Source organism: Homo sapiens, chromosome 14 (assembly GCF_000001405.40).
Source record: "Homo sapiens chromosome 14, GRCh38.p14 Primary Assembly".
In the NCBI taxonomy this organism is placed as follows: Eukaryota; Metazoa; Chordata; class Mammalia; order Primates; family Hominidae; genus Homo; species Homo sapiens.
Window position 1 is genome coordinate 42,723,028 of NC_000014.9, and position 144,179 is coordinate 42,867,206.

At 34.2% G+C, this 144,179-nt stretch overlaps 1 pseudogene; it reads right to left on the minus strand.

Moving 5' to 3' along the window:
* Window positions 84,090-84,994, minus strand: YWHAQP1 (YWHAQ pseudogene 1; annotated as a pseudogene).

The following is a 144,179-nucleotide window of genomic DNA, read 5'->3' on the forward strand; positions in this document are numbered from 1 at the left end:
ATATGTGCACGCTATTGCTGACTCCATTCCTTCAATGTTGCCCCTACCTAAGAAATGCTAAAGAAATAATTAAATAAGATAACACAGTTCTGTGGTTTGGCAGATTTTTTCTTCCTGGTTTTTAGGGAGACCTTCAAGATTATGAATGGAAATTAAAAGAAGGCGGATAGGAAAGAAAAAGGGAAAACAAAGAGGTACAACAAAATGTAAAGTAAAAGTAAGTGTAGAGAGAAGATGTCAAGGAGAAAGGCAGTTTTCCCCCAATTTATTTTCAAAATACTTCATGAGGTCAATAAGATTATATTTGTGTAACTTAAATTCCATTTAAATTTATACCGTTGGAAATTTCCAGATGTTATTGTCTGATCAGTTTTCTTATTAGTGATTAAACCACAAGAAAACTTAAAGAAAGATCAAGTTTAGATTAGATATATGAGAAGGTTTGAAAATTTGTAAGTTTGGTTCTTAACGTAGAGTAAAATCTTGACATAGCCCAATAATAACTAAACTTGAGTAACATTCATGAATTCACTATTACCTTACATACTGTACTTGACTTTCAGAAGAAAATTGATCAGAATTATGAAAGTATATGTTTAACTTAGAAAAATGGAGAATTTTACCAATTAAAGCATAATGTACTGGTTTGGTGTTCTAAATCATATTATATGAAATGTTAGCATAAAATAATATTTAGCTATGAGAACTACACAATATAAATTATATGTCAATAGAGAGTTTAAAACACTTGTGATTTTAAACAGCCTTTATAGTCTCCATGTCTTTTCATTAAAATTTAATATTTACCTTATAGAAGATTGTAGAGTAAGGAAAAGAAAATCATCTGATTTCTAACAACAATTATTTAAATTTTAAGGAATTCTAATAATTATTTTTAAAAGAAATATTGCTAAAAGTATTTTGATGTTAATTTATTTGTTAATATATTCACTAATTATTGTCTGTGTGTTCTCTAGGTAAAGGAATGTTAATATTTTCTATAATCAAAATTAATTGCTGTGTATAACACACAGTAAACAAGTATAAAGTCATTGTAAGATTCTGACAAACCCACGTTTTCTACTATAATTTAAAAATGATACGTTACTGCAAATACCATTCCATTTAGAAAGGTAAAAAATATTAGAGTTAGAGAAAGCAATTGAAATGATAATGGTGAAATTTCCAGACAATATTGAAAAAATAAGGACAAAGAAGCAAGGAAGCTTAAAGGGGGAATGTGTTAAAAGCAGCCAGTTAAAAAATTACTTCTTAACTGGCATTCTAACGATTTTATTTAACTATTTGACTCTCCAGTGATCCCCATGAAAGATAATTTTGTGGTGGCCATGTTGCAAGCTTCGTTTATTCTTTAAGGATTTTCATTATTTTAAATCTAGCTTTTAACTCACCTCTCATGCTTTAAAATTTCTGTGTATTTTGTCTTCAATAATTTAACTGTTAATGCTATTCCACATTATGTTTCAAATGCCCTTCTTCCTACTGGCTTCTCTCTTTTTCACATCACCTTTCATTGTTTCTCTACTAGATTTCATCTAAGAAAATTTAGTGTCTTCTCTCTCAATTATACAGTAAAATATGGTGTAAACCACGTAGTTGGAGTAGGTCTACACTCAAGTAAGCATATAGGCATATTCTGAGTACCATTAAAAAATACATGTTTAGGAAGAAATGTAAAACATAGTTGCAAAGGAGCTATACAATAATCCAAAGGAAAAATGAAAAAATATAGTTGAACATCTATATATGTATACTTTTATTTCATTAAGATTCATATTTAAAAATTGTTATATTTATTCATCCTAAATTACATTGGCCATTTTTAGATGTTTGAGATGTTTAACATTTAAAGATATTCCTGACAGTGACATCAGCTATATGTAAAATCTGAAAAGATAATTTTAATGTAAATTGATTTGTTTTCACTATTTAATAATTGAATAATAATTAATTGACCATTTTTCCATTGCTTGATAAAATATGTGCAAATGATATGTGTTATTTGATCTGGACTGCTAGGAATTCTCTGGTATTAACATAACACTAGTTTTAACGTCTTCACAGTCTTAGAGAAATAATATTTTTTATTCCAATTCACTTTTCCTTTACTGTTTGCAGTAAAGTGAAAAGATAGAATTCCACAACGTCAAAAATCGTTTCCAAAATTTGTACTTTCCCGAATTATCTTCTTCACTAAAATAATAAAACGTAGAACCATGTAATGTCAATCATTTATGTGAGTTGTCAAAGATCCTTTAGCAGAGAAAGTTCTGCCTCCACCTTTACCATTTCCCTATCTCTGTCTCTGTCTCTATCTGTTTCATCTCTCTATCTCTACCTCTATCTCTCTCTCTCTATCTCTATCACTATCTCATCTAACAGATTTAAAGTTGAAAACAAAGGAGCCATATTCATTTAGATTTCAAAATCAGAACTGCCATCATAGCAAACGTGAAGTCAAAATTAAAGGAAAAAATAGTTTTACACTTTGATTCATGTCAAACTGAGAAAAATACAACTGCAAATAATTGTTTGACAGTTTCTGTTTAAATTTTTATTACAAGTCTTTTTTTTTCATTTACTTGTTGCTGAATGCTGTGATTTATTTATGCTGTCATTTCTTTATGCTATATGATGAAAGCAAAAGTAGAATGCCTGGGGAAAATCAACTGTCAAACTGAATTCAGACATTATAGTTTCTGTGATGTCAAAAAAAGTCAGTTCTGGCCGGGCGCGGTGGCTCGCACCTGTAATCCCAGAACTTTGGGAGGCCGAGGCGGGCGGATCACGAGGTCAGGAGATCGAGACCATCCTGGCTAACACGGTGAAAACCCGTCTCTACTAAAAATACAAAAAATTAGCTGGGCGCAGTGGCGGGCGCCTGTAGTCCCAGCTACTCGGGAGGCTGAGGCAGGAGAATGGCACAAACCCGGGAGGCGGAACTTGCAGTGAGCCGAGATCGGGCCACTGCCCTCCAGCCTGGGCAACAGAGCGAGACTCCATCTCAAAAAAGAAAAAGAAAAAGTCAGTTCTGTCACACACAAACACGTGTAAGGTTGGGAAACATGATTTTGCTGTTTTTTCTTGCCCTTCTCCTCCTTCTTCGGTTTTATCTATTTTAAAATGCTGAAGTACATAATGCCGTCATAAAGTCTTTTACTAGTTTTTTGTTGGGGGGTGATGATAAAAGGGGTGACTAAGATCATTGGATTTACCATACCACATACTTACTAGTATCTATGAGCCAGTAATGGAAGAAAATCACAAAGAACAAATATTTTATATTATCCTTAAAAATTATCCTGGTGAGCATTTCTCCTTCCCAAAACACAAAACAGAAAGATGAACTACCAGGCCTCCCAAAAGCATTTTTTTGATTTGTTGTTGCCTTCAGTCATATTTTAGGAACAAAATGCTGAAGGCCTTGGAAGTTATCTAGATGAAAAACAAAAAAATACAGAAACAATATTGAAAACAACATAAAGTATAATAGATGAAAATCTAACTTTATCAGTTTTGACAACATGATTTTTCTATTTTCTATATGATTTCAGTGTGGTTGCTTTGCAAAGAGGCAGCAAAACTCACATTTTATAAACTCAGAATTGTACTTACATTTATATTTATATGTAAACATCTGAAATTATATAATACATATATCATATATATTTATATGTGTGTATGTATATTTGTTAACGTATTCCATTTAACTTTTTTCTTTTCATATCATTATTCTAGTCTCACCCTATTCTGCTAGCTGACCTGCTAAAGTTAACATAAATCAGTTGTGAATTAAAATGGATATTTCCACCTATAAACAGTTTTCAATGATAACAATGCTTAAGTTGCCTAAATTTTGTATGTGAAAGAGTTGAACTAATAAATAGGCTAAAAGGTAAGTTCTGAAAAACATAGCACACAACAATATTTAAATACTGTAAGAGTTATTTATCATATGAACTAAAAAACCTTAAATGAAGTTATACATTAAGAAAACTATCAATTTAGCCTTGTTTAATAATAATTTTTATAGTTTCTACTATCTACTTCCCAGCAAAAGCCCTATGAAATCCCTTCATTCCTTTGTATAGGGAGATACATCTTCTCTCTGTTACTTCCCTTCATTCTTCCATCCATCCATCCATCTTCCATCCATCCATCCATCCATCCTACTTCATTGCAGTTATTTGGTGCAGTAGTTTTTTGGGCGTCTAACATTCTCTGCTAGATGCTAGGTACCCCTTGACCCTGTCTTCGTCTAGGAATTTGATTTATAGATATTGATTAATTACACACAGGCAACAATAAATGTGACATAAAGCTTTTGTTTCACATAGTAGATAGCAAAATTATAACCCAAGGCAATGAACTCAGGTTCAGTCAGGAATTAAACAAGAGTAGAAGTAAGGTGTAGAGGATGGCAGCATCTGGGGAATGCAGGCAGCTTTGGGTTTTTAATTGTTGTTCCGGGTCAGCATGAGTTGAGGTGTCCTCCTTTGGCATAGATCTCATTTGGTTTGTAATTGTGACGGACGCCAAGGGGAATGAAGAAGAATGGGCTTTCTTCTCAGATAACACAGATATGGGACAAAAAATAGAGAAGAAATTTGAGGACCTAAAAAATCTCATTGATAAAACATCAGCACTAGAATCTTTCTCTTTATTTCAAGTAGACTTTTTTTTCTTTATTGCCTTCCTAAGTCTCTAGAATTGATCATCTTTAAACCCAGTAAGTAACCTCATTCTTCTTTTTAGATCACTTTCAAAAATAGAAAAATAAGTCAGTCCCAAGAGAGTCAGCTCATAGTTCTGAGTTGGATCTTAATTGAGTATTAATTTTGAAAAAAAAAGTTACTTTTTACTACATTTTAAGTTGATTGCGAATTACTTCAAAATATAATGATAGACTGGATTAAGAAAATGTGGCACATATACACGATGGAATACTATGCAGCCATAAAAATGGTGAGTTCATGTCCTTTGTAGGGACATGGATGAAGCCGGAAACCGTCATTCTCAGCAAACTATCACAAGGACAAAAAACCAAACACCGCATGTTCTCACTCATAGGTGGGAATTGAACAATGAGAACACATGGACACAGGAAGGGATCATCACACACCGGGGCCTGTTTTGGGGTGGGGGGAGGGGGGAGGGATAGCATTAGGAGATATACCTAACGCTAAATGACAAGTTAGTGGGTGCAGCACACCAACATGGCACATGTATACATATGTAACAAACTTGTACTTTGTGCACATGTACCCTAAAACTTAAAGTATAATAATAATAATAATAATAATAATAATAAAATTCTGATTAAGGGGGTAGTTCCTGTAGCAGTTTTAATGGCTGGAGGAACCAAAAACATATATGAATTATAATCTTCCACCGACACTACCCCCACTTATCTCCATCAGGCCCAAGTAAATTTTGATATGAGTTATACAATAAAGGTATAATTGTAACTGGGATGCAAACTGGCATTTCATTTTTAAAGCTGAGCCGATGCCAGTGCTAGAACAACTGGCTACCTTTACCTGGGTGTGAATCTTGCTAGTCTCCACCTACATGAATGATTTAGGAAATAAAATAATGTTTAACACTTTATAAAGCCTAGAGGTTAAAATCACTTATATGTTTATTGAAAATGTGTCCCTTATATGTATATTTCAAATATGTTTACATTTTATTTACACATGAGTGTAGTTGTTGCAGTAAAAGAAAATTCCAGCCAGGCGCGGTGGCTCACGCCTGTAATCCCAGCACTTTGGGAGGCTGAGGCAGGTGGATCATGAGGTCAGGCATTCGAGACCAGCCTGGCCAACACAGTGAAACCCCATCTCTACTAAAAATACAAAAAATTAGCCGGACGTGGTGGTGGGCGCCTGTAATCCCAGCTACTTGGGAGGCTGAGGCAGGACAATCGCTTAAACCTGGAAGGCAGAGGTTTCAGTGAGCCAATATCGTGCCACTGCACTCCAGCCTGGGTGACAGTGCAAGACTTCGTCTCAAAAAAAAAAAAAAAAAAGAAAAAGAAAAGAAAATTCCTATAATTATGTTTATTGTTGGTTTTCTTTCTATGCAGTTGAATGGATGCCACTGCTTGCCTAATTGTAATCCCCTTCTGGGGATTTCTTCAAAATTTTCACTCAATATATTCTCTTTTCTCTCCTTTAAATTTCTCTAATCACGAGGACTCCACCATGACCTAAAATAATTGGAAAAATAACCACTCTTTCTTATCCTAATCTTTAAAATCAGTAAAGTAGAGGTTATACAGCAAAAAAAGAGAGATACTCATTGCTAGCTCTGTTTAAACATGGACATTGTGTAAAAAATATTTCGGTACTGCTAGACTTAGACGAGTGATGTGAGATAAAAATGACTAGCCTCAAAGACTAAATAAGTACCCTAAAGAAATTCTTTCTAACTTCTAATTCTAGCGTGGAGTCATTCTTAATTTTTTATTTACATTGCAATTCTTGCTATTTTAACTGCAAAGCATTCTTTTTCCTTAAAGCTATTATTTTAACTCTATTTTTACACCTATAATATGTTAGAAACATTGTGTTTTTTCACTTTTCTGTTTATTCCTTGCTTTAAAAATTATATTTTCACAAAGACTTTTATTTTTCCTGTTTATTGGAGGAGATGATATAGGCATGTATAAGAACTTCATTACTCATTCATTAAAAATACCCACTGTAGTTATATACACAATTTTAGTGTGCGAAACCCACCACATGACACTTAGGCATTATTTTCATCATGCTTCACTACGTGATCTGGAATGCATTTTGTAATGGGGTAAATAAGCACACAATTTTGCTGCCAAGTGCAATGCCTTGTTTATATGTTCTGAGATTATAGTCATATGTTTATGTGTTCTGAGATTATATTAACATGGTAAGTCTGTTAGTAGAATTTGCATCATATTTAGTAAAAGTACACAGGGATATCTGTGTCTTGCCCTGCCTACTACAAATTTTTTTGCACATTGGCATATTCATTGCCAATTTCAAGCCTAATCTAGATTGAAATCCACTATAACAGCAAATTTTTAAAATTTTTAGATTTTCTAGAAAAGCAAGCATGTGGGTATTTTTTGCCAACAGAGGTATCCATTTGTGAACTTGAGGAGGAAAATCTGAAAAAGTCGGGTGATTGTTTTCTATTAAAAAACTCCCCAAATGTGTTGACCAATTATTTTCCTATAAGATCTCTACACTACACACAAAGGATAAGAACAACAAAAGGTGCTTCAGTGACTGATACACCAGTACTGTATGCCGGATTAGTCCAGACAACTTGGGCTCACAGTCAAGTGGCACCATACACTCCTCATGAGCACAATTTAAATCACAGCATGACTTGGAATAACATTGTGAAATGTTGAAGATCAACTCATAAGTGGGCAGATGGGCAGGAGGAAGGACAGGTGAAAAGGAAAAAGAACAACAAGCCATTTAGATAAAAGACAACTGAAAGACAAATATATTTACATGAACTTTTAATATTCATTGGCCCCACTACATCACTGCATATTAAAGTGGCGACCATGATATTAGGATTTCTCCTCTGTCAGGAGAGATAGGAAGGAGGTGAGAAGAAGTAAACAGATCTCATTTTTATTGATGTTGTTATTATTATTTTGTTTTTGTTTTGCAGTGATTGGTTAATGTGTAATGTCTCTCCTGGAAATCTTCTGTTTTGAAAGAGTGTTCATAAAGAATAAAATGACTCTCATTTAAAATAGTTTTAAAAATGAAAAGTGCCAGGAGAGATCATGGTTCTTAAGCACAGAAAGTATGTATAAATTATCACATGCTATACCACCACTGAAAGATTGAAAAGCTCTAATAAACTAATTAGTAGCTATATGTATATATGTATATACGTATATAGGCATATATATGTATATGTACTCATATACATATATAACTACCAATAAATATATATGTATTATATATAATACTAGTATCTATTAGTGTGGAGATATATATATATATATAACTTGTATAGCTTGTATTTTGAGCTTTAGTACAGTAATTGTCATCAGTTATAAAATAAGTATTCCTAAAGATCACATTTTAATGACTAGATTAAGAGTGCAGTCTAGCAAAATTTGGAAGAATACAAGCGAAACCACTGTCGAGAGGTTTTTAGTTATGTAAACATGTGGAAACATTATATTAGTGATAGCTTCTATGCAATCCCTGATACAAAAACAAAAACCTATATTTCTTATAATTCTGATAATAAGAAACAAGTAATGGAAATTAGTAAACATGAAGAATATGAAAACTTACAATATTGAAAAATGGCTTTCCTTTTAGCTTGTCACACTTGTTATATTAAAATATTAATAGCAACAAATATCAAAATGTACATGTACCACCCCATGATGGATGTTTCAGAAAACTAATCATTTAGTTAGGCGTCATTTATACTTTTAGGTTTACTTTTAAAGCCTTTTTTTACTGGATATCCTGAATAGCCTAATGAGACCTCAGGTGGGTAGATAAGAAACTATGTGATTCTTTCCAGAAGTACTGAGGAAGGGCAGGTTTGAAATAATGCCAGAGTCTCTTGTTCTTCTCAACTTTTAATGTGGCAAAATGAGCTGATGTGGCAAAAGTAGAGCATCTCTTGTATCTCCCTTTAAGGCACCACTGCAGTTATAGCTTACATGTGATAATGGGAAAGTTCAGACTTCTGGTACAGATACACCGGATAGTATATTAGATTTTAATGTCTACTCTTCTTGATCTTCCAGAAAGATTTCAGTTGCATCACCTATGATAAGCATCTCATTGACAAGTGTGTCTCCAAGTTAGCTTGTTGAAACCAAGGCTAAGAAGAATCTTGAATTATTAGCCAACCCATCTCTAGCTTTACTACCAAATACTTATGCACCTTAGTGGAATTTACTTGCTATTAACCACTTTTTCTCTTTTTATATAAAATGACTAGAAAGCATGTCTGACATTTTTCTTGCAAGGAACAGAATTAGTTGATGAATACCAAAAGACTGTTAATAATGCATTGCACAAGAATGTGATCTTTCAATGAATATTACTCTCTCTTCCTCCTGTCAGATAATGCCTAGGATAGAGACCTGTCATATTTATTTTGTATTTGTTGATGAGTATGCCACTTTTGATTGCCAATGGGAGCCATTAATCTTTGCATATATAGAAAACTAACTCCAGTCATTAGTGTGTCAGTTAGGCTGAACAGACATAACACTGCATTGCATTTCCAGTAGAATATTCAGAGTACAGGTTATACATGAAGTATGAAAAGAACCAGGGACAAACTTAACAGTATGAACTACTAAAAATAACATTCTTTTCCTATAAGCAACTATTTAGAATGTACATATATATATTTGAATTCCTAAAAAAAATCTAGCAAATTGCTGTTAATCAAAGCTAAATAGGATAAGATTTCTTAACAAATAAGCAAGAAGCAAAGATATTCACCTCTCATAATATTCAAAATAGAAATAAAAACTTAAACTTTGACTAACTCTATGCTATGAGAAGACGTTGAAAGGATGACATGGAAAGTATAACTATTCTTCACATTCTGGAAAAAGCCCAACACAACTTGAGAAGAATTACAACACATAAAATATGTTCAGTGAAGCAATTAATATTCAATGCCCCCAAATTAGTGACACGAGGAAAACAAAAAAAAATACATTACATTTAATAAAACAGTCCATAGAAGGACATTTAGCAGTTATCCTAATTTAGAAATTATCAGACAGGGATCAATAACCATGATAAATTGTTAAAAGATCTACTGGGGAAATGGACAGCACTGCTAAGAAAATAAAAAGACAATCTACATACTTTCAATATGCGTATCATTTAAGAATCTAGTATCATATTATATACAGAACACAAACAAATCCGTATAAAAATAGTTTGCATAGAGCTTATAAAAATACATAGCAAAAAGAATATCAAATAATCACATAATGTTCAAGTCAACAATGCTGTAAGATAAATGCAAATTTAAAACAAATGAAAAGAGTTATAAGCTAACCAGAAGGGCTAAAATTTAAAGCAAATAATACCAGGTTTTGGCAAGAATCTTTCTTATATTGTCAGTGGGACATTAACTTTTATACACTTTGGAAAACTATTTAACATTATCTAGTAAACATACAAAAATGTATCCATTGACTCAATAGTTCTATTTCCAGTCATTTACCCAAGAACAGTAGAGATTTTTGTTCACCAAGACTTGCAGAAAAATGTTCAAGAGAATGAATTAACAAATTGTGATGTGTTTGTACAATGTGATATTAGCCAGAGATAAAAAATAAATAAATAAGCTGCTGCTACAAAATAAGCCAAACACAAATGGTTACATAATCTACAATTCAATTTACGTTAAGTCCAAGGAAACACCAAACTAGTTGAGAGTGACTGAGATAAGAAATTGCTAGTCAGACTGGTTAGCAAAAATTGGTAAGCAAGGAGCCCAAGGGGGCGTTCTGCTGTGATGTAAATATTCTATACTTTATTACATAGGCATATATGATAGTCAAGACATACTAAATGTTTGAAATTCCTATTCTGCTTACATAGGACTTAGTTAGATTTCTGTTGAGTAAGACTCTATTATTTCTACATTTTTAGCTGCATTTCGATTAAATTAATAAATCATTTTCTATCAAAAATTAGGAAGATATTCTATAGTAACTTAAAAATTCTTTACAGTTTTTCTCTCAAATTTAAATCTTTAATATATCTAGAATTGACACAATTTTATTTTTAAACTATAGATAACTACTTGTGCAAATAATATTTATTGAAAGGATTTTACAGTGACACCTTTTTCATGTATGGTGTTTATGTGTCTGGGTTTGCTTCTGGTCTCTCTTTTATGTATGTACCACCTTTGGCTTTTTTTTTTTTTTTTTTTTACCATTTCAAACTGTCTTAATTACTATCACTTTATAATGGTTCTTGATATCTTATAAAACCCTAAGAGGACAATTAGTGCTCTTTCTCTAATCACTTATTTCACCCATCTCACATAATAGCTATTTCTAAACATTATGATATATTCTTAAAGCCCTTGCCCTGGCCACTTTCTGCATTACACTCAGCAGAATACCTTGAGTCCTACTTAATAGAGAACATAATGGCTTCCAGGCCTTCCACCTACAAACTTATTGGCATCATCAATCATCCTTATAGCCTTCCTTCCAGTTTTAGTAGAGCAGATGTTACTGCTGTGGAATGGCAATAACTGCAGTTGTCGTCTGAATCCCATCTCCTCCTATTTTGTCAGGATCCTTATACCATTAATTTCTCTCTCTTTTCACCTATTACCTTTTATTAAAAACATTTTTCCTCACTTTTGGGAAAAAATTAGTCATTATTTTTATTTTTTAAAATAATACATTTTAAGAATAAAAATTAATGTAAATTTAAAAACATTTTGATGTTTATCTTTTTGCTGTATGTGTCTCACAGAGTTCATATTATACTCTAAAAAGTCTTGTACCTATGGTGTTTATGAGCATAGCTCATGAACGTGTCTCATGTTATCAAATATTCTTTAAATATATGAGTACCTTCTATAGAGAATTGCATCATTGGGACATGCATATATCCCCTTTGTTTTGCAACATTTTGAAATTAATGCAAGTGCTTATGTTTTGTTTTAAATTGAAACAAGGAAAATGAAAAGAACTCAACATACAGAGTTAAGTATCTTGTGGATATATGTACATATATGTTCATATAACCTCCTTCTTATCAACACAAATAGATGATTAAGTGTTCTATTCTCAACATATCTGCTTTAAATTATTCTTGATCATTTTGTATGTTAACATAAATATAATGACTAGTATTTCCTATATCCCCAAACTATACCATACTTTATTAACTACTCTCCTGTTTTTAATTTCCTGTTCTCTATTATGTCCATTCTTCCTCTGACTCACTTCCTCTTTTCCCACTACTAATGTTTCAGAAAATTCTAATTTTAAATTATATTCTCAATGGTTGTACTTCTTCTGAAGTACCAATTGATGATTGTTCAACAATCTCCAAGCCATCTAAATTTACTTTCTATGTTCAAACCTAATTACATCTAATAACTGATTAGAAGTTTGCTTATTCCACAAAAATCAACACTTCTAAACAAAAATTTTCACTAGACCTAATACAATATTTACTTACTCAAGTCTGTTCTTCTCAATATATTATCTCTTTGTTAAATGTCAATCCTATTGATCTAGTTGCATAAACCAGAGATGGAAGTCGTCCTTGAGTCTATTTATTCTTATGGCCAATCAAGAGCAAAGTATAACAGATTTTACTTCCTTAGTGTCATTCAGCTCTATTACCTCTGAATCATCCTCAATCTTACTGTTTTATTGCCCTTATTGTTTACTTATCTCTAAACTTAATTACTAAATGAATATTTTAATTTCCCTCTCTGAAGCCATCCAGATTCCCCTAATGTAATATTTCAAGCTATACACTGCTATTAGTGTGATCTTTCTAAAATGTGTAATAATAATAATGTCACTTCTATGCATAGAATTGTGTCCTCAAACAATTATGCTTCACAATAAAAAGTTGATTTAAAAAAATTCACATAAAAATTCTGTCACAGTAACAATTCAAAGATAACCTCTTAAGATCTTGTCTGTTTAATTAAACACTAACTTAGGTACTGCTGGGGAGGGACTAGATTACCATTCAACTGATCTTAAAATAGGGAAACTATCCTGGCTTATCATGATAGGCCCAGTGTAATCACACATGCCCTTAAAAAATGAAGAGGAAGTCAGAGGAGAGATGTAAATGGAGTCAGTCCTAGAGATTTGGTAGCAGAGAAAGTCAGAGAAACTCAAGGCATGAAAGGAACTCAATCATCCCTGGCTGCAGGAAGGTTCATGGAAAGCAGGAGAAGGAATGCAGCAACAATATAGAAAAAAAGGTGGAAGGAAATAGGACCTCAGTCCTACAACCACAATAAACTGTATTCTGCCAAGAAGCCAGTATGAGCTTAGAAGCAGATTCTTCCCAGAGCTTCTTGATAAGAGCCCAGATGACTAAAACCTTGGTGATGGCCTTATGAAACCCAGACCAGAGAAGCCAATCAAGCCAATCCAGACTTCTGACCTACCGAACTGTGAGATAATAAATTTGTGTTGTCTACACTGTGAAATTTGGAATAATTTGTTACAGCAGCGACAGAAAACTAATGAACCTTTATAATCCTACTCCACTCTCTTGACCTTTATCCTTGATCACTGACCCTTTCCCACTTTACCTTGAAGTATCCAGAAATACATGTTTATATATTATCAGGCCCTCTGCTGTCTCAAGGTGCATGTATTCATGCTAGCTTTTTGTGTAAATCTTTTTACTTTGCCTGGCTAATTTCCATTTACTCTTCACAATTCATCATAGCTATCATCTCTTCTGGAAACCCACCTGAACTATCACGTCTCTGTTGGGTGCTCCACTTATATTACCCTATACACTTTGATTTATTTCCATCAAAGCAAGTAAGATGTTCTCTGGTACTTATCAATGTGTCTGTCTTCTCATCTTCAAATATAAGCTCTTTGAAGAGAATGACTGTAAATTATATCTCTGAATTGCCTGAGTTTAGCACAAAGCACAGTGCAGCATTTGTGCACAATAAACATCTATTGAATGAATGCCAGAATAATGGGTTTGCATTTTGTAATGAATTTTTAGAAAGAATTTATGATGGTTAAGTGTACCAATGAAAGATCATTCTCCTTGTAGTAAAATTATTTTACCAGTAAAGATAAACTTAAGGAGACGTTTCTGCATTGTGTTTTGTTTTTGTTTTTGTTTTTACTGGTAAAACTAATATCTGTATTTGGCACTGATTATGATTTTGCTGTTTAATTAGAGGACATATTATTTACTTAAAATATGTTCTTTTTTGAGCAAATCTTAACTAGTTTTCTGTATCTGTGTGCCCTTTAACAAGGAAGATAAATGCTTATGCATCTTTTTTATTTTTCTTTCCAGAGTGGGATGATTAGTTGCGTCCCTCTTTAGGGGAAATATTAGAAAATTATTACCTGCTTTGATTTTTCTCTACATCCTAATTTTTTTCTCCATAATTGAAAGGTGCTTATATGGAGTGATCCTGAAACACATTGACATCTTGGGTTCAGACTCTTTCTGCGTTGCATTTATACGGGCCTGCTTTCCGAAAGCAACATGTGTTATTATTCCCACTTTTGCTATCAGTGAGACTGACTTCTTCATACTATGGGAAAAGCTTGGATTTTCCTAACTCTCCACTTTGTGATAGGTTTAGTAGTAGAACTCAATACTACAAGTTTATCAGGAGTTAGGGAGTACTAGAAAGCCCATGTTGGCCTCGGGACAAAGCAGGCAGCTGCATATGACTCCGCTATTTGCCCTACACAAAAATATCCTCCCTAGGTGCCACTGAGTGCTGAAATACACTCCACACTTGACTTTTCAAATTCTGTGCCGTACAGGATAAAGGCCAATGGGATGCCTTATGCTGTTTCATACAAAGATAGGGCATGTGCATCTCTGTGTTTAATCCCCTATTCTAGACTCCTTTGTCTATATTCATTTGGTTCAGAACTCATCATTAAGAGATCTCATTAGTTAGCTGATTTAAAATCCCACATCAGAAAATAAATCCAAGGGAAACTTAATTTTCAGCACCATGTCATTATTCTAGAGATAATGATTCTATATAAAATAATTTTGTCACAGTCTATAAACATCTTTCATGTGCTCAATCATAGTCATGCATTTTTTGGTCATAATACTCAGTGGTTAAATAGTTTATAGTATCTCTGTGCTCGTCATGTGTATATGTTAATTATATGCACATATACATGGATAAGTAACCTCATAGGGTACTATTTATTATATTATGGATTCCTAAAAGAAATACCATAATTTATTGTTTCATAGATAACGTTTGCTTCTTACAAAGGCAATATCAGCTTAATGATATATTGCTGTATTTGAACTGTATTTTTATTTTTGCAAGAGAAAGGGTAAAACCTTGCAAATTAACCTGATTAATGATGATAACTTTAAGTTTATAGTGAAGTTGCATTATACTGAAATGTTCAAGTTTTGGGGTGTTTCTTTTACTCATCAATCTTTTAAAGTACTCAGTTCCCTTTACAAAACGTTATTTGGATAAGGGAAAAGAGTTAAGTGAGGTTGGATGCCGGATGTTTAATTAGCACCACTTCATGTAGCCCACTTCAAGTAGCACAATGCTCTCATGGAGGAAGGGATTTTCTCTCAGTATTTCATTTAAAGTATACAGTAAATACTTCTAAGTGATTTAATGACTCTATGCTGCAAATCATTTAATACATAAAATGAACAGAAAAAGAATATGATTATTTCCAAGTTGGTTTTATAAAATCATGGCAGGTCTTGAAAACAAGATTGGGATATTGTAGAATAAATAAATCACAGTGTAAATAGAACTACATTCATGTGTTTGTCTACAGAACTGGTTACTTATTTTTCTTTTACATATAAGGTCCAAATTTAATTTACCTGCCTTGGCAAAACAAAGATACAGTAATTTTTCAATTAAGCTCTTTTATACTGCCTTATTCCAAACTTGAAGTCCTCAGCTTATTAGCCAGATCATTTGGAATGATTAAGCCTCAATTTTCTAATGTATAAAATCAGCCAGGCGTGGTAGCAGGCACCTGTAATCCCAGCTACTCAGGAGGCTGAGGCAGGAGAATAGCTTAAACCTGGGAGGTGGAGGTTGCGGTGAGCTGAGATCACGCTACTGCACTTCAGCCTGGGCAACAAGAACTAGACTCTGTCTAAAATAAATAAATAAATAAATAAATAAGGAAAAAATTTCATTTTTTAGGCTTAATTTAAATTATTAAGATGTTGGTATTTAATGTACAAATATTTTTGTGACAAATCTGTCATTAAGTTTTAGGATGAACACCAAAAAAGACGTTCAGATTCTTAGATATTTTCAATATGTTTAAATGTGTTGTTTAACTTAAGCAGGTTATAAATTCAAATAATACCAAAGATCACACACAGACAATGGAGATATACTGCCTATATGATAAAAAGAGGATGATGAACTAAATACATCATTCAGTGTTTTTCTTATTTTTAAAATTGATAGTTTTTATTTCCAAAACATTTCAAGAGATAAAGGAAGATAAAATTCATTGGACACATAGTATGTGTCATACAATGTATTTGGCATTACACAGTTTTTAATTCACTTACTTTTCATGTCAGTATTAGAAATTACATATAATATCTAATGTAATACTCTCAACAACTGTGTGAGTTGGTTTCTTAATTCTATAAAGAAAATGTAATTACAATTATAAAGAAATGTAAATTAAAACCACAATGAGATACCACCTTATCCTAGACAGAGTGGCCCTTATTAAAAAGTCACAAAACACTAGATGTTGGCACAATATCATGAAAAGGGAACACTTATACACTCCTGGTGAAAAAATAAATTATTACAACCACTGTAGAAAACAATATCGAGCTTTCTCAAAGGTCTATAAGTAGATCCACCATTTGATCCAGCAATCCCACTACTGGCTATCTGCACAAAGGAAAATAAATTGCTATATTAAAAAAAAAAACCTCCATACACATGTTTATGGCAGCACAATTTACAATTGCAAAGATATGTAATCAACTTTAGTGCCTACCAGTTGATGAGAATATAAGGAAAATTTCTTGAAATGGGATAGTAGTCAGCCATAAAAAATAAAAAAAAATGTATTTTGCAGTAACTTGGTGGAATTGGAGGCCATTATCTTAAGTAGAGCAACTCAGGAACAGAAAACCAAATAATGCATGTCCTCACTTATAATTGGGACTTAAGCTATGAGTACGAAATGGCGTACAGAGTGGTATAAGGGACACTGGAAAACTCAGAAGGCAGGAGGATGGGACAGGGGTAAGAAATGAAAAATAGCCTATTCAGTACAATGTACACTATTAGGGTGATGGTTACACTAAAAGACTAGACTTTACAATTCATCCCTGTAGCCCAAACTACATGTACCCTTAAAGCTATTGAAATAAAAGAAAAAATAAAATGAAAAACAATCTTTCCATTTAAAAATTTACCAAAGTGGAAAGTGAAAAAGCCTGGATGTGAATTCAGGACTCTTTAATGCCAATGCTTGATATCTCCTTTTAATAAAATACTCCTTTCTTCAGTTTCACTTCAGTGTTCAGAAAAAGATTAAATTCATTAGGTATTACCAAATACTTAAATGTTATATGATATATACAGACTGTTTCTCCTTTTACATAGCCAATAACATTATGGTGTATACATATCATGAAGTTGACCAAAATGTGCCAGTGTGGACGTAGTTTTGGGAATGACAAGATTTAGTAAATGACTGGAGACAGATGTCTAATGAGCAAAACGAGAAGCGGAAGATTCAGGAGGTGAATAACACAGTGATTAGCCTGAATCTCCATGATTTCTCTTGATCCTATTATGATAATGAATAGAAATATAACATTTTTTCACTAATTTAGCAATCTGATCTTCACGATTTCCATATGAAGATTATGATCTTTGCATATATACCTAGTTCTAGACACCATTCTCCATGCATAAAATATTGTTTGTCTGTCCAGCTCCATTATAGTAATATTATTCATGCTCCTTGTGTCTTTATATATAGAAACAAAGGAAATATATTTGATAGGTTTATAATTTGATTCCTTTGTAATTATGCTTTAGTGGAGTCCTGTGTACCTCTACATTATATTATACATTTGTCCGTCCTGCTAATATGAGCAAATCAAGGGCAGAGAATGCCTAGGCCAGAGTGCTAATCACGTTGCAGGCACTGTACTAATGGTCTTAATGAAAGGAAGAGAAAGTTAAGAGAAGAAGAAAGAAGACAAATAAAAAGAAAATTTATACATTTATAATTTGATGGTTATAAGTTCTAAATAAAAAATATTTCAGTAGCATTTCCAAATAAAACGATTGATTTACTAACATCATTAACCTTTCATAAATATTTATTTATTTCTTTTCTGGTATAGAGAACATTGACAATATTTATAATTATGCCCATTTTAGTGTATGCATCATTGAGGTAATTTGTAATAAATAATTTTAGAAAAACATGAAGTACACACATTGTAAATTTTGGCATATCAATTACATCTCTATCACTGCAAATTAAAGCATGTAAAGGAAAATCAAAAATTTGAACTTATGAGGGATTCTTGGGAAAAGCACACACTGACATAGGTGGAAGAGGAACAAGATGTCCGAACAGAAAGCTCCCCCGATTGTGCCCCCCACCCCCTGCCTGCAAGGACAACAAGTTAACAAGTTAATGAGCTACACAGAAGAACACCTTCATAAGAACCAAAACTCCGGTGAGCACTCACAGAACCATTTTAACTTTACATTGCTGAGACACAGAAGAGGTAGAAAAAAGACATTCAGAACCGCCAACGCCACTCCTTGCCTGCCCCCAACAGTGGCAGTGTGGTCTGGAGAACTTCTCTGGAAACGAAGAGAGAAAGAATATGGGGAAATAAACTAAGGGCTGTTCTGTTAGAGCGGAAAGGAAAAGCAGACCAAACTCAGCTGAGGCTCACTGAGAGAGGGAACATTTAAACCAGTCCTGGCCAGAAGAGAATCACAGATACCGGTGGTCTGAACTTGAGTGCCCACAAACCTCATCACTGAGGGCCAAAGTGCTCTTGGTCTTTAAGTAAATTTGAAAAGCAGTCTAGGTCATAAGGACTACAGTTCATAGGTGAGTATTAGGGGCAAGCAAAACGCAGAGGCAGTAAACTGGTGGGCATATGAAATACTGAGAAACTAGCTGGAGCAGCCAAGAGAGTGCTGGCATCACCCCTGCCCTAACTCCAGGCTGCACAGCTCGTGGCTGCAAAAAAGACCCCTTCCTTCTTGTGAATAGAGGAGAGGGAAGAGTGGGGAGGATATTGTCTTGCATCTTGGATACCAGCTTAGCCACAATAGGATAGGGTACTTGTGAGAGTCAAGAGGACCCTGATCCAGGCTCCAGCTCCCAGATGACATTTCTAGACACACCCTGGGCCAGAAGGGAATCAGCTGCCTTGAAGGAAAGGACACAGTCCAGCCAGCATTTATCACCCCCTAACTAAAGAGCCCATGGGCCTTGAATAACCAGCAGCAATACCCAGTTACTATATTGAGGGCCTTGATGAACTTCTGAAACTTACTGGCTTCCGGTGAGACTCAGCATATAACCTTTAGCCACACTAAGAAAAAAAGAGTGAAGATCCGAATAAATAAAATCAGAATTTTAAAAAGGAGACATTACAACTGATACTGCAGAAATTTAAAGGATTACTAGTAGCTACTATGAGCAACTATATGCCAATAAATTGAAAAATCTAGAAGAAATGGGAAAATTTCTGCATACATATTACCTACAAGATTGAACCCTGAAGAAAACCAAAACCTGAATAGACCAATAACAAGTAACAAGATCAAAGCCATAATAAAAATTCTCTCAGTGTATTAGGGCTCTCAGTGTATTAGGAACAGTACTAATAGGATAGATGTATACATAAAGGGGAGTTCCTTAAGGAGTATTAACTCACACGATCACAAGGTAAAGTCCCATAATAGGCTGTCTGCAAGCTGAGGAGCAAGGAAGCCAGTCTGAGTCTGAGTCCCAAAACCTCGAAAGTAGGGAAGCTGTCAGTGAAGCTTTCAGTCTGTGGTTGAAGGCCTGAGTGCCTCTGGCAAATCACTGGTTTAAGTCCAAAAGTCCAAAAGCTGAAGAACTTGGAGACTGATGTTTGAGGGCAGAAAACATCCAGCACGGGGGAAAGATGGAGGCCAGAAGACTGAGCAAGTCTAGTTCTTCCACGTTCCTCTTCTTCCTGTTATCCTAGCCATGCTGGCAGCTGATTAAATGGTGCCCACCCAGACTGAGGTTGGGTCTGCCTCTACCAGTCCATTGACTCACATGTTAATCTCCTTTGGCAACACCCTCACAGACACACCCAGGAACAATACTTTGCATTCTTCAATCCAATCAAGTTGACGTTCAGTATTAATCATCACACTTCAGTAAAGTCCACGAACTGATGGCTTAACTACTGAATTCTACGAAACATTTCAAGAACTGATACCAATCCTATTCAAACTATTCTGAAAAGTAGCGGAGGAGGGAAAACTTCCAAACTCATTCTATGCAGCCAGTATTAACCTGATACAAAAATCAGACAAAGACACATCAAAAAAAAAAAAAAAACCTATGGCCAATATCTCTGATGAATATTGATGCAAAAATCCTCAACGAAATACAAACAAACCGAATTGAACAGTATATTAAAAAGATCATTATTCATGATCACGTGGGATTTATGAAAGTGATGCAAAGATAATTCAACATGTGTAAATCAATCAATGTGACACATAATATCAACAGAATGAAGGATAAAACTATATGATCATTTCAATTGATGCTAAAAAGCATTTGATAAAATTCAACATCTCTTCATGATAAAAACCCTCAAAACACTGTGTATAGAAAGAACAAACCTCAACATAATAAAAGCCATATACGACAGACTCAGAGCAAGTATCATACTGCATAGGGAGCAGTCAGACAAGAAAAATAATATAAAGGTCACCCAAATTAGAAAGAAAAAAGCCAAATTATTCTTGTTTGCTGATGAGATGATGTTATATCAGAAAAACATACAGACTCCACATTAAAACTATTATAACTGATAAGCACATTCAATAAAGTTGCAGGATACAAAATTAGCATACAAAAATTAGTAGCATTTCTATATGTCAACAGTGAACAATGTGAGCAAGAAATAAAAAAGCAAATCTGATTTATAATATCTACACATAAAACTAAATACCTAGAAATTAACTTAACCAAATAAGTGAAAAATCTCTATCATAATAACTTTTAAAAAAAACTGATGAAAAAATTCAAAAGGACATCAAAAAATGGAAAAAATATTCTATGTTAATGGATTGGAAGGATCAATGTTGTTAAAATTTCCATACTCTCCAAAGCAATCTACATATTCAATGCAATTCATATCAAAATACCAATGACATTCTTCACAGAAACAAAAAAAAATCCTAAAATTTATATGGAACCACAGAAGACCCAGGATAGCCAAAGCTATCCTACACAAGAAGAACAAAACTGGAGGAATCACATTACTTGACTTCAAATTATACTGAAGAGCTATAGTAACCAAAACAGCCAGGCAATGGCATAAAAACAGACACGTAGACCAATGGAACACAATAGAGAACCCAGAAACAAATCTACACACCTACAGTGACCTCATTTTTGACAAAGGTGTCAAGAAGATAAACTGGAGAAAAGACAGTCTCTTCTTTAAATGGTTCTGGGAAAACTGGAAATCTACATGCCAAAGTATGAAACTAGACTTTTATCTCTTGCCATATGCAAAAATAAAATTAAAATGGATTAAAGACTTAAGTCTAAACCCTCAAACTATGAAAAAACTACATGAAAACATTGACAAAAGTCTCCAGGACGCTGGTCTGAGCAAAGACTTTTTGAGCAATACCCTGCAAGCACAGGTAACCAAAGCAAAAATGGACAAATGGAATCACATTAAGTTAAAAAGATTCTACACAGCAAAGGATACAATCAACGAAATGAAGAGACAACCCACAGAATGGCAGAAAATATTTGCAAACTACCCCTCTGACAAGGGATAAAAAACCAGAATATATAAGGAGCTGAAAAGAAGCCATAGGAAAAAAATCTAATAATCCAATTTAAAAAATGGGCAAAATATTTGAGTAGACATTTCTCAAAAGAAGACATACAAATCGCAAACAGGCATATGAAAAGGTACTTAATATCACTGATCATTAGAGAAATGCAAATCAAAACTACAATGAGATACTTCACCCCAGTTAAAATGGCTTTTATTCAAAAGAGAAGCAGTAACAAATGCTGGAGAGAATTTGGAGAAAAGGAAACCCTTGTACACTGTTGGTGGGAATGTAAATTAGTACAACCACTATGGAGAAAGGTTTGGAGGTTCCTCAAAATGCTAAATAGTGAGCAACTACATGATCCAGCAATCCCACTGCTAGGTATATACCCAAAAGAAAAGAAATCACTATATGGAAATTGTATCTGTGCTCTTAATGTTTGTTGCAGCACAGTTTACAACAGCTAAGACTTGAAATCAACCTAAGTGTCCACCAACAGATGAATGGATAAATAAAATGTAGTACCCATATACACAATGGGGTACTATTCAGCCATTAAAAAAATGAGATCTGGTCATTTGCAACAACATGGATGGAAGTGGAGATCATTATGTTAAATGAAATTGACCAGAAACAAAAGGACCGACATTACATATTCTCCCTTATTTGTGGGAACTAGAAATTAAAACAATTGAACTCATGAACATAGAGAGTAGAAGGATGGATACCAGAGGCTGGGAAGGCTAGTGAGGGGCTGGTGGAGAGGTGGAGACGGTTAATGTGTTTAAAAAAAATAGAATAAATAAGACCTAGTATTTTGTAGCACAATAGGGTAACTATAGTCAATAATAACCAAATTGTACATTTTAAAATAATTTTAAAATTATTTTAATTTTATTGGATTGTTTGTAACTAAAAACATAAATGCTCAAAGGGTGGATACTCTATTATCCATCATCAGCTTATTTCACATTGCATGACTGTATCAAAACATCTTATGTACTGTATAATATACACACCTACTATGTACCCACAAAAATTTTAAAAATAATAAAAGAATGAAAAACAAACACTATAGCATAACTATCATGTTAAGAATTTTAAGTACAGAGTAATTTAAGATTTTTTAGATAATTATTTGGAAATTGTGTGATAATTAACAACTGCAAAGTTGTCTTTAAACCCCATCTTCCACAATATTCATAACATTAATCCAAACTGTAATTAAAGAAATGGTAATGAGGTTTGTAAACTTGATGATAGTTTTTCTTTTACTGAAAAGCACAGTGTAAGAATCTACCTATGCTTCTAAAGACCATTTAATCTTTTCTAAGTACATTAAAAGGAGCAATATATTTTCATTATTTTTGTGTAAAAAAGAAAAAATATTTAATCTTCAATGACCATTCTTTTCTAATTTAGAAAAAAATTAAAAATAGTTCAAGTTACATTAAATGTAAATATATCATTATGACTTTTTAGAAATTTAAAAATGATTTTCATTCACATGTAATATAGTACAGAGTCATATGCATACAGTGGAGGAACTTTGAGAGGAGGCCAAATTTTGAAAATTACTGTATTACAAATAAATCTGTTTCAGGGGAAAATGTCAGAATTAATTTGTATACTGTAAAATTATGTGTTATCAATATTGGCAGGTTTCTCAAGTAATTACATTCTAGTTTAAGAGAGGGAATGAAGTGGATAGGAATAGGACCAGGACAACAGATGAGTGTAATTACATTCCTGAGGATATTTGTATCATACCAAATTAGGGAGTCCTGTACATTAGAAGTTCTATTCTCCAAAAACAGAAGGCTTCTACAAAAAAAAAAAAAAAAAAGACATATATCTAATTATAATATGAACTGACCTTATAGTTTATATCTTGTGAACAAAATTTTTATCTTTCTATTTATATTTAATGTTAATGTTGTAATATTTAATATTTCCATGCATTCTATTTTTATAATCATCCAGGAAAAAACTAGTTTTGGAAATAACAATTTTCTGAATTGTAAATGCAATATTTTTACATGAATTGACATTTTCTAATTGCTTTAATTTGCTAGATTAATGTTATTTTGCTTGTAATCTAGTTTCAGATAACTTTCAATTAATTTGAAATAAATTTTCAAAAGTAGCTTACATATCCAGAAGCTAGAAGCATAAAGATCATTTGAATTATTCATCTGTGTAGTTTTAATGCTTATTTTCCCTCAAGCTTTTTTTTTTATACTCTACAAAGGAACATGTAATTTTCTTGTAATTATTCAAAACAAGATGTCTTCTATCTTAATGTATTATGTACATACCAATGTCTTTACAGTAGTTCTTTTTTACTGTTCAGCCTTAATTTCATTTCCTATAAGTACTTTAAAAACCAAACAAGTATATTATAACAGAACAGAGAAATGAGCATTAAATGATGTCTCATGCATAGCACACAACTAAAGTGAAACAATACATAGTATAAATTGTATTTCATGGACTAGTAGAAAGTGGTGTTGATGTGCTGATCCACTATTTTATAGTTTGAAGTAAAATTTTTAAATTTGTTTTATCAAAATATTTGAAATTCTACCCTAACTTGTTAAGATTTCCAGAGACTTAAAAAAAGTGCCAGAAAATGTAGAAAATAACCAATAAATACCTCTTTCCAGATATCTCAGAATTCCTGAATAAAAATATAACATTATTTTTATTTTCTGAATTCTATTTTTTCTATGTCTCTAATGTCTCTAGATTATTGTTAAACCTTAGGCATAGATCTATAATTTTTTTTTTTTTTTTTTTTTTTTTTTTAGTTCACAGCAATAAACTATTCTGTAGAGGATTTCTGCTGAAATTTAACATCAGCTGGCCATGAATTCCAGCAAATATATGCATAGCATTTACATGTCAAGCACTTTTGTCCCAAGTGCTCCATATAATTCTTGTAATAGTTTGACAAGATGAATTTTATTTTTATCTTCAACTTGAAGATAAGAAAATTCAAGCAAAGAGAAATTAGATGACTTCTCAGCATCACATAGCCAAGAAGTGACAGAAACTAGTTTCAAACTCAGGTAACTAATGCATGATCTTCAACTTTACCATATGTTGTTTCTCTAGTTCTCATTCTTCCCTATACAACAAGAGAAAGAAGTGAATCTAGATTTTGTGGAGGCCTGAAGGTGACAAAATTTGGCTGGTGGGGGTGAGGGTGTGGTTCACTTTAATAAAAGAAATGTAAAATTAGAAATATTAAATTAATCATGAAATAAACAATGAAAATTAGAAGAGAAAATCACTAAAATATATTAAAGACAAAAATACCAAAACAAAATTCAGAATAATACAGTCAATTAAATAACCACTTGACATATACTTGCCTAGAAGGTTTTACTTTCTATTTTTAATCACCTCTTGATAAGACAAAGATTTCAAAACATATATATTTTATGTAGACTATAGAAAAATAATTTAGTACTGCTATTGACATTCTTGATAGAAATAAACCTTTTATTGACAGTTTGTATTCATAAAATATACAACTTCACACATTTATATTTTGTAGTACCACTATAGGTTTTTACCTTACAAAGAAAGAAAATATGATAAATTTAATATTGCACTATTGTTTTCTCACTTTCTCCAGTGCAGTTAAAAGCAAGCAACAAACTCCATTATACTCCTTATTTTGAATGAAACATTCTATGTTCACAAATATTGGTCATCTAAACCTTGTCTTCTATGGATACTTCTAATAACTACAAGTATAAAATGTGATAAATTTAGTAACTCTTTTCAGTGTGTTACCATGAAACACCAGTGTTTTATTTCCCACTGCAAATTGGGCAAATAGTGTCTTTAAATCTAATTAGATTAGCTAATGCATTCCAGAAAATCCAGAATTAATTCAGAAAACCGTTTACCATTCTGTTTTTCTGGCACCACTTTTGGTACCAACCTCTGTATGTCCAGGTTCAAACACAGAAACAGAACCTGTAGGTTATAATTTTATCTTTATTTATATTTATATCTATATGTCACAGTATATGTATATATCTATATCTAACATGTATTCATCTATCAAGAGATGTATTAAAATTAATTGGTTTATACAATCATGGAGGCTTCTGGGATTCCTTGGGCATGGGATGAAGTTCTGGTCTTCAAACTGGAATTTCTTCTTAGTCTGAAAGATTATGGAGTGTACTGATGATCTTCAAACTACATACTCTAATGAATACCTGAGATAAATTATTGAGAATTAGAAAAATTCTACTAATTAGCATAATTTGCTTTCCACAAACCATGTCAGCATTATCTTTACTGACTAAATTATATACCTTTTATAATTGAAGTGCTTTCTCTGATAGAGCCTAATTATCTATCATTCATTTGTTTTATTTTGGCCTCCCATTCCCAGACTCAGACCCCACTGATTGATGAGAGAGGATATGAGAGAGAGAGAGAGAGAGAGAGAGAGAGAGAGAGAGAAACAGTCTATGGTAAAAATATCTTATTGCATAAAGAAAACAAAAAATGTAACTAATAATCAGAAAATATTTTCAGTGGCATATATCCATAATACATATATTACGTGTATTCATGGTGTTCATGACACACAGCCTGTGGTAGAATCAAAAGTATGGCATTCAAGAGGATTTGTTTGACCCTCAAGGTCTTTCTTTAAAATTATTTTGTCTAATATAATGTCAGTGTCGAAGTATAATTTTTGACATTTAATAACATAACTTTTTTCACAAATATATGAGCAGAGGTAAAAATTTTATTTTAGTAAGGAAATCAGCAGGATAACAAAACTAGTTCAAAGGAAGTGATGGGAAATACATATTTTCAATGAAAAGGAGTAATGCTGGAATATTATTGCTAAGTTATACGGAAGACTACTTAATAGCCTAATGCATGATAAATATATAATCCTTTACGTTATAAATTCTGCTTGACAAATATTACTGAAACCTTCGACAAAAGTTATTTACATCTTGTTAGTTTTCTACAATTTAACTTCTAACTTTAAATAGCCTGGACCTTTTTTTTTCTTTTCTTTTTTTTTTTTTTTAGATGAAGTCTCACTCTTGTTGCCCAGGCAGGAGTGCGGTGGCACAATCTCAGCTCACTGCAACCTCCACCTCCCAGGTTCAAGCGATTCTCATTACTCAGCCTCCCAAGTAGCTGGGATTGCAGGCGCCCACGACCATGCCAGGCTGATATTTGTATTTTTAGTAGAGACAGGGTTTCACCATGTTGGCCAGGCTGGTCTCGAACTCCTTACCTCAGGTGATCCACCCACCTTGGCCTCCCAAAATGCTGGGATTATAGGCGTGAGCTACCGCGCCGAGTCATTAGCCAGGTCCTTCATTGGCAAGTAGTTTAGCAGGCAATGTTATATTCTCTTGGAGAGTTGAATATTTCCTTGGCAAGCTTGTTGGGCAATGCTTTAATAAAACATGACAATTATCTATTATTTCAAAATTTTGGATTTTTAAAAATAATGGACTACAGGCACCTAGTGTCATTTTATTTCTTTGTAACTATAGAAAGAAAACATATCTTAAGATACATCTGTCTTGGTAGAGTCCATAATTTTTTTCTTTGCACATCTATAAACCATCAGATCTTACCCATAGATGAAACTGATTTTTGGAGATTTCATACTCACATCCTGAAGAAAAAAGAAAATGTAGAACAATAAGTTATGTGCTGATAATAAGACATTGGAAGTTATATACAAATCTAGGTATCCAGTAAAAAGTTATATGAAATAAATTTTCTGGATTAATGGAAGGAAATTCAAGTTCCTTGATAACTGGGCTCACAAGCAAAATATAAAAGGCTACATTTATAATTTGCATTTATATATACGTGGTCGTAATACATTTCATTCAGATAAGATTGGGACAGTTTTTATTAAAATAAGCAAACAAACAAAGAGAAATGACCAGTAGGATCCTATATCTTGATGTTGATCTTTGAATTGTAATTCCTGGTTTATCTCTGGGAATTCAAAACTTTAAAAAATGTAAATTATGTCTTGACCTTGTTATCTTATATGCTTCCTATCAGACAGAGCTAGGCTAAGGGCTAAGCTGAGTTTTAAAATATCAGTCTGACTTTTCAAAGAGTTATATTCACATGGATTCTTAAAACAAAATCTGTTCATCTAAAACAAATAAATCTTCAGGAATTTAACTTCAATTGCAGGCACTGTTGCAGACCAGTGGGGAATCTGAAGCAATCTTGTTTGTAAATGTGGCAATGTAATTTTATAAATGCATGTATTTCTTAGGTTTTTCTCTTTTTTCCATTTATTTTTGAGATATCCTTTTCTGTTAGTTTCCTCTTGTACTTAAGGTTAATTCTAAAAAAAGAAATGAAATGATACAATCGGAAACAATAGTAAATGCCAAGCCATTTTCAAATAATAACAATCATAAACTCATAAGTGATTAAAGGTAGATGGATTATTCTTAAATTAGCAGAAAACTTTTTTCTATTACCGATATTAAGATTTGTGAAATTGTAGCTTAATTGACTAAAGCTTGTTTAATGTTATCAGTGTGAAAATTTCAGACTGGGGAAAATTTTTAATATGTGAATAAATGATTGTGACATTAGTCTAGAGAATGAGCTAGTGCTTAATTAGGATAATCTGATTGGACTTGATGCTGCATCTATGCACTAATCCAACTGCAGGGGTGTGCCTCATGCTGAAAAGGGCTGTTTCAGGGAATACAGAGTACGTTGCTGCCAAGTTTGCAATTTCCTTGTGGTCTCAATCTCTCTGTCTCTCTCTTCTTCTCCTCATTTTCAAATAATTTTCATAATAAGAGTCAAGAAAGTATAAACCACATAATTGGTTTAAATTATATGACTTTAGTGTATAGTTCATAGACAGAACCTTTATGCTAGGTTTTAATGTCTCCTCTGAAGTTCATGTGTTAGAAATTTAATCCCCAATGCAAGAGTGTTGAGAGGTGGGACTTCTAAGAGGTCAGTAAGTTGTGAGGGCTCTGTCTCGTGGATGCATTAATGGCTTTATTGCCAGAGTGCGTGCCTGATAAGAGGATAATTTTGTTGCCTTCCTCTCTTGCTCTCATGGATGCTCTTTTGCCCTTTTGCCTCATGCCATGGAATGACACAGTATGAAGGTCCTGTCCAGGTGTGGGTCCCTCAACCTTGGAATTCCCAGGCTTCAGAACTGTAAGAAATAAATGTATTTTATTTATAAATTACCTAGTCTGTGGTATTTTGTTATGACAACACAAAACATAGAAAGTATCAAGCATCTCTGGGGTTTCACAGCTGTAGCATGAGATAGTTGATTTTCTTATGTGTAAGAACTTTCCCAATATTCCTATTTTTCAAAATATTTAATTGATTGATGTTTCTCTCGTACATTCAAACCTATGTTAATATGAAACAATGGCTGTCAGCATTTTCTTTAGCTTTGTGAATTCCCAATGGAATAACAATATCTGCTACAAAGAATCACTGGCAATGAGAAGCATGGACAGATGACAATGCAGACAAACAAACAAATAGTAGAAAAAACAACAAAAAAAGTAAAAACAAAGAAAGGTGGAGAATGAATGAAAAAAAGAGTAAAAAAAAGTAATGGAAAACATTGGAGAAAGCAAAAAGTCACCATTGTTTACAATAGCTAAGATTTGGAAGCAGCCTAAGTGTCCATCAATAGATGAATGGATAAAGAAAATTTGGTACATACACACAATGGAGTACTATTCAGCCGTAAAAAAAGAATGAAATCCAGTTATTTGCAACAACAAGGATGGGACTGAAGATCATTATGTTAAGTGAAATTATCCAGGCACAGAAAGACAAACATTGCATGTTCTCCCTTATTTGTGGGATCTAAAAATCAGAATAATTGAACTCAGACAGAGAGAGTAGAAGTAAGGTTACCAGAGGCTAGGAAACCTAGTGTGGGGTTGATGGAGAGTTGCAGATGGTTAATGGGTACAAACAATAGGAAGAGTGAATTAGACTTACAATTTGACAGCACAACAGGGTGATTATCATCAATAATAACTTAATTGTACAATTTAAAATATCTTAGATATATAAGATATTTAAAATAAAATTTAAAATATCTTGTAACTGGCTTGTTTGTAACTCAAAGGGTAAGTACTTAAGACAATGAATATCTCATTCTCCATGATGTACTTATTTCACATACATGCCTGTATCAAAACATCTCACTTACCTGATAAATATATACACCTGCTATGTTGCCACAAAAATTAAAAAATAAACAAAAGCAAATTTAAAAGCCCAAAAAGTCATAGTGTGTAGTGGTTATAAATTAAAATCATTATTTCAAATGTCTCTTCATAAGAAAATAATAAAATACCGTAAAAATAAGAATGGAAAGGATAAATGGGAAAAAAAATCCAGAAGTTACAAAGGTCAGGGGTCACTCTTAATGTTATAATTTTCATAGCATGTAATGCTTTACCAATAGGGAGAACAGAGCTGTTTGCAAATAACTCACAGGCATCTGCACCTTAATTAACATAATCATATTGACATAAAGAAAACATGACACAATTCAGTATTTTTTTTTTTAACACATTGCAGAGGGTCTTTCTAGACCCAAATTTTGAAAGACCCACCTAATAGGAAAAAGTGAAATATAGGTTAACAGTTGGATATTAGGGCCTACTGGAATGAATATCTCATTAAAATACTTAAGTATATTTTAGGGAAATATAATACATGCATAAATGTAAAATTAATTAGGTTTCAAATAAATGTTACATAGTGAAGAGACATGTTTGACTATTAACTCTAGCACTCCCAGTGTATGATTCCTCTTTGTTACTACTCTCAACTTTCTCAGAGGTAAATACAATTGTGACTTCTGATAATATCAACATAATTTTGCCTATATTTATGCTGTGTAAATGAAACCATAGCATATGTATGTTTTTGTGCTTATTTTCCCCAATATTTGTGCATATTAAAAAATTATACATTGATCTATCATATAGCAGTTCTTTCATTTTTGTTAAAAATAATATTCTATTATGTGAATGTACTGCAGTAAATTCATCCATCATACTATTAATTGATGTATGTTTTCATTTTCTGTTAGTACAACTACAGCAGCTCTATGTGTGTTTATTAATATATGTAAAACATATATGCAAAATATGTATATAACATATATGTAAATACATGTTATATATATGTTCATACAAGTTTGGCTCATATCTTTATCTTTTCAAAATATTGATTTGTAGAACTTCTTTATATACATATCAATAAGAGTCTGTTTTTGAACTCATGATACTGGAAACATCTTTTCCCACTGTCACTTGTCTTTTCACTCTTTTGGTCTGTGTACTGATGAATAGAACTTCCCAGTTTCAACACAGTTATTCAATGTATTATTCTCTTACTTGAATTCTGTGTTCTGCTCAAGAAATTCTTATTTTCTGCAAGGCTAAAAAGGTTATTTTCTAATTATGTTACATATGCTTTATTGTCTTTTTTATTTATATATGAAATCCACCTCCAAGTAATTTATTTGTATAAAGAAAGAAGGCCAGGCGCAGTGGCTCACGCCTGTAATCCCAGCACTTTGAGAGGCCGAGGTGGGCAGATCACGAGGTCAGGAGTTCAAGACCAGCCTGGCCAACATGGTGAAAACCTGTCTCTACTAAAAATGCAAAAATTAGCTGGGCATGGTGGTGAGTTCCTGTAATCCCAGCTACTCTGGAGGCTGAGGCAGGAGAATTGCTTGAACTGGGGCCTGGGAGGCGGAGGTTGCAGTGAACTGATTTCATGCCATTGCACTCCAGCCGGGGCTATAGAGTGAGACTGTCTCAAAAAAAAGAAAAAAGAAAGAAAGAAACAAAGAAAGAAAGAAAGAGAGAGAGAAAGAAAGAAAGAGAGAAAAGAGAGAGAAAGGAAGAAAGAGAGAAAGGAAGAAACACTGTTGGTATTATTTTTCACGTGAATATCCGTTAGTTCTGATACCATTTTAGAGGTCTGTCCTTTCTGCACTGTTCTGCAGTGACAATTTTTTTTAATCTGGAAAATTATTTATTTTATTTGGTTTGTTTGTTTATAGATGGTGTCTCACTATGTTGCCCAGGCTGACATGCAGCAGCTATTTACAGGCCCAGTTATAGCGTGTTACAGCCTCAAATGCCTGGGCTCAAGCAGTTCTCCCACCTTGGCCTCCAAAGTAGCAGGAGCTAGAGGTTTGTACCACCATGCACAGCTTTTTATTTTTATTTTTCATTATTTTACATGTTGTACATGATAAATACATATATTATGTGTAGTAACAATTTATAAAAAAATCAAGTATCCCAAAATATATCAGTCCATTTCTGAAATCTCTTTTCATTTTCTTTGGTATAGTTTTCAACCTACACTATGTTAAATAGTTTATTTGTGTGATAATTATCATCTGATTGGGTAGTCTTCCACATTTCTCCCTTTTTTTTCTAAGAATATCTTGGCTACATTTTGTTCATAACATTTAAAGGTGAAGTTGAGATCTGTGTGTAAAAGTACACACACACGCAATGCATAAACTAGCAAAAGCAAAACCGAATTTTTTGTAGAATTTTGACCTTACATTGAAATGTAATTAGCCCAATCAATTTGTGAAAAAATAATTCATTGTGACATTGGATTTTCTAATTTATTAATATGTTCTATCCATCTTCTTAGGTTTCTTACTCATCTCTCTCAAGAGTTTTTTTTTAGATTTATTTATAAAAGTGTTATTTTTTATTAGATTTTTTTCCAGGTATTTGCTGTTTCTCAATGTTACTGTGACACTTTTAAAAATTAGTTTTCGGGCTGGACGCAGTGGCTCACACCTGTAATCCCAGCACTTTGGGAGGCCGAGGCGGGTGGATGATGAGGTCAGGAGTTCAAGACCAGCGTGGTCAACATAGTGAAACCCCATCTCTACTAATAATACAAAAATTAGCCGGTTGTGGCAGCATGCTCCTGTAGTCCCAGCTACTCCAGAGGCTGAGGCAGGAGAATCGCTTGAACCCGGGAGGCAGAGGTTGCAGTGAGCCAAGACCGTGCCATTGCACTCTAGACTGGGTGACAGAGCAAGATTCTGTCTCAAAAAAAAAAAGTTTTCACTGATAATTGCTATGTACATAGAAATTTAATTAATATTTTCTTTTCGACCATTAATTCAACAAACTTATTAAATCTGGTAGGGCTTATGTAGATTCCCATGGCTTTTTTGTTAATGTATAACAGCATACCTTATTTAAATAAGGACACTCTTAAATGAAATACATTTATCTATTTTTTACTGAAAGGGATATGTTCTGAGAAATGTGTCCTTAGGCAATTTCATTGTTGTGTGAACAGCACAGACTGAATGTACACACACCTAGGTGGTGTAGCCTCCTACGCATTTAGGCTATATGGTATAGCCTATTTCTCCTAGACTGTAAACTTGTACAGTATTTAATGTAGGCAATTTTAACATGATGGTTAGTATTCACATATCTAAACATATCTAAATACAGAAAAGTTACAGTAAAATTACAGTATTACAATCTAATGGAACCACCATCATAAATATGTGATCCATCCTTGACTAAAACCTTGCTATTCAGTGCATGACTGCAGATATAATTTTGGCTTAGATTCTTTAGACTGATTTGTGAACAATAGGACAAAACTGTCTTCCAATGCATGGAAGCTGTTTTTTTGTTTGTTTGTTTTAGTGGGTTACATTATATTTTTTTTCTTTTATGTATCATAAGAGCAATTTCCTAAAACAAAATAAAAGTTATAATCTATTACTATATCCAAACTAAAATAATTATATATAATTTTTTGTCCTTTTTGCTGAAATGGTAATGGGAAGTTTGCTGAAATGGATAGTGGTAAAATTATAATCATAAAATGATAGTAGTATTAATATCCAATGAGTGATAAATATTTGTGAACATTTATTTTAATCTCAATAGAAATCCTATTTACATACCATAATTGATATTTTGAGTTAAGAAATTTGAAACATACATACTGTGTATCACTTAGACCCACTAGTATAATGAACAGAAGCCAAATTATAATGACTTATCAAAATAGCAATTAATTAATTGCTTACATAAAAGTTCTAAATAATTCTTTATCTTGGAGGGTCAATTCTTATACCATATTTAGCACCCAGATGCCTTCCACCTTGTGTTTGTGTCATATCCTAGGGCCTTATTTTTGTAGAAAACCTGTTGGCAGAATTAAGAGAGTGGAAGGGATATTGCTCTTTTAAAGATTGGAAGGGATATTGCTCTTTTAAAAGCCTTGGAACAATGAATGGCAACACCCTTCCATTTCACAGTTCTGTGGTAATAACTACCTGCATGGCTATATATAATGACTGTAATGAAAAAAGTCTAGCTTAGCTGTGTCTATTAACATACACATATTAGAAGAGAAGAGAATGGACTGTAAAGAGTAGCTAACAGTCTGTCACGTAAAGACTGTGTAACTTGCCCAATAGCACATAGCTAGAATGTGCCTAATAGTACACAGAAATTCAATGATACCTGATCCTTTGTATATTATACCTAGCTACACAAATGGATAGAAAAACTATCCAAGAAATCACATATGAGTAGTATTTATCACATTTTTTATAATATAAAAAATTATGTTATTTTATACTCCAGTTATCTGGAATTTGGAGTTCTGACATTTGGACTGAAGCTTATCTTTTCTTGGTTACTCCCTAATCAAGCACAACCTAACTATTTGGAACAAACAAGATTGTAAGAGACTATTTACTGAATATTATGGAACAAAAGCTGAAAGCCTCTTGGAGGACATCCAAAGACTTAATTTCGCATAATTAATTGATGTTATAATTAAAAATTACTCGTGTTTATTTATTAAATTAAGTTTTCTAAGGATTTCATGTAAACTATTATTAGATGAATATTTACTAGGTTGTTTAAATAAACAAATTTTAATTTATTTAGCCTATTCATTCATTTAAATGTTTAATTAATTTAACATGCTTAATGACTTAAAACATAAGCTAAACTTTAACTGTTTCTGAGTGAATTACTCTTGTTTGAAGTCCTATTTACCTGGCCCACTCCTTTTATTCTGAATCTATTATCCTGTTTATTAAATGTTTACATTAAAATATTTATGTCTATAAAGATTCATTCTTTGTTTATGTCTACATCTCTTTTTTGTTATAATACTCTTCTGCATTATTTTCACTTATGCTGTTTTCAACTGCACAGATTATGTAGATATCAGATGTCAAATATTTTTAACTTACAAGTTCAAGTTTTGTATTTGAACGTATAAGTTAAAAGTATTCGTTTTTCTTTTCTTTTCTTTCTTTCTTTCTTTTTTTTTTTTTTTTTTTTTTGTTGTTGTTGTTTAGGCAGGGTCTCACTCTTATTGCCAGATGAAGTACAGTAAGTAGCATGATTTCAGCTTACTGCAGCCTCAACCTCCCTGGGCTCAGGTAATCCTTCCCCTTCAGCCTCCCAAGTAGCGGGGACTACAGGCACATGCTGCCACACCTGGCTAATGTTTTGAATTTTTAGTAGAGATGGTTTTTGCCATGTTTCCCAGGCTGGTCTCCAACTCCTGGACTCATGCAATTCGCCCGCCTTGGCCTCCCAAAGTGCTGGGATTGCAGGCGTGAGCTACTGCACCTGGCTGCACTTAAACATATTTTCTCATGGAGGCACTTCAAACCAGAGGCTTTCCTGTCAACAAAATTTAATTAAATATGTATTTCTATGATTTTGAAGTTATTCATGCTCTTATAAAAATGAAAAACATTTAATCCATTATTTAATACATCCATGGCTTTTTAATTAACCATTTTAAAGATATTTGAATAAAACAAAAAATAATGTGCCAACTGAAAATTTATGGACATTAAAGATGATTTTATTTCTACTCCAGATATATTCATTGTTTCATAAGATAATTAGCTGTATTTTAATACTCATATTTATGTTTAATTCAAAATAACTGTTGTATATGAAGAAAGAGGAATGATGGCTGATAAAAATATAAGAAAAATGGCTTATAATCAGTGACCCCTCATATGTGTTATAAAGTTACTTTTATATTAAAACCACAAACTCTTGATTCTGACAGAATTATATTAAATATGCTGACATTTGCACGTCCCCTCCAAAGCCAAAATTTTAGTAAAGCTTTATCTTTATAAAATATATAAACTTCCTCCTCTATCATTTCTAGTCTATGTACTCATGTTTTGATAAGGGAAATAAAATATTCCCAGTATTCTTATTTTATGTCAGCTCAGTGTGTAGCATTACTTTCCAGCTGTTTACATAATGTTCATATCATTTGACATTTCTTTCAAAGGCATTGGTCTGGAATCATGTGGTGCCTAGTAGCCACCTAACTTCTCTATCTGAAATTCATACCTTGCTTGAGTTCTCTTCCCAGTGCTGTCTCAGAGCTGCATCTGTACTTTGATGCTTCCCTCCAGTATCACCCTCACTAGGGGCCAAGGAGTCAACAGGGTCAAGAGGACATGCCTGCTTTAAGCTAGATCACAGGGACCACTTTCTGACCTTCATAGTCCTGAGCTCAGTACGAGTACCTGCTCAGTTTTCTCCGCAGGTCTGTTTTCCCACAGCCTATAATTGTTGCTGGTATAGACACACCTAAGTTCGAACAGCGGCTAAGGAGCAGCTGTCCCTGAAGCTTGGATAGACGTTACCCATGTGAATGTCCACATGTATGAGTGAGGCACCTGTTGTGCAGGCGAACTTTCTCTTTTCTCTACGTGTTTGACATACTAGAGCTCTCTTACTACAAGTATTCCTCTTTAACTTGTATAATTGTTATCTGCATAATGATTATAAACCATTATTGTTAACATGAGTTGATGGAGGACATAGGCTATATCTGACCTTTGTACACTCCCCCACATATATCCTTTTGCTCCCCACATTCCTCTCCCTGTGGTGCATAGACACTATGAATATCATACTCTAATAGTTACAGGAGATTTAAGAGAATAATTTTGAGGAGAAGAATGTTTAAATTATTTAGATGTTATTTACTTTCCAAAGTATATCACATTTCCTGTCATTTTTATCATATGCTTATCTTTCAGAAAATGAGGATTTATTGTAGGTTTGATTCAGTAGGAACTCAAATGAACAGGCAAGACTCAGTCTCAAAAAAAAAAAAATTGAAAGGCTGATGGCAGTGTGGGTCAGGTAGGGGATGTTGGTTGCCACTACTGGGGATGGCGAACCTGTTTCTTCTGACAAAAAAAAATAGGTTAATCAGAGTTTATTAGCTCAGTGTCTCCAGCTTCATGAGGGTCCTTACCACATCCTTATTCCAATTTAGGGTCTCATTCTTTTCCAATTAATGTCCTCACTTTAACAGTAGACATCTAGTGAGGCTGTGCATGCATCTTTCATTACAGGACAGCCACTTGCATGGTAAGAGCTTGTGTCTATTTTTCTACAATTTCAGCTCTTTTTCGACAAGAGGTCAGATTCTCACTCAGGGCAATCTTAGGAGATTTGAGGCTCAGTATCTTTCTGAAGCTGGGAGTTAGAAGCCCTGAGTTCATCATTTTCTTTTATTACTTTGTCCAGTGAACTTAGGAGCAACCAACCAAGTTCATTACATTTCTTGGTTCTCCACGTATAGTCAAAGGTATTATGTTTAGAGTCACTAAACTTCTTGACTCTCACAAGTGGTGAATTAGCAATGTCATATGCATTTATTTTGCATAACTCTCTAAGAAGTTTATGACAAGGACTGTCAGCATTCTCCATACTATTAAAAGTAGAGTCCTTATCATTATTCGGTCTAATCATATTAAGCAGCCAACTCCAGACAACTTAAAACAAATGAAAAAACTTCATCCTTAATATTATGTTCATCTAGAATCACTCCTATTACCAAAATCTGTATTAGCCATGGTTCTCCAGAGGGACAGAACTAGTATATATACATATATGTGTATATATATATACATGGGAGTTTATTAAGTAGTATTAACTCACAGGATCGCAATGTCCCACCATAGGCGGTCTGCAAGCTGAAGAGCAAGGAAGCTAGTCCAAGTCACATAGCTGAAGAACTTGGAGTCCGATGTTTGGGGGCAGGAAGCGTCCAGCATAGGAGAAAGACATAGGCTGGGAGGTTAAGCCAGTCTAGCCTTTTCATGATTTTCTACCTGCTTTATATTCTAGCTGAGATGGCTGCTGATGAGATGGTGCCCACTCAGATTAAGGGTGGGTCTGCCTTTCGCAGCCCACTCACTCAAATCTTAATCTCCTTTGGCAACACCCTCACAGACACACCAGAATCAATAATTTGCATTGTTCAATTCAATCAACTTGACACACATTTGTGTGTGTGTTTGTGGGTTCTTTATTCTACATATCACAAACTCCCATTTCCAAGGAAGATATTTGTTACCTACTTTTTTGTGAAACTGGATTCAAGTGCATAGGTCATCTCAGTAGAGTCGTCTATGGATAAGACAGAAACATATATTGTTTCCCAGTTATAATTCTCAGTCTCAGAAGTGATACAATTAATAGTCTTTATTAAGGTTTTTTAGAACAATTTTAGTCATATAAAATTTATAAACACCATGCAAACTGTATCATTCATTGATTAGATACATATTAGGTTGGTGTAAAAGTGATTTTGGTTTTTGCCATTACTTTTAATAGCAAAAACCACAATTTTGCATCAACCTAATAGAGAATTGTGCAGCTATAATCTCTATCTAATTTTAGAACATATTTATCCTCCTCTAGAAAACAAATTTCCTGCCCATTAATGCCTTATCCTCCCTCCTTTATCAAGCAACCACTATCTACGTATGTCTTTATTGCCTAGCCCATTCTGAACATATTACATTGTTGGAATTATATAAAACTGGTCTCTTGTCTGCCTTCTCCTAAGCAGAATAATGTTTTTGAGGTTCATTATATTGTAGCATGTAATGGTATTTACTCTTTTTTATTGCTACAGTTTATTCTATTGTAAAGTTACTTTATCCATTTATTAGCTAATGAATATCTGCATGGTTTCTACTGTTAGATTATTATGAATATTGCTGTCCTGACATTTATGGACAAGTGTTTGTGTAGACATATGGTTTCATTTTTCTTTTTTTTCTGTTTTGTTTTGTTTTGTTTTGTTTTGTTTTTTGAGATGGAGTCCTGCTCTGTCGCCCAGGCTGGAATGCAATGGCACAATCCTGTCTCACTGCAACCTCCACCTCCTAGGTTCAAGCAATTTTCCTGCCTCAGCCTCCTGAGTAGCTGAGATTGCAGGCATGTGCCACTACGCCCAGCTAATTTTTGTATTTTCAGTAGAGGCGGGGTTTCACCATGTTGGCCAGGCTGGTCTCAAACTCCTGACCTCAGGTGAGCCACCTGCCTCTGCCTCCCAAAATGTTGAGATTATAGGCATGAGCCCCTGCGTCTGGCCATGTTTTTATTTTTCTTTGGTAAATACCAGGAGTGTGTTGCTTGGTCATATGGGAACTCTGTACGTAACTGATTTTCAAAGTGCCTGTGCAATTTTACATTTCCAAGAGCAATGCATAAGTATTCCTCTTTTCTTATGTCTTTGTCAATACTTATTGTTTGTCTTTTTGATAATAGCAGTTTTAGTGACTGTGAAGTAGTATTTCACCATATTTTTATTTATTGCTCTGACTGATTATGGTGACTACCTTTTTGATGAGATTATTGACCTTCTTTGAATACATGTCTACTCATATTCTATACCCTTTTCCTTAATTGCATTATCATTTTTCTTTAGTTATGAGTTCTTTAAATATTCTGCGTGTGTGCAAGCTTTCTATCAGATCTATAGTTTTAAAGATTTTCTACAATTGTTTGGTGTTGTCTTTTTAACTGATAGTTTACTTTGCGATAAAAACATTTTAAATTTTGATTAGTACACTATTTATTTTGTCTTTTATCACTTATGTCTTTGCTTTGATGTCTATGCAATCATTTTCTAAACCAGGGTCACAAAGATTTACTCTTATACTATCTTCTACGAGTTTAATAGTTTTAACTGTTTTATTTAGGTCCATAGATTCTTTTTGAGTCTTTATGTTTAATATGGTGTGAGGTTGGGGTCAAAATTTGTCAATTTGAATGTGGATATTTATTTAGCTCTTTGATTAAGCTACTATGCCCAACCAAATTGGCAGCCTTACTGAAAATCAATTGACCCTATAGATAAGAGTTTATTTCTTTATCCTCAGTTATATTACATTGATCTTTATATCTAATGTTATATCAGTATTACATTGTTTCAATCACTACAGCTTTATTGTAAATTCTAAAATTGGCAAGTGTGAGTGCTCCAAATTTATATATTTTTAAAGATTGTTTTGTTTTTGCTATTTTTTTACATATGAATATAAATTTCAGGGTTGTCTCTTAAATATCTTTTAGAAAGTAGAGTTTTGATAGGGATTCTGTTGAGTCAGGAAATCAATTTGGGGAATTTTGCCATTTTAATGATAAGATTTCCATTCCACAAATGTCTTTCCATTTAACTATTTTTTTTTAAATTATTTTAAATGATGGCTTAAAAATGGGCATAGAATCTGAATACATATTTCTCCAAAGAAAACATACAGATTATCAACAATTATATGAAAAAAGGTGCTTAATAAACTAGATATTAGAAAAAAGCAAATGCAATGTAGATGAGATATCACTTTGTGCATTTTAGGGTGGCTTACCAAAAAGTCAAATGGAAATAAATGTGGGCAAGGGTGTGAAGAACAGGCAACCCTTGTACACTGTTGGTGAGAATGTAAGTTGGTACAGCATTACAAAATACAGCATGGAGATCCCTCAAAATAATATTTTTTTAAACTATACAATCCAACAATCTCACTTCTAGGTATGTATTCAAATAAAATGAAATCAGTAGTTTCCAGTTTCAATCTTACATTACACTTAAATAAATTTGATTTAAAAAATTTTTTTTATTGCCCATTGCCAGCATAGTAAATTATTTTTTATGTTGATGTTGTATTCTGCATCCTTATTGAGCTTGTTTCTTAGTTCTAATAGGTTTTTATTTTTGTTTTTGTTGATTTCCTGGGATTTTCTACATATAAGATTATGCCATCTGTAAATAAACGCAGTGTTATTTTTTTCTTTTCCAAACTGAATTCTTTTTTTTTTTTTGGCATAATTTTACTAGCTAAAATATCTAGCCCAATCTTAAATAGAAGTGTTCAAAGCAGACATCATTGTCTTATTTTCAATGGAAGCGGGGAAAGATTTTTTTTTTTTCTTTGAGATGGAGTCTCGCTCTCTTGCAAGATTTTTTTTTCACTATTATATATGATGTTAGATGCAGGTTTTTAAAAAACTTACTTTAGATTCAGGAGTACATGTGCACATTTATTTTATGTGAAAATTGCATGTCATGGGGTTTTGTTGTTCCAATTATTTCTCCACCCAGGCAATAAGCATAGTACTTGCTAGGTAATTTTTTGATCCTCACGCACATTTCATTCTCCACCCATGAATAGGTACTGGTGTCTGTAGTTTCCTTATTTATGTCCATGTGAACTCAATGTTTAGCTCCCATTTATAAGTGAGAACATGCAATATTTGATTTTCTCTTCCAGCATTAATTCACTTAGGATAATGACCTCTAGCTCCATTCATGTTGCTGCAAAGGACATGACCACATTCATTTTTATGGCTGTATAGTACTCCATGATGTGTATGTACCATATTTTTCTTAATCCAGTCTACTGTTTATGTGCATGTAGGTTGATTCCATTTAATTGCCATTTTAAATAGTTTTGTAAAGAGCATCCAAATGCACGTGTCTCTATAGTAGAATGATTTATATTCCTTTGGGTATATGCTCAATAATGGGATTGCTTGGTCAAATGATAGTTCTAAGTTCTCTGAGAAATCACCAATTGTTTTCCATAATGGTTGAGCTAATTTACATTCTCACCAGCAGTGTGTAAGTGTTCCCTTTTCTCAGCAACCTCACCAACATCTGTCATTTTTTGACTTTTTAATAGTAGCCATTCTGACTGGTGTGAGATGGTATCTTATTGTGGTTTTGATTTGCATTTTTGTAATGATTGTGATGTCGAGCACTTTTTCATATGCTTATTGGCCATGTGTATGTCTTCTTTTGAAAAGTGCCTGTTCATGTCCTTTGATTTGTTTTGTCCACTTTTTTTTTTTTTTTTTTTTGAGATGGAGTTTTGTTCTTGTTGCCCTTGCTGGAGTGCATTGGCATGATCTTGGCTCACTGAAACCTCCGCCTCCTGGGTTCAAGCGATTCTCCTGCCTCAGCTGCCCAAGTAGCTGAGATCATAGGTGCCTGGCACCACGTCCGGCTAATTTTTGTATTTTTTAGTAGATACGGGGTTTCACCACGTTGGCCACACTGGTCTTGAACTCCTGACCTCAGGTGATCCACCTGCCTCAGCCTTCCAAAGTGCTGGGATTACAGGAATGAGCCACAGCACCTGCCTCATTGGCCACTTTTTAATGGGGCTGTTTGTTTTTATGTTTGTTAATTTATTTGTGTTCCTTATAGATTCTGGATATTACACTTTGTAAGATACATAGTTTGCAAATATTCAAATATTTTCTCCCATTCTGTAGTTTGTTTACTCTGTTGATAGTTTTTTTTTTTTTTTTAACTTTGAAGAAGCTTTTAAAATTAAATTAGGTCCCATTTGTCAATGTTTGTTTTTGTTGCAATTGCTTTTGGCATCTTCATGAAATCTTTGCCAGGGTCTATGTTCAGAATGGTAATTCCTAGGTTATCTTCCAGGGGTTTTATAGTTGTAGGTTTTACATTTAAGTCTTCAATCCATCTTGATTTGAATTTTGTATGTGGTTTAAAAAAGGGCTCCAGTTTCAATCTTCTGCATATAGCTAGCAGCTATTCCAACACCACTTTTAATAGGGAGTCCTTTCTCCATTGTTTATTTTTGTCAAAAAACAAATGGTTGTAAGTGGGCTCTCTATTCTGTTCCATTGGTCGATGTGTCTGTTTTATCCTAGTACCATACTCTTTTAGTTACTGTAGCCCTGTAGTATAGTTTGAAGTCAGGTGATGTGATGCCTCTAGCTTTCTTCTTTTTGCTTAGGAATGCTTTCCTTGTTTGTTTTTCTATATTTTTTGTTTCATATAAATTTTAAAATAATTTTTTAAAAATTCTGTGTAGAATATCATTGGTAGTTTGATAGAAATAGCACTGAATCTGTAAATTGCTTCCAGCAGTAAGGTCATTAAAACAATATTGATTCTTTCTATCCATGAGCACAAAATGCTTTTGCATTTGTTTGGATCATCTATCATCTCTGATTTCTTTCAGCAGTGTTTTGTAGTTCTTTTTGTAGAGATCTTTCACCTTCCTGATTAGCTGTATTCCTAGGTATTTTATTCTTTTTGTGGCTACCACTGCATTCTTGATTTGGCTCTCAGATTGGACATTTTTGGTATATAGAAAAGATGCACTTTTTAAAACAGGTTATGATGTTTTATTCTATTAGGATGATGTATTACATTAATTTATTTTAGGATGTTAAACCAACCTTGTTTAATTATAATAAAACCTAATGACTTTTGATGTATAATCCTTTTTTATGTTACTGGACTTGTGTTGTTAGTTTTTTGTTAAGTTTTTTTTTTTTTGTCTATATTCATGAGGATTATTGTTGTGTAGTTTTTTTTTTAATGTGTTTTTCTGTCTCATGATATCTCTGTCAGGCTTGACTAAAAGAATAATATAGACCCTGAGTTTGGGTGCTTTCCTCCCCTTTTGTCTGGAAGACTCCATTAAATATTGATATTAATACTTCTTTAAATGTTTTGTAGAATTTACCAGTGATACCCCCAATTTCACTTCTATATATGATATTTTTATGTTTTCATAAACTCATTTGATTAGTTTGATCGTAAGTGGATGTTAAAATTTTATTAACTTTTATTCTATGTATCATGATCCAGTCATTTGTTTTTCCTCCTTTATTCCATAATAATGTGTTGTATTCATTGAAAATTTTTAGAATGTTACAAATATGGCAATCATTGTGAAAGTATTCTTTTTACAGTGTATTATTATTTATATATAAATGAATTCAATCAGCTAATATTATATTAAGGATGCTTGTCAGGACTTGAAATAAGATTCCTGTGAATCTCATACAAGTTTCCCCCTTCTCTTTTTTGGAGAGGTTTTTGTATTGGATCTGTATCATTTCTTTCTCACATCTTTGACAAAATCCACCAGCAAGGTTGTCTACATATGGAATTTTTATTATAAAAAGGTTTTAAATTTCAATTTCTTTCAGGTATATTGAGCTATTTAAGTTCTGTTTTTATTCTTACTTTATTGTTTGTCTTTCAAAAATGATCTATTTTATTTAAATTATCATATTTATTGCTAGAAAGTTTTCTATAAAAACTTCTTATAATCTCATGTATTACATAGAATCAGTACATATTTACTTTGTTTCATTTCTGATATTGGTAACAAGTATATCTTTTTAACTGAGCAATCCTGGTAGAGCTTTACTATTTTTAGTAATTGTTTCAAAAACAAATTTTTACTTTAGTGAGTATTTACAGTTGTCTATTATTTACTTAACTTTTATTGTTTTCTTTATTTACTTCTTTTTATATGGACTTCACCATTTTCAGATTTATAGAAATTCATGTCATTAACATTATAGCTTTTTCTTTCTAATACAATATCTAAAGTCTTAAATGTCCCTCTAAGCTCCCATTTTATATATGCCCTATCAATTTGACATCTTATTATTATTATTCTTTGTTGCAGAAATTGTTTAGAGGTATCCTTTTTCCCAAAAAGATTGTGTGCACATACTGTCTTACATTTTACTTTTACATATGCAAGAAGCCTGAAAATAGATTGTTTTCATTTTACTTTAAGTTGCCTATATATAATACTGTTCCCTTTTGATGTTTTAAGTGTTAGATAATATTTCTAAGCAGGTTTTAAAACAGGGAAAATCTCATAAATGCTATAAAGCTAACATCTTAGTTACAGTGGATAAAACACTAAAATGAATGAAACAAAGTAACTTTCTTCATGCTTAGATCAAAACCCTCTCATGGGTCTCTGAATGTGATGAACATTTCAAGTAGGTATGTAGGTGACCACCAAGAAAACTGAAGGTTATATCTTATTTCATCTGTTTTGGTTATTGTTCCAATAAACCAAGATAAAGGGAACCTTGAGAGACTGAACAATATCTGCATGTAGAGAAAAGTGAAAAAATGGTTCTTTAGACTGTAAAATTAAAATATTTATCTCCAGATGACTTTTTCTAAAGGATCTTTCAGGTAAGAGATAATAGTTTCTGTAGCATCCTTTATAGTAGTAGAAATAAACAACTTTGTACAATCTATCTTCTTAGGAGAGTCGTTGTGTTATTATTAGCACCAACAAATTTTACGCTAGTAAGTTGTCAATCTAAATCACCTGCTCCATTTTATAAAGTTACATTACAAGAGACAAATTATATAATAATACACAGAACCTGCCTCTGTGAGTAATTGGCTTCTTTACAAAGTTCCAGATGATAAATACGGTTAAGTGCCATCAGTGATAAAGTATTATGTTTACAAAATTAAACTCTAGTAGGTATATATATATGTAATAAATTATGTAGCTTCCAACATGCTCAATTATTGTCTTGCCTTCCTTGCTGTATTTATCACCAAATATAAATAGGTTTGACCCTTGACACTTAAGTCAAATGTCTTGTGCAGCCTTGTTTTCTTATATTTTTTTGAAGGTCAAATTCAAATTGACTGGCATAGGGTGGAGGAACTGTTAGTTTTCTATTTTTTTCTTACTGTTTTTTGAGATGATTGCTTGTCACCCTTTTATTTCTCTTCAGGATTCCAATCCACCACATTCTTTTAGTTTTTAGCTGTAAGAACTTTTGCTCTGCCTCAGTTTTCTTTCCTTAACTCCTCACCCTACAGAAAATCTCTCTGTGTATTTTAGTGCACAAGAGCTTTGGCTACAGATATTTTCTCCTCTAATTATCTCTGTGTTTAAGTGATTTTAGCTAGTGGTTTATATTTAAATTACATATATGCACAGATACTTCTAAATTAATACTTTACCCAAAACTTTTACTATTATAATTCTACTTTAATATATCTCTGTTATATATCAACTTTCAGGTCATCTCAAACACACAATATCAAAGCCTGCATTCTTCACTGAATGCTTCCTGTGAACACCAAGGATCTTCACTCGCAATTTTGGCTGCTTGGAGATCAAATGTCTCCAGACAATCTCTGAGCCCTAGAAATTTATTCCATACATCCCTCTTACTGATTTTTACTTAATTATTTTGTGTCATTAAGATATTATGTAAACATTACATTTTCATCTAAATGTTAAAAACTATGCCTTTCATATTCACTTCTTACATTCATCTAAGATTATATGATAAAATGTACAGAGATTCAGTTTCATTTTTTCTTTATTAACAACCAATTTCTCACCAAAATAATCAAATAAACCATCTTTTCCTACTTATGTCAAATCAAATTTACATATACAAAAAAGTCTAATTTTGGACTGTTTACTATTTCATTTCTTTGTGTCAATACCACACTGTGTTAATTACTAGAACTTCATAATATCTTTATATTCTGCAAAGATTCCCTCCACTAACAACTTGCTCATTTTAAGTGCTATTTTAATGTTCAGACTAGTTGTCTTCCTACTCTTGATCCTCATGGCATATTATAAACATCTTGTTTGTTCCATAACATGCTATATCATTATTTTGATAAAAATTATATTATGTTTATAGATCAGCACGGGGTGATTGCATATATTTGTCAATTTCAATAAATTTAAAATTCAGATACTTAACTCCCTCATTGTATTAAACTTGAATATCCTTATTTTACTCTCATTCTTAATATTTTTTTCTGAGTAAACTATTCTAAAGTGGAAGCTAGACATTATCCTATGTCATTTAATGTCCATTTTTATTGTTGGAGATTCCATAGTATATATTTGACCATAGTTTTTGGTTATCTGTTTTGTTGTTGTTCTCTGTGTTATAAAGATGTTCTCACTTTCTTTAGCATTCAATAATATGTATATAAATGTATGTTTACTTATCCTGCTGTACTTTTGCACAATGTATTTGGATTTATATTTTTCATAGTCTTAAAATTAGTTATTATTTCTTTAGGTATTGCATTATTTTCATTCTCTGTCTTCTTTACACCTAAACTTCAATGAATAGATGTTCTAACCATTTAATATAATCCCCCATGTCACTTAATTATTTTATGCTTGCTACATTCTGTTTTTCATATGTATGTTCAGTATCACTAACTATTATTCTTCAGCTATATACATATTTTTAAATTCAGATGTCCTTAGTGTTCTTAACTGTAGTGGTTGTATCTCTAGATTACACAAATTCTCTATTTCCTAACTGAATAAATGAATGAACAAACCAATGAATAAACAAGACATTGGAATTATGTGAAGCAGGAAAGGCAATTACCAGAAAATAGATCATTCATATCAGAAAAGAAACAAACAAAATTAAAAAAATCTAAAATTTCACTGTAATTGGATATATAATTTGTGGCAGTTATACCAGTTATAAAACTATTATTACATTATTGAGTGTGCACATATTTTTGTTCAGTTAAAAATTTCAACACACGATGAAAAACTAGGTACATATGTAGTGATCTTATATTAGTTGCAGAGTTATTCAGGGAAGTTCTAATATGCATATTCAACCCAAATCATAGGATGAAGAAAAAGAGGAATATAACCATTGTACTAGGGAGGCAGTCCTACCAAACGAAATTATGCCTAAGAGTTATCATGAGACAAAAGCCATGCTCTTCTTTCAGTGTTTATTATTCTAGTCTCTTCCATAGGCTGAACACCACTAATGTTTAAAATGAAGCACTATGAATTTATAGTTTACAAATAAATACTTTTATGTACTTTGGGAATATTCATTTATATAAATAAATAAATATACATATGTATGTGTATATATATGTAAATACATTACAAGGATGTTTACACAAAGCTAACTTCAATGTGTTTTAATAGTGACAGAAGGAATTCCAAGAATTATTTTGATTATGCATAATGTTTTCCTTATTCACCAACTTGGGATGCAAACCATTTGTATATGTTATCTTTTTGCTTTAGCAATGATGCATAACAAACGACCTGGAAAATAGTTATCTTAAGCACAACCACTTACTTTGTGTTCATAGATATATGGTTCAGCTGCATCTCTGCTTGACTCTGGTATGTTCTAAGGTGATCAGTTAGACTTATACCCAAGCCATGGGTTCGCCCTAAATATGTTCCATGTGTCTTAACGTTTCAGGGCTCAAGCAAAAAAAAGCCACACTCTATCTTTGGCATGAAACTTTTATATCTGTGTACAGTAGCACAAGGGAAAACAAACTGATCAATGCAAGAACATATAGCCTCTGCTTGGATATGTTCATGTGTCATATTCCCTAACACTATTTTAGGCAAAGTGAGTCATATTGAGAAATTCAACCTCCAAAGAGTAGTGAAATAAAGTACTCCCAAAGAAAAAACTAAAGACAATCAATGTTTTTGAATCATAAAACAACAGCTATCACACTAGGTAAGTATGATTTCATTGCAACTGAAATTTCCTTGTGAAATCGCACATGCAAAGACACACATAAGCTCAAAATAAAGGGATGGAGAAAGACTTACCAAGCAAAAGGAAACCAAAAAAAGCAAGGGTTGCAATCTAGTCTCTGATAAAATAAACTTTAAACCAACAAAGATAAAAAAAAAAAATGAAGAAGAGCATTACATAATGGTAAAGGGATCAATGCAACAAGAATAGCTAACTATCCTAAATATATATGCGCCCAATACAAGAGCACCTAGATCCATAAAGCAAGTTCTTAGAGACCTACAGAGACTGAGACTGCCACACAATGAGAGTTGGAAACTTTAATTCCCCACTGTCAATATTAGACAGATCAACGCGACAGAAAATTAACAAGGATATTGAAGATTTGGACTCAGCTCTGGACCAAGCAGATGTAATAGACATCTGCAGAATTCTCCACCCCAAATCAACAGTATATACATTCTTCTCAGCACCACATAGCATTTATTCTATAATTGACCACATCATCAGTAGAAAAACACTCCTCAGCAAATGAAAAATAACAGAAATCATAACAAGAGCAAACAAATTCGAAATCTAGTGAAAGACAAGAACTAAGATCAGAGCAGAACTGAAAGAGACACACAAAAAATCCTTAAAAAAATCAATGAATCGAGGAGCTTGTTTTTTGAAAACATTAACAAAATAGGTATACCTCTAGCCAGACTAATAAAGAAGAAAAGAGAAAAGTATCAAATAGGCACAATAAAAAACGATAAAGGGGATTTCACCACTGATTCCACAGAAATACAAACTACCATCAGAGAATATTATAAAAACCTCTATGCAAATAAACTAGACATTTTAGAAGAAATGGATACATTCCTGGACAAATGCACCCTCGCAAGACTAAACTAGGAAGAAGTCGAATTCCTGAATAGACCAATAACAAGTTCTGAAATTGAGGCAGTAATTAATAGCCTAACAACAACAACAAGAAAAAAAGAGAACCAGATGGATTTATGGCTGAATTCTATTAGAGGTACAAAGAGTAGCTGGTAACATTTCTTCTAAAACTATTCCAAACACTAGAAAAAGAGAGACTCTTTCCTAACTCATTTTATGAGGCCAGCATCATCCTGTTTGCAAAACCTGGCAGAGACACAACAAAAAAAGAAAATTTCAGGCCAATATCCCTGATGAACATTGATATGAAAATTCTCAGTAAAATAATGGCAAACTGAATCCAGCAGCATATTAAAATCTTATCCACCACAATCAAGTTTGCTTAATCCCTGGATGCAAGGCTGGTTCGACGTACGCAAATCAATAAACTTAATCCATCACATAAACAGAATCAATGACAAAAACCAAATGATTATCTCAATTGATGCAGAAAAGGCCTTTGATAAAATTCAACGCTGCTTCATGCTAAATACACTAGAAATTGATGGAATGTATCTCAAAATAATGAGCTATTTATGACAAACCCACAGCCAATATCATACTGAATGGGCAAAAGCTGGAAGCATTCTCCTTGAAAATGGCACAAGACAAGGATACCCTCTTTCACCACTCCTATTCAACATAGTATTGGAAGTTCTGGCCAGGGCAATCAGGCAAGAAAAAGAAACAAAGAGTATTCAATTAGGAAGAGAGGAAATCAAATTATTGCTGCTTGCAGATGACATGATTTTATATTTAGAATACCCCCATTTTCTCAGCCCAAAAACTCCTTAAGCTGATAAGCAACTTCAGCAAAATCTCAGGATACAAAATCAATGTGCAAACATCGCAAGCATTCCTATACAGTAAGAACAGACAAACAGAGAGCCAAATCATGAGTGAAATCCCATTCACAATTGTTACAAAGAGAATAAAATACCTAGGAATACAACTTATAAGGGATGTGAAGGATATCTTCAAGGAGAACTACAAACCATTGCTTAAGAAAATAAGAGAAGACACAAATGAATGAAAGAACATTCCATGCTCATGGATAGGAAGAATCAATATTGTAAAAATGGCCATAAGCCCGAAGTATTTCATAGATTCAATGCTATTCCCAATAAGCTACCATTGACTTTCTTCACAGAATTAGAAAAAACTACTCTAAATTTCATATGAAACCAAAAAGAGCCCATATAGCCAAGACAATCCTAAGCAAAGAGAATAACACTGAAGGCATCATGGTGCTTGACTTCAAACTATACTACAAAGTTACGGTAACCTAAACAGTATGGTACTGGTACCAAAACACATATATAGACCAATGGAACAGAACAGAGGCCTCAGAAATTATACCACACATCTACAACCATCTGATCTTTGAAAAACCTGAAAAAAACAAGCAATGGGGAAAACATTCCTTATTTAATAAATGGTGTTCGGAAAACTGGCTAGCCATATGCAGAAAGCATAAACTGGGCCCCTTCCTTACACCTTATACAAAAATTAACTCAAGATGGATTAAAGATTTAACTATATGACCTAAAACCATAAAAACCCTAGAGGAAAACCTAGGCAATACCATTCAGGACATAGGCATGGGCAAAGACTTCATGACTAAAACACCAAAGGCAGTTGGCAACAAAAGTCAAAATTGACAGATGGTATCTAATTAAACTGAAGAGCTTCTGCACAGCAAAAGAAACTATCATCAGAGTGAACAGGCAACTACAGAATGGGAGAAAATTTTACAATCTATCCATCTAACAAAGACTCATATTCATAATCTATGAAGAGCATAAACAAATTTACAAGAAGAAAAACCAAATAACCCCATCAAAAAAAAAGGGCAAAGGATATGAACAGACAGTTCTCAAAAGAAGACATTTATGTGGCAAACAAACATATGAAAAAAAGCTCATCATCACTGGTCATTAGAGAAATGCAAATCAAAACCACAATGGGATACCATCTCATGCCAGTTAGAATGGCATTCATTAAAAAGTCAGGAAACAATAGATGCTGGAGAGGATGTGGAGAAATAGGAACACTTTTACACTGTTAGTGGGAGTGTAAATTAAATTAGTTATTAAATTAGTTCAACCATTGTGGAAGACAGTGTGGCAATTCCTCAAGGATCTAGAACTAGAAATATCTATTGACCCAGCAATCTCATTACTGGGTATATACCCAAAGGATTATAAATCATTTTACTATAAAGACACATGCAAATGTATGTTTATTGCAGCACTAGTAACAATAGCAAAGATTTGGAACCAACTGAAATACCCATCAGTGATAGACTGGATAAAGAAAATGTGACACATATACACCATGGGATACTATGCAGCCATAAAAAAAGAATGAGTTCATGTCCTTTCCAGGGACACGGATGAAGCTGGAAACTATCATTCTCAGCAAACTAACACAGGAACAGAAAACCAAACACTGCATATTCTCACTCATAAGTGGGAGTTGAACAATGAAAATATATGGCACAGGGAGAGAAACATCACACACCGGGCCTGTTGCGGGAGCAAGGGGAGGGATAGCATTAGGAGAAATACCCTAAAGTAGATGATGGGTTGATGGATGCAGCAAACCATCATGGCACATGTATACCTATGTAACAAACCTGCACGTTCTGCACATTTATCCCAGAACTTAAAGTATAATAATAACAAAAATCCTGCAATATTATTTGTATGACTCTAGTTAGGATCATATTATTCACTTAAAAATTAGGGAAAAGTTAGATTTCAGATATATTTGTATTATATTTTTCCCAAACTTAGGCTTATTTGATTTCAGAATTTTAATGAGATTTTAACAGCTTTTTATAACTTATTTGCATTGCTTTATAACTTATTTGCATTGTTTTAACTTGTGACGAAGAATGTTAAACAAGTTGTTTGAGATTTCAACACATACTGTGATTTGGTCTGCTAATTAGCATTATAGAAGCAGAAGTGCTGAAATATCATAGATGTGTTATTTATAGAGAATTTAAATTTCTTCAAAGTAAATTCGTTTACTATTAACCGTTCTTTGCAGAAAAAATTTGCTATAGCTATATTTAATGAGATCCATAAATCACAACTAATGGACTATGACTCAGATTACCATGAATTTATGATGCTAAGATACGGACTTAGGCATCTATATTTCTATGACTAGTTAAATATGGGTTGAAATATTTATAGATGAGAAGAAAAGTTTTAATTTTTTAAAACAACAGCAATACAATGTTACGTGTCTCTTTCTTCTGTTTGGTTCATAAATATTGATATAACAAACACTGCTGATCAAAACTGGGAAATGAAAATATGCAGACAGGAGAGCATGTTAACCTAGAAAACTTAGCTAACAAAAAATGAAGAAAGAAAAAGTTCTGGGGATGAGGAAGATGAAGACAGAAAAAAAAGTATGTGTATTATTGCTTCACTAATCACATCAGTGCCCTATGTTTAGCAGCTAGTAACACTCAGGTCTCTGGTAGTACACCAAAGCCTACACCACACTAGCACACAAATTATTAGATCATTGTAATGTCTGCACTCTTAAGAGCTAAAATGTGAATGTCTTCAGTTTTGCTAAAAGGAGTACGTTTCAAAACATAACTAATATGATATTTTCTTTTATATATTTTAATATTTTATAATTTTCACCTATTTTTAGACTTTTCTACCACCATGATAACTAAAGATATGTTCAGCTACTTTGACATTTCACCCAAAATCTAAAGTGCTTGATGAGGGGCAGATCTTATTCCTTATCTTTCTTTTCCAGTACATGTGATATGATAATTGATTAATGTCTTATTGATAGTTATTTAGATGTTTTCCCAGCTTTTCTTTTATTGTCATATTGATAGTACATGGCTAGCTGGTTTGCATGTATATATTGCAGTAATGATGAGAGTGTGGCAAACATTATTGAATAAATGCTTAACATCAGATAAGTACTTTTCTATCCTCTCTTGCAATTAGGATAACTCCATTCTAAACATCAGACTTAACATAAAATCTGTTGGGCAGATTTTCAGTAAGATACTTTACTTTCTGAGAGATGTCATAGGTGTGCTGCTGTTCCATCCTCCTTCTTCCTTCCTGGAATGCACATTTTACATCTGCAGATTAGATGGGCATACTGAAATCATGAAGAAACAAGTACAAGGAGAAAAATACAAGACACTATTGATGGCAGAAAAGAATGAGAGAAAATCTTGAAACTGGTCAGAGTTTGAACTAATTTACCAACACTAAATAATAGCTATGTCCAATTATCTGAGGAAAACATAAATCCCTAGTTTTTTAGGCATGATTTATCAAGTTTTCAATTCTTTGCTGCCAAAAACATGTCTACATTATGTGTGTAGAATAAATGGTAGCAGAGAATTTTCTGGTCAAAAAGTACATACATATATATATTTAACTGTAATTATTAACACCAATTTTCCTACAAAGAGTTACTCAAACTTAACACCCTACCAACAGGAAATGGAAATGCTTGTTTTCTTGCAACATCTCTCCAATACAAAATAACATAGTTTATGTATTCACTATACTTTATTAAGTTCTTACCAGGTGCCTGGCACTGTGCTAATTATATCAATGGGAAATTAAAAACGATATGGTCCATGACTTCCATGTTTCTTATTTTATTTTCATAATTTTATATTTTTCTTAATGAATCCTGGAAAACTAGTTTGGCCTTAGTGTTTCATATTTTGTGTTACTCCTGTGATTGGGATCAGAGGAGAGTATAGGAAAAAGTTTAAAGAACAGATTCTAGAATTAATCTGCTTGGGGTTGGAATCTTGTAGCTACTAATAGTTATGCAGTGACAGCTCATTTAAATTTCATGAGCCTCAGTTTTCTCACCTGCAAAGTGGGGATTTTAAGAGTGGCTATCACAACACCTATGAGTTTTAAGCATCTAGAAGAGGGTCTGTCTAAAGTCACTTGATAGTGTCATGCGATTTTAATATATTTTTAAATTTGTATGTATTTTTATACGTATTAAAAATCTTATTATACAAATTTTTGTGTAATTGCCTTATTGAAATGTGTACTGCTTACATAATGTTTGTTGACACTATAGTGTTTCTAAATATTTCCATATTGTCTGAAAATAATCATATTATCCATTTCTTTCCAGTATTTATATTTCTTACCTTTATCTTGTCTAGTAAAATTAACTAGAATTTTCAGAACAATATTATAAGTATTATGTTACAAGGGTACCTAATTGAAGCACTGTCTCACCTATTTCAACTCTGCTATTACTCTGTGAAAAGACACTGATGATATACTGCAATCTTTTTTGCAAAGCCTAATTTATTATCTAGTGAGCTCATTTTTATCACGTTTTTAATAAATTGTCAGTTTTCTTTTATATGTTTTAGAATATAAAATTTCTGTTTTCAGAAATAAAATTACTGTTGTATGAAGTGTTGTTATGGTCTTCTTCCAGAAGGCCTCCTGCCTTTTCGTCTTGGTATCTGCATCTGTTCTTTCTCCCTCTTTAGATTTTACTACACTTTATTTCTTGTCATTCCTTGCTGTAATTTTTTTACGTAGCTTCTGTGTCTTTAAAAACTCTTGTTCATTATATCAAATTAATTAGCTTTAATTCAATTTAGTAGTTAAATTATTAATTTAAATTAAGTTTTTTATTGTGAAAAATGAATCTTTGCCTGAAAAAGGTCATATTTAGTTCTTCTACATGCACAGTAATAGTGTGTGTGAATTTTTTTCTCTGACCTCCATTTAGCAAGGCCTATGTGTTGAAACAAGGTCAGTGGAACAAACAGTCTCCTCTCTTTCAGGTGTCTATTGCCATTGATAATACTGCATAATAAGCCTGGTGAAAACTTACTGTATTAAAACAACAAACATTTATTTATCCTACTATTACATAGTTTGACAATTTGTGTTCAGCTCAGTTTGACCTGCCTGATTTCAACCGGGCTATCATGCATCTGTAGTCAGCTGCTAGGTTAGTTGGGGTTCACTAAAGTGTCTAAAATTGCTTTATCATTTACAACTTATTTTTTCTCCAACAGGCTAGCGTCATCTTACTCATATGGTAGTTGCCATATTCTAAAGAAGGCTGAATCCCAGTTCAAATAATTGGGAATTAGACAACACTTTTTGATGGGAGAAACTGCACATGAAGGTACAAGGATAATTGCAGTTATTTTTACAAATAATTTAACCATATCTCAGTCATAAGGAGCTATAGTAGATTTCATTTTGAAATTTTTTTTTCATTTATTTTCTCATATGTAATTTAAAGTATTTGAGTCATATAGAATTTCATTTCAAAATAACCAGAAAAAATTGATTATAATTTGGAGGTTTTAATTTAACACTACTACTTGTTTGATATATAAATGTTGATTTGAGCTTTCCCATATGTTTGAAACACATTACTGAATCACTAGCTCTTAGACAGTTCAACAGCTAAATGCCTGTATAATTTAGTTTGATTAATCAGTGGGGCAACTAAATACCTGGCCACCCTCCAGGTATTTATGTGACTACATGCAGCTTGCCAAAAAAAAAAAAAAATGCTAATAGTATTCACATTTGGTTACTACATACACTGGAACGCTAATAGTATTCACATTTGGTTACTACATACACTGGAACTTGCTGAAGGAGCATATTTTTTTTTTTCAGCCAACAGTAAATAAGCACATTTTGTTGATGAGTCATAGGTTTTGGAAATGACTGTTTCTACCTCTGCAACTACTAAATACTAAGTGCATTCTGAGACGGTGAAAAGCTATATACTTAAAAATCCCTTTAGACTATGTCCCCTGTCCCTGTTCCCACATCCCAACATTGCCACCAGATGCATCCAACCACACTCCAAATTTCTCTCTAGGAAATATTTGGAACATCATTGGCTGCAATAAACTTTGAAGTTAATTTATATTCCATAAATTTGAGTTTGTGTCTAAATGCATACATACGCATTTAGAGAAAAAAACTAATATAATTCCATCTTTGATGCCAAGAATAAAATAAAATTATTCTTTCTTTTTCTTTATTTTACTTTAAGTTCTAGGGCACATGTGCACAACATACAGGTTTGTTACATAGGTATAGATGTGCCTTGTTGGTTTGCTGCACCCATCAACTCATCATTTACATTAGGTATTTCTCCTAATGCTATCCCTTCCCCAGACACCCACTGACAGGCTCCGGTGTGTGATGTTCCCCGCCCTGTGTCCATGTGTTCTCATTGTTCACCTCCCACCTATGAGTGAGAACATGCGGTGTTTGGTTTTCTGTCCTTGTGATAGTTTGCTAAGAATAATGGTTTCCAGCTTCATCCATGTCCCTGCAAAGGACATGATTTTTTTTTATGGCTGCTTAGTATTCCATGGTGTATATGTGCCACATTTTCTTAATCCAGTCTATCATTGATGGACATTTGGATTGGTTCCAAGTCTTTGCTATTGTGAATAGTGCCTCAGTAAACGTATGTGTGTATGTGTCTTTATAGTAGCATGATTTATAATCCTTGGGTATATACCCAGTAATGGGATCACTGGTCAAACGGTATTTCTAGTTCTAGATCATTGAGGAATCGCCACACTCTCTTCCACAATGATTGGTCTAATTTACACTCCCACCTACAGTGCAAAAGCGTTCCTATTTCTCTGCATCCTCTCCAGCATCTGTTTTTTCCTCACTTTTTAATGATCACCATTCTAACTGGCATGAGATGGTATCTCATTGTGGTTTTGATTTGCATTTCTCTGATGACCAGTGATGATGAGCATTTTTTCATGTGTCTGTTGGCTGCATAAATGTCTTCTTTTGAGAAGTGTCTATTCATATCCTTTACCCACTTTTTGATGGGGTTGTTTTTTTCTTATAAATTTGTTTAAGTTCTTTGTAGATTCTGGATATTAGCCCTTTGCCAGATGGGTAGATTGCAAAAATTTTCTCCCATTCTGTAGGTTGCCTGTTCACTCTGATGATAGTGTCTTTTGCTGTGCAGGAGCTCTTTAGTTTAATTAGATTCCATTTGTCTATTTTGTCATTTGTTGCCATTGCTTTTGGTGTTTTAGTCATGAAGTCTTTGCCCATGCCTATGTCCTGAATGGTATTGCCTAGGTTTTCTTCTAGGGTTTTTATGGTTTTAGGTCTTACATTTAAGTCCTTAATCCATCTTGAGTTAATTTGTGTATAAGGTGTAAGGAAAGGCTCCAGTTTCAGCTTTCTACATATGGCTAGCCAGTTTTCCCAACACCATTTATTAAATAGGGAATCGTTTCCCCATTGCTTGTTTTTGTCAGGTTTGTCAAAGATCAGATGGTCGTAGACGTGTGGTGTAATTTCTGAGGCCTCTGTTCTGTTACGTTTGTCTATATATCTGTTTTGATACCCACACCATGCTGTTTTGGTTACTGTAGCCTCATAGTATAGTTTGAAGTCCGGTAGTATGATGCCTCCAGCTTTGGTCTTTTTGCTTAGGATTTTCCTGGCTATGCGGGCTCTTTTTTGGTTCCATATGAACTTTAAAATAGTTTTTCCAATTCTGTGAAGAAAGTAAGTGCTAGCTTGATGGGGATTACTTCTCTCAGCTTAAGCACCACTGGAATGCAATAAAAAGGCAAGTCCAAATCTTGGTGTTTAATTTTACTTTAATGCCTGTTTAGTGACATTAAACAAATCAATATGCAGGACAGGATTTTTCTAGTTCATTGTTTTCAATATAATTGAAGAAGATTTAATCTAGTTGTCAGTTGATGGATTGTTAAAATAATTTCTGATGACTAATCACCTTGTGACTTTGGAATATAAATCAGAAATTTAAAGTATTGTGAGACTTTTCTGAAAAGTTACTTTATTTAAATGTAGTTTACTTATGTGAAAAGTTCTTCAGTGCTTCCACATTATAGCACTTAGAAATTGTCATCTCAATATATAAGCCATGAGAACAAATTACTGTATCTATTTCAATAAGTGAGGAAATTCCAGTATGAAATGTAGACATTTATAAACTATCTAAATTAGTTGTACTTATTATATTTTGATCAATTGTCAACTGATAAGTATTAGCAAAGTCTCACAATACTTTAAACTTATATAAAAATTTAAAATACAATAGTTTAAACTTTCATAAAATTTTAGAAATTAGAAAAATTTTCACATAAATTAGAAAACTTTTAAAAATTTGAAAACTTAAAAATTTAAAAATTAGAAAACTTTACAAAATTTAGAAAACTTTTAAAAATAGAAAAACTTTTCACATAAATAAACTACATTTAAATAAAGTAACTTTTCATGGTAAAGTCTCAAAATACTTTAAACCTACATAAAATGTTAAAATACAATACTTTATATTTACATAAAACTTTAAAAAATTAGATTTATAAGCTCAACAATATAAAATACATGAAATATTTATGTATATCCATAGTTTTGTTTCAGAGAAATACGAGAAGATAGTCACTCTTTCAGGTGTAAGTATCGCATCAGGACAGATCCTATGGTCAAAGTGGAATTGAAGCATAAATTCAAGGAGAAAAAAGATGTTCTAACAATGTTCCAAATAAATGTTTTTCTAGTTTAGCCATAATCTTGTAGATTATATTATTATATTCTTCAACTGGAATATAATATAAGGTCTAGGAAGAAAAGGATTAAGTGGGGCTGTGCTAATTGAAAGAGAGAGACAAATAACCATAGACCTGTCCTTTTCTAATCTCTGTGATGACTTCTGAAATGCTGTAAATCATAGCTTTGAATGTAGTACAATTGGTGAGCTTTATATTCCTTTCCAATATCATTATTTTATGAAACATGATTAAAATGTTTTCTTCAAATTGGAGTGTTCACAAATTTCATCTTCAAAGTGTTTATAATTTAGTCATATAAAATTGTATTCCTATAAATTGTATTTAAAACTTAAAGTGTTATTAATTTTTTATTGTGTTTGAATAATTTGAGAAAATTTAATTTTAGAACTTTAAATCATTAAAAATTTAAATTTAGATTTTACAATGTCAATAAGTACTTCTGTTTATAAAGCAATTTAAATACTGTAGCAGTATAACATCAAATAAGGAGAGTAACCATTTCATGCTAATCTTCATATTTACTTACAAATTCTTACAGTTAAGTCTTTTTTGTGTATCATTCTCTATTTTAATGTGCATATAAATGTATCATTTGTATAAAGATACATAAAATTTTATATAAATACTTTATATAAAGATAACATAAAATGTATTTTTCAAAAAGCTGAAAATAGTGGGTAACATGCACAATGTTTAGAACAATGTTCTAGGATTACAAGAAAAATAGGAGAAGACTCAGTGTCAGTAACAAAGAAAGCACTGAAAACGAGAATGCTAAGCTAAAGCAGGTGCAGCCATGAGAGGTGAAAGGAGGAAACTCACCAAAGGGATTTACCACACATACAAAGATGGAAGATGAAGACTGCACACCTGAAGCAAAAAGTTGCAACTGAAATCTGTACAAAAACGCAACTCTTGTACCAAAAGAGTTAGGTTAGTCGAGAGCCATAATTATCTATTTTAGAGCAAATTTGTGTAAGTCCCAAGAGTAAAATGACCAATTAACTATGATAAAAATGTTAATAGCTGCTTTACAATATTTATAAAAAAACACAAAATATTGGCAAGAAGAAATAAGAAATCTGAATGGTCATATGAATTAAAAAAATAAATTGTTATTAAGATCTCTCTGTCAGGAATAGATATCTTCAAAACCAATTCTTCTGAAATTTAAACAACAAAATTACAACAATTTTACAATTATTCTTCAGAGAATTGAAAAACAATGAAATATTTCCCAAGTTGAACTATGAAGTCAGAATTGCAATAATAATAAAGATGAAAAATTGTTTATAAACAAGGAAGCGATAGGCTAGAGTCCCTTGAAAACATAGCAAAATGGTTGAACTGAAAAGAATAAATTAACTTTTCATTCTTTATAGACAATATAATTTTATATGTGCAAAACTCAGAAGAATCTACAGAAAAAAATATTAGGATAGTAAATGTATTTAACATTGTTACTAATGTTAAATGTAAAATAATAGCTACAATTTTACACGAGTAGTAAAAACTAAACAAATGATTATTTTACAGAAGCATCAAAAAACATCAAATATCTAAAACCTAAAGAAATGTCTACAAGGTTACTACACTGAAAACTGCAGATATTTCTGAGAGAAATCAAAGAAGACAAATTCTTGGGAGACATACCATGTTTATTAATAAGAAGCATCAATACTTACATGTTATTTCTTCCTAAACTGATCCCTAGATTCACTGCAAGTACAAAAACACAAAACAAAAAACTCTCCACACAACTAGATTGTAGAAAATAATACAAGGCAACAATCAGTAAGACAGTGTCATATTAGCACACACAAAAAAGTTGCCAAATGGAATGTATAGTAGAATCCAGATACTTATTCACACATATATAATCACCTGACTAGGCAGCACAATATACAGGAAAATAAAATAACTTTTAATAAATTATTTCTGATAAAGTTGATACCTACACAGAAATAACGTATTTGATTCTTCATTTCATACATGGAGAAAAAAATTAATTTCAGATGGTTTACAGATGTGAACATAAAATTAAAACAATAATAATTTTAAGGGAAAACATAAGAATATCTTTATGATCTTGAAGTAGTTAAAGGTGCTTTAACAGAATGAAAATTTCACTAATCTTTAGCAAAGATTTGTTGAATTGTATCAAAATTAAGACATTTTATTAATCAAAAGTCACTATAGAAATCAATTAAGAAATATTTGAATTATCCCTCTAGGTTAATTGGTAAAATTAATATGATCTCAATTAAAATACCAGTTTTTTAAATGGTGCCTTACAAGTTGACAATAGCATTCATATAAATGTATAAATTTACAAAAATATCTAGTAAAACCCTGAAAAAGATGACTATGATGGAAGATGTGTTGTGGCAAATATGAAAATATAAAAGGAGCTATAATTATATCAATATGGTTCTGGAACATATGAAGACAACAAGACCAATGCAGCAGAAGTGTAACTTCAGAAAAAAATGTTTCATCTCCATATAGAAATCTCAAATTCCTTAGGCAAACATGTCATTTCAAATAATAATGTTGGATCAACTGGGCCGTCATTCAGAAATGAACTAATTAACAAAATATTTAAAACAATTTATCTTTCAATACACAAATATTAATTGCAAATGTATGAAATGTCTAAATATAAAAAAGCAATCAATACACATTCTGAAGGAAAATATAGACAAATACTTTTATAAACCTATGTTGGAGAACACTTTCTAACCATGATTTTGAAAGTATAGACATAGAAAAAAAACAAAGCAAATGACATATAAGACTACATAAAAACTTGCATACCAAAAACACCATAAACAAAAATCAAGTCTAATGTTACTAATATATGAAGAAATATTAATAGTTGAAATAATAGAAAAAATGTCATAGAAATGTAGGCAAAAATTTATACACAATGATATGGTTTGGCTCTGTGTCCCCACCCAAATCTCACCTTAAATTGTAATCCCCATAATCCCCACATGTCCAAGGCAGAACCAGGTGGGAGTAACAGAATCATGGAGATGGTTCTCTCATTGCTGTTCTTGTGATAATGAGTGAGTATCATGAGATCTGATGGTTTTATAAGTGTCTGGCATTTCCCCTACTGGCACTCATTCTCTCTCCTGCTGCCCTGTGAAGAGTTGAATTCTGTCATGATTGTAAGTTTCCTGAGGCCATTCCACCATTCAGAACTGGGAGTCAATTAAATCTCTTATCTTTATAAATTACCCAGTCTGGGGTACTTCTTCACAGCAGCATAAGAATAAACTAATACATTAAATTAGTACCAAGAGTGGGGTGCTGCTATAAAGATACCCTAAAAAGTAGAACCAACATTGGAACTGGGTAACAGGCAGAGGATGGAACAGTTTATGTGGCTCAAAGAAGACAGGAAAATGTAGGAAAGCTTGGAACTTCCTAGAGACTTGGAGGGCTCAGAAGACAGGAAGATGTGGGAAAGTTTGAAACTTCCTAAAGACTTGTTAAATGGCTTTGACCAAAATACTGATAGTGATATGAACAATGAAGTCCAGGATGAGGTTGTCTCGAACTTGTTTGGAACTGGTATAAGGGTCACTCTAAAGAGACTGGTGGCATTTTGTCCCTGCCCTAGAGATCTGTGGAACGTGGAATCTGAGAGAGATGATTTAGGGTATCTGGCAGAAGAAATTTCTAAGTGGCAAAGCATTCAAGAGGAAGTAGAGCATAAAAATTTGGAAAATTTGCAGCCTGATGATGTGATAGAAAAGGAAAACCCATTTTCCGGGGAGAAATTCAAGGCAGTTGCAGAAATTTGCATAAGTAACAAGGAAATGAATGTTAATCACCAAGAAAATGGGAAAAATGTCTCCAGGGCATGTCAGAGACCTTCATGGCAACACCTCCTATCACAGGCCCAGAGGCCTAGGAGGGAAAAATAGTTTTGTGGGCAAGGCACAGAACCTGCTTGCTCTATGCAGCCTTAAAAAATGGTGCTGTGAGTCCCAGCTGCTTCAGCTCCAGCCATAGCAGAAACGGGCCAAGGTACAGCTCATGCCATTGATTCAGAGGGGGCAAGTCTCAAGCCTTGGCAGCTTACACATGGTGTTGGGCCTGCAGGTGTACAGAAGTCTATAATTGAGGTTAGGGAACCTCCACCTAGATTTCAAAGGATGTATAGAAATACCTGGATGTCCAGGCAGAAGTTTGCTGTGGTATGGGGCTCTCGTGGAGAACCTCTGCTAGAGCAGTGCAGAAGGGAAATATGGGGTTGGAGCCCTCACACAGAGTCACCTTTGGGGTACTCCCTAGTAGAGCTGTGAGAAGAGGACCACTGTCCTCCACATCCCAGAAAAATACATCCACTGACAGCTTGTACCATGTATCTAGAAAAGCTACAGACAATGCCAGCCCATGAAAGCAGCCAGGAGGGGAGATTTACCCTATAAAGCCACAGAGGCAGAGCTGCCCAAGACCATGGGAGCCTACCTCTTGTATCAGTGTGACCTGGATGGGAGACATGGAGTCAAAACAAAACATTTTGTAACTTTAAGGTTACAAAGTGACTGCCTTATTGGATTTTGGACATTGTGGGACCTGTAGCCCCTTTGTTTTGGCCAGTTTTTCCCATTTAGAATAGGTGTATTTACCCAATGCCAGTTCCTCCATTGTATCTAGGAAAGAACTAACTTGTTTTTGATTTTACAAGCTCATAGGTGGAAGGGACTTGCCTTGTCTCAGACGAGACTTTGCACTTTTGCACTTGGGTTAATGCTGGAATTAGTTAAGTTATGATCTTCATAATATCCACATACCAAGGGCAGAACCAGGTGGAGGTAATGAAATCATGGGGGCAGCTTCCCCCATCCGGTTCTCATGATAATAAGTGAGTCTTATGAGATCTGATGGTTTTATAAGCAACTGACATTTCCCCTGCTAGCACTCATTTTCTTCTTGCCACCTTGTGAAGAGGTACCTTCCACCATGATTGTAAGTTTCCTAAGGCCTCCCCAGTCATGTGGAACTGTGAGTCAATAAAACCTCTTTTCTTTATAAATTACCCAGTCTCGGGTATTTCTTCATAGTGGTGTGAGAATGGACTAATGCACACAGATAATTGAGATGTTTAAAAGTGGCTCCTAAACATACGAAAAATTTTGATGTCAACAGAGTATGAGAAATTCTTTAAAATAGCAATTATATACAATTTGTCAAACATTTGCAAAAATTCAAACAGAGTTTGTTGGTGAGACTGCAGGGAAATATGCACCATCATACATTGCTATAGAGTAAAAAGTGATTATATCACGAATGAAAAAAATTCATTGATAACTAACAAAATTGCCTATTCATTTTCCCTTTGATAAAGCTATATGACTTAGACCTTACCTTATTGGTAGGCTCCTAAAAATGCAGAAGTATATATGCACAAGATTACTAAATGAAGAACTATTTGCAATAAAATATTATTGGACTTTACAATTTGGTATGTTTTTGTAGTGGCTGGTACAGGTTGTTCCTTTCCATGCTTAGTGCTTCCTTTAGGAGCTCTTGTAAAGCAGGCCTGGTGGTGACAAAATCTCTCAGCATTTGCTTGTCTGTAAAGGATTTTATTTCTCTTTCGCTTATGAATGTTAGTTTGGCTGGATATGAAATTCTGGGTTGAAAATTCTTTTCTTTAAGAATGTTGAATATTGGCCCCCACTCTCTTCCAGCTTGTAGGGTTTCTGCAGAGAGATCCGCTGTTAGTCTGATGGGCTTCCATTTGTGGGTAACCCAACCTTTCTCTCTGGCTGCCCTTAACATTTTTTCCTTCATTTCAACCTTTGTGAATCTGATGATTATGTGTCTTGGGGTTGCTCTTCTCGAGTAGTATCTTTGTGGTGATCTCTGTATTTCCTGAATTTGAATGTTGGCCTGCCTTGCTACATTGGGAAAGTTCTCCAGATGACAGGTTGATGGCTGCAGCAAACCACCATGGCAAGCATATACCTATGTAACAAACCTGCATGTTCTGCACTTGTACCCTAGAACTTAAAGTATAATAATAAAAAAATTGGAAACTAAATGTCCAACTTTAGATGACTGATTGCGTAAACTATAATACATCCAAACAATTGAATACTAGGTAACTGTACAAAAGAGTGAGAAAGAATTCTATAACCTGTTTTGAAGTGACTTCTAGGATATTTTGTTAAGTGAGAAATGCAAAATTCAAAGGAAGAAAATTACAGTATGTGACTTTTTGTGTATCACCAAAAAAAGAATAATAAAAACCTACATGTAGCAGTTTATTTTGTTTTTTTTCTTGCCTTTTTGTTTTTCAAAATCTTTCTGTGGTAATTCAATAAAACTGCAACTCAGCTACCCCTTTGTAATTACACCAGGAAAGTCTTGTGAACTAATTATTTTATTGATTCAAGCAGCAATGGTTCTAAATCAGACTAAGGGTCCAACCCCAGGTGTGCTCTTGTTGTGTCAGGACTCCCTGCTCAACCCTAGGCCTTCAGATCTCTAAAGCGATAGGGCCTTGAGAGCTATTTTTTAAAAGTTTCCCAAGCTAGTTAGATGACTAGTTCAGTTTAAGGAAGACTTGTCTAGTGTTCTTGCAGGGCTTCTCAATATCAGTATACCATTGAAAAACTTTAAAAAGTGCAGATTTTATGTCCAACTCCAAGGGATTCTAATTGCTTAATGAGGTGTAGAAATAGACATTTTTAAGAATCTCTCAAGTTGCTTTTGGAAGAAGTTGCTAGTGTAGCTCACTTTAGGGAACTTTGCTCCATTCAGGGTTTGGCAAAAGGCAGGCACATGGGGAAAGAACAGGACACATTTATGAGGCTTAACTGTTGCTTCTCCAAGACCAGTTGCAAATCAGTCCTCTAAACAATGCATGTACCTATGGCTAACATGGTATCTATGCCTAGAGACTCCAGTGCCAGCGAGAGAGAATGAGGGTAACAGCGACTATGGGGACAGGGTGGGCTTTCTGGTGTATCTTGCTATTCTTTTTTTTTTTTTCAACTTTTATATTAACTTCAGGGGTACATGTGCAGGATGTGCAAGTTTGTTACATAGGTAAACTTGTGTCATGGTGGTTTGTTGCACAGCTCATCCCATCACGTACGTGTTGAGCTCAGCATCCATTAGCTATTCTTCCTGATGTTCTCCATCCCACCAACACCCTCTGGCAGGCTCCAGAGTGTGTTGCCCCCCACATGTGTCCATGTGTTCTCATCATTCAGCTTCCACTTATAAGTGAGAACATGTGGTGTTTGGTTTTCTGTTCTTGTGCTAGTTTGCTGAGAATCATGTCTTCCAGCTCCATGCATATCGCTGCAAAGAACATGATCTTTTTTATGACTGCATATTATTCCATTCCATTCTAATTCATTATCATCAGTTCTATCTTACCGTTTTCATTTTCATATCAATATCTTCTTTCTCTCTCACAGTGAGAACCCTCATGTTCAATATACTTCACTTCAACATCAATATGTACCACATATTGATGTATGTACCACATATATGGAAAGTATATGTACCACATTTTCTTTATCCAGTCTATCATTGATGGGCATTTAGGTTGATTCTAGGTATTTGCTACTGTGAATAGTACTGCAATGAACATAGGCATTCATGTATCTTTATAATATAATGATTTATATTCCTTTGGGTGTGTACCCAGTAAGTAGATTGCTGGGTAAAATGGCATTTCTGTCTCTAGAACTTTGAGGTATTGTCACACCGTCTTCCACAATGGTTAAACTAATTTACACACCCATCAACAGTGTAAAAGCATTTCATTTTCTCGGCAATCTCATCAGCATCTGTTGTTTTTTGACTTTTTTATAATAGTCATTCTTACTGGCGTGAGACGGTATTTCATTGTGATTTTAATTTGCATTCCTCTAATGATTAGTGATGTTGAGCTTTCTTTCATATTTTGCCCTCATGTATGTCTTCTTTTGAGAAGTGAGTGTTCAAGTTCTTTGCCCACTTTTTAAGGTGATTGTGTTTTGTTTGTTTCTTGTACATTTGTTTAAGTTACTTGGTAGTCTTCATCAAAAAATTAAGGTAAAACAAAAAACAATAAATGTGCTTACCTATAACAATTGAGTGGTGAACAGGGATAGAGGAAAAGTGTGACAGAGTGACATATTTCTGAGAATAATGATTTGCATAACTTTGCCTTTGGAAGTATGTTAATGTTCTACATATTTAAAAAATAAAATTAAATAATTAAGAAAAATAGGAGAAGGAAACTAGAAATAAAATAAAACCAATCAATCACAATAACATTTTAAATAAATAGCAATCCTGTAATCGCAGCACTTTGTGTGGCTGAGGCGGGCAGATAACCCAAGGTCAGGAGTTTGAGACCAGTCTGGCCAACATGGTGAAACCTTGTCTGTACTAAAAAATAAAAGTAAAAAATAAAAACTTAGCCAGGCATGATGGCACATGACTGTAATCCCAGCTACATGGGAGGCTGAGGCAGGAGAATTGCTTCAACCCAGGAGGTGGAGGTTGCGGTGAGCCGAGATAGTGCCATTGCACTCCAGCCTGGGCATCACAGCGAGACTCTGTCTCAAAAGATAAATAAATAAATAGCAATACTGGAGGGATAAACAGGTGTTGGAGTACAGGAGAAAAGAAAACAAATCTTTAATTCTTTTAATTTTTTTTTCTTAATTTTAGTATGAGCAAAGCAATTTTTAAACTATTATAAGATGAGCAAATATATTGATGTTGAAAGTGAAGTATATTGAATGAGAGGGTTTTCTCTGTAAGAGAGAAAAAAGTTATTAATATAAAAATAAAATGGCAAGATAGAACCAATGACAATGAATTAAAATTGAAGATATCAGTGTATAAACACATAATTTTGGGACTATGAGTCTTTGTATTTAGCCTGGATCTTAGTCTAAAGATCACTAAAAGGAACTAGAACACCTTTGGGGAATGAGGAATGACTCTCAGAAACAAGAGAAGGATATATATAAGTAGTCGTCAATTGTGTGTATCTATCACAATTTCTTTATCCACTCTTATAATGACTTCTTTTCCTCTGTGTAGATACCCAGTAGTGGGATAGCTGGATCAAATGCTAGTTCTACTTGTGTTTCTTTAAGGAATTTCCACACTGTTGTCCCTAGTGTTTGTATTAGTTTTCATTCCCACTAGCACTATAAAAGTGTTCCCTTTTCACAGTGAAAATGGTGTCTTAAACAGCAAGTTAGGCAATCTGGGAAAAGAGTGTTACAGACAATGGAAGCTATGAAAATATGACTAAGGCAGACCGAGTGCTGCATTTTCAAGGAAAAACAAGGAGTTAGTGGTGGTTGGGCAGATGTACAATGGGGCCTATGGTAAGAGACAAGACAACAGAGGGCCAGGAGGTCACATTCTGTAGGGCTTTAAGGAACCATATTTTTGTGTTCTAAATACTTTTCAGATCACCTGAAACGCTGAAATATTATTTCTTACAAGATATTTAGTGAATGGCCTTAATAGTGAAGCCAACATATTCTAGCCTGACTTAACTTTAATTATAGTTACAATGACTCCAACTCAAGTTTACTGACCACTGACCATATTATGCAAAATACTTGGAAAACTAAAATTAAAGAATTTGTAAAGGAGTTTGCTAAAATGTTATACTTAGAATAGCTATATATCCAGATTATTGGAGGGATACTTAACTTGAAGGTATACATAACCATTAAAAGATAAAGAAACACAATCTACATCTCAGTGGTGTATAGATGTGAGGTTGCAAATTTGTGCTCCCTATAAACTGCCGAAGATGTTGCTGTTGGGAGAATCTGACATCTTTGGTAGCAGAAAAATTCCACTAGTAATGTAGCCAAGCAATTAATTGGATGTGAATATGTTGCTCAAAGAGAGTTATCTGCAAAAGTCTGCACCATAAATTTTTAATATAAATTATCATAAAAGAGTCTTCTCTAGTGAGTTGTTTAAGAACTGTAGAAAATAATTCATATTGAGCTATTGGTATTAGTTTCTTTAAAACAATATTTGTTAAAATCAAGATTTAAATATAATTTATTTGGAATTATAAACTTCTAGAAATGGAAAGAACATTAGGAATATTCCAGTCTAGCTGTTTTATGTTTCAAATGGGCTGAGAGAAGTTAAATGATATTCCCCAAGGTTACATTAATTGACAAAAATGTTGGAACTAAAACCAAGTTTCCATAGGTTTATTCTCCCTCCTTTTAAGTGGCAGTTCTAAAAACTATTTGGTCTAATAGGAGTATCATATCCCTGAAACTTTCCTGCAGTGTTCACCCAAATTGAAAGTAGAGTTGTGAAAGAGTAGCTACTATAAAAAGCAAAGAACTCAGGCAATTTATTCTCTTCTCCCAGTAGGAACGCACAGAACAGTATATTCTCATAAAGTTCATAAAGTGAAAACAGTAGAAAGAAGCAGAGTTTATGTACAGGGAAAAAGTCATTAGATAGTCTCTTATAATGCCTGTTGAAGTGGTATTTTAAGAATTTTTATAGACATGTTTGCATCATTACTGGCCTGAGAATATTAATTCTTTTTCAATCAACTATTAATGATGGGGATATAGGTTAAGTTTTCCATAACACAAAATAAGATATAGATTTATGAATCTATATTTTATTGAAATTAATTATTGACAAATGTAATATGCATGTAAATCACCAGGGGAAGTAAAATGCAGAATTCAGGGATTCCACTTTCAAAGGCTGCTTCAGTAAGCTTAGTGGTGAAGACAGAATCTTCGTATTTATCACAGGTAACTAAAACAACTGGTTCCTAGACCACGCTTTCAGAAAAGCTATTGCAATGCATCTGGATGTCTTTAGGGGCATTTTCTTACCTTCCCTCCTGGCTGTTGTTCATTGTATTTGTTTGTACTTTTGAAATTTTGCTGTATTCACTGATCATAGATAGACCAAGTCTAACTTTCATCAACGTATTTCCTTCATTATTTTTCTGTCAGTCAAAAAGTATTGCAATATAACTTAAAATGGTCATATTTATTACTGGCACTATCTTTGATAATATGTATTATAAACTGAATATAACAATGTATACATATGTACTGTATGACATTTCTACAAAAATTAAACATAAATGTGATTATCAAGGTATCAGTTAATGAAATTAATAATATGCAGCTTTGGCTTCTGACAGGAGACTCAAAATAGATATTCATTTCAAAATTACTGAAAAAAATCCCTGGCTAGTTAGTTGTACTAAGTTAGAGTTTCATCTAAACTATGATTGAAATCATGCATACTGGAATGTGTTTTTTTTTTAAAGGAGAAGATTGAGCATTAATAAAATCCAGATTCTGATGCAGTAGGTTTCAGGTGAGGCATAAGATTCTGAATTTATACCACACTCCCAACTGATACCTATATTTCTGATCTGTGAATCAAGTTTTGTACAATGATGCTTTAGAGGACATTTCTTTCATTGACATATCACAACTCTGTGTGGTAAATCTATTTATCATACTATATTCACAATAGTGTTCCAGTGGAGTGTTGTTCAATCTACCTATGGAATTCTTTGACAGTGTGCATTGGAGATTTCTTTTGTCAGTTCCTGAAAAATAAAATGTTTTTCACCATCTGAGGTAATTTTTTCTTGTATCCACTTATATATGAGATGCTGTGACTGTTTGTATTATTTCGGAACTAATTGCCCTAAATTGAGAATCAATTGACTCTTCAGCTCACATTGAGCTTGCATTGGTGAATTTTGCAAACTTCACTATTAAACAAATCCTAAGCGATAAATAAGAAAAAATTAAAATCTTTCTGTTAAACTAAATGCCTCACGAGGGATTAAGAAAAATGTCCATCATTCCAGAATTGTCTGGTGGAATGGTAAAAAACAAGGGTTTCATATTTTGTATTGTACAGTAAAATAGTTGGAAAATATTGGGAAGGCATTGTGATTTATTCAATTGAAAGGAAAAAAAATAAAAGAATATAGAGAATTATCCTTATAGAAGTCCTGAAATGTGGTATTAAAAACCACTCATATATTTGAGAATGTCCCTAGACATATCAGGTCTTAAGAAATATGCAAATACCACCTCTGTGATAAAGTCAGAATATTATGCCATCTTTCTAGTTAAACTTAGAGATCTGTTTTAATGTCTCGACTCTCACTTCATTATTCTGCTTCCTGCTATTTCCTGCATTCTAAAGATGAAATAACCTTATAATATGCCATCCTATGCACCAAATGAAAGGAAAGTCACATATATGAAGGAAAGAAAATTATTTTCTGTTCAGTTTGTCCTCCAAACATATGTGAAATATCTCAGAAAATAAAACAAATTGATTTCCATCTTCAGGAAGAGAAAATTTCTACTATAATCTGTATCCTACATATTATGGTTTTCTAGAACCCAGAGCTTGTCTCCACAATTGAACACTAACTGAAGATTAAAACGTAGGTGCGATTGGAGGGATCTGGCAAGATGGCAGGATAGGAACAGCTCCGGTCTGCAGCTCCCAGTTAGACTAACGCAGAAGGCAGGTGATTTCTGCATTTCCAACTGAGGTGCCATGTTTATCTCACTGGAACAGGTTAGGCAGTAGGTGCAGCCCACGGAGGGTGAGCAGAAGCAGGGTGGGGTGTCACCTCACCCAGAAAATGCAAGGAGCAAGAGGCCTCTCTTTCCTGGCCAAGGGAAGCCATGAGGGGCTGTGCTATCTGGCCCAGATACTGTGCCTTTCCCATGTTTTTTTGCAATCTGCAGATCAGGAGATTCTCTCGTGTGCCTACATTACCTGGGCCCTGGATTTCAAGCATGAAACTGGGCAGCTGTTTGGGGAGACACCGAGCTAGCTGCAGTTTTTTTTCATACCCCAGTGACACCAGGAACCTCAGCGAGACAGAACCGTTCACTCCCCTGGAAAGGGGACTCTTTTGAGAAGTGTCTGTTTATATCACTTGCCCACTTTTTGAATGTTTTTTTTTTTTTCTTGTAAATCTGTTTAAGTTCCTTGTAGATTCTGGATATTAGACCTTTGTCAGATGGACAGATTGAAAAAATTTTCTCCCATTCTATAGGTTGCCTTTTCACTCTGATGATAGTTTCTTTTGTTCAGCAGAAGATTTTTAGTTTAATTAGATCCCATTTGTCAATTTTAGCTTTTGTTGCAATTGCTTTTAGTGTTTTAGTTGTGAAGTCTTTGCCCATGCCTATGTCCTAACTGATATTGCCTAGGTTTTCTTCTAGGGTTTTTATGGTTTTAGGTCTTACGTTTAAGTCTTTAATACACTTTGAGTTAATTTTTGTGTAAGATGTGTAAGGAAGGGGTCCAGTTTCTGTTTTCTGCATATGGCTAGCTAGTTTTCCCAGCAACGTTTATTAAATAGGGAATCCTTTCCCCATTGCTTGTTTTTGTCAGGTTTGTCGAAGGTCAGATGGTTGTAGATGTGTGGTGTTATTTCTGAGGCCTCTGTTCTGTTCCATTGGTCTATATATCTGTTTTGGTACCAGTACCATGCTGCTTTGGATACTGTAGTCTAGTAGTATAGTTTGAAGTCAGGTAGGGTGATACCTCCAGCTTTGTTCTTTTTGCTTAGGATTGTCTTGGTTATACGGACTCTTTTTTGGTTCCATATGAAATTTAAAGTAGTTTATTTTTCTAGTTCTGTGAAGAAAGTCAGTGATAGCTTGATGGGAATAGCATAGAATCTATAAATTACTTTGGGCAGTGTGGTCATTATCATGATATTGATTCTTCTTATGCATGAGCATGGAATGTTTTTTTCCATTTGTTTGTGTCCTCTCTTATTTCCTTGAGCAGTGGTTTGTAGTTCACCTTGAAAAGGTCCTTCATGTCCCTTACAAGTCGTATTCCTAGGTATTTTATTTTCTTTGTAGCAATTGTGAATGGGAGTTCACTCATGATTTGGCTCTCTGCTTGCCTATTATTGGTGTATAGAAAGGCTTGTGATTTTTACACACTGATTTTGTATTCTGAGACTTTTCTGAAGTTGTTTATCAGCTTAAGGAGTTTTTGGGCTGAGATGATGGGGTTGTCTAAATATACAATCATGTCGTCTGCAAACAGAGACAATTTGACTTCCTCTCTTCCTATTTGAATACCACTTATTTATTTCTCTTGCCTGATTGCCCTGGACAGAACTTCCAATACTGTGTTGAATAGGAGTGCTAAGAGGAGGCATCCTTGTTTTGTGCCAGTTTTCAAAGGAAATGCTTCAGCTTTTGCCCATTCACTATGGTATTGGCTATGGGTTTGTCATAAATAGCTCCTATTATTTTGGGATATGTTCCATCAATACCTAGTTTATTGAGAGTTTTTAGCATAAAGGGATGTTGAATTTTATTGAAGGTCTTTTCTGCATCTATTGAGATAATCATGTGGTTTTTGTCATTAGTTCTGTTTATGTTTACCAGTCTTGCATCCCAGGGATGAAGCCAACTTGATCGTGGTAGATACGCTTTTTGATGTGCTGCTGAATTCAGCTATCCAGTATTTTATTGAGGATTTTCGCATTGATGTTCATCAGGAATATTAGCCTGAAATTTTCTGTTTTTCTTGTGTCTCTGCCAGGTTTGGGGATTAGGATGATGCTGGCTTCATAAAATGAGTTAGGAAGGAGTCCTCTTTTTCTATTGTTTGGAAAATTTTCAGAAGGAATGGTACCAGCTCCTCTCTGTACCTGTGGTAGAATTTGGCTGTGATTCTGTCTGGTCTTGGGCTTTTTTTTTTAATTGGTAGGCTATTAATTACTGCCTCAATTTCAGAACTTATTATTCATCTATTCAGAGAATCAACTTCTTCCTGGTTTAGTCTTGAGAGGGTGAATGTGTTGAGGAATTTACCCATTTCCTCTATATTTTCTAGTTTATTTTCATAGATGTGTTTATAGTATTCTCCGACGGTATTTTGTATATCTGTGGAATCAATGCTGATATCCCCTTTATCATTTTTTATTGTGTCTATTTGAGTCTTCTCTCTTTTCTCCTTTAGTAGTCTGGCTTGCAGTATATCTATTTTCTTAATCTTTTCAAGGAACCAGCTCCTGGATTCATTTATTTTTTTAAGGGTTTTTCGTGTCTTTATCTCCTTCAATTCTGCTCTGATCTTAGTTATTTCTTGTCTTCTGCTACTTTTTGTATTTGTCCTTGCTTCTCTAGTTCTTTTAATTGTGATGTAAGGGTGTCTATTTTAGATCTTTCTCACTTTCTGATATGGGCATTTATTGCTATAAATTTCCCTCTTAATACTGCTTTAGTTGTGTCCCAGAGATACTGGTACATTGTCTGTTTGTTCTCTTTGGTTTCAAGAACTTTGTTATTTCTGCCTTAATTTTGTTATTTACCTAGTAGCCATTCAGGAGCAGATTTTTCAGTTTCCATGTAGTTGTGCAGATTTAAGTGAGTTTCTTTATCCTGAGTTTTAATCTTATTGCAGTATGGTCTGAGAGACTGTTCCTTATGATTTCCATTCTTTTGCATTTGCTGAGGAGTATTTCACTATCGATTATGTGGTCGATTTTATAGCAAGTGCTATGTGGTGCTGAGAAGAATGTATATTCTATTGATTTGGGGTGGAGAGTTCTGTAAATGTCTATAAGGTCTGCTTGGTCCTGAGCTGAGTTCAATTCCTGAATATCCTTGTTAATTTTCTGTCTCATTGATCTAATATTGACAGTGAGATGTTAAAGTCTCCCACTATTATTGTGTGGGAGTCTAAGTCTCTTTGTAGGTCTCTAAGAACTTGTTTTATGACTATGGGTGCGCCTGTATGGGGTGCATATATATTCACAATGGTTGGCTCTTCTTGTTGCATTGATCCCTTTACCATTATGTAATGCCCTTCTTTGTCTTTTTATCTTTGTTGGTTTAAAGTCTGTTTTACCAGAGACTAGGATTGCAACCCCTTCTCTCTCTTTTTTTTTTTTTTTTGCTTTCCATTTGCTTCTTAAATCTTCCTCCATCCCTTTATTTTGAGCCTATGTGTGTCTTTGCACATGAGATGAGTCTCCTGAATACAGCACACCAATGGGTCTTGACTCTTTACCCAATTTGCCGGTGTGTGTGTTTTAATTGGGTTATTTAGCCCATTTACATTTAAGGTTACTATTAGTATGTGTGAATTTGATCCTGTCATTATGATGCTAGCTGATTATTTTGCAAATTAGTTGATGTAGTTTCTTCATAGCGTCATTGGTATTTTTATTTTGGTGTGTTTTTGCAGTGGCTGGTACCAATTTTTCCTTTCCATACTTAGTGCTTCCTTCAGAAGCTCTTGTAAGGCAGGCTTGGTGGTGTCAAAATCCCTCAGCATTTGCTTCTCTGTGAAGGATTTTATTTCTCCTTCACTTATGAAGCTTAGTTTGGCTGATATGAAATTCTGGGTTGAAAATTCTTTTCTTTAAGAATGTTGAATATTGGCCCCCACTCTCTTCTGGATTGCAGAGTTTCTGTAAAGAGATCCACTGTTAGTCTGTTGGGCTTCCCTTTGTATATAACTTGACCTTTCTCTCTGGCTACGCTTACATTTTTTCATCGTTTCAACCTTGGAGAATCTGACAATTGTGTGTCTTTGGGTTTCTCTTCTTGAGGAGTATCTTAGTGGTGTTCTCTGTATTTCCTGAATTTTAATGATGGCCTGCCTTGCTAGGTTGGGGAAGTTCTCCTGGATCATATCCTGAAGTGTGTTTTGCAACTTGGATCCATTCTTGCCCTCACTTTCATGGACCCCAATCTATCGTAGATTTGGTATTTTCACATAGTCCCATATTTCTTGGAGGCTTTGTTCATTCCTGTTCATTCTTTTTTTTCTAATCTTATCTTCATGCCTTATTTCAGTAAGTTGATCTTCAACTTCTGATACCATTTTTTCCACATGATCAATTCGGCTATTGATACTTGTATATGCTTCACGAAGTTCTCATGCTGTATTTTTAAGCTCCATCAGGTCATTTATGTTCTTCTCTAAACTGGTTATTCTACTTAGCAGTTCCCGTAACCTTTTGTCAAGGTTCTTAGCTTTGTTGCATTGGGTTAAAACATGCTCCTTTAGCTCAGAAGAGTTTGTTATTGTCCACCTTCTGAAGCCTACTTCTTCTGTCAATTTGTCAAACTCATTCTCTGTTCAGTTTTGTGCCCTTGCTGGAGAGGAGTTGTGATCATTTGGAGAAGAAGAGGCTTTCTGGTTTTTGGAATTTTCAGCATGTTTGTGCTTGTTTTTACTCATCTTTGTAGATTTATCTACCTTTGATCTTTGAGGCTGACGACCTCAAAGATCAGGGAGGTTGCAAGATGAGAGGGTACAAAAGAGAAAACAGGAGGTGCCAGACTCCTCTAAACATCAAGTTCTTGCCCAAACTAACAGAGCAAGAATTCATTACCATGGGAAGGTATTCATGAGAGGATCCATCCCCTGTTGTGTCAAACCCCTATGAACCTCAGTAGGAAATGCAAAAGGTTCAAGAGGCCAAAGAAGAGACTCAGAACCAGCAAATGAGCCATGAGTTTTTATTATGGACTTACAGGGAAGAGAGTCCAGTGGTGGCAGGCTAGACAAGAGAAATGGCCCAGTGGCGGTGGGCCAGAAAAGATATCCACCTTCCTACCATCCGGTGGCAGTAGGCTGAGCAGGAAAATCTCAACCGCCTGCACACAGCATGTATTTATATAGCATTTTCACTTAATACCCTCCCCTTATCAACATCCACCTGGCAACCTTCATCCAATGCAAAACTCACAGCCCCAATATCCTTAATGGCCCGTGTTCCAACTGATGGGACAGGGGATCAAATGTTTCCTTTTTTTTTTTTTTTTTTTTTTTGAAATGGAGTCTCGCTCTGTTGCCCAGGCTGGAATGCAATGGTGTGATCATGGCTCACTGCAAGCTCTGCCTCCCAGGTTCACGCCATTCTCCTGCCTCAGCCTCCCGAGTAGCTGGGACTACAGGTGCCCGCCACCCTGCCCAGCTAATTTTTTTGTATTTTTATTAGAGACAGGGTTTCACCGTGTTAGCCAGGATGATCTCGATCTCCTGACCTTGTGATCCACCCATCTTGGCCTCCCAAAGTGCTGGGATTAAAGGCGTGAGCCACTGCGCCTGGCCTCAAATGTTTCTTATAGACAAGGAACAATTTTCCAGATTGGCCAGCCCCCAATTTCCTACCTCAGAACACATATTCAGATGTTTCTGCCCTACAGGGTCATTCTAAGAGTATGCTTAAGTTATTGCTATCAGATATGTTTACCCTATATCCCCATGATCCAAACACCTCCCATCAAGCCACACCTCCAACATTGGGGATCACATTTTAACATGAGATATAGAGTGGAAAAAACAGCCAAACCATATCAATATAATTCTAGAAAGGTCATTAAATTTACTTAGGCTGAAGCTTTCCGTTATCCTATAAACTATGTTAAAATGCATTAAAACATAGCAAAACCTTGTTTTTAAAATTATAGTCTATTAATCTTTGTTAGAAATTGTGAAGCTGATTTTTAAAAGTAGATTCTTGTATCCATCCTCTTCTCTGCCTTAGTCTCACTGAAGCAGACTCCTTTGAATAGCTCTCTTGAATATCTTTATAACAAGTATTGCAGTGAGTCTTTACACACTAAAGCTTGAGAAAACTCTGACAATTTTTTGCCCAGCTTTCCACAAGATAATTCCTCACAAGAAAGATTGCTCTATAGAAAACATAAGACAAAGTTTAAAATATGATGAAAGAGATTATTGCTCAATGAAGTTTGAAGAGTGTACTAAAGAAAAAAGGGCAAGCATAATATTTTCTATTCCTATCCAAGGGTCTTCACCAAGTCTGGCCTCGACTCCTAAAAAAGATGCAAAATTTACCTTTACAATATCTTAGAATTCTAATGACAGAATGTATTACTTTTTTTTTTGGAACATGATAGATTAATTTGCCAAGCTGGATAAATTGACTAGTTTTTATAGAATTTACTAAAACTAGTATAGCTGACAACTGAGAAAAAAAAAAGCCAGTATCAGTACCCTACATTCTGAGTTCAGAGAACAGCAAGCTGTGAAATCAGAGCCTGATGAGAAGCACTATTTTAGCAGGAGTGTGATTGCATTTATATCACACCTGCCTTTTCCAATTTAGGAGAACTACAGTTGGGATATAGGGACACAGGTAGTCTTCTGAGGAAGGAAAAATCATGAAGGTAAGTTATCCCATTTCTTTTTTCCTTCAAGAAAGGATTATTGACTGATTCTCATTACCAATACAGCATTAAGTGGTCACTGGTGAATTGATTGTAATTTCTGTGGGTGTCTATGAGGCAAGGCTAATTATTTACTTCCACAGTCGGATATCTTCTTGGCCATTGGGCTTAATGACTTCCACTTATGAGACTAAGTTGAAATGGGATCAGAGTGAGCAACAAAGGAGTGAGGAAAGATGGTATGGTCAGGGTGAGATTAGGTAGGGAAAACCCTCAAATATATGTTTCTGAAAGGTTGCAGAAAATGGATCTTACTTTTGCCTAGTTAGAATTGTAAAGGATATATGGAACTGGTCTCATATATTTTCTGGGACTACCAGTGAGTGTTTTAGAGTTTCAGGCATATTAAGAACATGCCACCAGCCCCCCTCTCTAGATGCCAAACTGAGTAAGTTCACTCTTCTCCATGTCCACTGATGTTTGGGAGAGGTGTTTGAGCTTGAGTCAGCGAGGTCTCCTTTCACCTGTATTTATCTACAGCAAGATCAAATGCGATAACTTAGATCAGTTTTGATAAGCATAAAGGGAGTGAGATGGGAAGCAACTTAGTATCTTCTATCTTTGCATGATTTTTATTATCACTGGCAAAAAAAGGTGATGCCCAAGTGACAAACACTCAAATACTAATATAAATAAACATATTTAATGCCTTCTCCTTCTTCCCAGCACCAAGAAAATAAGTCAGTAGAAAAGAGAGGTGAGTTTGAAAGAGCTACACCTGTCCCTGCATGCCTCTTATTCTCTCAGACACACGAGACACATGTGGAGACACTCATCCAACTTATACTAGCAGCTTTGACTCCAATATGGAACCTGTGCTTTATATTGCATTGCAGAAATCTTGAAAACCAAAACTGTACAGATAATTTAATAATCAAAACCAAGTGAAAATTTAAAGGTGTCTACTGTGATATTATTAAAAGAACCCATTACCCAGGTGGTATGGTATGGCTGAAGGATTAGTTAAAATGGCAGACAGGTGGTGTTAAATAAATAAATAAATAAAAGACATAGTTTAATATTTATTTCAAAGAATTGAGTGAAATTAGTCAAACTGCTTTGTCATCTTATCCCTTATCCTGATGTTCACTAACTATCCTTTATTCACCACTTTCACTTCTTCAAATGTAGAAGTACTAGACTACAGGAAATTGGAGAAATTAAGCAATTTGGATATGTCACATTACATCTGCAAACCTTATTTCCCTCATTTGTAATGTGCTAATGATACTTTCCATCTCCCGGGAAATATAATACTTAAAGTTTGCTGTGGAAAATTTTGTGAGATGAGGACTAGGACATTTCTGAAATATTTTCTTGGGTTTTACATGGAGAAAAGAACAAACTGATTGACTGTCTGATTGACCACATAGGAAGGTGCCGATCAATTCAAATGAGGGGTAATATTTCCTTAGTCTTTCCAAAGTTTCATATACACTCATGGTGAAAAGTCCCTCCCTCTCTACCCTATTATTACACGCAACACACCCTCACAGGTCACATCACAAAAGGTCCCGGTTACCTCTACCTCATTAAGACACTTTGACAGGTAGACCTTCCATTTAGTAGATTTCCTCAGACTGCTGCTAAAGGTTAAACCATTGTAATGTTAAAACATTCTAAATATTTTTTGTAAGACCACAATTCTCCTACCATTGAAAATATTTTCTAACCAGGCATGCTAACCAACTTCTCAAACAATTTAACAATAAAAGAAGGAATTATTTAACGAATGGATACTAAATAACTGGATGATGAAATAATCTGTACAACAAACCCCCATGATGCACATGTACCTGTGTAGCAAACCTGCACATCCTGCACAATCACTCCTGAACTTAAAAGTTAAAAATAAAATAGAAAATAAACAATTGGATATGTTGCTTTACTAGGGATATCAGCCTAGAACAGCTTAAATCTAATTTCCAATATAATTTATTTTATGGACTATATTTATAAGTTAACTAGGTCATTAAGCTAATTTTGAATTGTGCCTGTAATATCCATCAAGGTCTAATCAGTATGTGTCTGTGAGCCTCTATTAGCATACCAGACACAATATTATGTGTCACATGCTATACAAAATGAAGAAAATTTTTGAATTCCTCGAAAAATTTTATTATCTATAGATGTGTTGTCTTTAAGATTCCCCAGTTCACTAGAGTAAACCAGATGTTTTTACATTCCTATTATATATGAACTACAAATTTTAAACCTGTTTGGCAAACCTTCTGTTGATTATATTTTATCTAATTCAAATATTTTGACAAACAGCAATAAAATTACAATGTTCCTATGACTTAACACAAGTAGTCTCCAGGCGAGTAACATTTTTAAATTAACTAAATAATAATAAAAACAAATTATAGCAATATTATATTGGGATAGCCACCTTAATTTAACTATTTTTCAGAATAAATATGGAAGGAAATTAAATTACACAAAAATCATTTATGAAAATGCTTCTGGTGTTCAATTTTAATCTTTAAATTTTTGTTTTTATTTCATACACTTTCTGTGGCAGTCAGATGAATCTGGATATAGGCATATTTTTCTGAGCAAAGGAAAGATCCATTATGATTACCTATTGTTCCTGCCTCACTTCTATTTTAAAATTCTCATTGGCAGTCTATTTTCCCACGAACTATATTACTGATTAATATAATTACTAAAACCTTGCTCTAAGGTATAATGTGGAAAATTTTGAGATTTTCAATGTGTTTTAAACATAAAAAGACTCGTGCAAAAACAAATTATGATGATGATAAAATGCTTGGCTTCAACATCAATCTCATGTTCTAATGAATGTGAGAATTTAATGGAGATGGTAGAGCATATGCATTTTCAACAGGCACTAGAGAAAAAATTTTGGAGCCCAGCCAATACCTCCTCTGGAGGGCAGAATATGATGAGTTATGCGAAAAACAAGCCAACCATAATCTAGTGGCCGGACAAGACATAACAGCTGCTATGCTCCAGGGGAGGGGTCCCCATGCTGATGTACAACAACAACTAAATTTTGATCCCCAGGTCTATGCACAAGTGTCTTTGTGCGCTCTCAGGGCTTGGAACTGAATTCCTGAAAGTGAAGTTCAATGGGGATCTTTTATAAATGTTCAACAAGGGCCTCAGAAGCCATTTGTTGAATTTATCAATCAGTTAACCCAGGCAATTAAGAGACAAATTAGTCATGCCTAGTGCCTAGGCTGCTGATATCTTATTGCTGCAATTGGCTTATGAAAATGCTAACGTCAACTGCCAGCAAGCAATGCAGACAATCAGAGGAAAGGCAGCCACAGTTGGAGAACTTACACGAGCATGTCAACTGATGGGGACTGAAACACACAAAGCCAAAATATTGGCTATGGCATTAAGGCCTCCTAAAGTGAAAAGAAAGAGAAATCTAAATTGTTTTCTATGTGCAGAGCGAGGTCATATGAAGCGGGAATGCCCCAATAATAGAGGCTAAGGTAACTCAGGAAAAAACCCCCTTCTATATGCCCCCAATGTAAAAAGGGGAAACATTGGGCAAATCAATGCAAGTCCAAATTTGATAAAAATGGCAATCCCATAAGTACTCAGGTGGGAAACTGCATGAGGGGCTGTCCCCAGGCCCCATTCCAAACTGGGGCAATGCCAGTGGCTTTCCTCGGTCAGAGAGAAAGCCCACAGTCTTCTCTCTTGGAGCAGCCACCATTGGGAGTGCAGAACTGGAATTACTCTGCCAATGAATTAGTGCTAAAAGAAGGAGAGGACCCTAAAAAGGTTGCAACCAAGGTCTGGGGCCCACTGCCTCCGGGAACAGTGGGATTTGTTGTAGAGTGGTCAAGCCTATCCAGTAAAGAAATTAATGTGCTCACCGGGGTAATTGATAATGACTATCAAGGTGAGATATTAGTTATGATGGAATGTAAAGGTTGCATATTCTTCCCCCTGGATCAAAGACAGCTCAGTTACTACTGTTACCATACTGGGTCCCCAGTGCCCAGGGAGAGGAAAGGGGAAAGGGAAGTTTTGGAAACACAGGAGCCATAGGGGTATATTGGAATCAACTAATCACTGATCAGAGTCCCATGATCACCTTAAAGATTGGAAATAAGAATTTTACTGGCTTATTGGAAACACAGGTGGATATTTCAATAATTAATGATCAAAACTGGGCAGAAACTTGGCCTTGGGTCACTCAGAAACAAAAAATTGTCAGCATCGGGGAAGTGCACACAACCAAGCAGAAGAGCACACACCTCCTAACATGTTGTGATTTTCAAGGAAGAAAGGCAGTTATACAGCCTCTAATTATGTCCATCCCTGTTAATCTCCGGGGATGAGACCTGTTAGTCAAGTGGGCGGCGGGAGGAGCGGGGGGGTCACTCTGCAGAACCTTTTCTAATAATGTCTACTGTTATTATCCCTCCCTTACCCCTGATGTGGCTTTCTCAAGATCCAATTTGGGTGGAACAGTGGCCTTTAAAGGGAGAGAAATTACAAAGAGCCCCTGAATTAGTTGAAGAGCAATTAAAAGCCAGCCATATAGAACCATCAAACAGCCCTTGGAATTCAGCCATTTTCATCATTCCCAAAAAGTCTGGTAAATGGAGACTTTTGCATGACTTACGTGCTATCAATGCTAATTTGCAACCTATGGGACCCCTTCAATAGGGTTTCCCTTCCCCCACGGTGATTCCTCAAGAATGGCCTATAGTCATTATTGACTTAAAAGACTGCTTTTATACTATTCCCCTTACAGGACAGAGAAAAAATTGTGTTTACCATAGCAGCTATCAATAATGAAAGGCCAGCTCACCAATTTCATTGGAAGGTACTTCCTCAAGGAATGCTGAACAGCCCTGCCATGTGTCAGTATCATGTAAATCAGGCTTTGTTCCCCAGTAGAAAAGAATTTCCTAATTGCAAGATTATTCATTTTATGGATGATATTTTACTAGCAGCCCCAACAGAGCCAGTACTTTTAAGTTTATATGCCTCTGTTGTAAAGAATACACAGTTAAGGGGTTTAATCATAGCACCTGAAAAAGTACAGATGTCCTCTCCTTGGAAATATCTTGGATACATACTAACTTCCCAGTCAGTAAGACCTCAAAAGGTTAAATTCAATACTAGCAACTTACACACCTTAAATGATTATCAGAAATTGCTGGGTGATATGAATTGACTTCGCCCTACCTTGGGCATAACTACTGATAAGTTACAAAACCTGTTTTCTATCCTAAAGGGCAATATGTCCCTGGATTCTCCCAGGTGTTTAACTCCTGCAGCAAAAAGGGAACTTGATGAAATAGAGCAAGCTATTTCTAGAGGCAGCTAGATCTCATAGATCCATGACATTCAGTTCAGTTGTTTGTTTTTCCCACTAAACATTCCCCAACAGGATTAATAGGACAGAAGGCCCCAGGGCTGTGCTTTCTAGAATGTACTTTTTGCTCACATACGGGGACTAAAACTCTGTCTCCCTATATCCAGCTAGTTAGTAAAGTCATCTATTGAGGCCACAGATGATGCAATCTATTGCTAGGTTATGACCCTGATGTTATTAGAATTCCTTTGAGTAAAAAGCGATTTGAAGCAGTATTGCCCTTATGTCTAAACCTGCAAATAGCACTCTCTTATTACACAGGCCATATAGAACATGCCCTTCCTGCCAACAAACTCCTTCAGTTCTCATCTCGTAATCCTGTGGTTTTGCTTGGAAGTTACTTATGTTTATATAAAAAGAAACTATTAAAAATTTTCTACTAGAGCAACTGCACATGAGGCAGGCCAAGACAAACACAAATCAAGAAATGGAGTCCTCCCAAAGCTGCAGTCTGAAAATACTATAAACAGTTAATTCCACACACATGAATGGGTTTCTTTGCTATAGAAAATCCAAGTGAAATAAGAAATGGACATGTTTGACAAGGTTTCATTTAAAAAAGGATGAGACCCTGTATGTGTTTAGTTTTCTGCTCCGTCACATTTTTCTCCTGCATTGTCTGATGTCCATAGTGTTAGGTTGTTTCTAATCAACTTCTAAGGTGGGTGCTGTCTTTGCATAAGTGTTCATTAAGTTTATCAAGTTTTGCAGTGGCCTCATTAAAAGCCTTTTTATTAAGGATCTCATGGTAAAATATGGAAAAGCTGAGAGCCAGATCATGGGAGATTGGGTGTGTGGGTTGCGTCTTTTTCTTGCTTCTATCAAATGCTTTTTAGTAAGCTCCTTGGGAATTATCTTTTATTTGTTTCCAATCATTGCCATATGCAACTTTAGTAAAGTACAAGAAGTAGTCTCTCTTCAGTTTCAGAAAGAAAACTTTACTCTTTGGATTAGTTGCATTGGCTAGTAAATGCTTATCCAAAAATTCCAAGACCCTGGTGCAGATGGATCTCAGCTCAGACTTCACTTTCTGCTTAGTCCTTTATCAGCTGCAACTTCTTGTCAGAGTTGTCAGTTTTCTGCTTGAGATAGTCCTTCATCAGCTGCAAATTTCTGTTGGAGGTATTGGTTTTCTGCTCAATGCTTCATTCAGATGACCTTCCAGGCAGACCTGTGGCCCCTGACCATGGTCTTGTAGGCCACTGAGAGCAGATTGTACTCCTCTTTGGGCAACTGGACACCCTGCTTGGCCACGGCTTTCCTGAATGTGGCCATGTTGAAGCGCTCTCAGCCTGCTTGGTCAGCTTAGCCTTCTGAATCAGCCGTAGATCTACTCCATGACATGTGGTGAGCTGTTTGTAGGGCCAGGGCTGAGGATGAAGGGAGCGATGGTGAGTGTCTAGCTGGATCGGAGGAGTTCTTCTCAAGAGCTTTAAGTCTGTTGGCCGTAAGAGAAGTCTCCATTATCTTTATAATAAAATTCAAATAATTTATGTGGCTCACCAGGCTATACATTAACTGGTCCCTGCCTGTTTCATAAACTACTACAAATATTCTTTCACTGTAGTACAGGATCAGGGTGTCCCTGGAAAACCACGTAATCTATGTCATTGAAATGTTATACTTCTTCCAACTGCCAGTAACGTTCATCCTGCAAATTGTCACATGGCTGGCTTATTCTTGCAATAAGCACTGCTGGTGGCATGTCACTTCCTCAGATATCTTACCAGAGAACACTATCAAAAATACCTACTGTGCCTCCACCAACAACTTTAGTTCTATTTTATTTCATGTTTTGTGTTCCTCATACAGTAAAGCGCAGCCTATAGTTTTACTATCTATGGGCCCTTTATTTGACAAGGGCCTTGTCTGGTTTGTCATTCCTGTGTTTCACCATTTAACATTAATTCAAAATTATTTATTGAGTTCCTGAGAAAATATAGAGAATCGGTAAATAATTTTGAAGAAAATAAATAAATCCTCCCGAATATTTATACTATTTCTACATTTATGTTGAGCAAAATACTAAAAGCATAATTCTATCACATTGTTTTCATTGATAATAATGTAAACAGAATTTATAATACATCATTTCTATCAAAAAATATATAAACTTTCCACACTACCCAGAAACAGTACTGGTTACTTCAATTTACTTTTATTCTTACCTAGCCAATCAATCTGTTAGTTATAGAGAGATTTAAAATTAAAAATGCTTCAGGAAAACCAGAGATGATTATATTTAGAAATATTCAAAATTATTAGTCAAATATACTTTGAATATCAAACTAAATGGCAATATTGAATCAAATTAAGTAGCAATTCTATTTGTGATTTATGTACTGATTATAATAAACTTGATTTATAAATCAAACATTTAATGAGTATATGTCAATATTCAATGTAAAATAAAATACAGAAGAATAACTATTTAATATTTAGCTACTTTGATACTTTATCCTAAAAGCTAAAAACATTATTTTAAAGACTTTTATCACAGAAAAAAATGTGATTTTTTTCATGATGGAGACAAAATAATGCATTTTCACAAACTGAGACTTTAGGCTATATCTTTTTTGCTAGGTGATTTTTTCAATGATTTTTTTCACCTATGGGACAACTAAATAGTAAGGCGTTCTTGCTATTACAATGCTTTAGCCTTCTGTTTTCCTTTTAAATAAGTATATGTCAAGTTCATTTGTGCATAGAATTCAGTCAGGAAATTTTGTAAGTAAATCAAATATTTCCAAATGCTATAATATTTTTATTGATTCTATAAAAATTTTAGAGTTGTTTTTCCAACTGCACATATTGCTACAAAAAGATAAAAACCACATAGGCACTGTAAAATGTAAGTATCCTTTGGCTTTTTGACAATCCAGTGTTTCATGTTTCCCTTTAGGCAAGAGAGAAAATATACAATCAGTCTATGTGATGTGTGTACCAATGTATTGTACTTTTGTATAATGATCATTATATATAAATGATCATTATATAGCTAGAACAGAAAAATTTTCTTCAACTGTTCACTCAAATAAATATTCAAGACTTTGTTTTCTCCCTTGGGAGCAGCAATTATTCTCTGGTTTAGCCAGTTTAACTCTGAAATTCTCTCTTCTACTTGTTCTAATGCATTTTTAAAAGTGTTCACTGTATGTTGTAACTCCCTAAGTGTGTCTTTCATTTCCAGAAGTTCTGATTGGTATTTCTTTATGTTATCTATCTTTCTAGAAAATTTTGTATTCATATTCTAAGGTGCTTTTTAAATTTCTTTATGATAGTTTTCACGTTTCTCTGGTATCTCTTTAATTAGCTTAATAATTAACATTTTGAATTATTTATCTGGAATTTCACAGATGTCGTCTTGGTTTGGATTCATTGCTGGAAAGTTAGTGTGATCTTTTGGAAGTGTCATAGAACCCTGTTTTTTTGTCATATTACCAGAGTAAATTTTCTGGTTCCTCCTCATTTTGCTAGACTATTTCTTCAAACTATTTTTGAATTTATGTTTGATTTGAGTGTTTTTTTTTAATTTCTTTTTTTCTCCTTAAGGATGTGACTTTAATGGTTATGGTTAATTATAGTCTAATTGGTTCTTTGTGCTTTCAGGGGTAAAGACTCCGTAAGTGTTTCTTGGTTACAAAGAATCTTTGTATAATGGTTTTCTCATATGCTGGTTGTAGTAGCAAAGTGTATGAGTACGTTCACCGTCTTCTATGGGGTTGGAAGGGTAGCCGTCTCTTGAAGCTTATCTAATTCCCCCATGGTTTGCACTTTTTTTATTTGAATTTTTGTTTGTTTTTTTGAGACAGTTTCGCTGTTTTCGCCCAGGCTGGAGTGCAAGGGTGCAATCTCGGCTGGCGACATCTGCTTTCTGGGTTCAAGCAATTCTCCCGCCTTATCCTCCCTGGTAGCTGGAATTACAGGTGCCTGCCACCACATCAGACTAATTTTTTTTTTTTTTTTTTGTATTTTTAGTAGAAATGGTGTTTCACCATGTTGGCCAGGCTGGTCTTGAACTCCTGATCTCAGGTGATCTGCCTGCTTCAGCCTCCCAAAGTGCTGGGATTACAAGCGTGAGCCACCGCACCTGGCCTTATTTATTTGTTTTTACCCAGTATTTTATTTACAATTTTGATGGTCTGGGCTTCAGGATAGTAGGGGAGAAACCTCTACAGGGGTCCCCTACACAGGGACCCACATTATGGCTAAAGCAGGTGGGTAAGTACAATACCCAATGGTAGACAGAGGTCCCAGGCTTGTCCAAGGTGGCTGAGGGAGCGCTCAGTGAGCTGCACTGATGTCTTATCAGGGGGAAGGGTTGGAGCCACCTCAGATCCCCTGCCAGGTCAGCAGAAAAGCTATCTACCTCCCAGACACACTCTTGTCCCAGTGCTCCAGCTATTCAGATCAGCCAGGTACATCTTTTCATCTTAAGAATTTTGATGATCCAAGTAGAGGGAAATTGTGACTCTGCCTCTTATACAAGCCTAAACCTGGAGGGTACACTTCCTGGGGAGATGCAGAATTTTTCTCTGTTCAACTTCTCTCCCTGTTTTATATTTTTTTCTTTCTCTTCCATCTTAATACAACACAATCATGCCCAGCTTTTTTTTTTTTTTTTTTTTTTTTTTTTTTTTTTTTTTTTTTTTTTGGTAGAGTCGGGGTTTCATCACGTTGGTCAGGCTAGTCTCGAACTCCTGACCTAAGGTGATCCACCCGTTTCAGCCTCCTAAAGTGTTGGGATTGCAGGTGTGAGCCACCATGCCCAGCCAGATGGACTCTTTTGTAAATCAAAACCTGGGTTTCCTATTATAAAATACGTGAATATCTATACTGCTGATTGTTTTCTTTGCTGTAATTCTTTCAAGCATTTTTTTTTAAATGAATGTCTATACCTCTTACATTCTTGCAGTACATTCTTAACTCATTTCAGTTCAGGTTAGAATTTTTGTTTTTCTATGTGACAATATAAACTTATAATGACACTAAAATTGGGGCTGCTGTCAACTCATCATTGGAAGTATGCTAGTTCTAAATATTAAATTATTTTTTGGTTTTTTTTTTTTTTCTTTAGACTGAATCTTGCTCTTTCATCCAGGCTGGAGTGCAGTGACACAATCTTGGCTCAATGCAACCTCCACCTCCTCCTGGTTTCAAGCTATTCCTCCACTTAAGGCTCTCGAGTAGCTGGGACTACAGGTGTGCACGACCACACCCAGCTAATTTTTGTATTTTTTGACAGAGACAGGATTTCACCATGTTAGCCAAGCAGGTCTCAAACTCCTGACCTCAAGTAATCTGCCCACCTGGACCTCCCAAAGTGCTGGGATTACAGGCATGAACCACTGCACCCGGCCTAAATATCAATTTTAAAAAATGTGCCAGGGACTTTAAATAATGTACTAGTTCTTCCTTATATGTGTAATTTTAGAAGTATTCCAAGAAATTATTATTAAATAATCATTTTATAAAGGTAAAAGCAGGAAAGCTATTTTATGCACTGTTATAATGATTAGCATATACTAGCTACTCTATAAAAATGTTACCTTATTATCAGGAAACACATTGCCTGTGGTACATTAATACCTCTGATTTCACTCCATCACTACAGATTTATTGTATTGGTGTACTTATAGCAGAGTATAATATTCATCTAAAATTATATGACTACAATATTCATCTAGTATGATATTTATTTATTAGCAACAAACTACATTGTAAACAAGGTCCCCTATGACAGAGATAATTAAACATAATTTAAGTATGCAAACATTTCACTTCTTTTATGACTGAATAGTGTCCTATTACAAATAGAATACATATTGCATATCTACAATATGTTTAATTATTATATAATACCATATTTTTATGAACAGATGAACAAAGAAAATGTGATATATATATCTAATCATCTGTTGATAGACATTAAGTTTTCTTCCATATCTTGGCTATGGTGAATAGTGCTAAATAAACAGGTTAAAGATATCTCTTCAATGTACTGATTTCCTTTCTTTTAGATAAATACCGAGCAGTGGGATTGCTGGATTATATGGTAGTTCTGTTCTTAGTTTTTTGAAAAACTTGTATGCTGTTTTTCACAATGTCTGTACTAATTTACATTCCCTCCAAGAGTGTGTAAGAATGTCCTTTTCTCCAAATCCTCATGAGCATTAGTTATTTTTCCTCTTTTTGCTAATAGCCATTCTTATTATGGTAACATATTTCATTGTGGCTTTGATTTACATTTTCTGATGATTAGTCATATTGAGTACTTTTTCATATATTTGTTGGCCATTTATATGTCTTCTTTTGAGAAATATCCTAAGATCCTTTGCCTATTTTTAAATAAGAAGGTGATGATGATGATGACTATTATTATTATTGCTGTTGAGTTGTTTGAGTTCATTGTAAATTATGGATATTAATTACTTATCAGATGAATAGTTTGCAAATATATTCTCCCATTCAATGGATTGTCTTTTCACTGTATTGATTGTTTCCTTTTTTTGTGTAGAAGCCTTATAGTTTAATGTAGACCCATTAGTATATCTTTGCTTTTGTTGCCTGTGTTTTTGTAGTCTTTTGAAGCCGTAAAATCTTTACCTAGACCAATGTACTGGAGTGTGTTCCCTATTTTCTTTTAGTAGATTTATAGTTCTAGATCTTTTGTTTAATCAATCCACTTTGAGTTTATTTTTGTATAGGGTGAGAGAGTTCTGGCTTCATTCTTCTGCATGTGGAAATCCAGTTTTCCCAGCACAATTCATGAAAAAAGGTGTTATTTTCCCAATTATGGTCTTAGCATCTTTGTTACAAATGAATTGGCTATAAATATGTGAACTTACTTAGTGGTTCACTATTCTGTTTTATTGGTCCATGTGTTGGCTTTTGTACCAATGCCATGATATTTTGTTTATTATAGCTTTTTATTACATTTTAAAATCAAATAATATGATGCTTCTAGCTTTGTTCTTTTTGTTCAGTATTGCTTCGGCTATGTGGAGTCTTTTGTGGTTCTATACAAGTTTTAGTGTTTTCGCTTTTTTTTTTTTTACTGTTTCTGTGAAGAATGTCATTGGTATTTAGATGGGAATTGCATTGAATCTGTAGGTTTCTTTGGGTAGTATAGTCATTTTAGCAATATTAATTCTTCAAATTCATGAGCATGAGATATCTCTCCATTTGTTCATTTCCTAAATTTCTTTTCAACATTATTTTGTAGCATCTGTTGCAGAGGTCTCTCACCTCTTTAGTTAAGTTTATTTCTAGGTAATATTTTTGTAGTTATTGTAAACTGCATTACTTCCTCAATTTCTTTTTCAACTAGTTTGTTATTGGTATATGGAAACAATACTGATTTTGTTTGATGATTTTGTGTCCTGCTACTTTGCTGAATTCTTGTTTTAGTTCTCAGATTTTTGGGTGGTGTTTTTAGGTTTTTCTATATGTAAAGATTATGTTGTCTGCAAATCCTAATTGATCGTGGTGTATCTTTTTGAGGCACCATGTTATTGGATTTGGTTGCTATTTTGTTGGTGATTTTGGCATTCATGTTTATCAGGGGTATTTAGGTTTAGTTTTCTTTTTTTGTTACGTTCTTGTCTGGTTTTGGTATCAGGGTAATGCTGGCCTCGTAGAATGAGTTAGGAAGAATTCCTTTGTCTTCCATTTTTTTGGAAGAGTTTGAGAAGAATTGATATTAGTTCTTCTAACTAGTGGAATTCAGATATAAAGCCATCCAGTCTTGAAGGGCTTTTCTTAGTTGGGAAACTTTTTATTACTTATTAAATCTATTTATTGATTATTGTTCTGTTCAGGTTTTTTTTTCTTTTTGGTTAAATCTTGGTGTGTTTATATATCCAGAAATTTATTCATTTCCTCTAAGTTTTTAAATTTGTTTATTTTAATGTATTCATATAGCCTTTAATGATCCTTTGTATTTCTGTAGTATACGTTGTAAAGTCTCCCTTTTCATATCTGATTTTCTTTATTTGGGTCTGCTTTCATTTATTCTTGGTTACTCTAGCTAACAGTTTATCAATTTTGTTTACTTTAAAAAAATTGTATTTTGTTGATTCTTATATATTTCAATTAATATTCTTAAATATTTCTTATAATATTAATAATTTCTTATTAATATTAATTATTAATTTTAATAATTTCTTATTAATATTAATTATTAATTTTAATAATTTCTTGTTAATATTAATTATTAATTTTATCAATAATTTATTTCTTATTAATATTAATCCTTAAATATTAATTTTCAATTAATATTCTTAAATATTAAAATATATTTTTATTATTTACTTTGTTTAGTACTGCCCTGATTTCATTTTTTTCCTCTCCTACATTTTGGTTTGGTTTGTTCTTCCCTTTCTAGTTCCTTCAGGTGCATCTTTATGTTTATTTGAAATCATTCAACTTTTTTGATATAGAAATTTATTGCTTTAAGCTTCCCTCAATATTTCTTTTACTGCCTTCCATAGGTTTTAGTATGCTGTGTGTCCATTTTTACTCATTTTAAGAAAAATTTCAATTTTCTTCTTCATTTCCTAATTGACTCACTGGTTATTCAGGAGCACATTGTACAATTTCCATGTATTTGTACAATTTCCAAAATTCTTGTTTTTTACTTATGGTTTTATCCCATTGTTGTCTGAGAAGACACTTGATACGATATTATTTTTTAAAAATTTGTTGAGACATGTTTTGAGTCCAATAGTATTGTCTTTTCTGGAGAAAGTTCCAGGCAATGATGGGATCTCTCTTTTGTACTTCATAAATGCCCAAAGAAACTTACTTAGAAATATGAATCATCAATGTATAATGTTTGTCCTTTTTTATTGTTCCTAGAGGGCTTTTATAAAAGCAATTCATAAAGAAGAATATAGTAATGACTTTTGGCACTGGGTTAAACTCAAAACAATGCTAGAATAAAAAGCTGATATTCTAAACACTAAAAATTAATTCACAAGCCAGAATAAAACACTAGTTCAATGTATTCCAGAATAATAATTATTTTTTTTCCTAAAAAGCTACACAAAATGCCAATATCTCTGCAGATGTGATATTAATGAACATTCTTCATTCAATGAAAATGTGAGTCGTTAACATTATATGAATACTTCTGTTACATGAAGTGTTTTCTTCCTGCAGAATGAGTAGCCCACTATAAATAGAAGTAAAGGAAGTTTATGAGTTATCACCATTATGCACTTTTTTCATTTTGTTGATTTTTTTTTTGTATTTTTAATACTTATTTTGTGTAGTACTGCTCCGATTTTATTCTTTTCCTACTCTTAATTTTTGGTTTGGTTTGTTCTTGCCTTTGTAGTTTCTTCAGATGCATCTTTATGTTTATTTGAAATCTTTCCACTTTTTTGATATACACATTGATTGCTGTTTCTCTCTTAATATTTCAAAAATCACTATTATAAATTTAATCATTACAAAAATCACTATTATAAATTTAAGGGATAATAACAGTGCAAAAATGTAGCATATGAACTCTGTATTTAAAAAGTGTCCATTTATCTTCTGCATGATTTTATTTTCTTATTTTTAGGCAAATTGTATTTTCTATAAATTTAATAAACAGTACCTATGTGCCATTATGTTTACACATGATAGTAAGTATTCGTGAATGTGGCTAATGAGTTCTTCCCAAAGACTAAGCATTCATTAATAGTAAATCTCTTTTCCCCATGAGTTATATTTTATGTGAACATTTACCAAACATCCAAATAACTGGATTTCTCTTCTAGAGGTTTTACAGTTTCGGGACTTACATTTAAATCTTTACTCCATTTTGAGTTTACACTTATATGAGATAATGGTCCAATTTCATTATTCTGCATTTGGATAGTCAGTTTTCTCAATGGCATTTATTAAAGAGACTTTCCTTTTCCCATTGTCTGCTGTTGATATTTTTGTAAAAAATTAATTGATCTAGGATACATAAGTTTATTTCTGAGCTCTTCATCCTATTACTTTGATCAATGCATCTTTTTTTTTCCTTGACAGTAGCATACTCTTTTGATTACTATAGCTTTTTAATATGTCTTTAAATCAGCTAGCATGATGCCATTACCTGTGTTCTTGCTGAGGAGTGCTTTGGCTATTTGTGTGCTTTTGTAGTTCCATATAAATTTTAGGATTGTTTACTTAATTTCTGTGAAAAATGACATTGAAATTTTGATAGGAACTTCAGTGAATGTGCAGACCACTTTGAGTTGTATCGACATTGGGCAACAATTTCATATACTTGACCCCAAAACACAGGCAACAAAGGCAAATATAGACAAATGAGATTGCATTAAACTAAAGAGGTTTTGCTCAACAAAAGAAACAATTAACAGAGTAAAGAGACAACCCATAGACTGGGAGATTATATTTTCAAATTATAAATTGGATAAGGAACTAATATCCAAAACATACAAGGACTTCAAAATACTAACACAACAACAAAAATCAAATAATCCTATTAAAAATGGGCAAAGGACCTGAGTAGATGTTTCTTAAAAGACATAGAAATAGCCATCAGATATATGAAAAAAAATGAGCAACATAAATAATCATCAGAGAAATGCAAATTAAAACAACAATCCATCTCCTCACTCCTGTTAAAATGACCATTACTGAAAAAAAAAAAAGATAAATGTTGATGAGAATGTGGAAAAGTAAAATACTTATACACTGTGGGTGGGATTGTAAATTAGTACAACCATTTTAAAAACAGTATGGAGGTTCCTTAAAAACTAAAAGTAGAATTATCATATGGTCCAGCAATCCTGCTTCTGTGTGTTTATCAAAAGAAAGTGAAATCAGCATGTTGAAAGGATGTCTGTATGTTCATGTTCATTGCAACGTTATTCACGATAGTAAACATATGTAAACAACCTAAGTATGTCTCAAACGGTAAATAGATACAGAAACTGTGGCATATGTACTTACACACTGGAATAGTATCCAGCTTTACAAAGAAAATTTTGTCATTTGGGACAGCATGGATGTATCTGGAGGAAATTATGCTAAGTGAAACAAGCCAGGTACAGAAAGACAAATGCTGCATGATCTTGCTTAAATGTAAAATCTAAAAAGTCAAAATCATAGAAGTAGAGGGTGGAATGATGGCTACCAGAAAGTGAGCATGGGCCAGTGGACCAAGAAAGTGGATATGTTGGTCAAAGGCTAAAAAGTTTTGGTTAGACAAGAGAAGTAATTTCTGGTTGATACATTGCAGCACTGTGACTATAGCTAATAATCATGTATTCCATATTTCAAAGTTACTAAAATAATAAAATGTAAATGTTTTAATTACAAAGAAATGATAGATTTGTGAGATGATACATGTGTTAGTGTGGCTTGATCATTGCGCTATGCATACATGTATATAATAACGTCATACTTTGCCACCTAAATATATGCAATTATTATTTGTCAATTACAAATAAAATAAAATTTTAAAGATAGATCACTCTCGAGTTGCCTCAGATATTGTTAGATAAATGCATCTTTTAACTCCAAAGCCTGCACAGGTGGTGTGTCACCAAAATTACCCATTTCAATATCACTTTCTGAAAATTTTATTATTTAAATCAAAGTATTTTTTCCTACTATTCTTTTTTTCACTATTAATATTTAATACTTCCTTCTGATGGACTGTGTAATCTCTAGGTCAGACAAAACCTCCAAAGAAAAAGACTGAGGAGTGGAATGAGCATTCTCCATTTCATTGTTCATGGTGGTCTTCACATGTATTTTACTCCTACTCTATAGCAAAGATCTCTACAAGGGTGTTATGTTATATTCCAATAAAATATGTGGTGGGTATAATTATCTGTCTCTAATATCTTTTTGGTTTCCTTAACATCAAGACGAAACAATCATTTACAGTGGCTACTAAATTCCACCTGTAATTAAATATTTTTCTTTTCTTTTTTTTCCTTTTCCTGATAGATATGTAAGCAGCTATCTACATGCAATCTTTGGCTTCTTTTTTCTTTTCTTTTTTTTTGGAGATGGAATCTCGCTGTGTCACCCAGGCTGGAGTGCAGTGGCACAAACTCGGCTCACCGCCACTCCCGTCTCCCAGGTTCAAGCAACTCTCCTGCCTCAGCCTCCTGAGTAGCTGGGATTACAGGTGCATGCCACCATGCCCGGTTAATTTTTGTATTTTAGTAGAGATGGGGTTTCACCATGTTAGCCAGGCTGGTCTCGAACTCCTGACCTCAGATGATCTGCCCGCCTCGGCCTCCCAAAGTACTGGGATTACAGGTGTGAGCCATCTTGGCTGGCCTGGCTTCTTTCTTATCTCAAAAAAAGTTACTAAACACATAAATAAATAGAAATATGTCATTTTTCTTGTCCTTGAGAGTTTCTATTTTGACCAACTGAACTAAAAAAAAGGCTCAAATTCAGTTTACAGTTGACAAACTAAATAATTGATACTAACCCTGCTTCTGAAGACAATTTTAAAAACTGGTGAAATAGGTTTTAAAATTGGATTTAAAATGTGATATCAAAGATGATGAGGAATTATTGTGCGATGGCACAGGAGACTGCAGAAACTTGAATATATGAGCCCAGCATAGAAGCACATGTGCTTCAAAAACAGTTTGATGGTATAAATAAGACAGCTGAGAGAATGAGCTATAATTTCGAGACCTTTAAGGGCCACAGGAACAATGACATATCCAGAGACTGTCAAGATTTAAGACTCTAATAATTCCATCACCCAACTTGGAAATGGGACCTTAAAGAATTCATTAACCAGCTCATTCCCAGACTATGGCACTCCAATGAAAAATTCTTTTTTTTTTTTTGGTGGAGTCTCGCTCTGTCACCCAGGCTGAAGTCTAGTGGTGTGATCTTGGCTCACTGCAACCTCTGCCTCCCGGGTTCAAGCAATTCTCCTGCCTCAGCCTCCTGAGTAGCTGGGACTACAGGCTCGTGCCACCATGCCCAGCTGATTTTTGTATTTTTAGTAGAGATGGGGTTTCACCATGTTGGCCAGGAAGGTCTCAATCTCTTGACCTCATGATCCACCCACCTTGGACTTCCAAAGTGCTGGGAATACAGGAGTGAGCCACTGCGCCCAGCCTCCAATGAATAATCTGAGTGCTTCTACACCTGCATTAAGGCATCTTAAATTGTGGCTGACTTGAGGTGCCATAAAAATGCAAATAAGAGTAAATTCATCTTAGTCGTCAAATCATGACAAGTATTAATATATTTTAAGCAAATGACCAGATTAAATTCATAGGTAACCTGACACATGTAAGATTAGGTAAAATAAGCAAGAATAAGTGAAAACAACAAACATTTAAAACAACTAATGGGAAGCCAAGATACTAAAAATAAAATTGTTCCAGTATAAAAAGTAACTATGCACAACATGTCAAGAAGAAAAAACCTAAGCATGAATATTTTAGGAGAAACTAAAAATTGATAAAAATTAGCACAACATATTAGAAAATTAACCAACTAGGTACTCTAGACTAAAAAATACAGTAATTGAAATCAATATAGCAGCAGATTGTATATAGCTAAATAAAAAATAGTATCAAAAGAAATTTTATAATTTATTGTAATAAGATACTAAAAGATGAGAAATACAGCACAGAATGTACAGTACATAGAATATAAAATATAATTTTATAGATATGATGAAAGATTTTTAAGATGCAGAGTAAGAAGCTCAGAAAAGCCAAGAAAAATGAATAAGAAAATAAATTTAAATATAGACACAAAAGAATATCTTATACACAAATAAGGGTGAGAAAGACAAGAAAGACAGATTGCATTGTGACAACAGTTAAACTGAGAGCTGACTTCTGTACAAACACTAGAAATGATATCTTCTGTGGACTAAAAGGGAAAAATGACAGCATAATATCTACACTTACATAAAATGCCCTTATAGAATGACGAGAAATTAAACATAATTTAAGCAGAAAACTGAAAAATTTGGAACAGATGAACCACAGTAAATGAAATTCTAAAGACTGTTCTCTTTAAAATTTCACATAGACTAGAAATCATCTAAGTAAAATGCCACAGATGAAAAAAGGAATAAAGAGAAAAAAGGGAAAAGAATGTTAAATCTAAATTAATGCTTACTTTAAACCAGTAACTGTGATTTTCCATAATTACTTGAAAACAATAGCAAGATATATATATATATATATATATATATGGATTAAAGTGTTCTATATGTGTTTCATTGCTTCCGTGATGAATAAAGGTATTAATTGAGACTAGATTAGGTGAAGATTGGTAAATTTAACATGCATCATTCAAGATAATCTAGCTTATACTGAACTTACACACAGCTATACATTTTAGTGGCTTATAATGAAAAGTTTTTTTTCTTACACTGCATGATCATCATCAATCACCTGGAAGCTATGTTCCAACGGAAATATTGCATATTGTCATGCTGAGGGAAAAAGAAAATGACAAACCATGCTCTGAATGAACATAATGAGTAGCCTGTCTTATTCTTCTGTTCACAAAGTATTCAGTATGTTCACATTACATATATTTCCCCTTTATCACTACAATATTTGACCGCACCTGAAATACAAATTGGAGAACATATTCTACTGAAGAGTGAGGACATATTCTACTGAAGAGTGAGGACATATTCTACTGAAGAACATATTCTACTGAAGAACATATTCTACTGAAGAGTGAGGAGTTTTCTCAACCCATTCGTGTATAGTAATTAAGCAATATTTTTTTGAGAAATGAGAAGTGTCATTTTATTCTACATGAAAGCTAACATCGTGGATGCTGGTAGAAGACACAAAACTCCTGGATCAGAGATAAAAGACAGTTTATTTTCACAGCAGTAGTAGTAGCCATAATTTCAGGATTTTGTGTGTGTTTGCCAGTACACTGATCCCTAATTCTCACATGGTGACATGAAAGGCAAGATGGTACTTTGTGTGCAGTGAGTGTGGTTCAGAAAAAGACCCCTCAGTTTAGTATACCTTATCTCTTATAATGGGAAGTAAACATGCCTCCTTTTGTTCTGGAGAGATGTCCTAAATCTTTCAAGACTATAAGCAAAACTTCCTGTAGATACAGAAGGAGCCACTATGTCTTTCAAAGTCATTTGCTATACGAACATTCTTGAAAAGATACTCTGAAACAAAGGGCAGTCTGTGCCCCACTTCACAAGACACAACAACACAAGAAACCTATGGATAATTGCTTCCCAACAGTTTTAAGCCACAGAAAATCATGGTAGTGTATATTCCAAGCTTATTTTTTGCCAATATAAATCTAAAAAATTTAGTCAGCTTTGTATATATTTGATTCCAGTCAGGCATATGTAGTAATAACCACAGAGATACTATCGAGTATATTTCTTTCATTGAATTAATAGTTTTATCTGAGTAATTTTTTAAATTTTTTTGAGATGGAGTCTCACTCTATTCCCCAGGCTGGAGTGCAGTGGCATGATCTCAGCTCACTGAAACCTCTGCCTCCCGGGTTCAAGTGTTTCTCCTGTCTCAGCCTTCTGAGTAGCTGGGATTACAGGCACCCACCACCATGCCTGGCTAATTTTTGTATTTTTACTAGAGACGGGGTTTCACCATGTTGGCCAGGCTGGTCTCGAATTCCTGAGCTCAAGTGATCCACCCGCGTTGGCCTCCCAAAGTGCTGGGAGTACAGGCTCAAGCCACCACGCCTGGTCATGAATTTTATGTGTAATAAATTTCACTGGTACTAATTGTTCATTTCAATTCTTTTTAATATTTTAATACAGTTTTACAACCGTTACTGCAATATGTCTATTACCCCAGAGAGAAATTTCTTACCTATTTGCATCCATTTCCCATTTTTACCCACAGCACTAGGCAACCACTAATCAAATTGTCTCTTTTAATTTCCTTTCCTTAACATTTCATATAAATGGAATCATAAAATGAGTTATTTTGTGTTTGTGCACATTTATTTAACATAATATTTTTGAGGTTCATTCATATTGTAGCATCTGTCCGTAATTAATTTTTTATCACCAAATAATATTCCATTGTATGTATATTCCACATGTGTTATCAGCTCACTAACTGATGGGTAATTATGTTGTTTTTACTTTTTGGTGATTGCCACTTGCGTACATATGGGTTTATTTTTGGGTTATCTATTCTTTTCCATTGGTTGATGGGTCTGCTTTTATGAAATACCATGCTATAGCTCTGTATTATAATTTGAAATTAGGTAATGTAATTCCTCCAGTTTGATTCTTTTTTTAGGAGAGCTTTGGTTATTCTCAGTCTTTTGTGGTTCCATAAAAATTTTAAGTATTTTTTTATCTGTGAAAAATATCATTAGTGTTTTTATAAGGCTTTCATTGAATCTGTCAATTGCTTTGGGTAGTATGGACATTGATATGGTTTGGCTATGTCCCCACCCAAATCTCATCTTAAATTTCCATGTGTTGTGGGAGGGACTCAGTGGTAGGTAGTTGAATCATGAAGGCAGGTTGTTCCTGTGATGTTCTTGTTATAGTGAATGAGTCTCATGAGATCTGATGGTTTTAAAAAGGGGAGTTTCCCTGCACGAGCTGTCTTCTCTTGTCTGCTGCCATGTGAGATGTGCCTTTCACCTTCCACCATGATCGTGAGGTCTCCCCAGCCATGTGAAACTGTAAGTCCAATAAACCTCTTTTTTTTTTTTTTTTTTTTTTGGTAAATTCTCCTTTCTCAGTTATGTCTTTATCAACAGTGTGAAAACAGACTAATAGAGTAAATTGGTACCAGTAGAGTGGGGCACTGCTGAAAAGATACCCAAAAATGTGAAAGTGACTTTGGAACTGGGTAGCAGGCAGAAGTTGGAACAGTTTAGTGGGCTCAAAAGAAGACAGAAAAGTGTGGGAATGTTTGGAACTTCCTAGAGACTTGTTGAATAGCTTTGACAAAAATATTGATAGTGATAAGAACAATAGTCCAGGCTGAGGTGGACTCAGATGGAGATGAGGAACTTGTCTGGAGCTAGAGTAAAGTTGACTCCTGTTATGTTTTAGCAAAGAGACTGACAGTATTTTGCCCTACCCTAGAAATCTGTGGAACTTTGAACTTGAGGGAGATGATTTAGGGTATTTGGCAGAAAAAATTTTTAAGCAGCAAAGCATTCAAGCGGGGACTTGGGTGCTGTTAAAGGCATTCAGTTTTATAAGGGAAGTAGAGCATAAAAGTTTGGAAGCTTTGCAGCCTTACAATGTAATGGAAAAGAAAATCCTGTGTTCTGAGAAGAAATTCAAGCTGGCTGCAGTAATTTGCATAAGTAATGAGGAACCAAATGTTAATCCCCCAAACAATGGGAAAAATGTCTCCAGAGCATGTCAGAGGTTTTCATGGCAGCCCCTCCAATCATAGGCCTGGAGGCCTAGGAAGAAAAAATGGTTGTGTGTGCTGGGCCCAGGGTCCCTGTGCTGTGTGTAGCCTAGGGACTTGGTGCCCTGAATCTCAGCCACTCCAGCCATGTCTGAAAGGGGCCATCATAAAGCTCAGGCCATGGCTTCAGAGAGTGCAAGCTCCAAGCCTTGGCAGCTTCCACATGGTGTTGAGCCTGTGAGTGCAGAGAAGTCAAGAATGAGGGTTTGGGAACCTCCACGTAGATTTCAGAGAATGTATGGAAATGCCTGGATGCCCAGGCAGAAGTTAGCTGCAGGGGGGAGGAGGTCCTCATGAAGAACTTCTGCTAGGCCAGTGCAGAAGGGTAATGTGGGGTGGGAACCCCCACACAGAGTCCCTACTGGGGGACCACCTAGTGGAGCTGTGAGAAGAGGGCCACCATCCTCCAGACCCCAGAATGGTAGATCCACCTACAGCTTGTACCATGCACCTGAAAAAGCCACAGACACTCAATGCCAGCCCATAAAAGCAGCTGGGAGGGAGGCTGTACCCTGCAAAACCACAGAGGCAGAGCTGCCCAATACCATGTAAACCCACCTCTTGCATTAGCATGACCTCGATGTGAGACTTGAAGTCAAAAGGGTTCATTTTGGAGCTTTAAGATTTGACTGCTCTGCTGGATTTTGGATTTGCATGGGAACTGTAGTTCCTTTGTATCAGCCAATTCCTCCCATTTGGAACAGCTGTATTTACCCAATGCCTGTACCACCATTGTATCTGGGAAGTAACTAACTTTCTTTTGATTTTACAGGCTCATAGATGAAAGGGACCTGCCTTGTCTCAGATGAGACTTTTGACTGTGAATTTTGAGTTAATGCTGAAATGAGTTGAGACTTTGGCAGACTGTTAGGACAGCATGATTTGTTTCAAAATGCAAGGACATGAGGCTTGGGAGAGGCCAGGTGCAGAATGATGTGGTTTGGCTGTGTCCATATTCAAATATCATCTTAAATCTCCACATGTTGTGAAAGGGACCCAATGGGAGGTAATCGAATCATGGGGGCAGGTCTTTCCTGTGCTTTTCTCATGAAAGTGAACAAGTCTAATGAGATCTGATGGTTTTAAAAAGGGGAGTTTTCCTGCAGAAGCTCTCTTTCCTTGTCTGCTACTATGTGAGACGTAACTTTCAACTCCCACCATGATTGCAAGGCCTCTGCAGCCATGTGAAGCTGTAAGTCTAATAAAGCTCTTTCTTTTGTAAATTGCCCAGCCTCAAGTATGTCTTTATCAGCAGCATGAAAACAAACTAATACAAACATTTTTACAATATTGATTATTCCAATACATGAATATAAAATAACTTTCAATTTTTCATGGTTCTCCTCATTTTCTTGCATCAGTGTTTTATATTTTTCATTGTGGATATCTTTTAATTTTTTGCTTCAATTTCAAATATTTTATTTTTTCACTATTGTAAATGAGATTACTTTCTTAATTTCTTTTTTCAAATTATTCACTGTTGGCATACAGAAATGCTACTGATTTTTGTATGTTGATTTTGTATCCTGCCACTTTGCTGAATTTGTTAATCAGTTCTAATAATTTTTTTGGTGAAATCTTTAGGTTTTATTCCAAATATAAGCTCATATGATGTGCAAAAAGGACAATACGGCTTCTTCCTTTTCGATTTGAATGCCTTTTATTTCCTTCTCTTGTCTTATTGCTCTAGCTGTGACTTCTAGTACTATGTTGAATAACAGTGGTGAAAGGGAAAACCCTTGTCTTGTTTCAGATCTTAGAGGAAAGGCTTTCAGTTATTTCCCAATCAATATGATACTAGCTGTGGGTCTGTTGTATCTGGCTTTTATTATGTTGAAGTATATTCCTTCCATACCCAGATTTTTGAGGGCATTTATCATGAATGGATGTTGAATTTTATAAAATACTCTTTCAGTATCAGTTGAAAGGATCATATGTTTTTTGTTTTTTATTCTGTTGATATGATGTATCACTTTGATTGATTTGCATATATTGAATAATTCTTGATTCTTGGGGATAAACAGGATTTGGTCATGATGAGTGAAAGATCGTTGTCCTGAATGGTCTTGATGCTTTTTTTTTGTTTTTTTTTTTTAGACAGAGTCTCACCCTGTTGCCAGGCTTGAGTGCAGTGGTATGCTTACTGCAACCTCTGCCTCCCAGGTTCAAGTGATTCTTCTGTCTCAGCCTCTCGAGTAGCTGGGATTACAGGCACACACCACCACACCCAGCTAATTTTTGTATTTTTAGTAGAGACAGGGTTTCACCATGTTGGTCAGGATGGTCTCAATCTCCCAACCTCATGATCTGCCTGCCTCGGCCTCCCAAAGTGCTGGGATTACAGGCATAAGCCACTGTGCACGGTCTAGATGCTTTTGAATGGTTGTTTGTATGTGGACATTAAAGAGTTAGATATTTACTGTTGTCTTCACAGTCTGGGGTTTTTTGTACCCATCTTCTTGAGAATTCTTTCCAAGTATTCAAAGGGTCTTGAGTGTTGTAATCCAAGGTTTTGGTCACTGCAATCATGTTTTCATTAGTGGGCAGTCTAAGCCCAGTAATGCTGTTACTTTTGCAGCCTCAAAGAAGTACCACCTCGGTGGTCTTGGGCAAGGTCCAGAAGAATTTCCTGAATTATGAGGGAGAAACCCTTGTTCTGTTCCCTTACTTTCTTCCAAGAAAATTGAGTCTCTTTTTGCTGAGCCATATGGTGTTTGGGGAGAAGTGACATAAGCACACCTGTGGCCACCACTAGGACTGTGCTGCATCAGACTCATGGTGAAAACAGCACTAGGTCTTGCCCAAGGCCTATAGTAAACACTGCCTAACTACCACCTATGTTCACTAAGGCACAAGAACTCTACAATCAGCAGGTGGTCAATCCAGCCTGGCTTCTATCATTCCTTTCAGGTCAGCTAGTTCCTCCTAATCTCGGATATGTTCAGAGATGCATTCTGGGAGCAAGACCTAGATTTGGGAACCTTGAGAATCTACCTAATACTGTATTCTACTGTGGCTGAGCTGGCACCCAAGCTGCAAGGCCTAGTCATTCCCACTTTTACCTCCTATTTCCTCAAGCAGAGGAGTCTCTCCCCATGGCCATTACCACCCCAGATTCATGACAAATACTTCCTCCTCACTGCTGATGCTCACTCAAGGCTCAAGGACTCTTCAGTCAGTGTGTGGTGAATGCTTCCAGGCCTGGGTCTCTCCTCTCAGGGCAATGGGCTCTCTTCTGCCCCAGGGCAGATTCAGAAATGCCATCTAAGAGGCAAGACCTGGAATCAGGAACCCTAGGAGTCTTCTTGGTTCTCCACCCCACCGTGGCTGAGTGAGTACCCAACCTGCAAGAAAAAGTTTCCTTTAGTCTTTTCTCTCCCTTCCCCAAGCAGAAGTTCCTCCCCATAGCCAACAGTTGGACATGTGATGGGTCACAAGTGAAGCTATCAAAGCCCTGGGTCTCACCCAAGGCCTGTGGTAAGTACTGCCTGGCTACCACTGCTGATTATTCAGGGTCCGGGGGCTATTTAGTCAGCGGGTGATGAATCCTGCCAAGACTGGGTCCTTCCCTTCAAGGCAGCAGGTTCCCTTCTGGCCCAGGGTGTGTCTAATTTTTTCACAATTTGAGATATTAAGTTTAAGCCTTGAATCCATTTTTTATTTGTTTTTATATATGGCCAGACATAGGGGGCTATTTTCAGTATCCGTTTTTGGTCATCTGAGAACCCAGAATAGGGGATTCACAACTCTGCCTGGTTCTCTATTTTACTGTGGCTGAGCTGATATCCAAAAGTTGCAAAATAAGTCCTCTTTACTCTTCCCTCTCTTCTCCTCAAGTGGAAGGTAAGAGTCTCTCTTGGAGCTGCAAGCTTCACTGCCTGGGGTTGGGGGAGGAGTGATGCAAGCACTCCCTTGGTCATCCCAGCTGGTGTCTCACTAGGTCATGGGCAACCCAAATCAACTACCTCTGAGCCCAGCACAAGACCAGTATGTGCCCAGGAATTCCAGTCCTTTTGGCCTAGTATGTCTTTCAGGTTTCTTTGGAATCCAAGAGCCCTTTAGCCCTTGGTGGCTAGGCTTGCTGGAACTCAGGTTTCAACCACTGGAATATAAGATTTGTCTTTGCCTAGGATTGGCCTAAATGCTCCCTCTGTGGGCACCGGCTTAGTTCTGCCCGCTGTTGCTTTTCACTGTGAGAAGGGAGCACTGACTTCCAGTGCAAAATTCCACAATCACTGTGGTCTCCCTCTTTCAATGGCACAGATTTTCTCTCTAGTTCATGTGGCTGCTGCTGGGATATTGGGGAGGAGTTGCATAGGTGATTCAAGACAGTCTTTCTACCCTCTTCTGCATCTCTTTACTTAATATGATGTTAAAACCAGGTACTGTGATCACCTACCTAATTTTTTATTTTTATGAGAGTGTTTTTGTGTGGATAGTTGCTCAATTTGGTGTTCCTGTGTGGGAGATGATTGTTGGAGGCTTTTATTTGGCCATCTTGCTCCACCTCCTTTCTCCTTTTCCAATTTTTAAATTGAGTTGTCTTTTCATTACTTAGTTGTTAGTGGTCTTCATACAAGCTGGACGTAAGTCCTTTATTAGATATATTATTTCAAACTGTTTTCTCTTCATCTGTGAATTGTCTTTATTTGTGCTTAATGCTGTTTTTTGAAATGCATAACTTTTACTTTTTACAGCTCATATTTATTACCTTTTTTACCTGTGCCTTTGGTGTCATATCTAAGTAACTTTTGCCAAAGTAAGAGCCTATTTTTTTTCTAACAATTTTATTCTTTTCACTCTGACAGCCCTATGTCAACCATACTTCTTACATTTCTGTCATTGTTTCTCCATGATTGTCTCCAGAATTAATTATGGTTAAGTTTATTAGGCTTTCATAGCAAAGCCTAATGATTAATCCTTTCCACTAAGTCCTTTGTTCTAAGTGAAGTAGTTTATTTCATGACACAGAAATAATTGGACGTTAATTCTGAGAAATTTTTATAGATTTAATGATTATTATAACTAATGGGTGTGACCATAGTATACTTAATTTGGTCCATGGTATGACACTGAATTTAGTTGGTATTTATTGCTGAAGGCATTTCTGAAATTTGACTTTGACTATTTGGGGATTAGAATCAATGGCATTTTCAAACCCACAAGTTGACAAAATTGTGGGCTATTTTTAGTCCTCATTTATTTTTTTTTTTGAACTAGCCAATTATTTCCTGAACACATTTATTTCTTGCATTACCTTATATTATTTTGCCAACTGTGGCCACAGAGATCATGTCACAGAATGAGATTTCCATTCCCAAACTCTTCCTCTAGAGCTACAATATATTACGTACCTAATGTGCTTTCAAAGCTCCCAAAGACAAATGTTTGTCAAATAATTTGCCACTGTGTAAATAGTGTCATCATATTTCCTGTTATAACAATTTCTATACAGAACACACTTCCTAGGTCTTCACTTTTGTATGATAATAAAATTTGTGCATTAGACAAAATATATTAAATTATATTGCAGTAACAACAAAAAGCAAAATCTTAGTAGTTTATAATAAACAAAATCTGCCTTACATAAAATATACTCATTGAAGTTGAACTGGGTGGTCTAACTTACATGCTCCACTCCAGAGGCCAGGCTGACAGAACGAATCATCTTAAATGCCCCTGGTCCTTCTTTGAACAGCCTATTGGATACCACAAATGAATAGTGAGTAAAAGAACAGACATAGAGATTATAATGTTTATACGTTTATATACAGAGTGATGATAAAAATGAGTATTCCATCCTTCTAAAAGAAGGTAAAAAATAAAAGAGAAAAGGAACAAAAAATGGATTAAAGACTTAAATGTTAGACCTAAAACCATAAAAGCTCTGGAAGAAAACCTAGGTAATACCATTCGGGACATAGGCATGGGCAAGGACTTCATGTCTAAAACACCAAAGGCAATGGCAACAAAAGCCAAAATTGACAAATGGGATCTAATTAAGCTAAAGAGCTTCTGCACAGCAAAAGAAACTACGATCAGAGTGAACAGGCAACCTACAGAATGGGAGAAAATTTTTGCAATCTACTCATCTGACAAAGGGCTGATATCCAGAATCTACAAAGAACTCAACAAATTACAGGAAAAAAACAAACAACCCCATCAAAAAGTGGGGGAACGATATGAACAGACACTTCTCAAAAGAAGACATTTATGTAGCCAAGACACATGATAAAATGCTCATCATCACTGGCCATCAGAGAAATGCAAATCAAAACCACAATGAGATACCATCTCACACCAGTTAGAATGGTGATCATTAAAAAGTCAGGAAACAACAGGTGCTGGAGAGGATGTGGAGAAATAGGAACACTTTTACACTGTTGATGGGACTGTAAACTAGTTCAACCATTGTGGAAGACAGTGTGGCGATTCCTCAAGGATCTAGAACGAGAAATACCATTTGACCCAGCAATCCCATTACTGGGTATATACCAGAAGGACTATAAATCATGCTGCTATAAAGACACATGCACACATATGTTTATTGCGGCACTATTCACAATAGTAAACACTTGGAACCAACCTAAATGTCCAACAATGATAGACTGGATTAAGAAAATGTGGCACATATACACCATGGAATACTATGCAGCCATAAAAAATGATGAGTTCATGTCCTTTGTAGGGACATGGATGAAGCTGGAAACCATCATTCGCAGCAAACTATCGCAAGGACAAAAAACCAAACACCACATGTTCTCACTCACAGGTGGGGATTGAACAATGAGAACACTTGGACACAGGAAGGGGACCATCACACACTGGGGCCTGTTGTGGGGTCGGGGGAGGGGGGAGGGATAGCATTAGGAGATATACCTAATGTTAATGACGAGTTAATGGGTGCAGCACACCAACATGGCACATGTATACATATGTAACAAACCTGCACGTTGTGCACATGTACCCTAGAACTTAAAGTATAATTTAAAAATAAATAAATAAATAAAACAAAGGCAAGCCAAAAAAAATAGGCAGCATATTTAGAAAGTGCTCAAATAAATGATAAATATGACTTGATAAAGAGTAACTTCAATAAATTTAAATAGAATAAGTGTTTCAGATAAAAATAAAATATTTTTGGATTGTATAACTTAACTTAATAATAAGATTTTTATAAATGACCTATATGAGGTGCAATACTTTCTTTTAAAAGTAAAACGGGTTAAAAAATATACCATGCAATTATTAGCTAGAAGAAAGTCGAGGCTGCTTAAAGTAAAACATGTTATTAGAGGCAAAGAGATCACCTTCTGTAAATTATAGGCCTAATTTAACATTACACAAATTAGACTTTATGTTTTCATAAAATGACATAACCAAATAAGGAGCTAGTAAAACCCAATAAGAAGATAATGAGACAAGAAAATTGCATATTAATCTTATCCTGGAATATAAATCCAAAGGTATTAATGAACTAATACAGTAATTTATACAGTAGTATAAATAGAATAGTATGCCTAATAAGATTGAGCTGTGCATTCTGAGGTATGCACGTTAACAGTAGATCAATTAATTTAATTCATAATACTAACAACTAATTAGAGATTTTACAGAGTTATCAGTAGATGCAGAAATATATTGTATCAAAATCAACATTTGTTGATTATTAAAATATTAGTTATTGGTAAAAAATTAAATGTTTTAGCTATGTGTTTGAAAACCATTTCTGTCCAGCATTTTATTTCATCTCCAAATTACTGCAGTAAAACAATACAAAGACAAAATATACAAAGATTACCAAAAAAAGTTATTTTTATGACACATTTTACCTGTAAAAATCATGATAATATTTTGGCGATTGTAGTAATATCACTGTATACCAAATTTTATATTTATGTATACTACAAACAAATAAATAGAATTTGCTCATCAAAGAACAAAAAATCAATAAATAGTAATCTTTCAAAAAAGCAAAATATATTATATACACATACATACATTCATATATATACACACATATATACACGTACACAAATACATTCATATTATAAATGTATGTGTATATAAATCTATGTGTATATATAAGTGTGTTTGTCTATCTAGCTACCTAGCTAGTTATGTATATCTATGCAGCAGTCCCCAACCTTTTTGGTACCAGGGACTGGTTTTGTGGAAGACAATTTTTCCACAGACTGAGCAGGAGTGGATGGTTTCAGGATGATTCAAGTGCATTACATTTATTGTGCACTTAATTTCTATTATCATCATATTGTGATATATGATGAAATAATTATACAATTCACCATAATGTGGAATCAGTGGGAGCCCTGAGCTTGCTTTCCTGCAACTAGACAGCTGAATCTGGGAGTGATGGAAGTCAGTGACAATCAGGCATTAGATTCTCATAAGGAGAACTTAATAGATCCCTCATATTCACAGTTCACAATAAGGTTTGTGCTCCTATGGGAATCTAATGCCACTGCTAACTGGACAGGAGGTGGAGCTCAGACAGTAATGTGGGCGATGGGGAGTGGCTGTAAATACAGATGAAGTTTCATTTGCTCACCCACGTCTCACTTGTTGCTTTGTGGCCAGGTTCCTAACAGGCCACAGACCGCTAATTTTCCATGGCCCAGGGATTGGGGACACCTGTCCATATGTATGTATGTATGTTTGTGTGTATGTATGTATAATCTACCTATCATCTTCTTTGCTTTGTCTATGCCAGAAATTGTAAGATATGATGTATCATGTACCAAAAGGAAAGTTAACACAGTGATGATTAAACTAATGCAGAATGCCTTCTTATTAGTTAGGATTTTTATTTTATAGAGATTGCAAGAGTTCATTTTTACTCATTTAGACTTACGTGTAGTCATATATAATTTATGCAAATACATATAATTAAAATGAGATTCAAACATTTTATTTTACAAAATCCTAAAATGTCTACAAATTTGGAATTTTACACATCTGAGTTATTTTTTTGACTTGGAATTGTTGACATTCATGTTTTTCACATTTTTTTTTATTCCAGGAGTTTTAATGACTCAGGATATTACTTAAACTTTAAAATTTGATAGTCATTCTAAAAATGTTGATATTCTCTGTTATATTTCACAAAATGTCTAGTTTCTCTTTTTCTTTAATTGAATACATGTTATAACTTCTCAAAAATTTAGCAACAAATTTCAGACAAAATGGTATTCAAGTATTCTGTGCAATGCACGTGTTGGTTATACCAGCTCTTACTTGGGCTTTAACATGAGACTGGTCAATTTCTTCAACCTGCTGTTGTATGACTTTGTAAAACAGGTGTTTTATCAGCACATGAGCAAAACACATTGTATTAGTCCGTTTTCATGATGCTGATAAAGACATGCCTGAGACTAGACAATTTACAAAAGAAAGAGGTTTCATTGGATGGACAGTTCTGCGTGGCTGGGTAAGCTTCATAATCATGGTGCAAGGCAAGGAACAGCATGTCCCGTCTTACATGGACGGCAGCAGGCAAAGAGAGAATGAGGAAGCTACAAAAGCGGAAACCCCTGATAAAGCCATCAGATCTCGTGAGACTTATCTACTACCATGAGAACAGTATAGAGGAAACTGCCCCATGATTCAATTATCTTCCACCAGGGTCCCTCCCACAACATATGGGAATTATGGGAGTACAATTTAAGATGAGATTGGATGAGGACACAGAGTTGAACCATATGACACATCTCTGTCTATCCACTGGCCATTGTTAGTTCTCTTCAAATCACTTAATTTTTGCTTTATAACAAAATAGGGAATTGCCATCATTCTTTCAGTGATGAATCTCTGCTTCATAGCATCAAATTAACACTCCATTTCTCTATAATTGTGCCTTTCTGCACACAAAAACTTTCCACTCAATTATCATTTACAGCTTAATTTTTAAATAAACTTTTAAAAGTTTTGAATTACAGTTACAGAACCATTGCAAAAACAGTAGAGTTCTCCATATATCTCACATCGAGTTTTCTCCGTTGTTATCTTTTTACATTATCATTTTCATATTTGTTGAAACTAAGAAAGCACTGTTACATTGCATTACCAATAGTCAAAATTCAGACTTGGTTTAGATTTCACCAGATTTTCCAATATATCATCTTTTGTTCCAGGATCAGTTAGTTACTACATATTATTTGTTTTTCAAATAAATAATTCTCCTCTTGTCTCAGGCACTGTCTTCATCTTACTTTGGTTTTCATGACATTAGCAGTCTTGAGGAGCACTGACTATGTATCCAGTAGAATATATACTAATCTGAATGTATCTGGTGTTTTCTCATAATTTGATATGTTAATTTCTTTGAAGACAATTTAAATAGTTATGAAAAGTTAATATATTTAATAGTAGAATCCAAATAGCTATACATAAGTCAAATGAAAATGCAATTATATGAATATCCGTGACCAAAGTGAAGCTGCCTAGCTAGACATTGATTCTAGCCACCTGTTAGGGAGTGCTTGTAAATGTCATCGATTATAAGACATTTCCTGTCCTCAAACGTGTTAACAGGTACATCTTGGAATCTAGGAAATAGAACAGCATTTTTTCTACTTAAGATTCTTTCCAGAACAGATTAACTGACAGCTGGGAAGAGATGTTACCTGACTGCTACCCACAATATAGGTTCAATAAATCCTTTTTTTTTTTTATTATACTTTCAGTTCTAGGGTACGTGGGCAAGGAAAAGTAAATCTTAGGAAGGATGGAATTTACTCATGCCAACATATGTAGTTTTTTCTGGGCATTTTCCATCTTAGCATAATACACAACAAGATGATGGGGTTAATTTTGATAATCAAGAAGTAAATTAAAAAGAGTAGACAGAGGTGGAGTTTCTAATGAAAATAAAGGACAGCAAATACAGGAGTGTTTCTTGTTCTAGGCCCCTAATCAATACAACTGTTTAAGGTTAGAGCTTGTCAGTGACACCAATAAAAAGAGATGTGGTCTAAGACTAAAAATTCTTTATTGAATATATATAACTAGAAAAGTTAATTACTTTAAGTCAAAAGGCATTTGCATGTCTTTAGCAAAAGCAAAGATATGACAACTATTTTACTAGAAGACAGAGAAAGTAATTGAATCACATTTCATTCAGTTCTCCGAAACTTACACTCAAGATATTTTACATGATAAACAACAGAGTATGTGTACTAATAAGTACATTAAGGTGCAATATATAAGATATAAAGTAACAGTTACTACAAGAAAATAAGAATGGGCTTATTATTTCTGTACATGGGTGCTATTCGTGTCCACAATGAGTAATAGATCTGCATCTGAAGAATAATTTAGGTATATTTATTTGGCAAGAAAAATTTTAACAAGAAAAAATGTTTAAATTGTGGATATGATAAATACACAAAATGACAGGTAGACTGTCTGTCTGCTCTGGTTACATAGTATGAAGTAATCTTTTTGGAGTAAGGTAGATCTATTACCTGAGGAACTGAGTCTATTTTATTTTTAAACCATTAACAATCACATAAAACATAAGTTTCACAAAAAAGGCGCTAAATAATGGTAATTTTTAAATTATACAGGTATAAAAGAACAAAAAATCTAACACAGTAATCAGAAAATATTCCATAAAGTGACATTTGAATATGTTTAATTTTAATTTTAATTGAATATGAAATTGTCAATATTTTTAAAAATATACATAAAGTTCATTGAAGTGGGAGAGAAGGATAAGCAGGTGGAGCACAGAAAATTATTAGAGCAGTGAAACTACTGTATATGATACTAGAACAGTGAATTCATGCCAATATATTTTGCTCAAACCCATTAAATGTATATCACCATGAAAGAACTCTAGTGTAAACCATGGACTCTGGGTAATAATTATGCATAAATGCAGCTTCATTAATTGTAACAAATTTATCACTCTGATGGGGAATGTTGATAATGGGGGAGGCTATAAACAGGTGGGAGCAGGTTTTATGTGGGAAATCTCTGTAACTTCCATTCAAATTTGCTCTGAACCTAAAACTGCACTAAAAAATAAAGCCTATTAAAAATAAATTACCAACTAGAATTTTGAACTCAGGACTTCTAACCAAATGCTCATCAAGCTATTTTTAGTCAAAGAAAACCTTTGTCTAAATTTATGTGGCTTCTGGAATCTATGGAAGTCTGGATATATGAAGAGTAATTTTTTTTAAAAGAAAAGAGTTGAATGTCATGCTATAAAATTGAGATATGATAAAGATGCTGTTTGCCTCAAACAAAACTGTATTACAAACATAAGCCTTAAACATCCTGACAATAACAATAAGTTAGAATGGATAAATATTTTATATAAAATGCTGATGATCTGTTTAAGAAAAGGAGGTTACTACAGAAATGGAAGATGCAGCAATGTACTTTAATGTCTACTTAATGAATAAATATGTTATTTGGTAGCAATAGGAAGTCATCAAACGTCATTTAGTGAATTAGTAACATGACTAAAATAGCAATTGGAAAGATTAACTTCAGAGTGTGTTTAGGATAAATTAAAGTAAAAGAGGTACGATGTTACCTAATGGTTGCTGAACTTGTTTTAATGAAAGTTATATGTAATAGGATTCTCTCTTGTGAGTGACAACATTCTGTGTGGTAAAATTTCTTTTACACCTTGTGTTTTTTTTATTGCAGCTAATGTTTATTTATATTTTACTCCACACATATTTTGTTTTACCATAAGAATGTGAATTCATATGTTCCTGAAGAAGTGCTTAAATATTCTTTAGCACATTATTGTGTAGCCAGAAAACATGTGTGCCAATTTGCCAAACCAGAACTGGAAAAAAAAAAAACTGGTCTTTGAAATAATTAGAAAATTAACTAACGTATTATTAACATATGTATAAAGTAATTACTAAATAATAATTATTGATTAATTACTAATCACACCATAATATTATAATGTCCAGTACAGTTTCAGCAATGGAAATGGAAATTACATTGCACAGGTTGCCAAAAAAAACTAATCTAATGAAAGACGAATTGAATGAGGAAATAGTCTGAATCAAAGACAGACCCCAGCTTTCAAGCTTGGAATCTAAGGGGAAGCGATGCCGTTAATAGAAGAAAGAAACCTTAAACTTGTAAAATGACCACTTTTCCTTTCCATTCTTTTTTCCAAATGGAATATTCTTTTTAACACTAGAGAAAGTTCTATCTTCCTTTCATAGTCTCCACTTAATGTTCTCTAATAGATGTTGTATTTTTCCATATAGTTACCATACAGAGCAAATAACTCTTTGTAACAATGCTTAAAAATATAATTTAATAAAGTATTATAAAATTTTATTTTCTTTAATTCATTGTGTCCAAAGTCAGTTACATTTCTTACTCTGCCCTTATAATTCTTTCATCAGGTTTTTAGGACAGGGCTTTAACTAAAAATATCTTGTTTTCCTTCTTTGTCTTGCTTTGCATTATTCATTATTCCAATTGAAATAAATAAGTAAAGCTGAAAGGCATACTTGGAAGTTTCTTTTTAAATAAAATCTAACACAATACGATTTATTATATTAAAGTTATTTGAGTAAACAAAGTTGTTTAACTCAAACAAAAACATCCATACAACTGTAAAGAATAATGAAAATAAATTATTTCAGTGTTTAGCAAATGTCAAATATTCTGTGTTCTAAATATATTAACTTATTATTACAACATCTTTATTATATTGAGAATATTACTATCTGTATTTTATAGATGAGGAAAGAGAGGGAGATTTGCTACTTGAGCAATAATATAGGTTTAATCAGTCTCAGGACTAGGATTTTAATTCAGACATGCCCCAACATAAACACACTGAAATTCCATGATTTGAGCAAAACGAATTGCAGCTCTGTTTTTATTGTACTTTTCAGGTATATTTTAATTTGCATGATATTTTTTACACTTTACAATTCATAAGCATTTGTGTAATGCTACCTAAGATTCACATTTACTTTATAGCAACAAAATTACATCTAATCAATTCCATATTGCAAAGTAAGCTTGTCATTCTGTTGTGGGCCACAATAGTTTAAGAAATATGCTGAATTTCATTGTTGTCATGTTTCTTTGAAGGTTTTTATTGCTGCAAATCCATAGAAAAGAAAATACTATGTTGGATTTGAGTTTCTGTTGCAATTTTCTTGTTTCCGTATATCTCCATTTTCTTTCTCATCCTTTCTGCTCTGATTAATAATATATATATTCACATACATAACATGTTATATAAAAGATGTATATGTTATGAATACAACAATACATTGTATAACTTCTTAATCATGCTTTGTTTTAAAAAAGAAAACAATTTATATAGTCTTAAAATCGCCTACATTATTACATTTTCTGATATGCTTTAGCAGATTCATATTAATATGGTATTTCATTGTTACAGGTAGTCAGACAGGCACAAGCAGGGCAGGAGGGTGCTCTCCTCCACCCTCTAGGAATGTCGGTGATGTTTTGGCAATTGTCAGTTTGCCTCTCTAAAAGTGATAAATTGGCAGCTGGCACTAGGGAGAGACAATCTCCTAATGGTCCACAGCTGTTAACATTAAAGCATTAATTGAATGCAGGTGCCAGGAAGAAGCAAAAGGGGGCTTACACTAAAATCTCATGTACTGGGTAAGTGAGCCCGGGCTTGCGCAGTAAGGGAAAAAATGGTGGAGTTTCACCTTCCTGGGGCACGCCACCAGAAAAGGTAAGAAAGCCAGGCGGTCATGTGTAAAACTTCCTAAACACACTGTGCATGCTCACTTCACAAGGATAAGCATATGCTCACTTCGCAAGGATAAGGAGGGCACTGCACATGTGGGCAGCCCACCCTAAGGGAAGAATCATGAGAAAGGGGTGCACAAGACGCTGGAGGTGGGCCAGCCTATAAAGTCCTAGGATCGTAGTTAAATGGGACACTTGTTCTTCAAGTTCCCCACTTGGATCTCTTCCAAGTGCACTTTCCTTTCTTTCCTGCTCTGAAGCTTTTTTAAAATAAACTGCTTTTTTAAAATAAAATTGCTCTCAAATTTACCTCGATCTCTTTCTCTGCCTTATGCCCCTCAGTCAAATTCTTTCTTCTGAGGAGGCAAGAATTAAGGTTGCTGAAAACTCCTATGGATGTTTTGGCAATTGTCAGTTTGCCTCTCTAAAAGTGATAAATTGGCAGCTGGCACTAGGGAGAGACAATCTCCTAATGGTCCACAGCTGTTAACATTAAAGCATTAATTGAATGCAGGTGCCAGGAAGAAGCAAAAGGGGGCTTACACTAAAATCTCATGTACTGGGTAAGTGAGCCCGGGCTTGCGCATTAAGGGAAAAAATGGTGGAGTTTCACCTTCCTGGGGCACGCCACCAGAAAAGGTAAGAAAGCCAGGCGGTCATGTGTAAAACTGTTAACTGGAATACCTTCCACCAGTAACAACACCCTTTCAGCTTGAAGCAGTCTCTAGTATATATCTTAAAATAAGTCTGTTGCCATAAAATGATCTCATTCTTTACTAATTTGGAATATTTGTGTTTGGGTCTAATTTTTTTTTTTTTTTTTGAGGCAGAGTCTTGCTCTATTGCCCAGGCTGGAGTGCAGTGGCACGATCTCGGCTCACAGCAAGTTCTGCCTCCCGGGTTCATGCCATTCTCCTGCCTCAGCCTCCCGAGTAGCTGGGACTACAGGCAGCCGCCACCATGCCCAGCTAATTTTTTGTATTTTTAGTAGAGACGGCGTTTCACCGTGTTAGCCAGGATGGTCTCGATCTCCTGACCTCGTGATCCTCCCGCCTTGGCCTGGGTCTCATTTTTAAAATACAGTTTTACTGGATGTAGAATTATTGTTTGAATGTTTTTAAGTTTTTTTCTAATTCCTTAAGTAAAATATTAGCTTATTGATTTGAGATGTTCCTTTTCTTATATGTCTCATCTTAAATTTCTTCAAAGCACTGCTTTGCTGAAGCTTTTCAGTTTTACAGTGTTGCATTTTCATTTTAATTCACTACAACGTATTTTCTTTTTTTATGATTTCATTTTTGAACTATTTGTTATTTTCAGTTTTTTTTTAATTTCTGTTGGTACTTAGCATATATATTTATGGGGTACATGAGATATTTTGATACAGGCATGTGATGTGAGATAATGGATAACAAAGAATAAATAATGGGGTATTCATGTTGAAAACTGCGGTATACACCACGAAGAATGGGGTATCCATGCCTCAAGCATTTATCCTTCTGGTTATAGATAATCCAATTACATTCTGTAAGTTATATTAAAATATACACTTGTTAATATTGACTATAGTCACCCTATTGTGCTATTAGATAGTAGGTATTATTCATTCTATTTTTGTGTGTGTGTGTATGCTCAACCATCTCCACTTCTGCCCCAATTGACCCCAACCACTCCTGCAATCCTTCCCAGCCTCTGGTCTCCATTCTACTACTACTCTGTCTGTGCACAGGTTCACTTGTTTTAATTTTTAGATCCCACAAATAAGTGAGGATATGTGATGTTTGTCTTTCTGCCCCAGGCTTATTTCATTTAACATAATGATCTCTAGTTCTATACGTGTTGTTGCAAATGAATGGATCTCATTCCTTTTTATAGCTGAATAGTACTCCATTGTGTATATGTACCACATTTCTTTATGCATTCATCTGTTGATAGCACTTAGATTGCTTCCAAACCTTAGCTATGTTGTAAACAGTGCTGCAACAAATATAGAAGTGCAGATACCTCTTTGATATACTAATTTCCTTTCTTTGAGATATATACCCACAGTGAGATTGTGGGATCACATAGTAGTTCTATTTGTAGTTTGTTGAGGAACCTCCAAACTGTTCTCCATAGTGATTGCACCAACTTGCATTCCCATCAACAGTGTACAAGGTTTCTCTTTTCTCCACATCCTTGCCAGAATTCATTATTGCCTGTCTTTAGGATATAAGCCATTTTAACTAGGGTGAGATGACATCTCATTGTAGTTTTGTTTTGCATTTCCCTGATGATCAGTGATGTAGAGCACCTTTCATATGCCTGTTTGCCATTTGTATGTCTTCTTTTGAGAAATGTCTATACAAATCTTTTGCCCATTTTTGATTAGATTGTTAGGATTTTTCCTATAGCCTTGTTTGTGCTCCTTATACAATCTGGTTATTTATCTCTTGTCAGAGAGACAGTTTGTAAATGTTTTCTCCTATTCTTTGGGTTGTCTCTTCATTTTGTTGATTGTATCCTTTGCTGTGCAGAAGCTTTTTAACTTGATTTGATCCCATTTTTCCACGTTGGTTTTGGTTGTCTGTGCTTGTGGGGTATTGCTCAAAAAGTCTTTCTAAAGACTGGTCCTGGGAATTTTTCTTAATATTTTCTTGTGAGAGTTTCATAGTTTGAGGTTTTATATTTAATTCTTTAATTCATTTTTATTTTATTTTTGTATATGGCAAGAGATAGGGGTCTAGTTTCTTTTGCATGTGGATATCCTGTTTTCCCAGCACCATTTATTGAAGAGACTGCCTTTTCTCCAATGTATTTCTTGGCACTTTTGTCAAAAATGAGTTCACTATAGTTGTGTAGATTTTTTTCTGGGTTCTCTATTCTGTTCCATTGGTCTATGTGTCTGTTTTTATGCCAGTACCTTGCTGTTTTGATTATTATAGCTTTTTAGTATAATTGGAAGTCAGGTAATGTGATTCTTCCAGTTTTGTTCTTTTTGCTTAGCATAGCTTTGGCTATTCTCGATCTTCTCTGGTTCTATGTAAGTTTTAGGATTTTTTTTTCTGTTTCTGTGAAGAGTGTTATTGGTATTCTTTTAGGTATTGCATGGAATCTATAGATTGCTGCGAGTTGCATGAACAATTTAAAAATATTGACTCTTTCAATCCATGAACATGGAATATTTTTCTATTTCTTGGTGTTCTCTTCAATTTTCTTCATCAGAGTTTTATAGTTTTCATTATGGAAGACTTTTACTTCTTTGGTTAATGCCTGGGTATTTAACTTCATTTGTGGCTATTGTAAATGAGATTATTAATTTTTTCACATTGTTCACTCTTGGTATATACTGATACTAATATATGCTACTGATTTTTGCATGTTGATTTTGTATTCTGAAACATTACTGAATTTGTTTATCAGTTATAATAGTTTTCTTGTGAAGTCTTTAGGGTTTTCCAAATAGAAGATTATATAATCAGCAAACAAGGATAATTTGACTTCTTACTGTTGAATTTGGATGCTCTTTACTTCTTTCTCTTATCTGATTGCTCTAGCTAGGTCTTTCAATATCATACTATATAACAGTGGTGACAGTGGGCATCCTTCTTGTGTTTCAGATCTTAAAGGGAATGTTTATGTTTTTCCCCATTCAGTGTGAAACTAGCTGTGGGTCTGTCATATATTGGCTTTTATTATGTTGAGGTATATTTTTTTCTATTCCCAGTTTTTTGAGGGTTTTGATCATGAAGAGATGTTGAATTTTATGAAATACTTATTTTCAACATCAATTGAAATAATAATATAGTTTTTATCCTTCGTTCTGCCAATATGATATATCCACTTAATTAATTTGTGTATGTTGAACCAAGGTTGGTTCAACATACACAAATCCCACTTGGGCATAATAAGTGATCTTTCTAATGTATTGTTGAATTTGTTTGGCTAGTATTTTTTTCAGGATTTTTGCATCAATATTTATCAGAGATATTGGCCTGAAGTTTCCTTTTTCTGTGTGATTTTGTCTTTTTTTGGTATCCCAGAAATATTGGTCTTGTAGAATGAGTTTGGAAGTACTCCCTTCTCCTCTATTTTTTGCAATAATTTGAGTAGCAATGGTATTAGTACTTTTTTAAATGTTTGGTAAAATTCAGCAGAGAAGCCATTGGGTCCTGAGCATTTTTTTTACTGAGAGACTTTTTATTATGATTTTGGTCTTGTTATGTGTTATTGGCCTGTTCAGGTTTTGGATTTCTTCCTGATTCAATTTTAGTAGGTTGTATGGCTCTATGAATTTTTGCATTTCTTCTAGATTTTCCAATTTACTGGTATTTATTTGCTCACCGTAGCCACTAATAATCCTTTCAATTTCTACAGTGTCGGTTGTAATGTCTCCTTTTCATTTCTGATTTTATTTGGGTTTTCTCTTTTTTTTTCTTAGTCTGGATAAGGGTTTGTCAATTTTGTTTAACTTTTCAAAAAAACGACTTTTGTTTCATTGGTCTTATTGATTTTTTTTTTCATTTCAATTTCATTTATTTTTACCCTGTTCTTTATTATTTTTTTTCTACTGATTTTGGGTTTGGTTTGCTCTCGCTTTTATAGTTCTTTAAGATGCATGGTTAGACTTTTTATTTGATTTTATTTCTCTTTTTTGATATAGGCACTTGTAAACTTCCTTCTGAGTATTTTTTTTTTGCAGTATCCTATAGGTTTTAATATGTTGTGCTTCCATTATCATTTGTCTCGATAAATTTTTCAAATTTCTTTTTAATTTTTTTACTGCCCTACTGGTCATTCAGGATCATATTGTGTACTTTCCTTGTATTCATGTTATTTCCAAAATGTCGCTTGTTATTAATTTCTAGTTTTATTTCATTTTGGTCAGTGATGATACTTGATATTATTTCAATGTCTTTAAATATTTTAAGACTTGTGACCTAATGTATGCTCTATCCTTGAGAATGATCTATGTGCTGAGGACAAGAATGTGCATCTGGCAGCCTTTGGATAAACTCTTCTGTAAATATTTATTAGATCCATTTGGTGCAGATTGAGTCTGATATTTGTTCATTTTCTGTCTAGAAGATCTGTCCAATGCGGAAAATGGGATGTTGAAGTTTCTAGCTATTATTGTACTGAAGTCTATCTCTCTCTTTAGTTCAGATAATATTTCCTTTATATATCTCGGTGCTCCAGTGTTGAGTGCATATATATTTAAAAATTTTATATCCTCTTGCTGAACTGACCACTTTATCATTACATAGTGACCTTCTTTGTGTCTTCTTATAATTTTTGTCTTGAAATAAATTTTGTCTGATATATGTACAGCCACTTCTGCTTTTTTGTTTCCATTGGTATGAAATATCTTTTGCCATCCCTTTATTTTTAGTCTATGTGTGTCTTTATAGGTGAAGTATGTTTCTTATAGGCAACAGGTTGATGGATTTTTTTTTAATCCATTCTGCCACTCTAGGTCTTTTGATTGGAGACTTTAGTTCATTTATATTCAATGTTATTACTGATAAGTAAGGACTTACTCCTCTCATTTTGTTATTTGTTTTCTGGTAGTTTTGTAGTCTTCTCTTTCTTCTTTCTTTCCTTCCTGTCTTTTCTTAGTGAAGTTGATTTTCTCTAGGGATATGACTTAGTTTCTTACTTTTTATGTTTTGTGTATCCATTGCATGTGTTTCAGTTTGAAGTTACCATGAGGTTTGCAAATACTCTCTCATAACCCGTTATTTTAACTTGATAACCAGAACACCATTTGCATAAACAAACAAGCAAAAAGAAAACTAATAAAAACTATATGTCTTAACTTCATCTCTCTTTACTTTTTAACTTTTGGTTGTTGCTAGTTAATCTTATTGTACTTACTGTGTCTTGAAAAGTTGTTATTTTTTATTGGTTAATCATTTAGTCTTTCTACTTAGGATAAGAGTAGTTTATACAGCACAGTTACTGTGTCATAATACTCTGTTTTTCTGTGTACTTACTGTTACTAGTGAGTGTTGTACCTCTAGGTGATCATTTATTGCTCAATAATGTTCTTTTTTTCTGACTGAGTACTTCCCTTAGCATTTCTTGTTGGATAACTCTGATATTAATAAATCCTTCAGCTTTTGTCTTTTTTTTTTTTTTTTGAGACGGAGTTTTGCTTTTGTTGCCCGGGCTGGAGTGCAATGGCGCGATCTCAGCTCACCGCAACCTCCACCTCCCAGGTTCAAGCAATTCTCCTGCCTCAGCCTCCCAAGTAGCTGGAATGTTTGTCTTCTTTATGTTTGGATATTTTATCAGGATATACTATTCTAGGGTAAAAGATTTTTTTTTTTTCCTTCGCTATTTTAAATATGTCATGCCACTCTCTGCTGGCTTGTAAGGTTTCCAGTAAAAAGTCTGCTGTCAGATGTATTGAAATTCCATTGTATGTTATTTGTTCCTTTTCACTTGCTGATTTTAGAATCCTTTCCTTACCTCTGACTTTCGGGATTTTGTTTATTAAATGCCTTGATATTTTTTTCTCTGCATTAAATATGATAACTGTTCTATAACTGTCTTGTACTTGGATATTGATATCTTTCTCTAGGTTTGGAAAGTTCTCTTCTATTTTCACTTTGAATAAAACCCCTATCTCTTTCTCTACCTCATCCTTAAGCCCAATAACACTTAGATTTCCCCATTTGAGGCTATTTTCTAGCTTCCTTAGGCATGCTTTACTGTTTTTATTATTTTTTCTGTTGTCTTTTCTGACCGTGTGTTTTTAATTAGCCTGTTGTGAAGCTCACTAATGCTTTCTTCTGCTTGATCAGTTCTGCTATTAAAAGACTGATGCATTCTTCAGTATGCCAATTGCATTTTCCAGCTCCAGAATTTCTGCTTAATTATTTGTATTTATTTTAAACTCCTTGATAAATATTTTTCTGTTAGAATTCTGAATTCCTTTTTTGTGTTATCTTGAACTTCTTTTTTTTTTTTTTTTTTTTTTTTTTTTTTTTTTTTTTGAGACGGAGTTTTGCTCTTGTTGTCCAGGCTGGAGTGCAATGGCGTGATCTCAGCTCACTGCAACCTCTGCTTCCCAGGTTCAAACAATTATCCTGCCTCAGCCTCCTGAGTAGCTGGGATTACAGGCGCCTGCCACCAAGCTCAGCTAATTTTTTGTATTTTTAGTAGAGACGGGGTTTCACCATGTTGGACAGGCTGGTCTTGAACTCCCGACCTCAAGTGATCTGCCTGCCTCTGCCTCCCAAAGTGCTGGGATTACAGGCGTGAGCCACCTTGCCCAGCCCCTTGAATTTCTTTGAGTTTTCTTAACACAGCTATTTTGAATTCTCTGAAAGGTCACATATCTCTGTGTTTCTAGAATTGGTTCCTGGTGCCTTATTTAATTCATTTTGTGAGGACATGTTTTTCTGGATGTTGTTGATGCTAATAGATGTTCAGCGTCTAGTCACTGAAGGGTTAGGTATTTGTAGTATTCATTGTCTGGGCTTATTTGTAGCCATTTTGGAGGGGATGGCTCTTCCATTATTTGAAAGGACTTGACTGATGTGATCTAAGCTGTATCTAAGCTGTTCATTAGATTAGAACAATGAACATTAACAAATTCTTAAATTTTTTATGTAAATTCAGATTAAGATGCTCCTGTTTTTTAGGATAAATAGAAAAGAGGCAGAGAGTGAGAAATGTAACATAGATGGACTGGGAGGGAATATTCTATTATTTGTAGTTCTGATTCACCTTGTGAGTAGCTGACAACTAAACATTTATGCTTTCTTTCATGTCCTTGGATATTTTGTATTTTGTGGCAACATTCTAAGATTTATTTATATCACATTGTGTCTTTTTAACACTCTTAAAGAAAGATTTAGGTGCAGGAAATACAAAAGGAAATGCTTCTGTTACATCTTATAATGTGGTCATTTGTAGAAGCTTCAGAGCTTATCTGTGCAGTGCAAAGTTAGAAAACTTAGGAGTTCTATCACTATTAAGACATTTAGCTGTGCCCTGCTCTACAGTTATAATTTCTGTTTCTGAGCTTTATCTGCTGTGTGTTAAGCATATGCTTTTAGTCTCAAGAGAGACTCTGGATTATTACAGAAAAATTAACCCAAATAGAAAATAAATTCTGTAATATTAACTCTGATGGTACCCTATTATTCTGAGAAAAAGGAACACATTATCTCAAAGTTCACTGAGGCACTGAGATAAATAACTTGCCCAAGAGTTTGCTAATTATTTTCCTCACTGCTTCATTTCAACTGGGTTTAAACATTTTTTCCATAGAAGTTATGTTTTTGAATTATTAATAGTCATGATTAAGCAATTTCAAATTCATCATAGTACTACAAATAAGCATAGATAATATATTTATCAACCGATTTACAAAGTTATAATATCAAAGCATTTTGATTACACGTTTACCCTCCACCCTTCATCACAATTTTAAACTGATTTTATTGACTAAAAATCTTAAGAAACATCTGGGCTTTAAGCCAGAATGTGATGCTATTTGAAATCTGATAAAATGTCAACTTTATATTTGGATGAAATATTAATTACTTTATCTGCTAGCACAGTGAGTATTGCTGACTAAATTTATTTAGCAACAGAAAAAAAAAATTCTAAAAAACCCCAGGACTTATCCTCTCTCCTTTGACTTCAAAATTCATATTTAGTATAGAAAATCATAGTTAATACTTATTTTTAAATGTCAGCTTTTTCCATTTAGTCAAAGTATTTGAAAAATTATTAGTTTAAGAATTTATTTGCTTTTTAAAATCACAACTGAGAAATAATGTGTACTCTATGTATTAATTTTATAGTCCATTAAGGATCTTGAAAGAAAATTGTGTGAAGTATTTAAAAATGTAGTATCAGAGAATGCTCAATTGCTGCAAAAGTCTGCCTACGTTTTGTAATCCTAGATATCACTAAAGATTATAATATTCAGTAAAAAGCTCCAAAGCTAGTACAAATGGTATGTATTTTTATTCTATTTGTGTTACAGACACAGTATACTGACTAGCCTGTAGCTATCTACACCTCTGCTTCCACCCCCTCATCTTTCTTACAGGTATAACCCAAATCTATTTAGGTCAACAAATTACCAAAATCCCAAAGATAACCATTATCACTTAAAGCCAGGCATGTTAATTGTATTCCCTTTTACAAGATGTGTCTTTGACCAGCCTTTGTAAAGTAGAGGCTGCCATGTTACTCAAATCTAGTGAAACCAATCTAGGTGTCCATCAGTGGTTGATTGAATACACAAAGTGTGGTATTTATACAGAATGGAATATTATACAACCATAAAAAAGATGAAATCAAGTCTTTACAGAAACATGGATGGAGCTGGAGGCCAGTTTCCTAAATGAACAAACTCAGAAAAAGAAAATCAAATACCATAGGTTCTTACTTATAAGTGGGAGCGAACTAATGGGTACACATGGATATAAAGATGGAGGTAATTGACAATGCAGATTCCAAAAGGGAAAGTGAGAGGAGGGGGGGAGGGTTGAACAATTATTTGTTGGGTACAATGTTCAACAGTAGTGTGATGAATTCCCCAGAAGCCCAATCCCCACCATTACCCAATATAGCCATGTAACAAACATGTACTTGTACCCTAGAATCTAAAATTTAAAAAATAAATAATTAAAATAAGAAATGAAAAGAAAGAAAAGAATGCCAAAAGCCTTCTGGGAGAGTTTCATTATTTAAAAAATACAGAAACACTACAACAACAACCACAGCAATAGAAAGATTGTCCCCTGCTTCTTTATGTTTAGGATGCTAATGATAATAGATTATGTCTTGAGCTGTGGTAGCCATTTGCAACTGGTATAAAGACTAAAGGCAATACACTGAGATGAGAAGAGCAGAAAGTTGAAAACAGCTTGAGTCCCTGATGACGTATTTGAGCTGTTTTATAGTTCTGAATTGCATGTCTCTCTACCTCTTAAATAAACAATAAGTGCTGTCATATTTTATGCCAGAATTTGCAGGGTTTTCTATTGCAGCTATAAACATTTGTAACATTAAATTACTTTCCAATTAATTCATATCATACTGGAGAAAGAAACCTCATTTTTTAAATACTTTCAGCCAAACTGTTCCATAGTTGTAGGAAATGTGAGTTTAAATTTCGTAGAATAAATAGTTGCATGCCAGTTTGCTTTACAAGGATGTTATCAACGTTTCAAAACCTTACTTTTTGCTAAGGAAAAGTTAAATATTTTTTATGCTACATATCAAACATTTCAACAAACTCTAGTGTAGTTACCTATGAAGGCCAACATTTAAACATTTGGAGAAATAACTCTTCAAATTGAAAATAATTAAGCTTAAATAATGCCTTTTGAGGGCTTTCACAATGATGTTGAAAGTTCTATTATAACTTAGGCCTTCACGTATTTCAAAATGAAACAACCAAACAAAAGAACAAGAATAAGATGAAAACGTTACAAAAGTTATAATACAGCAGTACCTTGGAATTATTAAAGGCACAGATGAACGTCATTACTCTTTGAAATGATTAGTTATTGGTTCTGGATGACAGAAAGATAGAATGTACCACATTAATTTTATTAAAATGAGACTCCGTGGAATTCCTCATGCATTGTCTTATTTGTATGATTTTAACACGAATACATTAAATTTACTACAGAATTATTAGACATTGCTTACTCTAAGGGCCTATAAACTATTTTTTTGAGAAGGGCCAGATAATAACTACAAGCATACCTCAGAGATTTTGCAGGCTCAGTTCTAGACCAAGGCAATAATGGAAAGATCACAATAAAGCTAATCACACAATATTTTTGGTTTCACAGTATATACAAAATTATATTTAAACTACATTGTAGCTTATAAAATGTGAAATAGCATCATCCCTAAAAAATAACATACAAACTTAATTAAAAATACTTTATTGCGGCTGGGTGCAGCTCATGCCTGTAATCCCAGCACTTTGGGAGGCCGAGGCGGGCGGATCATGAGGTCAGGAGATTGAGACCATCCTGGCTAACACGGTGAAACCTCGTCTCTACTAAAAAAAGAAAAATACAAAAAATCAGCCGGCGTGGTGGTGGGCGCTTGTAGTCCCTGCTACTCAGGAGACAGAGGCAGGAGAATTGGGTGAACCCGGGTGGTGGAGCGTGGAGTGAGCCGAGATCGGGCCACCGTACTCCAACCTGGGTGACAGAGTGAGACACTGTCTCAAAAAAATAAATAAATAAATAAATAAATAAATAAATAAATAAATAAATAAAAATAAAGTACTTTATTGCTTAAATAAATGCTAGCAATTTTTAGAGGCTTCAATGAGTTGTAATCCTTTACCTGGCAGAGGGTCTGGCCTTCATGTTGATGGCTGCTGATTGATTAGGATGGTGGTTGCTGAGGGCTGGGGTGGCTGTGGCAACTCTCAAAATAAGACAAAAATGAAATTTTCTGCATCAATTGATTCTTTTTCACTGAAGATTTTTTTAACCATGAAATGCTCTTGTATAGCATTTTTCTATAGTAGAACTTCTTCCAAAATTGGAGTCAATTCTTTCAAATCCTGCCACTGCTTTATCAAATAAGTTTATGTAATACTCTAAAATTTTTGACATTTCAACAATGTTCACAGCATTTTCACTAGGAGCAGATTCCATCTCAAAAAATCCTTTCTTTGCTCATCCTTAAGAACCAATGACTCATCCATTAAAATTGTATCATGAGTATCATGAGATTGCAGCAATTTAATCACATCTTCTGGCTTCACTTCTAATTCTCTGTTTTTATCACACCTGATTTACATTCTCCACTGAAGTCTTGAGCACCTCAAAGTTATCCAGGAGGTTTGGAATCAAGTTTTTTTGAAAATCTTGTTAATGCCAATATTTTGACCTCCCAGGAATCACATTTTTTTTTTTAAACATGGTTTCATGGCTCACTGCAGCCTCAATCTCCTGGGCTCAAAAAATCCTCCTGCCTCAACCTCCGAAGTTGCTGGGACTACAGGCACACATTACTATGCCCAATTAATGTTTTAATTTTTTGTGCAAATGAAGTCTCACTGTGTTGTTCAGGCTGGTCTTAAACCCCTGGTCTCAAGCAATCTATCTATCTCAACCTCCCAAAGTATTTTGATTATGGATGTGAGCCACTGCACCCGGGCCATGAATGCTTTTCTGTGGCGTCTTAAACAGTGAATCTTTTCCAAAGCTTTTCAGTTTATTTTCCCCAGATCCATCAGAATAATTACTATCTATGGTACCTATAGTCATAAACTGTATTTTTTACATAGTAAGGCTTCAAAGTGGAAATTACTCCTTGATCCATGGGCTGTAGAATGGATGTTTGGTTAGTAGGCATGAAAACAACATTAATCTCTTTGTTCATCTCCATTAGAACTCTTAGGTGAAAAGATGTATTGTCAATGAGCCATAATATTTTGAAAATAATTTTTTTTCTCTGAGCACTGGGTCTCAACAGTGGGCTTAAAATACTCAGTAACCCATCCTGTAAACAGATACACTATCATCCAGGCTTTGTTCTTTCATTTATAGAGCACAGGCAGAGTAGATTTAGCCTAACTCTTAAGGGCCCTATGATTTTTGGAAACGTAAATGAACATTGGCTTCAACTTGAAGTCACCAGCTGCATTAGCCTCTAGTAAGAGAGTCAATCTGTTCTTTGAATTTTTGAATCCAGGCATTGACTTCTCTTCTTTAGCTTTGAAAGTCCTAGATGGCATTTTCTTCCAATAGAAGGCTGATTCATGTACATGGAAAATCTGTCAATTAGTGTAGCCACCTTTAACAATGATCTTAGCTAGGTCTTCTTGATAACTTGCTGCAGCTTCCACATCAGTACCTGCTGCTTAACCTTGCACTTTTATGTTATAGAGACAACTTCCTTACTTAAATGTCATAACCTCTGCTAGCTTCAGACTTTTCTTCTACAGCTTCCTCACCTCTCTCAGCTGTTGTAAAATTGAAGCCACTAAGGGCTTTAATCTGGATTAGTCTTTGACTTAAGGGAATGTTGTGGCTGGTTTGATTTTCTATCCAGACTACTAAAACTTTCTATGTATCAGCAGTAAGGCAGTTTCAGTTTCTTATCGTTTGTGTGTTCACTGGAGTAGCACTTTTAATTTCCTTCAAGAACTTTCTCTTTACATTCCTAACTTGGCTAATTATTTGGCATAAGAGGCCTATTTTTTTAACCTATCTCGACTTTCTAGATGGCTTTCTCTTTAAGCAAAATCGCTTTTAGCTTTTGATTTAATGTGAGAGGTATGCAACTCTTCATTTTACTTAGAGGCCATTGCAGGGTTTTTAATGGGCTCGATTACAGTATTATTGTATCCCCAAAATAAGGAGGGAAAGCTGGTTGGCAGGGCAGTCTGAAAATACATCTTTATTGTGTAAGTTCACTGTTTATATGGGCATGTTTTGTGCACCACAAAACAATTGCAATAGTAACATCAAAGATCCCTGATCATAGATCACCATAGCAGATATAATTTTAAGAAGTCTGAAATATTGTGAGAATGATCAAAATGTGGCACAGAGAAGTGAAGTGAGCAATGCTATAGGAAAAATGGTGCCCAAAGGTTTGCTTAATGCAGGGTTCCCACAAACATTGAATTTGTGAAAAAACGCAGTATCTGCAAAGTACAATAAACCAAAAGTAATAAAATGACGTATGCCTGCATTTAGACTCTGTAGGTCATTAAAGTGCCTGTCCCAATTACTCACTGCCTTTGTTATATGGTTAAAATAGCCATATATAAGACCAAAGTGAATGGGTATGTTGTTTTGCAATAAGTGTTATTTACAAAAACTGGCAGCAGTCCAGATTTGGCTCCAAAGCTATAGATATGACTCCTCTTCAGACTGAATTTTCTTGAAAGTTGACACAATTGAGATTGACAAATTTTTTTTATAGAAGAGCTCCGAAACTTGACATTGTAGTAGTAAAATTTAGCAAATGACATGGTTTCAAAAACCTCCCACCAAAGGTTTATGGAGTTTACAAATTAAGCTTTTTAAGTAGTGATTCTATAGGAAAAAACAATATATATATCCTGGCTGGGTACGGCAGCTCATGCCTGTAATCCCAGCACTTTGAAAGGAAAAGGCAGGCAGATCACAAGATCAAGAGATCAAGACCATCCTGGCCAACATAGTGAAACCCGATTTCTACTAAAAATACAAAAATTAGCTGGGTGTGGTGGCGGACACCTATAGTCCCAGCTACTCAGGAGGCTGAGGCAGGACAATTGCTTGAACCTGGGAGGTGGAGGTTGCAGTGAGCCGAGATCACACCACTGCACTCCAACCTGAGCAACAGAGCGAGACTCTGTCTCAAAAAAAAAAAAAAAAAAAAAAAAAATCCTAAAATAGAAATCTGCATAATGAATTCATGGTCTTGTTTTCAATCTAAATCTTCCTCCTATTTTAGAATTGATCAGAAAATGCAATTGTTGTTATTTAAATGTAAAATGAAAAAAACAAAGCCCAGTTCTACTGGTTGCTGTATAAAAACAATGATCTCAAATAATCCACATCCTTTTGTTTTCTCATGTAGTCCAAGGGTCCAGAGTCAGGAAGCAGCTTAGGTGGTCGTTCTGGATTAGGTAGCATAGATTTATTTACTAATATGCAGTGGGTTTAGGGATCACAATAACACTTTTAGGACACATAAAATGTTTGAATTTCTCTTAAAATCAAAAGAACAAATATTTAGGTCAAATGTTTATTTATAGTATCAATATAATTATTTTATAACAATACAATAATTATATATAGCTAAAATGTTATTTTTACCAATTGTGTAGGTTGATATCATAAGAGTAATACTTACTTTTCTGGAGAGGTTTCTCATTCTTTCACCTGTTCCTTTTCTGCCCCATTCAGATATGCGATATATGTACACATACACACACACACACACACACACACACACATACACATACATATGTATATACACATATACATACATATATATGTGTGTGTATGTGTATATATGTATATATGTGTATATATATGTATATACATGTGTGTATGTGTATATATACACACACACATATATGTATGTATATGTGTGACAGAGAAAGAAAGAGAGAAAAAGGGCCCACAAAGACCAAATTAAAAGGAATAGAAGTTCCTAGGGCCTCAGAAAATTATAATGCATTGATGTCAATGTGGCTCTTGATTCAGGGTCCGTCATGAAGTTGGTTAAGACAAGCTGCCAGCAAGAGCTGCAGTTTCTAAAGACTTGTCTGAGGCTCAGGGTCCACTTCCAAGCTTATTCACATGGCTGTTGGCTGGAAGTTTCAATTCCTCTCCACAGGGGTTGCTGCTCATATTTGGTTTTCCCCAGAGTGAGTGGTTTCAAAGAAAATAAGCATGAGTGAGCAAGAAGATATACTGTTTATTATAACTTAATCTTGAAACCGGAATGCCATCATTTTTGTTGTATTCTACTAGTCACAGTCCAATCCTGGTGATTTGGAGGTACTTCATAAGGGGTGAATTGTAAGAAGCAGAAATTACTGGGTGTCATCTTGGCAGCAAACTACCATTCCAGGGGCGTCAGGACAGCCATGGTACAACATTACCTTATGTGGGACGGAAGTAATAAGAATGCACCTCAGACAGAATTGTATTCACTGAATACAAAACTTCAAGCTAAATTTTATTTTTAAAATTTACTTTAAAATAAAATAGAATTTTTCATATTTTATAATACCTTGCTAAATTTAAGAAAAATAATGTTATACAGTAATTAACAATTATTACTGCTTACTGAACATACCTCCACTGATAAAGTTTTCATAATATCTTATCTACTGGGAATGACTATGCCACATATTTTATAAGCCAACCATTATAATTAGAAGACTGATATATGTATCAGTGTTTGTATCTTTTATTTGTTTTTGTGTATCACTGCCTCAAATATTCTGTAGAAAAAAAATAGCATAGTTAAGAGCAAAAATTAAAGTAGATAAAATACAATTCTGTCATAACTTTCTCTTTATAAAATAAATTCTGTGAAATTAAAATGTGGTCCAACATAAACAACTAGTCAATACTTAGGTCTTCAACACAATTCTTATAATTCCAATTTCTCCCACTGACTTTCTTATTGGTTCGTTGTATCCACCAGACTTATATTTCTCCCTCCAGAGACTGCATATAGAGGTTGTACTTCATTTTTCTCTTTTCATGAAAAAAGGAACATGCTTCTAACAGAAACTGGGGCAAGCTTTTTTTTTCTTCCTCCTTTTTCTTTTTGCTGTAATTGCAGACTTCTTTGTTGCTGAGCTCAGATACTAAGAAATCCATTACTCCTTTTCAGCTAATGTGAAGTGTATGTATCCCTTGGCTGTCCCAAGGAGAGAAGAAAAACACAGACAGGAGAAAAAAAAATATCAGTCAGAACTGGAAGTTGCTGACTCAGGTTTCAACCCGCAGTACAATAGCCACTCTTTCTTGAAATGCAGTTGTTAAGAGACATCAGAATTAATCCTTTCCAGCATGGACTTTCAGAAACAGTGTTGCAAACTGTTGATAATGAACATCATGCATGTATTTTTTCACCTCATTTTACATAAAATAAATGATATATAAGTGTAACTACTTAACATGTTAAAATCATTTACACGGGAAAAACTATGCCTCAAAGTTATCTGAAATCTTTGTTACTTGCTTTTGTATTATTATTTTCTTTATCACTTAAGTAACCCTTAAAGTGACATCAAATTTAATAGTTTTCTTTCTTTAGAATACTTTCATACCATTTTTCATTTTACATCTCTTACATTTCTATATTTTATAAGTTTATTGATGAATTTATGCATTCATTCAACAATTCAACATTCATTAAATGTATATAAAGTGTTAATGAAACTGGAACACACAGGTAGAAATAAAAACTATTGATAAACTGTTCTGGAGCTCATACTACTTAGCTAAAGGATGCTATATACTTGAACAAGGTGATCAGAGATCACCTGGCCAAAATATTATTTTAAACAATTATGTTTGTTGATAAGAATAAATATAACACATACTTTTGTGCAAAGATCACTCATTCATTCCTCTTCGGCCCCAGCTATAGCATCCATATGTGCTTTGAAATTACTAAAATAATTATGAATACCCTGCCTGTGCATAAAATATAATAGAATAGGGATAAGTACATTGCACAGACCAGAAAAATGTTTTTGTTGTTTTTCTAATTAAATACAGAGGGGCCAGACTGATTGGATGCAATATATTCAGCACACAATTCCACTTACTGAGAAAACAGCAGAGGAAGTCAGGCACTGGCAGCAGCTAACTAACACCATCTAATTGGAGTAGCAAGAGCAAGCCATGGGACAGACGGAGAACAAGCTACTTGGATCAGTTTTTATACTACAGATCAACAGCTTTGAGAAGCAGTTATGTTGAGAACCCCATGGTTTTTTCAATGTTTAAACCAAGTCAAAGCTGGTACTTCAGTTGTTCCTCCCTCATGGAGCACCAAAGAGTACTGGGAAGACCAAGGAGAGCCACACCTTATGCAAATTATAGGGGCAGAACTACAAAAATTGAATGTATTGAAATTGGAGACTTGGCAATGGCTTCTACTCATCACGATGCCAAGTAGAGGAAAGTATCTGAATTGGAATTGGCAGCTTTCTCACTATACACCTCAGGGATGCTGGATCACTGAACTCAAAATGTCTGTACTAATCAACTAGCCCTTCAGTATGACATCTCTGCTGTACAATATATTTCAGGTTAGTTTGAGGATTTTATATTTCACCTATTTTCTTTCTTCCTTTCCCGTCATTGTGTTTAATTAAATTAAGCATTTTAAAGTGTAGGCATTTTTATACATGTTGTGAAAAAGGAGGGAGTGACATCAAAGGCCAAAGTTCATAATATCCCTGATACTGGCCCAGGAAGAGTTACCATCACTGGCCCAGGTGGTCTCTACCCTAACTTGGCATAATTTACGTCTCATGCAGTGTCAATGACCCTTGAACTGCTGGGCGTCTCATTTTCTTGTCTGCATAAAACAAGGGGATTGAAATGAAGTGTTATGATTTATTTTTCCAACAAAGATGAATGAAATGTCAAGAGCAGCAAGAAGAAATTTTAAATACTGTCACATTTGTGTCCTGCAACATTTGGTATTATTTTTTTACTTTAACATCTTTAGGTAGTAGATTATTATATTAAAAAGATTTAAGTATTTGTGTGTGGACTTTAGTTTCTTAAACTCAGCCTTAAGAGATATAACATCAACTGTATATATATATACACATATATATATATATACACACACACACATTATATATATAATGTATATATATATATATATAATGTATACATATATTTTAAAAGTATATTAAATATGGCTTGGAACCTATGTGCTGATACCATGTTAAGACTATTGATTTCAGTCACTATTGAGGTTTTTTCACCCTCCAATAATTGCACAAGAATCAAGGACTCTTAAGCAATGCTAAGAAATAGCAGAAAGTACCTTCATTCTTCAGCTCATCAAAATTGTCTATATTCTAATTGTCCCAGATTATAAGGACTCTTGAAGTTTTTGCTTTCACTGCTTATGAACCAAACTTGGGCCTGGAAATTTTTACTGATAGTAGTAGTCATGTAACTCAAGTTCCTGTTCCCTAAGGGAAACACTCAGGTATTGCCCTGTTTATTCACTCCCTTCCCGCTTTGTCTCAAGGGTGTACTTTTTTGCATTGCCATCTATTTGGACTCTTAGGGAGTCTCTTCACCCTATTTTGCCAACTTAAAGTCATTTACCTATTTATCTTCTATATTACCTAAATAACCACAGAAACATAAATGTTTAGAAATCAGAAACCTGAAACATAGTTGTACACATGCTACAAGTATTTAGCCTAACAATGACAAATCTCTCCTGGGGCCAGGAAACCAACAGTCTTATTACCTATTTGAAAGGAGGAAAGTGAGTATAGGGAGAATAAAACACAAATTAATATTTCAACACATTATTCTGCCCCACTTACACCTTTAAAATTAAAAAGGAATACCCTTGTCATACATTTTAATTTTATCTGGATATTAGACTTGATTTATTAGTATTCTATTTCCACAATAAAAGGGAACTTAATTGTTTATGGCAGTGATATATATGTTCCTTGAAAAATTATCACAGCTCACCTACTGAATGTTGAGTCTCATATTCTTATTACAAGTGATTCATTAGAAAATTATGATAATAATAATGAGCTTAATAAGATCTGTCATAAAACTGATGTCTGTTATGTGCCAAAATATACCAGGGTATTTTCACACATTATCTCATCAACTCTCAACAATGCTGAAGCAGAAATTATTATTCCAATATTTCATATTAAACTCAGTTAAATTAAATTCACATGGATAGTAAGTAGAGGTGCCTTGATTCAACCTCATATCTATACATACATGGTATCATTTTCTAGTACCTCACCATGGTGATTTTTCCATAGTCATTTTTTAATCAAACAAACAATTCTTGTAACAATTTTGAGACAACATACTTTTCCTGGAAAACATAAATTTTATTTTTAATTTCAAAGATTAGTATAAAGTTTTGCATATTTATTTTTTCTGTTTTTTAAAATTGTCCTCAGCACTTATGATATTTTAGCCATCTTTATTTTTTTTAAATGTCTTGATTAAAATAGTGGAGTCGTTTATGAATGTTTTATTAAAATATTATTTTTTGATATATTACTTATTTTTCTCATTAACTCACTAATTTTTGTCTTACATGTATTGGTTGATTTTCTCCAATTTTTCTGTTTTGATATTAATAATGAAAAACTTATTTACTTATTTTCATTGTTATTTATCAATTAAAGTGGTGAAAGGAATTGATCTTTCTTGATTGATTTTTTAAAAAGTATTCAATATATTTTGAAATGTCTTAATATTGCTATTATTAAGTCGTATAAGACTTGATTCTCTCTTTGGGCATTTATTCACTAACTATTTGTTAAGGGTTTTAATAATCTAGAGACTGCTGTGTGGTGAATACTGTGAAATATATGGCAGAAAATATTCTTTGCTCATAGATCAAAGAGCTATGGGGGGTGGATGGTGAGAGTCAAAAAATAAGCAAATTCTTTGTTGTTCTCTACATTATCCCCAAACTGAGTAGCTGCTGTTAAAATGCGAGTAAAACTTGCCGTCTTACCACCCTTTCTTTATTTTGGAGTTGGAGAGTACTCAAAAGAGCAGCCACAAAGGACACACCAAGACTAGAGCGATTTAGATCCGTCCCAGGGTCCAGGTCGAATCTTGAGAAAACCTCAATAAAGTGCAAATGGAAATCATTGGAGGACTCACCTGTATTCTGAGTACTACAGGAAAGTAATTCATCTCAGATCACTTTAGTCAAAAGGCTTCAAGTACTTCCATTGGCAACCAAGATCCATGGGTTTCTAATGCCCTCAGATCTTCCTTAGTTTTGAGGGAGGGGACATGAACTAGTTGCCTTCCCTTAGCCACCTTATCCTTTGATGGAGTGGTCTTCTGAACCCTTGTGTGCTTGCACCATTGAAAGAGCAAAGCGTCCTAGTTGCAGAATTTCACACGGTATCCAGTGCACATCCTGTGTGTGGTGAGGAGGGGACTTTAAACTGTTAGCATGCTTCAGAATACTGCAGACTTTTGAGGCACAGTGAATATAAGTCCCTAAATGAGTGCTATCAGCTGATAAGGAAGACACAGTTATGACCCTGGAGTCCTCAATTGCTTCTCAGTAGCATCTGTTTTGCTGATGATGGTTTCCTTCCTAACGAAGGGCTGGTTTTCCTCATGTTGAGATGAAAAAAAATGTATATTATAGAGCACTTTGTTCTCTCCTCTCTGTTTACCTTCATCACATCAACACCTTGTTTTATTGCCTTTTCCCATGTGACTTGTTGCCTTTATATGGGTCACAGTGTTTTATCCAAGTTCTCCTTTTTTACCTTGATCATGTGTCTCAATCATGTCTGTGTTCCTACCTCCATGGTGTATGGATAAGGTAATCTTGTATGTGGAATCTAGGCTAAGCTAGAGCTTAGGGCTAGGCCAAAAGACACACAAATCTGTGCCCTCAAACAGAGCAGGTGATTCCTTATCAGGTAAAGAAGTTGTGCCTTTGTCCTTCTTTACAGGAAAATTCATAAGTGAAGGGAACGACTCTAAGATAGCATCACCTCCACCTTCCCTGGAGTCAGATTGAGGCAAGGAGAGATAAATAAATGCAGAGGATGCAGAGGGAAGAGGGGCAGCAGAGAAAGGAGAGGGAGGGTTCTGTGAAAGGGATAGTGCTTCTAAGTATTGCATTCACTCTTCCATTTTTTTCAGTCTTTTCACTAGCTACCCAAATTAATTTTAAAATGATATTTATTTCATAAACACCAGTAATTCATTTGCTTGGGATGAGGACTCTCCAAGAAGTAAAAGCATTAATTTATCCAAATCAAAAGAACCATCTTTAGGCTATTACAAAACTGGATTTTTATGTATTCATTCCAAATATGACAGTAAGATTTTAGCTTTCAAAGAGAAATGCCTGCAGGCAACATTCCTGACTTTCCATATTTTTCAACCATATGGCAATCCTGATGGGATTGTAGAGCCTGCATTGCCCATGCTTATTCAATATTAAAGTATTCTATTTGGAAAGGGTGGTTCATCTAGCTAGTTTTCAAAAAAAAAAAAAAAAAGCTGAGACCTAGAAGGGAGAGACGTAAAATTTGTGGTCTCTTACTTGATACTAGGAAAGCCACAGACATTTAGATGGTCAGCTCAATTTAGGAGCTGCCACACATCCCGTCCGCATCACCAGAATTGATGAAGGAATATAATTATAAACACTTTCTTTCCAACCCAGGCAACCTCCCCACAAAGGTAGAAGGGAAAGAAAACAATTTTATTAATGAATAAACATTAAGCCAAAATGTGAAGGGCATCATAGAAAATTCACTAAAGAGATTGCAAAGACAAAAAAAAAAACCTCACAATGTTATGTAGCCAAACAGATAAAACAGATTATATTCACATTCTCAAATAAGTAATAACTAGTCCTCAAGTCAGAGGACTCGACCACACCATGTGTCAGACATAGTTCATCCTAAATTCACATGAAAATTGACCTGACCATCTGTGCTAACTAATTGGCTTTATCCAAAGGAAAAACAAGCTTCTCATAACTCTATTACAGAAGATAGTTTTTGCAGCTTGAGGCTAAATGAGATTAGAAATTAGTCTTCGTCTTATTTCAGGTTGCCATAACAGAACGCCATAGACTGTGTGGCTTAAACAACAAGTACTTATTTTTGACAGCTCTAGAGGCTGAGAAGTCTAAAATTGAAGCACTGGCAGATCTTGTGAGGTCACATTTCCCTGTTCACAGAGGGCATTTTCTGTTTCCTTACATGATCAACAGAAAGACAGACAGACACACACCCACAGAGAGAGACAGAGAGAGAGAGAGAGAGAGAGAGGGAAAAAAAATCTAGTATCTTTCTTCTTATAAGGACATTAATCCCATTTATGAGGGCTCCACCCTCATGACCTAATTAGGTCCCAGAAGTACAACCCTTAAATGCCATCACATTGATAATTAGGCTTCAACATTTGAATCTGGCAGAAACAAAAACATTCAGTCTATAGCAGGATCCTACCCTTCTACAGAAACAGGTAAATAGGGTCACTTTCCTTGATCATTACATTTCAAAGAGATCGTTTTCAGATCCTTGAGATTTACTTACATTTCAAATAGGTAGAGAAAAAAGTTACAATTACAAAATGTGTAAAGCAAATTCTCTAAGAAAAGAAAGGAAGATCTTTCTCCTTGTTTTTAATAGGGTGAATTAAGCCTCTTGTATTTAATTTGTGTTTGCCCTTACACTTGTGTTAATTTAATTTAAGAGATTTTTTATATATCAAAAAATAAATTATTTGTATTTTTTTACATTTGTTTTAAATTTATATCCATTTGTAGGTCTGTATTAGCCAGGGTTCCCTGGAAGGACAGAACTAATAGGATAGATGTATATATGAAAGGGAGTTTATTAAGGAGTATTGACTCACAAGGCAAAGTCGCACAACAGGTCGCCTCCAAGCTGAGGAGCAAGGGAGCCAGTCGAAGTCTGAAAACATCAAAAGTAGTGAATCTGACAGTGCAGCCTTCAGTCTGTGGCCAAAGGCCCAAGAACCCCTAGCAAACCACTGGTGTTAAGTCCAAGAGTCCAAAGCTGAACAAGTTGGAGTCCGATGTTTGAGAACAGGAGGCATCCAGCACGGGAGAAAGATAGAAGCCAGAAGACTCAGTCAGTCTAGTCTTTCCACATTCCTCTGCCTGTTTTTATCCTAGTCATGGTGGCAGCTGAGTAAATTGTGCCCACTCAGAATGAGGTTGGGTCTGCCTCTCTCAGTCCACTGACTCAAATGTTAATCTCCCTTGGCAACACCCTCACAGATACACCCAGGAACGATACCTTGCATCCTTCAATCCAATCAAGTTGACACTCAGTGTTAACCATCACAAGTTCTTTATATTTTTAAAATCTCTTTTGATTAACTAAAGTTCCTAACAGCAGTGCCATCACATTTCAGTGTTTTACTTTATGCATAGTGTTTAAAGAAATCCTTACCTATCACGAGGTCAGGAGAATGTGCACCTATATTTTCCCTACAGAAGTCAAAAATTTTGCTGTTGTAAGAGCTTATATGTAAGACCTTAACAAATCTATAGTTGATTTTATATATGTTGAAATATTTTATTATATTTTTGTATGGCTGACTCGTTAAACTAGCTAAATTTACTAAAGGGTCTCCTCTTTCCCCTATGACCTACAATTCTACCTTTAATTCATATCAAAGTTCAATATAAGAGTGAAACTGACTTTGAGGTCTCTCTTTCATTTTATTTTAAATTGCTTAACACTGTTGAATTCTAAATTATTTCAGTTATTATGCCTTTATATTTGGTACAAAATATACTGTTTCCTTATGATTGCCTATAGTGATAAGTACAGAGTATTGATTATTCATTTTCCTTTACTTTATAACTTATATATTTGAATCAACATGTGAAATTGTACAAAGAATATTGATGAGATTAAAGTAGAATTTCTTTAAATCTATATCACAATTTAAGAAAATTTTAATTTTTTATAGTATGTGTTCTTCTTATCAGTGAACACAGAATATTCCTCAACTTGATCAGAACTTTTTAAAGCCTTACAGTATAATTTTATAATTTTATATACAGTTCTTAAATTTTCTTGTCATTCATTTTATATACCATATAGATATTTTTTTCTGTTATGAAGAATGAATAAAACCATGTAATATAATTATTTGAAGGTCAATGAGCTATTCTTTAAGCTATGAAATCTAATTGCATGCGGGCTAATTATTACCTTGGGTAGAAATGCTCCATTTCTAACTCCATTTATTAAGACACATTGTTAAGCACATTGATTAATTTTAGAAATTTGTAAACATTTTTGCATTTCTACCTAGATAAACATATAATCCACAAAATACTGGCTAAGATCTTCAGAGCAATGTTAAACAAACTCACTGATAAAGATCATATTATCATCTTACTGATTTTAAATGGAATGCTTTCCTGGTCATATAAATTAACATGGCTGAAGAGATACAGGAGTTCCCTTCACGCATAATTAACCAAAGCTTTTTTGTTCATTTGCCTTCTGGCTTTATAATAATAGTGTAATTACTAAACCATAGATGAAGACTATTTTAATGATTTCCAAAGAACAAATCTTTAGTGTAATTCATTATCTCTTCTATTTCCTATTTTTCTATTTCATTGATTTCTGCTTTACATTTTCTAAAGATTTGCTTCAACTTACCTTGAGTTTAATCTTCAGTCATTTATCTAACATTTTTATGCTAAAAACGTTGCCTGCCAAATTAAGAATAAATTTCCTTCTTTAATTAAAAATAAAATACCATTTATTGTTATAAATGTTCTGTGAAACTTCACTTCTATAGAATTAAATAATTTAAGCTAAAAGCTGTTGGAACTTTATATTATTTTGAGCCTTGAGAGGAATATGGCTATGTGGCCTGAATCATATAGCATGCAGCTGCAACTTCTGCTTTTCCTTGTGAATGATATGAAAAGATCAAGTAGCTCCAGAGATAAGACTTTTTTGAAATCATTACCCTCTTCGCTAAATGTTGAAACAATCTTCTTTGGAATGTAGTGAGCTGTATTCAATCAAATCACTGTGATGTATGTACTGTCCTTCTATGGAAAATAATGTGACCCTGTTACACTTCTCTATTTCTGACTATATAAGTGAAACCTTAATTTCTCTACTTTGGAGCACTGACCCTATTTTTTTGGAGTAAGTGGTTTTTGGGTGGCCATCCTCAAATTTTATCCTCAGGTAAATGCAATAATTACATTTTCTAAAGCTCACTATTTAAGACTGACACTCTCATGACATATAACAGATTTTGATATGTAATTTTTAAAATATCTTTGATTTAAAATATTTTAATGTAAATTATAATTCATTTCTGACACATGATTTATTGTTACATGATTCAATAAATTGCATTTATTTTTATTTGCAAATATATTTTGATTTATGTTTTACCATTCAGAAATTAACTTCCACATAAATTGCATTGTAGTCAGAGAATATAGTATGTAAAATTGCCTATGAGATTCACTAACATTTATATTAAAACAAACACATGTCTGTGTTCCATGTTTGCATATAATGTGAACTTGTAATCATTGAAAGCAGGATTACTTACATGATGACAATATCAAATTGTAAATTTTGTGCAACACTGTTTTGCTGATCATTGTTTTATCTGTCAATTAATGAGAAGTTTATTTATTTATTTTCCTTACAGATAAGAGTCTCACCTATTGCCCAGACTGGAGTGTAGTGTTGCAATCATAGCTCACTGTTATCTTGAACTCCTAGGATCAAGCCATCTTCTTGCCTCAGTCTCCCAAGCAGCTAGGACTACAGGTATGCACCACTATGCCTGGCTATTTTTTGTTTGTTTGTTTGTTTGTTTTGTAGAAATGGTTTCACCTTGTGCCCAGGCTAGCCTTGAACTTCTGGCTTCAAACAATACTCCTGGCTCAGCTGCCCAAAGTGCTGGGAATACTGGCATGAGCCACCACGCCCTGCCTAGAAATATTTTTAAATCTCCCACTATAGTGATAGATTTCTCCAATTACCTCTGCGGTTCTAATGAGTAATTCTATATATCCAAGCTATGTTTTAAGTACAACACATTTAAACTACATATGACATACAGTTGAATTACAATTTTATTATTTTATAATAGTCTTCTTTATCCCTAAAACTGTTAACTGTAAAATCATTTTCTCTCATATTATATGGATATATCAAATAGTTTTGTTTTAAATAAAATATACCTTGCTTGTTTTAGCATGTATGTGTGGGGATGGTGGGGAGGACAGTGCTTCAAACCTCTCTTTCCCAGCAGAGACCAGAATTACCCTTGAGAATGTGTTGCACCTGGGCTCTAACTGTTATGGAATAAAAAAGGCTAATTCAAACTTTTAATGTCCCATTATGCTGTAAGCTAAACTTTCTAGAAATTACTGAATGTTCTGGATCCACAATTTTCAGCACGCTTTCATAATTATAAATCTCCATTTTTTCCTTGGCTGTCAGCAGGCATAAAAACAAAGCACAAGGCTGAGTGCACAGGCAATTGTCCTAGATGCTTTTCATTTTAGAGATCAGAGAGAGAAACTCAGCCAACATAGGACACGTGAGAAATTAGGACTGTTTGAAGTCAGGTTAGCCATGCCTCAACATAGTTGTTACTTTGTGCATGACGTGTTTTGTTGAACACTTTTCACCTTTGGCAAAGGAGACAGTCATTCTGTGGGCTCAGTTTTGATGTCAAAGGTTAAATTGATTTGAAATTACCTGGTGCCCTCCAATGCAGAGTTGTGAAGACGTCTGCGTTAGAGTAGGGAAGATGTAGTAACACTGAGATTTCATATATAACTGAAAGTAAGAAAAAAAATATTTCCTCAAATTATTTGGCCTTTCAAATTTTATCATCTTGCCCTATTGCTTGAATCATATTATAATATATAATATATATAAAATCATTATTTTAATACTTATGAAAAAGAACTAGATACCTGTTTAAAAGTTAAAGATATATTAACCTTCTAGTTCTTTGTAAAGCTGCATAAGAAACTCCGCACCAAAAGTTCCACAAAAGCTGTGATATGGACAAATTTATATTTCACATTGGATGCTCATCATCTTTCGCTGTGCATGATAAAAAGTGAGCATGAATAAAATTTATTAAATTAATAAATCACTGAACTGAGAAATGAGGTATATTTTTAAATAACATTAAATAAATATCAGTACTGAAGATCTGGATTAATTGTTTTTTATTTTTAGTTAATGGGAAGCAGATGTGTGTGTGTGGAGGATGGTAAATAGAAGATATTTTATTATCATTTTAATTTTAATTTTAAAACTAAGTGTTAGTCTTAACCTTTGAAAATACAAAATTCTCATAGATACAATGGAAGCATAAATGTTAAATGTAATTCAAGCTGGACTATTCATTCTGTAGCTTCATCAACATTCAGTTGTAATAAATGATTTAGGTTTCTGAAAAATAGCTCAGAAACATGGTGAGTATATATTATGTATCTATACATGTGTGTTTATCAGTATCTGTGTCTATACTTCTCTATCTATATCTATATATCTAAACATATATATGTGATATAGTATGTATACATTTATTTTATATAAAGCAATATAATCAGAAAATGACAATAAAGTAACTTATTATTTAATATATTTTTATTTTCCTAAAAGCATCACTCTTGACGTTGTCTCAGTAGATTGCTAGGAATATCATCACTTACTTTAAAATGATAATTCCATTTTAAGCCTGTCATACAGTGTTTCTATAATTTTTATACATATTAAACATTTTAAATTTTAGAATCTATGAATGTGGAAATATTACATTAGCCTATTACTTGAGTAAAGTTCAATAGAAAGAGTTATAACAAATTTCACAAGCAGTACCGTACATGCTTAAGATTCAAATGTCTATTTCTAACATTGGATAGACTATGCCTTCCTTAATAAATATGAGGAGTGAAATGCTTTTTTTGTTTGTTTTTTCCAAGACAGAGTCTCGCTCTGTCGCCCAGGCTGGAGTGCAGTGGCAC